The sequence below is a fragment of the Spea bombifrons genome, chromosome 1, assembly GCF_027358695.1.
Source record: "Spea bombifrons isolate aSpeBom1 chromosome 1, aSpeBom1.2.pri, whole genome shotgun sequence".
NCBI lineage: Eukaryota > Metazoa > Chordata > Amphibia > Anura > Pelobatidae > Spea > Spea bombifrons.
This window is the reverse complement of record NC_071087.1, coordinates 111846907-111987758: the sequence shown is the minus strand read 5'-3', so window position 1 is coordinate 111987758 and position 140852 is coordinate 111846907. Positions and strand designations below refer to the sequence as shown.

Here is a 140852-nt window from a genome sequence, read left to right as displayed (position 1 = left end):
TAGGAGCATCTTGGATATATCTTGGATAAATAGATGTAATATTTAATAAATAGATTCCATTAGTTAAACGGAGCACAAAGTAGTTGAAATTTTTTTGTACCTGTGTGATTAACCAATTAATGTCAGTGCTAAACAATTTCACATTGGATTTATTAAAAATGTCTCAAAATACCAATGCACAACTTGGGTCTAAATGACACATTAATATCGCACACGAGTACTAACTACACTTGATACACTAAATGTACTATATTCATAGAACTCTAATCGCAGCTTTGGTTTTCTGGTTAAACCTAAAAAGCACATCTGCGGTAAACTAGAACAGAGTCTTAGTCCTCCAAGTAACATAGTTGTTTTAAGAAGGGGGGAAAGCCACGTCACACTAAAACCTAGACAGAGGATGATAGCAAAGCTACGGCAATGTAATAATACACACAACCTATCCAAGGGTACGAAACTCTGCATGGTGCAGTTAATGATGATAAATCTATCACCACGTTATCCTCCTTCCACAGAGCAATTCTAAGCAGTCATTTATATTTGACAAAGGTTACAAAAGGTACATGTATCGAATACACAACAGAGTCCAACAAAGGAACAATGACTGAACTATTGTTACAGTATCACTTTCAAGTTTGATGGAGAAGGATAAAACACGGTACATCACTGTCTCAGTGACAAGGAAAGCCGAGACAACATTCAGCTAGAAGTACTGGACACAAAACTATGAGGAAACATTTTATCTTAGTAAGACAATACAGGGGTGCCTCAGCTACAGGAGAATATTAGTGTCCCATATAAGCTGGGGTCCCGGAATCACACGTACATCATCGTGAAATCATTCTGCACATAAAAAAGGTTTTTACAAAACTAAGATTTGGTGTCACAGGCCTAACTACTGATCCCGTGCTGGATGATAAGCCACATTAGAGTCCCAGTCTCCCTCCTCATCCACGTAGGAGCAGAAGTCCAGGCAGGATGCTCGGATATATCCCAGGACCTGAAGCAGAAGCTTTGGAACCCCCATGGCTGGACTGGCCTTGTTCTGGAGAGGGGAGGAAGCCAGAAGGCCAGCACCCAACACCCCCAACAAAATAAGGAACTGCACTGAGACTTAGACTCACCGTGGCTTTTGCAGCCAGAGAAAAATAAGTGAAAAACTAAAAATGTGACCTAATGGGAAATAAATGGCCATACATGACCCAAGCCCTCAGACTGGGATTGTAAAAAAGTATTCCCAGTAGAAACATTTGTGCATAAACACTATAAATAGTTAAAATGTACCCATCCAAAAAAAAAGGTGGAGGAAAGTGGAGAACCCCTCAGACCAGAGGATGCGTTTCTCTCCACTCCTCCAAGGATAGCAAAACTACTGCGTGGAGACATTGGTAATCAAAAATAATGTTCACATAAGAGCTAAGGAGTCACATAAAAAAAAAAACCGTATGGGAGAATACTGTTCAGATAAGCCATGCGCTATCTTCAAAAGCAATAAAGACAGCCAACAGCCATAAAGCGAGCCATTTGATGCATGCCATCTTGTGTAAATGTCCCGGTTTCCGTGTATGAAGGTGTAATAAGGGGCTGTAAAGTTACATCGCAGGTTTGCTCACCATACAATCTGTTATTGGACTACAGGGATGTTTTTATTTGGCACACAGATCAAACTGCGCGCAGCAGATTAAGTCAGTCTATTTTTGGTAAAGCTGTGTATGATAAAAGCTCAGACTTATCCCAGGAGACACAGCTGCTGGTGTATACCACTCTCCACACCGCATGTCTTATACACGCAGTCATTAGATTTACATGATTGCGTCTGACATTTGGTGTATTGCAGTTATGTGTATTTTTTGTAAACAAGGTAGGAAGGAGGGTACAATGTATAACACTGACACCTGTCATTTTGTTACATCCGTCAGTCGTAGGTTATTATTATTTATTGTATTATATAGCGCCATCAAATTCCGTAGCGCACATATCTTTACAGTAAATGGGAATTGATGTGCAGACAAGCAGAAAGGCAGATAAAGGTTACAAAAGCAAGAAAGATCTGCTCTTTTGTGCTTATGCAAGTGAAAGCTCGGATTCCCCCGGTGTACATACTTAGAAGAATAAATCAGACAGAGAAAAGCTTTGTAGATTAAGGACTAATATCTCTAAAAATTAAAGCTTGGAAAAAAATTGTAGGTAACAAATACTTACAGCCAAACTCACACTGGTGTCTCCTCCCAGCTGAAGAGATAAGAGAGAGAGAGAGATGGCAAGTGTCATAAAAATGAAATTTAAATGCTACAAGATTTAACGTCACGTGCACCTGGTAGTCTTTTGAGGAGTTCTCACTAGTGAGTTTGTGATGGAAATAACAAATGTTTCTGAGAGGAGGTGGACCTGTTAGATGAAGCCCCCAGATGATGTGTCTGGGAACTACAAGTAAAAAAAACCCATGGAACCATGCAATGCATAAAACAATCCCCTAGCATACCCCTTCTGTATCTTCCACAATCTTTGGAGCAAGCGGGAGGGGAAGCAGAGCGAAGGCAGCCAGAGAAGAAGCAAAGAGAGACACACAAAAGCCGCAGTAAGAGACAGCAACAGGACAACAATGAGAGAGGGAAAAAGTTGAAAAACAGACAGGGTTTTCCTCTCAAAATTATTCACCCTGAGTAAACACTCCTCTCCCACTAATATAATGGTTTTCCAGCAGTCTACCCTATTAATTTGGGTCCTACTCTACTACATACCAGGCTGTCCAGGCCTCCACCCAGGAGGTCCACACCACCAAGAGGTACAGAGTTGGTGGTTAGAGGGGGTCCACTGATGGGTGGGGCCAGATCCAGGTTGAGGAGATCACCCAGCAGATCGCCTTGTGATGGGATGACTGAAGGGTGAGTTTCGGACTGTGGAGCTCCTGCAGGTGCAGCTTCCGGGCTCTCCGCACTCTCACTCCTGTTGGAAGGAGGAAATTTAGTCAAATGAGAGCCAGCTTTGCAAATACTTAACAGTCAAGTTAAAGATTTGAATGCATAACGAGTGAAGATGTTATTACATGCCCATCAAGTTCTACCACTCCAGCAGGGTCAGCATTAGTGATTGTGGCCCCAAATATTCACTTGCTGAATATTGGGTTAACATTGATATCTACACAAAAAAACTGGCCTGTCTTCAAACACTCAAAGGTATCACGTCCCCCCTCCATCTCTGCCCTCCAAAGTATTTGAATCCAGGACACATATACTATAGAACAAATGTCTATTGCATTCTTGATTAAGTAATACAAAAAAACCCAAGTACACCAAAATGTTAAAAGAAGTTGGTGGCGTACAATGTCCCTAAGAACTACAAGCAACTTCATGTAATACTCACGAGCCTGCACGTGGCGGCAATCTCTTGGGTACAACTCCTCTACTGCCTTCCACAAAGGCAGTAGGAGGCTTGTGGTAGACGGAGGCTAGAGTCCCAATGTAACAGATTAGCTCCTCCAGAAGAGTGGGTTCAATGAGGTCAGTCTCCTCGGAGATCAGAGGTTTCTCTGCCAGTACTACTTCCTTGGCAGCAACTGGGTCTGTAGAGAGCAGTCGCCAATATATGTAGCCACGATCCCGAAGATCTGGATTATCTGAATCCTAAAGTAAAAAGACTTATAAGTTAACCACATATTCTCAAGGATCGCAATACTAAATGGTTTGGCTATTAAAATAAAAATAAACACCTGCAAATATACACGGAAACAAAGCACAACCATTCCCCCCCCCCCACTCGCCAGTACAAATATATTTATTCCTATAGTTTATATATATATATATATATATATCCAATGTAATTAACAAAATGTTTAAACTACAAAAATCAAGTATTTCCAGACACACCTGAGTTGCCAAGCTTAGCACTTGCTGAACCAGCTCCTGGGTCTCGGTTGGTTTCTTTAAGAAGAGCTTCACAATGGCTGTTAGAAGTTGTAGCTGCACCTGCACCGGAAAGTATAAATCCACTAAACTCATTGTAATATAAAATAGGGATCTTTTTAGACATACAAATCCATACTTCCTGAGCACAGGACAAAGATTAAATAGTTTGTATAATCCGATAATGCTTTAAGCTCTTGTGTACACATCATAATTATATTATTAAATCATATCAACTTCTCACCCTTCATCTGCACACACATTCTCTAGAACGGACACATCTATAATGATCATCAACATGAAAGATGAATACAGTCATCAGACTTAGAAGCACTATGGCAAGATGTCTCTTCAGATGCTTTAAGGTGGAGAAAAGGTGCAAATAGATCACATAATAATAAATAAGTTCCAAAGAAAACAGCAAGTGAAGAGAGTCCTCTTACTAAAGACTTGTTTTACCCTAGTGCACCTGGGCCACCATGATCTGTTGTCCCATATGAGTGCCTAATTCAGCAAGTCTCCCTTATTATGACTGCAATACAATCGTGTTAATTTCTCAGCAGGGTCATAATAGAGACAAGCAGAGTTGGAGTTCAGCTGTCTAAACTTTACTGCACATGGAACACTAGTGGCATTGTACACATCTTGCTGTATAACACAGCTAATGGCTAAAGAGAGCGACACACCGCATATATGAAATACAGTGCAGAGTGAGAACAATGAAAAAAGGAAAAGAAAAAAAAATGTGTACAGTCTCATCAATTACTGGAAGCTACTGCAACACAAACATAATAAATCTACTTACATTACAGGCAATATTTATCAAAATACAAGCAAGTATACAGTGTGCCAATGCTGCTCACACACACAACCCACCTGTGTGCTCTCGTCATGGAACCCCTCCAGGAAGCTCTCCAGCAGTTCATCAGCATTATCGATGCGCTCCGCATACTCCCCCACTATCCATATCATGGCAGCCCTTGCCTCTGGCTCGTCCAGTGAGTCAAGATTCTCGCACAATGTTGAGATAACACTCTCGTACCTTAATGAAAGGAAATAAAAACAATCCAATGAAAAGCAATGAGTGACACCGGAAAGTGCATGTCACTTCCCAGAGCAACAGTGTTTCGGAGCGGGTATCACACATAAAAATAGCCTACTTGTTAGGGTACTTTCTGAAAATGTCCTTTATCACAACAATGGCTTCTTGTACCACGTAATTCACTTTTGTCTGGATGAGATCCAGCAGGGTGCTGACACAACGCTCTGCAGATTGCTGGAGGGATATGGAGTACATGGGGGATGATCAGAAATAACATAAAAGGCGACAGGGAAACACACATACATACATATATTATATATATATATATTTATATATATATATATATTTATATGCCTTTTTTTACCTCTACTTTAATGGCACATCGTCCAATTGCTCTCACAGCTTTTCTAACAAAGTCCACATCCACCTCTGTGGCATATTCCTTCAGCTCTGCTAGAACCTGAGCGAAAGGGATGAATGAGTGATAACTGTGACTTCCTTATAACGAAAAACACTACGCATTGTTGATATAAATCACACCCAAACTTTATTTTATTAACCTGGAGCACTTGTATAAATGCTTTAAAATAGAGACATACTGACCTGTGCAATATTTGCAGGCGAGGCTAGGCGGATCATAATGTCTAGCTTCTCTAGTTTCACATAGATCGGGTCGTTATATTTCACAAAGAAAACCTTCATCTCGTGTTTCAGGATCTCTGGTCTGTGAGGAACACAAGCATTGGTTTAGGTACGGCAGGAGAAAGCACTTACTGCCCGAGTACTGCTAGATGGATTTCTTACCGTTTCTGCACAATCAAGTTGATGTTGCGCAGTGCAACGTATTGCAACTCGGGTTCTGCAGAGAGAAGGGTAACCAGAGGAGGGGCCAACTTTTTTAGGAGCGTCCCGTAATAGTCCAAGTCCTTGGAAAGGAGTTCCATGAACTTCATCAAAACCTTTACCGCAGACAGGACCACGGCTGAATTCGCATGAGAGAGCCGAGGTGTCACTCGTTCACAAATGCTGTTGAGAGAACAAGGTTGTCATTGGAATAAAGACTACAAGTTGCATCATCTAGATAACAACCATTACTTCTAAATACCATACAGCACTACTTTTCCTACTTTGCCTCTGTTACCCTTACCCTTATGGTACCAGAAACACGCTTGATCCAGGCATAGTTTTACTTGAAGAATACACAAACGATTCTTAAGTAAAATGAAGGTCACAATTTAGCCTATCATGCAATTACATTGCACGTCTGAAACAGTTTGCAACGGTATATTGGAATTCCTTTCATTGCAATAGACCATTTGTCTCCATCTCAAACTATGGACCCTCCAGGCTTCCATACTTAAAAGGAGAATTTACCTCTGAGCTTCACGATCATCCTTCGGTATGTAGTTCGCAAGGCAGTCCAAGATGAAGATCTGACCCCATTCAGTGCATTCGTTCAGGGCAGTGAGCAGTTTGTTAATGGATTGAGGATTCAAATCCAGCAGATTACTGCTTGGATGAGACTCTGCAATCTCTGACAGGGCAGCCACTGCATTAGCTACAACCTGGGCCGAAAGAGAGGGCAATAATATTAAAAGCCAATTGATAAGGCAGGCACATTAAAAAACATGCTAAAATTAATGTTAGATCATTTAAAGTGCAGCTATGTTTGGCAAAGCTTTCAGAGTTTCATGAGTTGGTTTTATAGATGACACTTTTTAACATGCAATCAGACTTTGTACAACGAAAGATTTCTTAAGTCAAAGATGGTACTGATTATTGGACCAACATAGAAAAACATGTTACAAAAGCTTTTAGGATCTCAAAGGTCCCAACCACATGCGTAACTTTAAATATTATTTTACATTAGTCCAGTAAAAGTTACCAAGTTTAACAGTCCATTTTGTAATACATATTTTAGAAACAATTTGTTTTAGAAGAAAGTAAAAGCGTGATTACCATTGGGTTAGAGTCAGAGATGAGATCCTTCAGGGTGTCAAGAAATCCCTGGTCTTCCACTAGCTGCGCATTGATGTCATGTAGTTTGGCCACACAAACGGCAGCGGTCTTACGCACGTATGGGTCTTCGTCTTTCAGGCACTTCCGCAGTGGCTCACATAAATACTCTGTGATTTTGTCCACTCGGATACAGCCCATGGTACGTACAGCTAGTGCACGGATGAGTGGGTTAGGGTCCTCACAGTCCTGAAGGAAAAATGACACAAAGAACAAATGACTCAACTGGGGGGCTTCTGAGATTATGGTGGAACAAGCCACTAGTTATTTCTGACTGCTGTGCATAATAATACTTACCTTAGGAAGAAGCTGCAGCTCCTGAGTCTGACATTTTTTGGCTCTCATGGACTACTTGAAGCTGCCAATCAATGGCAGGTAAGCACTCCCAATAAAATCAGTGGGGTCGCTTTATGTGCATGCGCATGAGGGGGGGGTCTCATTAGACCCTCCAGAATGTTTGACAAGCTGTCAACAGCTTCTATGTTACTCTTACCATGTTGTGAATATATAGATATATATGTGGGAACACAGTGGATAAAAAAAAGATTACAAAACAATGTGTGTAAAGTGTAGCGCAAATTTGTCTGCCTATCAAAACTTACCTTAACAAAGGTATTGACGGCCATAATGGCCATGTCAGGTTGGCTCTTGGCATAGTTCATCAGGTACAGATATACAAGCTTCTTCAACTCCAGATTATCTGTCTGCATGCAATTCACCACATCTGGGAACAAGGCACTGTTGCAGAAAGAGAGAATCAGATCCCACAATTACAAGTTCAGCCACAACTTGCCTGCATACTTGCACTCAACCAGGATACATGGAAAAATAAAGTTTTCCCCCCATCTTTCTTGCAATTATTCAGTGTCAACAGTCCTTAATTAACAGATAAACGATAAGATGCAATACCGATAACAGTGCCCATACAGTGAAACCCAATTGCCGCTGTGTACCTGACATCCTTCCCTACTGTCATGGAAGCAATGACCTTCTTAACAGCTTCTTTTTTCTTCTCCTTCTTCTCGCTGTTTAGCTCCGCTTTGAGCTCAAAGATCTCACCTAAAAAAAAAAATATACAAACAGGCACATCCGTCAAATTTTAGCATCACTAGAATAACTTATTCCCAATGATACTGGGAACACCCTTCCCCACCAGAACATCCCTTCTCTTCCTCACCTTTCTTGGTGGTGGTGAAATACTTAGAGTCCGTCATCTTTGCTGCGGGAATTCACACTGTGCTGCAATGAGGAGAGAGGGATACGCTGTGAAAGGATAATCTTCAGAATTGTCAGCTGAGGCTACAGGAAGGAAAGAAACGGCACAACTCCCCATTCAACAGGAAGAAAACAGGAGAGGGGGAAGGAGAGGGCACAAAGGGTAGATCATACCCAGTAACGGTACAAACCTACACATACCTTTGCAGATAAAAGGAATCCAAGAGATCCTCCAGGGATTTAGCAAATGAGGCTACTGCATAGCCTTGTGTATTCAAATAATACTTATTCTAATACTACGAATCAATGGATGTTTGTCACCTCTAGTTGTTGCAGGACTTAAACTCCTAGTATCCAGAGCCAGTCTGAAAAAGTCTACAAATGAGCCGGTTTGAATTAATTATAGTATGGCTGTTTAGCAATTGCACAACATCAGTACTGTGTAATTAGAGAGCCGGGTGAGAGGAGGTCTTCCCCGTCTGCAGTTATAAGGAACTGACAATTACCTTGCGAGAGGTTTTTATTTCCAAACCTTAGAGCATCTGCTTTTTACCTTGCCCAGCACACAGATTAGAAACCATTTTTTGTTAGCACCGACAATAGAAGTACAAAGCAAGAATAGAAAGAACCCCCCCATCATATTTATCTTGAATACCTCATATGAGGTTAGTTATGTGATCAAGCAGACTCTGATGCCGTTATATAAAACAATAAAGAATAATACCGGTAATAACTTAAAATGTATTTTATAAAGAAGCTGTGCAAAATTAATTATAAATTCGTTGAAATGGTCAAATTCCTTACAATTTGGCAACTGGACCATACATAGTGAGAGCACAAAGAGGGCAAAATACAAGCAGTGTCGCAATATTAGCTGACGGAACGAGTTTGGCTAGTTAGAGCTTCTAACAATAAACAGGGCACTGCCGTATAACGCTAGCACTACCCCCTAATGATATTATCTGTTTTAATTAACCCGATTCCAGGCATCTACACTATAATGAAGCCCTGCTTGCCACGTCCTAACAAGGCAGGTGGGCAATGGGGGTATATCTATATGGAAAATATATCATGTGAAAGGGACAGGAGCCATCGCTGTTACCTCTCTTAACAGTCCCTTGATCAGATCTATTACTGAAATGATGTCAGAAGGCGAGACCATCAATGATCCAAAAAGTAACAGAAGACAAGAAGTAACAGCTGAGTCACAGCTCCAGCAAAATAGTTTTATCTTAACACTGCATATTGGTTCTGTGCTGAAACGAGCAGGGAGGTGGGCGATACACTAATAAACTCTTTTGGGTATATAGCTCATGGCTATAATTGCTTTCTTTATAATTTATATATATGGGCGGATGGGGGGGGGCGACAGCTCTGTGTACAAAGTAACCATGTAAACCCAATTTTAGGGAACATGAGGAGAAATGATTTCTCATTAACTAGAACTCATGGGATTAAAACCAGGAAGGGATTTGACATTGAGCCTGCTTGTCTGACCTGGCCAAACGCCTTCAATTCCTTACAGCTTTATTAACAGTAAGGACAGGGGCTATACAACAAAATACGCCATACAAAAGTACCCACCCATGCCATACTTCAATGAAAAACCCCACTCTGACGGGGAAAAAAACCCAAATACAATCCCGGATTATTATTTTGGGATGAATGAACCTGTCCAACAGAAAGGTTAAGAGCCACAGGTGGGTTTTTGTAAACGCTTAAGGGGTCGCCACAGTGTTATGACTGGGATTAACCCTTACCTAGCAGCTATGCCAAGAAGAACTGCGATGGGAGGAGTTTGTCACTTTCCTACCATCAGCTGGTTATCTACTTCCGGCTCCTATGCTTCCTTCCCTCCGCTCGATCTTAAATCCCGAAACAAAAAATAACGACACGAGACCGCAGCTTTACCTGTACGGAACACGCGGTGTCCGGTCCTAGAGCTCGGTGTCCGCGGATGGCCTGGATCTTTATTGCACACAGCTTAGACACCCCCGTCCCGGTATATTGCACCGCAAAGATGGCTGTCACCTGCCACAGGAAATGACTGCGACGACAGGGAGCTTCCGGTTCTTACAGTACACGTCTCTAGCGTGAGGTTACCATGACAACAGTCTCTGCAATGTTAGATAACCTACACGAGATGTATGTACGACAATAATATTAAACCTTTCGCGTGTCGGGAAACGGCTAGCACCATTTAACTCAAGCTAGAGGCCCAGTAATATAGCGTACCGAAACATTTGACCAACAGTGGCAAGAACAATAATACTCAACCCACATAATCCATTTGCAGAAATGGGCTGCGTAAAAAGTCCGTAAAATCAACACAGAAAGGATACCTTAGATAGCCTAGTGGCTGTATGTGGAATTACAAGTAAAGCACTCAAACAAGGCTTAAGGCAGGGGAACGAAATCTTCAAATCAGAGAAGCCCATTGGGCAATAACCGATAATAACCCACCCTGCCTGCCCAACCCTGTCCCAATCTCTTTATTTTATTTTTTTACATTTTTATACATAGTTTTAGGTCTCTGATGTATGTGCAGTAAGTGATATACTTAATATATCATGATTGTATTTATCAACATCAATTCAACAATAAGAGCCCCAATACTTGAATGTAGCCCAGGGTTTAAACCTATCAATCTTTCTCAAAGGTTCTGTAGGAAAGTTATAAACTAGACTTGGGAGCTTTGTTGGGTTCCCTGGTCAGCCCACCACCTTTGCCAGGGTGCCATCAAATGGAGCTAAAACAAATGAATATGTAAAAACATCACAGTTCCTTATTTATTTCATTATTTTAGAAAGGTCTGCACTGGATAGCTTTTTCGGAAATTGGCCGAAAACCTGGTATAATCAAAAATGCACCAGGAATGGAGATACACGGGTGTTTCGCTTTCTGCTGTTCTTTAATCCATAAAAGATGTCGGCAAGGCCGGCTGACACCCTTGGCCTCACCATCATTTTTCCAAGTTCACTTAAGAAACTCACCTAAACCTATTTGCTAAAGTGTCTTATATTTGCTGTGTTAACAATCTAAATGGTTGGATAAACAGAATTTGAAAGAAAAGGAAATGTGAAAAAAAAATGACCTCCCAACATACCATTTCCACTGATAACGTACACAGCACAACGTTTCCTGCCCCGCTAGCTCTGGCATGGTTACAAAATAAGCCTTTCCTGCTTAAAATCCATTATTTGTTATTGCGGAGATTTTGGATTAATACCGGAAGTTACCTCCACCTGTGATAATATCTTAGTACCTGGACATGAGCTTCTTCGAGACAAAATATCCTGTAAATAAAATTTTGGAAAAGGGGTAAAAGTAGCGCTTCGTGTATAGGATGCAGTATTTTATATCTGACATTCACATGGGTTTATGCATTGAAGGGAGAGTTTGCAAGTTCCTCCAGCAGGAAAGGCTAAGCTGAACCTGTATAATGCATAACACAATGTTTAACAAGAAAGCTTGTTAATTTAACGATATAAAGCCAACCAAATTCTTCCTGTTGTGGAGGCTCGCTGAGGTTGTCTCTTTGTAATATATAGTGAAGGGAAGTGGATTTAGCTGAAATAATCAGATTAAAAGAAGAAGGAGCAAAAAAGTTGCGTAACCCCTTAAGGACCACTGCTTTACAGTACAGGACAGCAGTCATTTTTGTGTTCATCCGTAATGTTCTTCTTTCTCATTTTACCGTACCCACACAAATTATATATTGTTTTCTCAGAAGAAACAGGGATTTCTTTTTGAAACCATAATCATGTAAAGAGATTTCACACAGTCAATGGGGAAAAATACCCAAAATACGGTAAATTCATTGACTTGTCCTGATTTGCCCAAGGTTTTCAACTATTTTGTCCATTATAGGCCAAATATTACAAGATGCACATCACTTTTTTTTCCAATTTAGCATGGTGGGACAGATAGTGGTCACAGACATCAAACCTGCCCCTTAAAACCATATGTTAATGAAAAAGAAACACCCTGGGGTATTTTACTAGGGCCATTTTGACACTTTTTAGTTGGCCATATTATAATGAAACTCTTTCAATGTTGGCGGTAACTTATATTTTCTTTCCCGTTTTCACACATTCTTTTTAATTCTGCTTTTTATTTCTTGCCCAGAAAATGTCCAACTGCATAAAAAAGCTTGTTTTATGTTCACTAATATCCCCCAAGCTAGTTAATTGCACCCTAATTCACATTACCCTTTTTTCAAAAAAGGTCAACACACTGCACTTTTTTTTCAAATATTTACTTTTTTACACTGCTGTTTATCAGAGAGCAGTGCACAATGTATTGAGGTCCACTTTTGGGTCTTTTATGACCCCAGGAATCTCTTTTAGCATTCCTGTGTCTGGTGGCATCAGCTATGTACAGAAATCAGGGTGTTCCCCTGTAGGGATCCCCTTTACAGCAGAGGGTTCCCCAGTGAGATTCTCCTTGATCAGGGTCTCTACAGACCCTGTGAATCCCTGCCACATCGTGGGGATTCCCTGGTGAATTAATCTATTCCTTCAGGCATTTAAATCAGCTAGAGCACTGTTACATCCAATCTGACAGCTCCACTGTCAGAAGGGAGACCAAGCTGCAAAAAGTCCATGACATGGGGGAGACATCCTTGGTTCTATAGTTTTAGATCTAAATGGCTTGTGTGTGACAACCATTCACACTATGCAATATGCCAGTTTTGCCCCAAAATATGTTTGATAAGTAATAACAAACACCTTTCATCGTTCTGGTAATAAATAACAGTAGACATCAACTAGCTTCCAAGGGTCCGCTTGTGTACCAAGAATGGTTACACACCCATGGGTATAACCCTGCTTCAGTGGGACAATGCAAGGCTAACAATCCACTCAGGCATTCATAATGAGGGAACCATATTTGAGGACTGCAAGAAGTGTAACCTATGTTATGCCCCACTTTAGAGCTTGTTTCCAGTACTCAAAGCGTTTCCTTCTTTTGTTGAGCATTGAAAGCGCACTTTTTCCCTTGAGCATAAAATCCAGTGTTGTATACCGTAATGCAAGTTAGCATTGATGAAAATGTCACAAACTCTTTTTTGTTCCAAAAAACATCCTTTATTTACAGGATCCTTCCAACCTAAACTATTTTGAACTGGTACGATGAGACAGGAAAATGTGGTTGCTGCTGTTTTATATAGCGCCATAATATTCTGCAGTGCTGTAAGATGGGTAAAAATGGGACAACATGGGGGCAACATGATATGAGCTCAAGACCCTTCAAGCACTACTGATCAGTTCAAGGGTACCAATTGGTACACTTCATAATATAGTTAATATGTGCGCCCATGATTGTGTGAGCCCCCCCAAATATCTTGAGGTTATATAGGTGTCCTGTATTCTAAAGAGCTGAGACTAAGTGGGTCTATGCTGAGATAAAGAATGGAATGGAGTACTACTAAACTGTATGTGGGCACCCCCATCTGGGCAAAAGTTATAATAGCGAACATAACAAATGAAGACAAGCTCTAAGTGGGGTTGATATTTAAGTTTTTAAAAGTTACAATTAACAATGATGTAACAACAACAATTAACCATCTTATTTACTAAGAGTTATGGCCTAATGATAACTTTGTGTAAAACTTGCCAGTTAAAAAGGGAAGAATTATCTCCTTGGATTTGCACTATAGTTGACAATGCCAAGCATTAATCCTAGGTACCTGAGAAATTACAATAAAAGAGTGCAATAAAAGTTTTTTTCTGAGTAAAGTTGATTGCCACAAGATTTGAGCTGACTGGCCACTAAGTTCAACAGAAAATCTGTTTTTTTTTGCTGTTACTTACTAGCTTCAAAGTTTACTTGGGAATCAAGAGAATTCTTATTTTTCAATATTGTTGAAGTATATAATTTCTACCAAAATATCTCACATGTAGATGGTGAATCTTGTCTATCTATTGTATATAAATGACATTTAGCTTCTGGTTAAATTGCATTGCAAGATGTATTTTCCTCGCTATATATGGTGCAGCTCTTGAGTTTATAGCTGTCCAGTAGTCCATAAAATCTTTGTCAATATTCATGGCCGGCATTAGCAAAAATAAACCTCAGCAAGTCTTAGCCCCATTTCTTGGCGCATTTCAAACATATTTAAACTTTAACATTTGACTTCAATGAAGAGGTTACATAGTCTAGGCCTCTGCTGTGTACCTGTTGGCCCGTAATACTGGCATGTGTGATTTCTTGATATAATAAAATAAAGAAGGGTTGTGCTTTATAATGCCTTTTAGCCAACCCAGATCTATTTCTTCTTTGTAGCCAAGGAGTGAAGGCTATGATGGTTTCAGGTGAGTCGATCTGAAACACTTTAATAACTGGTCTCCCAATTAAAATGACATCGTAGTTTTACATTTTGTTTCTCATTTGAAGTAATCACATGAATGTTGTGAATTAAGTTCAGAAAGTCAACAGCAGGTTTCTTTTGATAGAGCAGCTTTTCCTCTCAACTGTCATCAATTAATTCAACAGCCCAGTGCATGCGCGGAAGATTTCATTGATTACCTTTTGCCAGAAGTCAGCTGACACTGTGCATCCAAATAAACAAGACATAACTATATATATAGTGCCATCCACTTATATTGGTAAAAAAAGATCTTTAAAAAATACACAAATATACTCTGCTCTCATGGATATCAAACAATTGCAAAAACAACACGGGTTTAGCCAAAAAAAAATAAAACAACTGTGAAATATGTGTGTGCCACAATTATTGGCATCCCTATAAATTCATATGAGAAAAATATATTTGAATCCCCATTGATATTTAAAATTTTTTAGTACTATTTATGAAAGAGACCTGTGAGTGCGAATCTCCATTTCTGGACTTTGTGTATATACAGTATTAGGGCTGCAACAACTAAATGCATTATCGATTAGTTGAATCGATTTTATCGATGCTCTGAAAAATACCCCTCATCTTATAGTGACTATAATACTAATATCCAGATCCCCCGAAGCGCTGCAGGAGACCTGGATCCTCCTCTCTGACAGCCTATGGGTGTCTGCACGATGCGCACAGACAACCTCCGCTGCTGCCGGCACTTCCGCCGGGGCTTCTACGACTCAGCACCAGCATGACATGACCTTCCCGTGCTCCTCCATAGAAGCCCCGGCAGAAGTACCGGCCAGCAGCGGAGGTTGTCTGTGCGCGTTATCAGGCATATCAGGCGGGCAGAGTGGCATATAGGGGGTTATAAAGCATATCAGGGGTACAGTGGCATATAGGGGGTTATAGGGCATATCAGGGAGGCACAGTGGCATATAGGGGGTATAAGGCATATCAGCGGGCAGAGTGGCATATGTGGGGGCAGAGTGGCATATCTTGGGTATAAGGCATATCAGAGGGCACAGTGGCTTATCAGGGTGTTATAAGGCATATCAGAGGGCACTATGGTATAGCAGGGGTATAAGGCATATTTGGGAGGCAGTGTGGCAAGCCTGGGCTCAGATGTGCATAACTGGGGGGCAGGTTGGGAAATAAAAACAAGAAATGCATTTTTCTCAGTTTTTTTATTCTGCTGTTTGTTTTTAACATCCTGTTTGTTCATTAAATTATTTAAAATAAACAAAAAATTTTTATAAAATAAACGACAAATTTCTAAAAAAAAAACGATAAAATAATCGGCCAGCTAATCGATTATGAAAATAATAGTTAGCTACAGCCCTATACAGTATATATACAGTATATATATATACACACAGACATCCTAGCACAAGGGAAATACAGCATTGTGGTTCAATGTCGTTCTGAGTGGCATTTTGCCACAGAAACATTTTTATAAGCCAATGTTAATGCTTTTAGTGCAAGACATGCGGCATTAAAAAGATTAGGCATCAAAACATTAGTGTATATAGACACATGGGTAACATAGTAACAATATTACAAATTTGAAACAAATGAATGTCAAATCTAACAATATAATATCAATATATAATGCCACAATCTGCGTGAATAGTGATTGACACAGTGACAGTGAGCGATCTGGGAAAACTATGGCAGAAAGGAAATGATTGATCAATGTGAGAAAGAGAGATCAATTGGTACAAAAATGTTCTTGCTGGCATTTTCTTGTGAATTGGAGGTTTAGGGGAGTGAACACTGCTATGTAAGAGAGTTGTCCAGTGCAGACTAAAGACATCAGGACGCAGGAAGGGGTGTGGATGTGATCAGAATGCGGCACTGATGATGCAGAGAGAACAGGACAGCTGCAGGATTAGGGGAGGAATTGCATTATGCATCAGAGCACCTTGGACGTGGGGGAGTTTTTAGCATCACCTTACTACTCTATCATTATGGAAGACTTAGCTCTCTGCAGATCATAATATAAAGGACAATACATAATTGTATATATATATATATATACTGTATATATATATATATATATATACACACAAAATGAGACTTTTCAACAATGTATAAAGCCTTGGACTCTTAGTACTCCAAAAAGCATGTATTATATTGCATAGGTTCTTGCTGTAAAGTACATTCTCAAAATGCACGTAAATTATTTTTGTACGTGTTTTTCTCTGGACTTCATACAACATGGCAATTTGACTGTCAGGTGATAATGGAAATGTTCACAGATATAATTACTAGCAGGAATACTAAGCCATTGCTTCAAGATTCATGCTTGTCATCATTATTGCAATCAATCCAGAGGATGACGTGTTTAGGGGAGCCATGCTGTGCTCTGCTTAGCCTCTGCTTTTCTAATCCTGTCCATATCACAACATTTCTGTCTTTTTTGGGCTTTGGCTAGGATTAGTGTCTGTGCCAAGTGGTACCTTTGCCTATCTTAAGCTTTCATTGTTATTTATTGTGCAATAATGATTTATAGTAGTCCAATATAATCAAAGGACAAACTGAACATTTACATACGCTTTCAAGCCATCCTCAGATCTGAATACGCTCTTAGGATTGACGTATTGTAGTGAATAATAGTATAAGGTACCAAAAATTTAAAAATATTACCGGTATTTATGTTTTTTGATTATTGCTTAGGTTTTGCAGTGGTGGACCAATGTAAAATGTTTTTCTTTTTTTGCTCTGTTTTCAAATAATCTTATTTACTACAATTTACGTTAATACAGGTATATCATGTTGAGTAATGGAAAGTTGTATAAAACGGTCTAATCTATTTTAACAGTTACAGGGCGCAGGTAGCTGGGCTGCAGAATAACCTGGCACTGAGGTGGAGAAGCTCTGGGGCTTTATAGCTCCAGGTGAGCAGGAATGCCCCTGTTTCTGGGGTAACGAAGGAGAAGACTGCCCACCAGCGTGTTCTGGATATGTGGGCGTGTCCTCTTGGTCCCCACTTGACATGCATGTCGAGGTGGGGTGCACACCATGCCCCCCTGCTAACCTGAGCGTGCCCACCGGCTGGCTTACACTCAGGCATGCAGACCATGGCGTTCATGTGTGCTGCCGCGCGACAAGGAGGTGTCTGTGACAATGAGGGTGAATCAGATTGCATGTATTTCGTATGTGGCACAGATGGACATCTATATCTATATGTTTACAAATTACATTTCCAATCTTTGTTTTCCTTATTGCTGCTTGTTTGATGTGCACAAAAATTGTATGGATCTGCTTTGTCCCCTCTTCATTAATGTAAAACTGGGATTTACTTGTCATCATTTGTCAGCCACTAGGTGCTGCAGTGGACATTGGCCCACTTTTCCGTTGTCAGGGACCTGCTGATATTAAATCCGTTTTCAGCAATAGGCTTAACCGGACGAGCGCGCACTCATGCATCCTCAGAGAGTGAATCAGCAGTTTCCATGCTGCACTTCCTCCAAATGGAAATAGATTTTACATTTCATCCTGTTCACGTGGATACATCATAAAACACTAATGTTACACTCCAATGTTATAAAATCGCCTTTGTAAAAGGATTTATGTAAGTACACCCTACCCCTATTGCTTGGTAAGTTCTATATTGGAAAGACATAGGGTGCTATCACTAAAACGTATAGGGCTATTGCTAATGAATATTTGTGGTGCATTGTGATAAAAGTAGCTCAATCAGCGGAAGCATCCCAAAGCATACCACTCTGCATCAATATTGCACTTTATACGTAAACCCTCCTTAGTTCAGGAGTTACAGACATTGGTAAAAGAGATCAAAAACTGTCAGTGTTGCTGAAAAAGAACATAGAAAGGGGAAACAGGAACATGCAAGGGGAGTTTGATCAGAACAGAAGGGTAACTATTACAGATTATGTGGATACAACTATGGGGTGATCTGACCCAGGCCCATAAATCTATATTTATTGCGTGTCTCTCTAGCGGTGACTCCGCTAGATATCTTGAATAAATGGCATAATCATTCACAAAGCACTTTGCTGTTTGACGTAAAACTTTATTTGACTTTAGGTTCTAATGGATATATTGTTCCTCAACTGTGTCCATCGTATCTTGAGATCACTGCTTGAACTGCTTGTTTTACCTTCATTCTACTTATAGCCAGCACATATTTCCCGCCATATAGGCATTATGTAGAAACATAAAATTTTACAGCAGATGAGAACTATTTGGGCTATATAGTCTTGATCAGTTAATCAGTCTTGTCTTAGATTCAGGACACCTGTCTCCTTATCCAATGTATCAATTTATATATTTAAATTCCCTTACTGTCCCACTGTGCCTCAATCATAGTTTTTATTAAATATGAAAAAATAGTTTATATGTGAATTCCTATTTACTAGCAAAACTATTTTCCTTTAGGGTAGTCTTATATTTAGGCTTTTTCTTTTTTTCCTAGAGTAAAATTCAAATTTTGGGGGGGGTCGTCTTATAATCAGGGTTGTCTTATAAATGTATGTATAATCAATATGTCATAAAAAAAGCAAAAAAAAGAGAAAAATAAAAAAATAAAAAAATGAGATTCCACAAAAATATACAACAATTATGTCAGCGTCCATATGTATGTGTCTGCTAGTTATCTTTATCTCAATCTTCTCCTTTAAAGATAGTTTTTAAAGAAAAAAATAAAAATAAATCTATCGATAATTAATTTGACTGATTTGTTATATATTCACAATCAATGATGATCCAGGTGATAAGTTCATTCCATTCTTTAATGTAAAAAAACTAAAACATTAGTTGAAATAGTTCAGTAAATCAAGGATGATTAATTTAATCTAGAATAATTCATTGAGAAGTCTTCAAAATTCATTAATATTAATCAAAAAATGAAAATATGCAGAATTCATAAGTAACATATTTTAATGTTCATGGTAAGACGTGATGAGTGTAATTATAGTATAATAAAACGACATATGGCTGTTTAGTATATTTTGTGCAGTGTCATGTTAGATGTAATGATGTGCATTGAATTTGTCGTAGTGTTTTGGGTTTGAACAGTATGTGGTGTACGGCAGCAGAATTGTGCTATAGGATGCTATGCAGTATGAGAACACAGTGTCAATTGGAATTGCAGTGCAGGGTACAGCTGGAGGTCATACATCCCTCTTCCTCTTCTAGAATATATGCATTATTACACCTTGATTAGTGCCGGGATCGTGCTGGGCGAGGCTGAGAATTGGAAGTATGCACAATGTAAAACTTTATAATGTATTTGTAACTGGATTATGCTACCTCTGGGTTGTGCTTTGAATGTTCTGGCAGTGAATTTGTTAAAACTAAAGCTCTAAACAGAGCAGAGATGCTTGCCCGTTATTTAAGCATTACGAAGGATTTTCATACACCACTTCGCCCTCTAGACAAGATTATCACAATGTAGACTCTCTTGGAGTTGTAGGGTAGGCAATTGTAAGACAAGACAGTGTTAATTGGTTTAATGCATAGCCCAGCTATATATATATATATTCTCCCTTCTGTCAATTGTTTATGCATTATTTAATTCTTCTTTGTGGCAGTAGATAGTCCTACATGCAGGGATGATGCTCTGCTATTGTATGAATCAGTACTGCTGGGCTGGGGGTCGGGGTGGAAGGTAATGAATGTGATGCAGGGGTGGTGTCTTTCCTGTGCTGAGTTAAGAAGTTTGCTGCAGTATAAATGCTGATGCTGTCCTGTGTCTGCCGCAGTGCTCTGCATTTCTCTCTCACTGAGTGCATCTGACTTACGGAGCTCCCAGCACTGCTACAATTCCCTTTCTCTCATTGAATATATCTCGGCAATACAGGTTTTCCTTCCTCATCACTTCGTACTTCTTATCCTGCTTCTTTCAACTTTCAATACTATTGCTATCATTATCCACAAGGACCTTTTCTATCCTCCTCTTTTCAGTAATTTGGTCCTTCATCTCAAGATGCTCAGCTACAGCCTGGAACGCTCCACGGGTCCTGTCACTTACCGCAGGCACCCAGGAGACACCTATCTTCGATCCAGTTCTGTCTCCCTCACTCACAGTGGAAGCAGTAGCTTCCACTCCCAATCTCGGAGCCGCCGTAGTGCACCGTCCTACAGCGAGAGCCCAGAACCCTCTAATGGTCCCCGCAATGAGAAGGAGGCCTTGCAGGGATTGAATGAGAGGTTTGCTGGGTACATAGACAAGGTGCGAAGGCTGGAAGAGCAGAACCATAGCTTGCAACAAGAAGCTGCCGCCCTAAGAAAACAACAGGTTGGCGTTTCTGCAATGGGACAAATATATGACAGGGAGATCCGAGAGATGCGTAACCAGCTTCTTAAAATCAACTCCGAAAATGGGCAAGAGCAGTTGGAAAGGGACCGACTAAATGAAGACATTGAGCTGTTAAGGATGAAGACACAGGAAGAGCAAAGGTTAAAGGAAGAGGCTTTGGCTGCAGAAAGGGCATTGAGGCAGTTTCTGCAGGAGTGTAACCTAGATGGCGAGCACATTGCCAAAAAGGTGCAAGCTCTGGAGGAAGAGGCAGCCCACCTGTGCAAAAGCCACCAGGAGGATGTCGAAGAGATTCTTACGCAGATACAGGGAAGCCAAGTGACCACACAACAATTTGGAGAGGTGCCCGGGTGGGATCTGGCATCAGCCCTAAAGGACATCAGGGCACAGCTGGAGGGACACATCGGCAGAAACACCTTGCAGACTCAGGAGTGGTTCCAAGGTGAGTAGAGGGACAAATGTGAGGGCATGAAAGAGACACAAAGAGTGTCAGATCACGTCATCATCCCAAAAAGGTCTTCCTAATCATATACTCGGGCTGTTTGCTGCCAAAAAAAGAGGCCAACCACACACTGCCTTGACCTGACTAAAGTTCTTGGGGGCCTATTACCAGAATTGATTCATTTTCTCATATTTAAATCACGGTTTATAGTGTTGTAGTAATGTCCTCTTAATTAGTCATATCCAGGTATTACCCAAAGATGGTCTAGAAATTGCAGTTTGAAGATATCTGCCCAGTACTCATCTGGGATTATTAGGGGAGTTGATTCACTTCTTTTAGTTAACTATTGGTCCTCAATTTGTGACAATGTAGTGCTTGACAGAAAATAACCAAGGCATTACACTTTATTTTAACTCAAACATATTCTCTATCAACGTATCAGACGGGGTGCTTTGTTTTTTTTTACATTTCTCTGGTAGCAAAGAGTTAAATGCCAAGCGTGTGATATCCCTGAGTCACAGTTTAGTTCTATATTAGGAGCTGCACCTCCCCACTCATGCATCTGCATTACTTATTGTTGGGTGATGTACTGCCTGTTACATATTAAATGAAAAAGATTTTTATTCCTTCCACTGTTGGCAGTAACTTAGCACTTATAACAAATCAGTGTATCAGTATATTCATGACAATCAGAAAATACCCCCTTTTTTCAGTCATAAAGACAACAAATCAATACCCCCCCGGTTTGTTTTGTAATATTTTTTTATATTATTATATATTCATACAATCTACACTATTATTGTGTTTCTATTTTTCTTTGTCCCCTGGGTACAAGTGCCCCATCGTGGATAAATATATTATTATTAATTATTATCTTTTATTTATATAGAGCCAACAATTTATGCAGCGCTTAATACAATACATATATTCAAGGGGTATGACAAAACGAGAATTGACAGACTAAGACAAACCGATACATTAGGTGGAGAGAGCCCTAACTTAGCACTGACAGATCTTCGATTGAATAATATTTACATTTTGATGGCACATTTCTTTTTTTTCTTTAGAGCTTTTCCTTTCACATATAATGTGTCTTGTGTTCCATAATTTATCAAAAGAAGAATATGCTAGACTGTAACTTAATCAGTATGTACATATAATTATAAATATTCTCTTTAGTTTTGAGACATTTATTTCTAGCTTTCTCTTGATACTTTACTCTCATTACCATAAATTCGGAAGCGATTTGTTTTGTAATCTGAAAGATTTGGCTCCGCCATCTCTGAAGGCACACATTTGGAAACATCGAAAAGACAATATACTACAACTATATCATGCTTAGCCCAGCTGGCTGTTGGCGGATATAAAGTGGGTGTAATCGATTGTATCTGGAATGCTGGAAATTGCCTGTCCTGGAAGACAGAAAGTTGTCTTCTTTATCTGCTTTATCTGCAAAATTGAGGTGACAAATTAGACACCTTCAGTTTTCATGCCAGGATAAAAATATCTCACTACTGCAATGCAGCAATTAAAGCGCCCCAAGGGCAGGGAACTCCCATTACCCCTCAGTCCTGCACTGCAGCATTACATATCATATCAATCCAACATGGATCTGGCTTGTTGCCCTGGCCTTAGTTGGACCATTGCCAAAATAGGTGCTGCAGTGAAAGGCAGGAGCAGCTAATAGACACTTTAGATTAACAGGGATTGTTGGCAATTTGCTCTTAGTTAGGATAACTGCATCACATTTTCTGGCATCCTCCACTTGATATACTTTGCACCAATCACAGAAGCTGATGCTTGTCTTGTTCTGCCACTAGTTATATATCTAGCTTTTGTATTTCATCCACACCACACCCTCACCTGTCCCACCAAATCAGACTCATCAGACACCCCCTGCCAAATCATGCATTAGCCAGCCAGACTTATCAGGCACCTCCCAAAACATTCCCCCAGACTCACTGAGTATCAGGAATTACCAATATAATATGTGACCCTAAATTCCTACTGGCACTGTGTTCTCAGATGCTGAGCAGATGCATGTCACGCTCAAGTTAGTCTCGTGGCTGCTCCCTCCAACATGCCACTCTATGACTGGATGGCCTTGGCCAGAATACTCTGCTGTCTGTTATGAAGACCACATAGGCCATGCTTTCCAGGACACATCATTCTCACATATTTCTGACACGCACATGTACACTATATGACCCAAAGTATGTGGACACATACTTGCTATATAAGCTTATTGGACATCCCATTCCAAACCATGGTGATGTATATCGGGCTGGCCCCCTTTTGCAGCTATGAAAGACTCCACTCTTCTGGGAAGGCTGGGATGCGGGGCATTCGAATTTCTCCACACCAAACTCATCAAACCATGTCTTTATGGACCTTGCTTTGTGCACAGGGGCACAGTCATGCTGAAACAGGAGAAGGCCTTCCCCAGACTGGAAGGATACAATTGCCTAAAATGTCTTTGTAAACTAAACCATTAATATTACCCTTTATTGAAACTAAGGAGCATAGAAAAAAACCTGCAAAACAGCCCCAGAAACATTATCCCTCCTCCACCAAATTTTACAGTAGACACTATGCATTCCATTAGGCAGCATTCTCCTGGCACCCCACCAAAACCATATTCTTTCATCAGACTTCCAGATAGTGATGCGTGATTCATCACTCTAGAAAACACATTTCCACTGCTCCAGAGTCCAGTGTGTTTTATACCATTCCAGCTGACAATCTGCCTGCCGAGCTCCTTAAAAAACTGTGTGCAAGTCTACCTAGAAATGATTTGAAGGCAAACCGTGTTCACACCAAATATCGACTGAATTAAATTTTCTTCTGTTCACTCACTTTGCAATTTGCTAAATTATTTTAAAAACCTATTAACATGTCTATTTTGAAAGTATTTCTTACTTTACAGCATCTGCCTAAAACTGGATAGATAGATAGATAGATAGATAGATAGATAGATAGATAGATAGATAGATAGATAGATAGATAGATAGATAGATATAAAGTAAAAATAAAAACCTATATAAAATATATAGTGATTTAAAATGAGGGACAAATTACTAAATTTTGTGGATTTCTGCAGCTACCCATTTTCTGGGCAACAAATACAAAGCAAAATTGCAAAGCATGCTTGAAAACCAGAAAAAGTGTAAAAATGGTCCATGTAAAACACCCTGGGTTCTTTTCACTAATATGTAGTTTTATAGAAAATCCTAGCCATATAGAGTGTTTTCCAAAACGGGGCAAGGTAATTAATGAGGGAGAGAGAGAAAAAAATAAAATAAATTCTAGTTATACATTATCAGGACAAGCCTGCGTCACAAGTTGAATATATGGTAGCTCCAACTATATGTGCTATTTATTGATATGTATATATCGATGGTGGTGTTAAGGTAAATAGATGTGCCCTTTAACTTATTAAAATGTGCGTTTTTAGGGCTTTGCAATTCCATCCTGCTGTGTATGTTTTACAGAGACGTACACGGATGTCAATACAACAGTCGACTAGGACTATACCACCTTTACATCTGCATGTAAAGGAAGTTTCTAGGAAGAAAATTATATGAAACCAGAGTTTTGTTCAATATTAACCTACATTACTATATGCAGCACTGCATTTTACGCTCAAGTAGAAATTAATATTTTTTAAAGTCTGTCCTTGAAATCCCTATGAGTGCTATAGGCAGTTAGCATTGTGAAACCACAGTTCTGATTCCCATATACAGTAAGAATGTGACCTGTTTTAAAGACCTTTTTGATCCACATCCCACCAGCAGTTTTTAACCTTATTTCTTGTTTTTTTCTGAAGAGTACTGAAGCCCAAATGAATAATAATGTGACCTAAGATGGTGTTCCTGCTAGTGAAGTACACATCCCATTTTACTCATTTGAATATCTCTAGATCAGGGACGCACCCGGGACGGATCCTGCATGTGGCACCCCCCCACACACACACAAAAAATAATGTTGGCAAGAATATTTATTTTACAAATTTGTAAACTGTATGCCTCAAACAGCCTACTTGTGCCAACTCTGCCCCTCAAACAGCCTACCTGTGCCAACTCTGCCCCTTAAGCAAACTGCCTGTTCCACCTCTGCCCCTTAAGCAGCATGCCTGTTCCACCTCTGCTCCTATTAAAAACAGCTGGCCTGTCCCCTTTCTGCCTCCTAAAACTCATTCATTCACCCATTCACTCACTTTCCAGCACCCCCTTACCTCTCTTGCAGATTTTACTGGTCCGGGGGCCAGCCGAGCATCACTGGGGCCGTGCAGACATCTATGCAGCCAGATGGCCGCCTAACACAGGCCCGCAGCTTACTGCTGTGGCGTCCGCGCACTGTATGAGGAAACTCTTTTCCCGCCCCCGGGTTCCTGAACCCCCTTGGCAGGAAAAGAGTTTCCTCTCACAGTGTGAGAGCTCCACAGCAGTAAGGTGCGGGCCAGCGTTAGGCAGCCGTCACGCCACCGAGCACCCCCCCTGATGAGTGGCTCCCAGGGCGAAAAGCCCCACCCCGCCCCCCTTTAGGTACGCTACTGCTCTAGTGTAAACAATTGTTACACTGTTTACCTAAGTCTTTGACCCTTCTCTATGATATACCTTACATGTTCCTTGTTTCTGTCCTTGTTCTAAATTTTTAGAAAAACTGGATAAGCTTCATGAGGCCTCCCATGTGAATACTCAAGCCATACATTCTGCCAGCGACGAGATCACCACTTATCGGCACCAACTTCAGAGCCAGGTTACTCAACTGGAGGTTCTGAAGAGTTCTCAACAATCTCTGGAGAGACAATGCATGGATATGGAAGATCGCCACCAAGCTGAAATGGCATCATACCAGGTAACAGGACCATGTAGTACGCCATAGGATTAAACACTTAGATGCTATTTGAGGGGCATATTCAATAGACTCATATGAAATAAGAAGTAAGCCTAACACCAACTTCGTTCTTCTCTCATTCTTTGGGTTTCTGTACCAGCTGGATAATGATTGCAATAAAACTGTGACAAAACACATACTATTCCCTCCAAGGCAGGATTCAAAAGGGCCATGGCAAGTGGAAGGAAACAAGATTTTGGTAGCCAGATGTCTTTATTTTTCAAGGCATAGGTTTTGCTACTGTATAAGCACCTTATATACCATATAAGCTCCCATTGTTCTAAAATACCCCTGAAAGGATGTGGGAGGAATAAGAGACAAGAATTCCTCTAAAAGTCACACATGTATAATAGAACTTCGACAAAAAAGAAAACAAACTTTTTCTAATTTAGAGCCTCTGTTGGATTGGAAATATGGCCACAATTTGAAATCTCTCTCTCATTCACAGGACACCCTGCAACAGCTGGAAAATGAACTAAGGAATACCAAGTGGGAAATGGCTACCCAGATAAGAGAGTATCAAGACCTGCTAAATGTCAAGATGGCTCTGGACATTGAGATTGCAGCATATAGGTGATAAGTTTACTTTCAATGTCTTTTAGGGTTCAGATCACCATAATTTTCAGCATTCCCAACATATAGAATAAAAGATCCAGCTCTGATTGATTTCCTTTTATTAGTGTACATATCTTCTAAATAAAAAGTCAAATGTATTATTATTAATTTAAGAATTATGTTGCTGTACAGATATATATACAAAATAACTGAATATGTCAAGAAATTACGTCTCAATTTTTACTCATGGTTGAAGCACCTTCATGTTAATTGAGTTGTACATTTAAACATTACAAAACTAATCTGTACAGTTCTAGCATAAGCAAATGTAGTTAATTTATTAACTTGTTACATCACAGGATAGCTTCACATGCAAATAAACAAATAGAATGGAAAATTAGTCATTTAGATATCATGCTAGTTGCTTAGGTGACAGAATCCATTTAACTTTTTAGTTATAGATGGTTAATGGGCATAATTATTTTCATATATTGAACTAGCGAAGGTTGTCATGTTTATAGCTTTAGCACTAAGAATATACATGTTATTTAATAAGCAACCTTTTCAATAATGCTCGTCATTCCACTTGCTTTTCTTCAGAAAGTTGCTGGAAGGAGAGGAAAGCCGAATTGGATCTGGATTTGATCTTTATCCATTTGATGATAGAACAGTGAGGATCCCTAGTACCCCAAAGCATGTCAAAGTAAAGAAGGAAGAGAAAATTAAAATTGTTGAGAAATCAGACAAAGAAACCGTTATTGTAGAAAAACAAACCGAGGAAACACATGTTACTGAAGAGGTGACAGAGGAAGAGAAAATAATTGGCTCTCCTAAGGGGGTACAAGATGAAGATGTTGGGACACAGAAGGTAGATAGAAAAGAGGAACCTGGAAAAAAGGAGGAAAAGTCAAAGGAAAAGGAGCCAGTCAAGAAAGAGGAGAAGGGACCATCTAAAGGGGAGACAAAAGGGGAATCAGAGATAAAAGAACCCACAGAACTTGAAGGCAAGGGGCCAATCAAGAAAAATGGGCAAGCTAAAACCGAAGATAAGACAGAACAAGTAAAAGATGAAAAACATAAACCATCAAATGTGCAAGAGAAGAAAGAGGAACAAGTGAAGCCAGGGAAACTAGATGATGAGTCAGCAGCGGATCTTAAACCTTCTAAGTTAAAGGAGAAAGATGAGACTGTTGGAAAAGATGAAGGAAAGGAGTTACACAAGAAAGAAGAGACAAAGCAGCCCATTAAAGATGAAAAGAAAGAGCCACCCAAAAAAGAAGACAATATAGAGTCTACTAAAGATGAAGAGATGTCAGATAAACAAAAAAAGTCTGGAGCTACAAAAAAAGAGGAAAAACCAGAGGTTGTAAAGAAAGAAGCGCCTTCCAAGGAAGAAGAAAAGAAAGAAAAGGTAGCAACGAAAGAAGAAAATAATGAATCTAAGAAAGAAATTAAAACAGCCAAGGATGAAGAAAGGACACCAAAGGTTGGTGAGAAACCTCTTAAAGCAGATGAGAAAAAGCCAGCTAAAGCAGAAGAAAAAACTCCTTCCATTGCAGAAGGAAATAAATCAGATAAGGAAGTGGAAAAAGCTAAGGAGACACCAGACAAACCAGATGAGAAGAAACCACCCAAGATAGAGGAAAAGCTTCCAAAACCAGATGAAAAAAAGGCAGCTGAGGAGACCAAGCCAGCGAAGGCCAAGGAGACCAAGCCAGCCAAGGCCGAGGAGACCAAGCCAGCCAAGGCCGAGGAGACCAAGCCAGCCAAGGCCGAGGAGACCAAGCCAGCCAAGGCCGAGGAGACCAAGCCAGCCAAGGCTGAGGAGACCAAGCCAGCCAAGGCCGAGGAGACCAAGCCAGCCAAGGCCGAGGAGACCAAGCCTGCCAAGGCCGAGGAGACCAAGCCTGCCAAGGCCGAGGAGACCAAGCCAGCCAAGGCCGAGGAGACCAAGCCAGCCAAGGCCGAGGAGACCAAGCCTGCCAAGGCCGAGGAGACCAAGCCTGCCAAGGCCGAGGAGACCAAGCCTGCCAAGGCAGATGATAAAACGGCCAAAGTAGTTGAAAAGCCAGGCAAAGCAAAAGAGAAGCCATCAGGTAAGACAGATGAGAAGTTGTCCCCAGATGCAGAAAATAAGGAGCCGATAAAAGCAAAAGATCTGCCCAAATCAAAAACAGAAGAATTGCCACAAAAAGATAAGTCACAAGTCACAGAGAAGCCTCAAAAAGAAGATGAACAGGAGAGTCAGAAGTTAGAACAAAAAGGCAAAGAAGCAAAGGTAATAAAAGAGGAACCTACACCAAAAGGAAAATCAAAGACAGAGAAATCTTCTGGAACAGATCCATCAGAGACCCACTCTAGTCTGGAAACAAAGGATGATAAGTAATAAAGCTATTGATGAAAGCATACAGAGGGTGAAAACGGCCAGAGGCCACCAGCTGCCTATGATTTTACTCTGGAACTGTCAACCACAGAGACTGTTTTGAAATGGTGAACCCACTGTACTGCAATGCAAAATGGACATTAAGCAAACCGCATACTAGATTGATTAGGAGCAGATGCAGCTCTCCAGGTTTCTCTAAAGTAGTGGTTCAACCCTAACCTTAAGAAACCTGAACAATTATGTGCAAAAGAACACACAAATATACTTGGGGGTGTATATTAAGAGTGCAAGTAAAAGCTGCGCTATAGGAGGTGCTAGGGGAAGAAGTCAAAAGACCTGTTCAGAACTAGTTTTAGTGGTAATAGGATGGAGGTAAGAGGAGAGAGGTTTAGCTAAATGACAAGCTAAAAATATATATATAACTGATATGACTAACTTGAAAAGTATCTCTTATTGCAATGAGAAGAGGCATTGGTTCAATGTGTTATAATATTAATGGTGATTAAGTGGGGGGGATCATAACATCAAATTAAATTACAGGGTTGGTTAGCGGATCTTTTAAGGATGTGGTTAAGGTAACATTTCAGGGAAGAGACATACTGAGTAGAAGCATAGTATGTGGGCTTCCATGTCTACACTCAAATGCTGCTATTGCAAATCTTGCAAGTTCTAATCCACTAGTATTCAGCTAGTATCAACCCCTGTGCCTAACATGCCAGAGTTCTGAGATTTGTTAACACATTGTGGACATATCTAAAAGAACCATCACAATATGTATTGCCTCGTTTCCCCACATGACCAAGAATTTGGAGTGTGCCAAGATTGAGGTGTCCCAAGTTTTGGGTTGAAATAAATAAAAAAACTCCAGCTGGACAAGTCAGTTATCTCTGTGGTACATTGTCAGCCCTTTAGGTGCCGACACAAGGGTGGTATTGTTTATTATAGCCTCAGCAGAATATAATGTTATATGGAGATCTGAATATTAATAGCACTGCACTGATAGGATAAGTATATTCATAAGTGGGACTGGGGTCACACATGCAATAACTGCTCTCTTAGCTTTTAACATAAGTAGTTTTCAGGGTATAAAGTAGACCTTACCAGTTACAGAGGCCTTCTAAATCTTCCACTGGTATGGGGCACTTGTGATGCATTACTCTACACTGCCTTGTAAGCACCTGTATCTGTAGAAGGTTTAATGTATGTAATGAATCAGGGAGGAAACACAGGTATTTAAATAGCCATATACTCACAGCAGACAGCTAGACATGGAAAAATGTAATACCTTCTGTGCCATCAGGTTACTGATGGTCCATATCAGTACAGAGCTGTTTAGCACAGAAGGGAGTTTATGACGCATTGTTCCATCACTAAAAACCTTGCTTATAAATCTGTGCTACACATATATACATAAATAAAATGATTACACTATGTGTGTCCTTGCTCTGTGTTCCAAAAAATGCTGTTACAGAACTGGTAAAGCTGATATACCATATTGTCCCCATTATAGGCCACATGTTTTTCTAATTTAAACCCTTAAATTAGGGGTGCAGCCTATAGTCAAGGTTTAGATATTTTCCATGTCCCTGTCTCCTTTCTAGTGGTTGCGCTACTTATTTTGTATCATCGTGTTCTGTCTTCTTCTTGCGCATTTCCGCAAAAGAGCAAAGTCAAAGGCGCAGCCTTGTCCTGTTCCTCCAATCAGGGGAACGGGTGAGCCTGGAAGCTCGGCCCTTTTGCAGAAGCGCTCCAGGAGACATAAGGGGAGAGTCGGAGGACAGTGGATGAGGTAGGGAGACATTAAGAGAGAGTGAGAGAGACTATGGGAAAGAGTGAATGAGCATGTGAGAAAATACTGTTTTAGCTTTCTAGTAATGTTTTTTTTTTTATTACATTTATACAGCAACATACAGAAAATCACAAGAAGATACAAAGTTTGTGAAACAAGATCACAAGAGCACTTGTGTGTCTTCTTGGTGTGTTGGAATGAAATGTAGCATTTGACACTGTTTGCATAGTGTGAAAATGGTTTATCGCAATTTAAGCATGAATTAAAGGTGTCAAATTTTATGAGTTAGGCCAGACCCTAAGATGGTGGACAAAATCAAAGACATAGTGTAAACAGAAAATACACATGTATGAGACCACTTCTGCCAAATTTGACACGGTAACAAAGACCTGAGGGTCACCATATTAATGGGGAATTCCTGGACACCCTTAAATCAGGACTAAATTGTTATTACCGTATGTCACACTATGCACACAATCATATAGAGACATATACAGTGAATATAAAAAGTCTACACACTCCTGATAAAATGTCAGGTTCTTGTGATGTTAAAGAATGAGACAAAGATAAATCATATCAGAACTTTTTCCACCTTTAACGTGACCTATAACGTAAACTATTCAATTGTAAAACAAACTGAAATCTTTGAGGGGGGGGATAAACTCCCAAAAAACCTGGTTGCATAAGTGTCCACACCCTCTTGCGGTGCTAGTGTGGAGAAGGAAAGTTGAGCTACAATATCTAAATGTGATGGATATTTGTAGACAATGTGGTACGGACCCTTTATACATTCAGGGCAGATTCTGTTGAAAGAAGATATTGACAAACTGTCTGGGCCAGGTTTGGCTTCCTTTTAAAATGTAGTAAGTATATTTAAGATTTGTGTGATTCAGCTGCTTAGTGTCAAAATCACATCAATCTTAAGGGGGCTTTGCCCCTCTTTGTTCCTATATACTCTTTTTTTTCCTCTCGGTCCTCCTTTATTTTCTCTCTAATCTACTTTGTCTTCTCCCTCGTTTTTCCCTCACCTCTTCCGACTCATTTTCTTTAGTCACTCTTCTCCCCTCCTTCTTTCTCATCTCTCCTCCCTCGTCACGTTTATTTTCTTCTGTCTCTTACATCTCTCCTTTCTTCCGTATTATTTTTCCTTTCCTTTCTCTCATGTGCCCCCCCCTCTACTTAATCTTTTAGCTGACACCTGTAACCCACCATGTGGTCACAACCCTGACCATGACTCAGCCACCAACCCAGTGTCGAGCGTCCAGAAAACTTGGCAATAGGTGGCAACCTTATGTTAATAGGACATTGCACCAGCATCAGCCCTTTGCCTAGAGCTCCCTATGTTGTACAATGGAATTAATTTAAGTTTTCCTAATATATCTGGTGACTTAACTTCTATCCTCTGTGAGTGGTGGATTCACATAAACTGTAGGCATTAGGAACTCATTAGTTCCATTAGTATGTGGTCTCAGTGATCCCTGGTGCACTGTCCATACTGTGAGAGAAGTTATAAAAACTTGGCCAAATGACAAGGGTCTTCAACTCCCTGAACTTTATTAGAGCCTCTAAAGCGAAAATGCATATTCTTCTCGTATAAAATAAATGTCATGATTTTTTTCCACTGTGTAAATTAGTGCACACTTTATGTGAAACACGCAAACTGAACTCCTGATACATACCACTCACACCATACACATTTACATAACAGGGCTGGATAGTATAGTACCCTACAAATGATGGAAACTTAACCATATCTTCATTGGAATCACACTTTACTGTTTAAGAACAAAAATTGTTCCTGACCCAAGGACTCACTTTACTATTCAATGCTATATAGTCTATATTTGCCATAATTCTCTCTAAATTACTCACACAATGACATGAATTGGCAATAGTGATGAGATTCACAGGTTGCAATCTAGATAATTGACATACCCTTTTGTCACTCTCCTTGCTGATTATGCAAGCACAGCTAAGCCCCTCTTGCTAGAGAATGAGTAGTGAACTTAGGGAATCACAGCTCTCCTGTCACTAAGTGTATAAAGAGTCATTTAGAGAGTCACTAACTGGTTCATACTCTGCATTACTCGAGAAAAAAAGACCGTTCTAAGACACTGCACATTTATAATGACAATCTCTTCTTAGTGCATTGTTAAGATTAACTGATACCATGCTCCAAACTTCCTGTTGATATATCACAAGACATACTAACTGAAGTACTCTGTGTTTATTTTAATTTAAGATCCAGTTGTCGTTGCAAAACATTTTTATTTAACATGAAAATAGGCAGATACTAATAATGCGTTGTATCGAGAGGCAAAAATTATACTAAAGTCCAGAGGACAAACATTTGGAGGTATCTGGAAGTCAGCGGTGACTGAAGAATCCCTGAGGGTGGTTATACTTGAATGGCTTTGTACGGCCTGGTCCCCTGTGTGAGATAAATAGAGGTAAGATATGAATGAAGACTCAAGACACAGGTTTGAGATGGGAGATGCAGAAATAGGTTGAAGTATACACTATGTCAGGGGTGTCCCTCTAGCTGCTGCAGGAATACATCTCCCATAATGCTCTTTCAGCTAAGGGGCTTGTTGTATGGGAGATGTAGTGAACACCCCTCAATTATTGTGTATAGAATGGGGAATGAATCAAAGGAACACATAACTAGTAATAAGTTACAAGGTAGGATGAAGCTATAAAACAGACACTCATAAAAGCTCCAGTTGCAGACAAACATATCCCTGTCCTTACCTTACTAGACGGAGGCAGATCTTTTCAGGGGGAAACTCATGTGGTCCCTCCACACTATTATCACGCCCCTCGGTCTCCAGGTAAACGTCCAGCAGCATGGAGAGTCTTTGCAGCTGGTTGGTCAGGAGCTGGTATCCTGGAGGAGGACCATGCAGCTCTTTGTAGAAGACATTAATCTCACTCTCCATAACCTGAGAAAAGAAGACAGGTTTTGCTATTTAATACACAGACGACACTCCTGTACAATAAGAGGCGTACCATAGCTTGTATAAATACTTACTCGAATATTCTCATCATTGCTGGAGCTGCGTTCTCCTTTCCAATTCAGAAAGAGACTGAACACTGGAGGAACTGTGCAGTAACCAGGGTTCAAAACCACTGCTGCATGCAGCTTGGCTGTGACAAACAAAGACATTCAGAAACTAGTTACAATACAAAATCCCCAATGAGAACTGATTCCACTACCAGAATGTTCTGCCACCTCATAACAACCTTATTTTAACAGGTGCACCCTGCCCTACCCATCCACACCCTGCCCTACCCATCCACACCCTACCCTACCCATCCACACCCTACCCTACCCATCCACATGTGTAGATAGCTTGCCCAACATTGGAAATACTAATTATGCAAGATAATCTAAACAGACCATTGCTAACATTAGAACATTCTACAGCACTGGAATATAACGGTACTAAATCAAGAAGAAATCAAGAAGAAATTGACTTAATAGACAAGGAACACTAGGAAGAAGCTTTATAGCAGCTGTGAAAATGGTAAACTTGGTTGACTATGCGTTTTCTGCGTAATAGCACTTTTAAGTTTACTAGCATTAACACTGCAAATAACTGCATGTTTCGTACCTGTTCCTCTCTCAATCATTAAGGAATAGTATTGATCAGTGGGTTTTGCTAATCCATATGTTACCACCTCTGCTGTGTAAGGCAATGCCTGTAGGAAAGGAATCATTAAACACTTGTCAGACAATTAAAAAGCTTAGCTCATAGGTTAACTATTATGCAACTCTAAGGCAGTGCTTGGAAACAATCAGCCTACTAGTGGATGTTACACTATATTCTGGCAGAAAGAGCTCATTGAAAAGACTATAGAGGCACACAGCTAATTATATTGTTGGATTATTCAACTTTATTTTATGAAATTTTGCAACTATATAAAGCATAACATACCAGTTTTAACCCCTTAACGACAATCCACGTACATGTACGGGGTTGCCGTGCAACGGGTTAACGACAATGCCCGTACATGTACGGGCTGCCGTTAAATAGCTGCATCGCCGCGATTGCGGCGTTTTCGCCGCGATCGGCGGCTTTGCAGCATCCACGGAAGCCTCCCAAGTGAGGCTGACCGTGGATCCGGGGAGGGCAGCCCTTGGCAGCCCTCCCCGGAAGAAAAATGGCCGCCGCCGCACCGATCATGAAAGATCGCGGCGGCGCCCGGCTAAAACAGCTTAGGAAGCGATCTGAATCGCTTCCTAAGCATAAATGGTGTTACTGACATGCCTCGATATCGAGGCATGTCAGTAACCCTACCCCCCTACCCCGATCACCTTGTGATTGCTCCGAAGAGCAACCACAAGTGCCATCCTGTAAATGACGTTGCCGTCATTTACAGGATGGCTTCAACAATAGAAATGAGTTCATAGAGGGTCTATCCAGACCCTCTTGTGAACTCTCGAGCTCCTCCTGCAGGTTGAATGCAGGTACTGCATCCAACCATGCAAGGTCAATGGAGCCCAGCTCACTAATGAGTGATTAGTAAAAAAAAAAAAAAAAAAAAAAAAAATTAAAAAATTTAAAAAAAAAAAAAATTAAAAAAAATGTTTAAAAAAAATAAAAATAATATGGTAACATATAAAAATCCCCACTGTCACCAAAAAAAAAAAAAAATTAATAAGCAAGTCCTAAAATTCTTTATCTTTACAAAAATTCCAGCATGGAAAGAGTTAAAATATTGGCATTACAAATGCCCATAGGGTGTCTTGTATTAAAAAAAATGCATGAGTGGATGGGATAAATTGAATTGGCCGGGTTCAAAGGTGTCCCAAATATGGGACATGGGGGCAGTAGGATCAGATGTCTAAATGGCCAAAAAATACACACCTCACAAAGGCGGCCTTTTACCTCCCAAATAACCCAACAAACCCATGCATGTGGGGTATCACTGCGCTCAGGAGATGTTACTGAACACATATTGGGGTGTTGTTTGACAGGGACATATACCAGGAGCGATAAATTTATACCTGAAGTACAACGTGTGTGAAAAAAATACAAAAAAATTTACTACCATAAAGTTTCACAAAGGCTGGTGGTAAAATTAGTGCATGGAAAGGGTTAAATTACCAGCATGTGAAATACCTTGGGGTGTCTAGTTTTTAAAAATATATGACTTGATGGGGCAAATTGCATTGGCCGGCTTCAAAGATACCCGAAATGGCACATGGGGGGAAGAATTACCAGATTTGGAAAAAAAGGTTTTGAAATAGTAAAACGCTACCTGTACTTATTGCCCCATAACGTGCAGAAAAAAGCAAAAAACATAAAAACATTGGGTATTTCTAAACTCAGGACAAATAGTAGAATCTATTTAGCAGGTTTTTTCATTCGTTTTTGCAGATGAGTAAAAGTTTTTTGTTTAAAAAGTGAGAAAAAGTAATTTTTTAACAAAAAATCCCCATATTTTATCATTTTTTTATAGTAAATTAGATGATATGATAAAATTAATGGTATCTAAAGAAAGCCCTGTTTGTCCTGAAAAAAAACAATATATAATATGTGTGGGAGCACGAAATGAGAAAGAAGAAAATCACAGCTAAACAGGAACACCGAAAAATGTTAAAATAGCCGTTGTCCCACAATATACTACGAGTAATAACCCCTATTGTCCTTAAGGGGTTAAAAAAAGCTTGTTCGCTACCAACTTAATGGCCTCTTAGCTAGTAGTATCTCAGAGAAATATTAACATTTTTTCTCCATCAAAGGAATTTTGATGGAGAAAAGGAAAACTATGTTCACCTACTATGTAATCTTCATATGTGATGACGCTCCACTTCGTCAGCCTTGACACTATTTTTGTCGGAAACAGGTGCTGGCACTCGGCAGATACCGGAATAATACCATGCTCTGAAATGGCAAAAGATGGGTAATGTAACATCATGCACAGCAACTGCAATTGGAGGGCAGGGAAAGAACTTGGACACATACCTAAAGATGCAAACTGCCGATGCAGAGAAAAACGTGACAGCAATCTGGAACGCAGTAGGTTAATAGTCTTCTCCATGTGACTAGCACTGAGAGCATTGTCTGCCATGACTGCAGGCTGTTTGGAGAGATGCAGAGAAGACAATCATCACTAGGTGTCACACACAAACAACATTTGTTAAAAATGCCATTTTGACTTGCATACAAAAAAGAACTGGCTTAAGTCAACACTATCTTTATTTAACTTTGTTGTTTCCTTCTCGCTCTGCCTAGGCCAGTTCAGGCATAGTACACATTTGTGAATGCACAAGAGGTGCGTTCACAAACTGCGAAACGCACATTTCAACTCGCTATACGAGAGGACTTCACTTGGCTTGACCATTTACAATGTGTAATGAAGGTACAATCTTCAAATGTTTAACTTGCATGCAAACCCCTATGTTAGTGAATACATCCCAAACTGCATTAAAATGAAAATTTAGATTTCACACTTGAGGATTATGCAAAATACAGACAACATAAGCTTACCTGTGGCTGATCTGTAGGGAAATGAAGCCCACCCATTGCCTGCACCCAAAGATAAGGGTGTCCCAGATCTGAAATGTAATCGCTCAGGGACAAGATGCTGCAAGTAAATAGGAAGTAATTAAAACTATTCTATATATTCCATCAGAGTTATTTAAAAGTCCAATTGGTGATCAATACATTACAACACATGCTTCAGCTCATTACAACAATGGCTCAAATATAACTCTAAATATAAAAGGTATATCACTGTAGGAATTATCTGTGTGATTTATGGTAAAGGCCCAATAACGATGCAGCTGCCAGACCGGGACTACTTTGGTGCATAAAGCGCCTCCCAGCATGACTGATAAATTGGCGGTTGCATGATTGGAGCAGCGAGATAGTGGGGAACCATGTTTGTGTAGGATATGTAGAAAAGCAGGTGTTCTATGTATATAATTCCGTTATTGTAGATGTCAAGAGGAAAAAAACTTTTAGCACTTAATTTTAATGGCGGGCTAATATGCTAGTATAAATGTAATGTAAGCTTTTACAGTACTCTAATTTGTCAAATAGTAAAGCTATGTAACTTACCCAACTTTATCAAACTGATATCTGTTGGCAGGATTTGGGGTTTTATTGCCATCGTCACCAGGATATAGACAGCTCAAGATCAACTCTGGGTTCAAGAGATCCCTTTTGATAGGAAAGTTTTTTTAAATATTGTTTGCGGGTTTATTTAATATAATTTTTAATATACACAGGACAATTCCGTCAATGACACGTTAAAAGGAAACATTTAATGAGTGTTCAAATGTAAAAAAAAAAACAAAAAAAAAAACAGTTGATGGAAAAACAATCTGGAACTCTGCAGGTATGTATCTACCCAGACAGCAACAAATATATTCACCCATAAACAAAATAAAATATCAAGATTTCCAACCAAACAGGATTACCACAGATTACATCACATTCTTATAACGTGTAAACTACCAATACAGACAGGTCTATGGCACTTGGGCAACTGTATACTTTGAACAGAGCCAAAGTCAAATTGACCAAGCTTATTAACAGACCCAGTTTCTTGTCAGTTAGCAAGTATATCAGCATTTGCTATCTGGGAAAACACCACAATACACAAGGTGAGAGCACACAATGTTTTAAAAACTGTTTTAAACACCAAGCTGTTGGAGTGTGATTTGACAATGTGAAAATTAATACAAATCTTAAAAAAAAAAAAAAACACCAAGATCATTATTTTGGGCCTTATTTTGCTATGATAATGGCTACATAGCATATATGTGCAGATAATATTAAACATTAAAAATAATTACAGTATTTGCTCAATTATAAGACGACCCTGATTAAAAGACAACCCCCAAAATTTGAATATTAAATTTAGGAAAAAAAGAAAAAGCCTGAATATAAGACTACCCTATAGGAAAAAGTTTTACTGGTAAATATTAATTCACATGTAAACTATGTTCTCATATTTAACAAAAACTAAGATTGAGAAAATGTTTTTTGTTTTTATTTCCTATTTGCCAACCTGTCCCCGGTCATGCACATCTGCCTCCCAGATATGCCCTTATACGCCACTCTATTTGAGGTCTGATTATAAGACAACCTCGAATATTCAGAGCATTTGCTCTGAAGAAACCTTTGTCTTATAATCGAGCAAATACAGTAATACACATTCTATTACAAAAACAGTCATTTCACTATAATAATAGTCATATCCTTTCTTCATGGCTTCTCTGGACTCTTACCCTGCACTGATGGCGGTGGACAACTCAAAGGCCGGGGTGATTATAGCCTTCACAGTGAGGATGTTGAGGTTCATGAGAAAGTAGAAAGTCAGGTTTAAAGAACTGCCATCTAAAGACAAGAAGACAGAATGATATTGACACCTTTGAATTCAATTCACACATTGTGTCAACAGCAAATACCTCATACCCCTTACCTTTGCACTTTACTGTGAGTGTCACACACAGTGGGTGCCTCTTTAGCATCTCCTTCCTCTTATCATCCAGTTGAACTCCCAGTGTTGGTCTTCGACGCTTCTGATTCAAATAAAGCATGATAAATGTAAATATGTTGAGAGAAATTGAAAAATACATTACTTTGTACCCCTTGTGACTTAAGCCGTTTTAAACACTTTTGCAGTGCTTGTGTTTAGCTGTAATTTTCTTTTCTCTCAGTTAGTGTACCTACACTAATATTAACTAAGTATATTATTTTTCCAGAAGGGCTTTCTTCAGATACTATTTTTTGGGATCATATCCACTAATTTCCTAATTTGCCTTTGACAAAGTTTACAGTAGTATTATACTTCCTCCATGTCCTATTTGGGACATCTTTGAAGCCGCCAAATTCAAATTTTCAACAACCCGATCAAACCATCGGCTTTCAGCTGGTCAGCCTGGGCACCTATGTCCTATTTGAAACATCTTTGAACCCGAGCAATTCAATTTACCCCACCAAACCATACATCAACTCATTACAACAACGCCGTTTAAACAAAGAAACCGATCCTATTTAATGCCACGAAGTGCCTGTCATGATCGGTGGTTAACTATTTTTCTGTAATGTGCCTGGCACATCATTGGTCATTAAAAGGGACACTCCAGCCTTCATATTCACTTTAATAAATGCCTTTGCTGTAGAAACCTCACCGTTGTCTGTTCTTCCTCCGCATCGGAATCGCTTTCATCATCTGCAGGAACAAAAGTACAAAAAAGAAAATATTTAACTACAGAGTTTTAGGGGCAGTAAGAAGTACAAGACAGCTTCTTTACAGGATAATTAGATTTCAGTTTGGATAAAAGTAAATAAACTGATTGGACATTTTAATTTACAGCCACCATAACAGCAATAGTGGATGTACTGCCATCACCTTGTGATTCTTCTGTAGGCTTGAATAAAGCTCTTGCCTCTTCCACATTCCCTTCAATGGTGACAACGAGCCTCTTGTCTACAACAGAATGAAACAGGGAATTTTAAAATATGGTTTGTAAGAAATAAAAAAAAATGCACTTTAGCAAATTAGAGGTACAGAAGCCATAGAAGAACAAGTCACCTGTCAATTTAAATGAGGACACCGAAAACACTGAAACCTTCTCCCATCAGATAAACCAGTTTATACGTTCAAATACAGTAAATCAAAGAGGGAAAGAGAAGCAAGGAATCCCAAATTTAGAGGATTTCTTAAAGGGAAATTTCCAACATGTATTTACTCTTATTTACGGCGTGATCTATTGTTTTCAGACAGCTGTATATCAGTTATTTCAAGTATTCAAGCTGTGTTAACTTTGGATAATCTACTGGAAAAACCCCTGACTCCTTACCATATTGCCTTGTGGTAAAAAAATAAAAAATAAATGTATTACCCACTTTGTGACAAGACTGTTATAGGGCAATAAGTACAAATAGTGTATTGCTTTTTACATTTTTTTTCTTCTTCAAAGTTCGCTATAGTGACGTTACAAACACTGATACCTGTCATTTACCCCTGAATCACCCTTCACACGTACATCATTTTCAAAAGTAGACAACTCATGGTATTCAACTTGGGATATTTTGACACTTTTCAAGCACCCATTTTACCTTCAATCTTTTCCATAGCGGAAAGTGATTTTTTTCACATAGATTGCAATTCAGGTATATATTTATGGGGAATTTAAAGGGTTACAAAAAAACACCACCACAATAAGTGTTCAGCAACATCTGTGTACAGTGATACTACCCATGCGCAGATTTGTTGGCTTAGGGGCTAGACTACATTTGTAGGGACATCATTGAAGCTGGCCAATTCAATTTATCCCCACCAAGCCAGAAAAGACACCTCAGGGTATTTCAAATGGTTTTAACACTTTCCATGGACTACCACCAGCCGTTGATCGCTTTACTAAGCTTGTTTAGTTCCTTGATTGACGTTCAGTGCACATTAATTGTCATCAAGGGGTTAATCACACAGCCTGGTGTACTGTCTAAAGAAAGTCTATGGGGGAACTATACATTCATTAGCATTGTCAGCAACAGAAGTTTGGGGTTTGAGAAGGAAGTCAGCCAATATATTACTGACTACAAAAGGAAATAAAACTAAGCTGCATTTGTGTATTCAGCAATGTATTTTTATTCTCAAGTAGAAAACATGTTTTTTTTCCAATGGGACTTCCCCTTTAAGACTGAAACGTGGGAAAAAAAGCAGCAACAAACATTAAGAAAGTTAGCAAGTTTATGACATGTATAAACTTGAACACCAAAAGCATTGATCTCCAGGTCCACTCTATTCATCCTCCAGACAGCCACATAAACGATTTCAAATGAAATGGAAACCATCTACAGAACCACACCACACAGAGCTAAAACTATAGACAAAAGTGGTCTACAGAGGAACTGTACTCACCCTGCCTATAGGGTTGGGCAGGACTCTTCATGTGAGCTAATAACAGGGCAAAGGGGAAACAGACACAGGAGAGAACAAAAAATAAATAAGGAGAAGAATGCAGAAGGGAAGACAAGAAATGCAGTGGTAGAAACTAGAAACAGAAGAGGAGAAAAGTATGTGACAACAGTAAAGACACTGCACATGAAATGCATACCCATGGGAAATGAGGACTGGGTAGATTTCCATCTAGGACTTTTCATGCGGTGGATCAGCCAGAATTACATTAATGACAAACTAGAACGATGCCCTTAAAACCATCACGCCTCCAGATGAAAAGCCCAAATTTTGGAGAAACATTTCGGCGCTGACAAGCTGCTGTAACTCATATGTATCACATGCTGAAGGTTAATATTTCTCATCTATGTTCTAACATGTAATAGTAAAGTGGCACATGTACCTGGCACCGTGCCAGGTATATTTAAAACCCTGATTATGGGGCAACTCACCTAGAATTAGAGCTTAATTAAAAAAATATATATGTATATAGAATTAAGGAAGAAAAATAAAGTAAAACTGCATAGAATCTCTCATTGTTTTGGAAATTTGACCACTTTTACTTGCATAATCTCTACCGTTATAGCATATCACACATCGACATATGGAACTGCTATTTGTCTACCTCTTTATGACACGCGTTTAGGACCTTTTAGAGTTTTACTGGAAGGCCTGGGACCTAAGCAGGCACATTAAGCCCTCTGCATATAATTGAGCTTATGGTAGAAGATAATTATTCTAGGAGGCAGAGAAGAACACAGATCCCAAGTAGGGTTCAATACGGCATGCCTTAAATATAAGGATAAGTAGGTTTTCCAGACTTTCTGAATAATAGCCAACAAAAAAAATGTATTTATCACAATGGATTCAGCATCTTTTACACAAATATTCTCAAAATAAAAACAAAAGCTCACCACATGCTTGGCTGTAGGCACTGGCCTGGACAAAGAGCACATAAAGAGGTGCCGGAAGGTGTCGTGCAATTTCATACTGTTTGTGCATGCAGTCAGAAGGCATAGACAGATATTCTTGGACTGGTAGCGAGGCCTGAAAACAGAAAATACAACTTTTGCTGATTCCAAGGGCTACGCAAGTTTTTATTTGTTAGCTGTAAAAAAAGAACACATATGCCACTGTACATGTCAACATACATGTCAATATATGTTAATTTGTTCAGAAACTTTTAGTATAACAAATGTCCACTTTAACTCCATTATTAGCAATATAAGAATACATTAAAATGTTTGCATTATAGGTATTTTAAGGGGCAGAAATATGTATTGGGATCCAAGCCAACATGAAGAACTAAGGCTATATACATCAACCTATACTCTTGTAATTTACTTTCTAAAACATGTGGTATTTATATTCATTTTCCTGAGGACACTATTAGAGGTTGCAGCTGCATTAATACCCATTTAATTAGCAGTCATTAGAAGACTGGGACTGATCTTCTTTGCCCCAACATATGTTGTTACCTGCATGATATTTTGTAGCTGAGGCTGCAAGCTGCTTAGGTACTCTTTCTTAACCTCTATTTCCTTCAGAATCTTCTCCTTACTGGCCAAGCATTCTTTGTATTTTTCTGCCAACCTAAAAAGGGACATAGACTGTGACAGCTTAAAAAGCCAAGGCTGCTCAGAACAGCTGTGTTTTACAAAAATACATGACCCAGTCCTACAAACAAAAGTGTCAAATATTAATTCTGTAACAAGTTTGTAGAAGCATGTGTGTGCTATGGGTTTGTCATAGACGCGACACATACCTTTTCCGCTGCTCCAGTTCCCAGTCTAGACGTGCCAGCGTTTGCTGATGAGGATCACCAACTGTAATTTCTGGTTTGCTGATATCGGCTGGAGCCTCTTTGTAAAACTCCTCCACACTTACCAGCTCAATCTCCTCATGCTTTGATCTGCATAGGGGGATATTGCAAGAAACTTTATCAGCAAGTTCAAAGTCCATCAGCAAAAGAGAAGAAATAGGATTGGAATTACCAGGAAAGGTACTCAAGTGTTGTTTTGGGGTTTTTTTCCCCCTCCAAACTTGGCTTCCTAGTCTGTCTATGCCATATGTAGGGAGTGTGGAGAATAGGAGCACATGGCATTTGGTTATAATAAAATAAATATTTTGATATTTGTCTACGTCTTTTTTTCCTGGTTTGCATTCTATTTAATTTATAAAGCCACTTAATTAAAAAAAAAATGAACACCTTTGCCTCATACAGATATCACCTAGCTTGCATTTGTCATGCCACTGGCTTTTAAGTATAGTCAGTGTCGCTACTGTAAGTGGTCCTTACAGAGGTCACGCAAAACTGAAGATTAAGATCAACAATTAATATTGTTCGTATTTTTATAGAAAGTTTACTATTAATTGTAGGTAAAACTGAACATCGATGTATAAATGGTTAAGCATCTGCTCTCTGGTACTCACTTAAATTCCAGACACTTTGTGATCTCCTTCTGAAGATGCATGACTTCATAAAGAAGGTTCTGCAGCTGTAGATGATATGCATCCACCTTCTGCTTGGCCTAGAAGAAAAAATGAGACTTAAAACACTAGCACAGCAATTATTGCTGCCTTTGCCCCCTGAGGAAGCTGACAAATTAATAGTAATGTGGTTATCCGAGAAAGTATGGGTACCTCATGAGTTTGATCTCGTGCTTTCTTAAGTCTGATGTGTGCGAGGCGGTTCAGTTTTTTCAGAGTCATAAAATGAACACAGCTTTGTATCTTTTTCTCTTCGATTTCTGCAGCCTTGGAGAGGGAGAGAATATTGTAAAGGTGGGAATAATACTGGTTAGGTATAACTTAGTGTGGTAGTTTACCTCCCACTGTCTACCTTAAGATCTAGAAAATTAATGGTTAAATAAGGTTTGTAGTTTTTACAGGATGAAAAAAACTGGTTGATAAGATGGGCCTACTGGTTCTTATCTGCCTTCAAATTCTATGTTTCTATAGTTGATTTGAATACAATGTGGTAAATATCACACTGCTATTAAAGTTACTGTATTACTAATCAGTACTGTGCGACACATGCACACCAGGTGTTAATGTCACAGTATAGCTAATACTTAAAATACTACAGTTGTGTTTGTTAGATAGTTTGTAGGGGTGGAAATAGTTTGGCCACGTATATTTTTTACAGCACACTGTTCTACAACACATACCCCATCTTTGCTGCCTCTAGTCTTGAGGTCATGGATTTCAGCCATAAGTCTCTGTAAATCCTGGCAGGTCTCTTTATAAAGCTCGTAATCGTTTCTTGGATCTCTGGTATCCAGCTCTCCTTCCTCATTGTAATATCGACCCTCCTGATCACAAGCACAAAGCCGAGATTTTTAACACGATATGGATAACACACGGCAAGCCTTCAATACATTTTGCTGCCCAGTTTGGTATAATCATTACATTATATATGACCTGCTCATCATGACGGCTTCTCTTTCCTTCCTCAGTCCGGATTACTTTGGGCTTTCTCTTCTTGGATGTGTCTGAAGACATGTCTGCGGAGTACTACTGAAACAAACATGGACGGAAAATAACATTCAACAACCTCGTTCATTCTAGAAAACAATTCCTAAACATCACAAGGCTCTCTCCCTTGGAATGCTGTTCATTGGGGCAAAATGTAGTTTGTAATTAAACTGAAACTAGTACTTTGTACTAATGGTTTTTGTTTTTTTAATTTTAAAAAAAAGATGTCCGTATACCTTCTTACTATACATATACATTACCAGAATACTGTAATTAAAAGTCACCAGATATAGTTTACAACGGCTAGTTATTGTCAAGCTACTATGACAGGGTTGGGGGTACTGAACTTAAGCATTAACCATTTGTTTTAACAGCCTTTAAAACCAAAAGCAGCCAAAATGTAGTTCTAGAGCTGCAGAGCTCCTGTAATATTCAGCCAGGCATAGTTACAGGCATTTGCTTTCAGACCCCGTTCAGCTACCATCTGATCCCCTTTACACTGCTGTGCTGTGATGGATACATTGTGCATCCTTACAGCAACTGTTTAACAACATAACATTGTTTAGCCAATGCGCCCTAGAAATTCCGCCCTGAACGTTGCCACCCACGACTTTGTATGAGAACGGATTTGAGGATAGAAGTACTACTTTAGCTGCTAGAACGTCACTGACGACGATAACCCGTGGATTGACGTTATTTCCAACCGAACCTGGTGATATACGGTAATCCTCGGCAATATGAGTAGATTGCAGTTTTCACGCGCGAGTTAAATGAATTCTTTAAGGCGCCAGAAACCTATAAACGAGATACCTAAACCGAGAGAATATGTAACTAGCCATTATCACACATTTATTTTCTTACGTTTCACAGTTCCCTCGGTGGTCCTCACAGTCTCTTATTCATTGGGTTTCACAAGACTCCTTCCGGGTCGCCGCTACCACACGACCGGAAGCACCCGAGGCTCACGTGCTCAACACCACAGAGCAGGGCGGTGGATAGAAGGGTTCGCTCTTGTAAATGAGATTTCAGTGTGGAATCTGTGGATGAGGAGGGAAGCGTTTAGGAATGATATCATTGTAATGTCCATATGTGTAACACTAATGTAACCATTTTCGCTTGTGTCACCATACACACCATTTATTTTATTTTACTGAGAGGGCAGAGTATAAGTGGAACACTCTCCCAGTAGAGGTGGTAACGCTTGTTAAGTAAAACACATGGGAAAAAACTTGGTTAAAACAGGCAGCGGTCTTTATTTTTTTTAGTTTACCAACAACACAATAACCAAAAACACTCTTGGCCTATACCCAGATAGGGTGACCACATTTAATTTCTGCCATTTGGGGACACACTATGATGCGCATGAGATAAATGTAAATAAATATTAGACCCTGCTGCCAATACATTTTATATTGAAAAAGTTGGACCCTAGGCAAGCATTTCCTTGGGCCCCGCTCCACACTCCCTTCGCTCCAGCAGCAAAAAAAATATTTTCCACACTGAATCGGAATCAGACATACAAATCCTGTATTTGCAGGTATACATAAATATTGTGTGGAAACATATCATTGCAGGTATAGATCAACAGAACACACAAACCCAGCATTGGAGGTATAGATCAACTGGAAATCACATGTTAACTCGGCACTGAAGGTATAGATTAAATAAACAACACATGTAAACAGCACTGCATGTATTGATCAACTGAATAAGACATACAAGCCCTGTATTTGCAGGTATACATAAATAATGTATGGAAACATAGCAGATAAAGATCAACAGAATAACACATACACCCAGCTTTGCAGGTATAGCTCACTTGGAATTCACATAAAAACTCAGCATTAAAGGTATAGATCGCAGATTGCACACCCCAAAGCGAGCCCTGGCGTCCACACAGCCCACATAGAACCTGACCAGCACCCAGATAACACACATAAGACTTGCCATCTTTGTCCCCAAACAGCCCAGAATGAGTCAACTTTGTCTCCAAACAGCCCGGTCTGTTCCATCTCTGCCCCATAAACACCCTGCCTGTGCCATCTTGGTCCCCAAGGCTCAAACACCCTGCTTGTGCCATCTCTCCCTTTCCACAAATCAATTATACATCTATGATACACACAAACACTTTTACAGTCACTCGCCAATTCACACTTTCATTCAAATAATTCATTCACACAATCATTTAATCTCTCACTCATTCACACAAATCATTCACACATTAATCCATTCTCTGACTCATTTACCCAATTCATACACACAATACTTTTTTCATTCACACAATGCATCCACACATAAATTTTTTATTTCCTCACTCATTCACACAATGCATCCACACATTAATTAATTTTCTCATTCATTCTGACTCTTTATTTCAATATTCTTACTACCCCCTTCTCACTATCTACCCCTTCTCCCCCTTCTCACTATCTACCCCTTCTCCCCCCTTCTCACTATCTACCCCCTCTCCTCCCTTTTTTAGAGAGACTAAAAAAGTTAAAATTATATACACTAGAAAAGCGGCGTCTCAGAGGGGATATGATAACATTATATAAATATATGCAGGGCCAATATAACAAGCTCTTCAGTGACCTGTTCATTAACAGAAATATACAAAGAACAAGAGATCACCCTCTGAGACTGGAGGAGCGCAGGTTTCATATACGACAAAGGAAGGGATTCTTTACAGTGAGGACAATAAAGGTATGGAATTCACTGCCAATGGAGGTGGTGTTATCCAATACATTAGATACCTTCAAAAGGGGTCTCGATATTTTCTTAGAAAGGCATGACATACAGGGATATAAATAGAATAACATTAATATTTTAGAGCTTCTTAAACCAAGGAGAAATCCGATTGCCTCTTGGAGTCAAGAAGGAATTTTTTTCCCCTGATGGCAGAATTTGAAGTAGCTTAACTAGGGTTTTTTTGCCTTCTTTTGGATCAAGAATAGGAAGGTTAGGTAGAAGGGTTGAACTTGATGGACTTAGGTCTTTTTTCAACCTTATGAACTATGTAGCTATCTACTCCCTCTCCCCCGTTCTAACTATGTACCCCCCCTTCTCTCTGGGTGAAGCACCGCTTCTCTGGTTCTCGAGTCAAGACCCGAATCCTCCGGCTCGTGGGAGCAGGGTCTTGACACGCCCGCTCCTGTCCCATTTTCCCTTTAAATGTGGGTGTTTCCCGCTAACATCAGCGGGAACACCCCCAACATCAGAGGGAATGCCCCCGACATCAGAGGTAACTCCCACTGATGTCATCGGGACCGCCCACCGATGTCAGCGGGAACTCCCATCAATGTCAGTGGGACCGCAAGGTAAGGCCCCAGGTAGCCGGAGCAAAGAAGTTCCCAGGTACTATACGGAGTTACAGATATGTAAAATGGCAGTTAATAAAATTAGAAGGCACAAAGCACACGCAGAGGAGAGACAGCATCAGTCTGCCTTTAGTGACATATTTTGCAGTATATCCAGTATGTCTATAGACTTGCACAGTGTATAGATAATGTGTATATTCATATTGCAATAGTAATATAATACACAATGTAATACATCTATAGATTTACATAGTGTATAGATTAAAATATTTGTAAATATCTTTTTATGAAACTATGTTCAAAAGTTAATAGGCATTTCCTTTTGTTACCTGTGTTTTTGCAGTAAATATAACTTTTAATACATTCTGGTTGTTCACTTTGTGCTGTTCTATTGTATGGATTGGCTTTATGTTTATTGTTACAGTAAGAGGTATTGTCACAAATATAGGATCCTTACCAGTATGCTTTATAGGCTGGTAAGTAAGGGGCAAGTTGACCTAGAACAGACCTGAGATGGGTTATTTTTCACATGTATGTTGATTTGGTAACCAGCAGCCCTACTTGTGCAGGATGGGAACCTACATTAGGTCCCAATCTACCACCATTTGGAGTTCTTGAGAACAAATCTGAAATAATGTAATGAAGTTCCTTTAAGTTCAAGATATTGGGGTTTCTCCCAAAGACCACCTACCTTGTTTTTGTGCCATGTTATCTAGGGTCCACAAGATGCCAGATCAGATGTGATAACAGCAGCTTTAACAGCCCACAATGATTTTAGTTGCAGGCCTCTTTGGAACTGCAGGTACATGTCCACCACTATTCATAGTAAGCCCTTGGTCTACTCTATTCTCCATCAATCTGTTGCACCATTATGACATCTGCGTTCTGTTTTCATCTTATGTTCTCCAAGTTTCCATTTGCATCATTTGTTTTTAAATCTATCACAGTTTCATTCTCAACGATACCTGGAACCTATCAGGTTCCCTATATTAACCATTTAATACTTTTTTCTGTTTCTATCATCTGACTTTCTACCTATAGATTACTCTCTTCTATTCTGTGCTGTATTAAAAGTCCACATCCCTCCCAGAGCTTAAGTGTGTATTATCAAAATAATACTGGATGGTGCCAGGGGAAGCTGTAGATCTCCCATCATACTCAGACAGCATTAAAAGATAATGGCCTGTACTTTTACCCTGAAGAAGGCCGTTTGTAGCACAATAAAATGTTTATGACTTATCTAGTAAGAGTGTCTGCGGTACTTCTTTCGATTTTGAAACTGAGCTGTAGTTCAATGACCACTAGAGATCTACTGTATACTTTAAAATACATATACACGATGAAGAACATACCAGGCTGTGCAAACAAGTTCAAGAACTGGCTTACAAATAAGCTTACAGGGAAAAGCTACACTGTTTCTTGCAGCATGCTTACACCTGTTTGGTAGGCCTCATATTACATATTTGTATTATTTGAGCCTGAGACTAGCTTAGCGCACCGACATTTTTTTCGTTTCCCTGTTTGCACATATTTGAGGTTGTTGGCTCCTCATCAGTCTGGTTGCAGCTTGCTGTCCAGGGGTTAATGGGGAGGAGGTTTAATTGCACCTCCCCCAACACATTAATAAGGTTTTGGTAGCAGTATAAACTGCTTTGTGTGCCCACTATGTAGGAGGTGAGAGTAGGTTCTCACCCTATTGAGAGTGTGCCTTGACGTGGCGGGTGAGCTTAATTATGCTTTGGCCAATTCATATAACCAAAACCTCTCATTTATATTATGTTTACATATTTGTTGCCAACTTTATTAGGGTAAGAAGCGCAGACAGTTTTTGTTTTTTGTTTACAAATAAGCTTACGCAGCCACTGCGCATCAACATGAAGAAGAAACCTGCCGACACAGTGCAGTAGTTTTATTATTTACATTGTCTGTTAAACATTACAAGAGCAGCAAATGGTAAAAGGCAGCAGGCGCAAAGACACACATTCAGAACCGATAAATCAATCAGTTATTCACTGTAGAACACACCATAACGTTTAAATAAAACAGAAACATTGTGTTCAAGTTATTTATTACTGCATGAAATGGAGAATGCCCCCAGACAGCTCATTCCTGAGTACAGTAGAAACAGCAACCTTTTCATTTATTACTAATATTTCTTTTGAGTTCATAGAACATATTTTTAAATTATGGATTTAGAGTTTATTGAATCTCCTACTGACAAGGGGTCAAGATCCATAACGACCAGGGGCGACTACAAGAATCGGTACGGAGATAACTAAAATATCTCCATACAAACGCCTCAAAATGTTAAAACACTAAGAGGGACTTGAGGCTGATGTCTGCATAAAAAAAAAACAAAAAAAAAAAAAAACAGTTTTACTAAAAAGGTATTGTATCTGCTCCCATTCTACGTAACACTTCCAACAGGGAATCATCAGAGTCATTTGGTCAGATATTTGAAACCTGCACTTGGGTCTCTGGAGGAAATTGGAGATGAGCACGAGTGCTTTACTGAAGAGGAGAGATCTTCAGGGGAATCATAATACGAGACTCCATGTTACGGATAAGAGGTACTGAAGAGAGAGGAAAAAAGCCGTATGTTACAAGCATGAGAAAATACTGTTTTTATGTGAGCGGAGGATTAGTGGTTATTTCTATGTGTTTTTATTTGAATGTCACACTTGTCCCACTTAGTCAATAGATTTAATGATTGGTTAGCTAAGGAAGTGATCCATTATAGACAGGCTAAGGGAACGTCCTCCTAAACAGAAAACAGGGGGTTTCAACCTTACCAGTGTAATACACATTCTCATCCCATCCCCGTTTGGTCCACGCGGCTTTCCGGGTTTCTTCTCTGGACTGTAGATCTTTGTATGCTACGAGCATAAAAAACAATATAGGACAGTTAACATTACATCTTATTTATACAGCACCTGTAGATTCTATAGCACCATTACAAAAGGGAGGTGAAAACAAACATCTACCCCTTCTTTACTGAGGGAATTTTGTACCAAAAATCTAGCCTTTTTATGACTCTGTTGCCCCTTTTAATTTGTTTTTGTACCTACACAAATTAGATTTGTTTCCTCCAAGGACAGTGCTTTGTTTTGATATCAGATGTATTAACATTTACTGTGAATAATATATATATATTAAAAAAAAAAAAGAGAAAGCCATATTTTTGTTTAATTTTGCTTTGATAATTGTCACTTAAGTAGTTGGCTAACGGAAACACTGAAAAGTGTATTAATAAGTGTCTCGAGTAGATACTTATTATTCTCCGGCAGTCCATCATTTGGACAGTGGTCACCCCTAAGATTGTCTGTATTGAGCCAGACCACAATATCACAACATAAACAAGTTCATTCAACTCTTTGAGGTTTGGCATATCACAGACTCTCTTAACTAATAAAACACTAATACAATTTTTAAAACAGTCACAGTTCCCACGCTCCTGCCAGTATATCATTTTTTTGCTATTAGGGATATAAGTATCGTATTTGCTCAAATATAAGACAAGGTTTTTTTTGAGGTTACCTGAAAAATACCCCTCATCTCATATTCATATACCGTATTGGCTCGGATATAGGCCGCCCCCGTATATAGGCCGCACCCTAAAAGTTTGGTGCTTTTTTAAAGAAAATTTTTTATGCTGCCACTCTGTCCTCACCCCCCTCGAGATACGCTGCCACTCTGTCCTCCCCCCCCCTCGAGATATGCTGCCACTCTGTCCTCCCCCCCCCCGACTTACCAGAGCAGACTCCCGGGTGTCTTACGGGGCCGGAGGGGGACATCTTTGCACATCGTGTATACAACTCCCGGTGCCGGCACTCAGCGGAAGTGCCGGTACCGGAAGTTGTATACACGTATTGCGTAGATGTCTTCCGCCGGCCCTGCAAGACCCGGGAGTCTGCCCTGGTAAGTCGGGGGGGTTAGAATGCATCGTGCGCACGTTCACCGGCAACGGCGCATCGCCGCTGCCGGTGAACGTCCGTGCGATGCGCTTGGACAACCTCCCGTGCCGGTACTCCCCCCCCCGTGGAAAGTGCCGGCAGGGGAGGCTGTCTGAGCGTATCAGACAGTAGGATACAGGTCCCCTGCACCGCTGCGGGGGATCTGTATCCTAACCCCGCTGCCTGCCCGGCGCCCGGGACTGCATGTCCCGGGCGTCGGGCGCTAGACCCCGAATATAGGCCGCACCCCCACTTTAAAGACTGGGGGAAAAAAGTGGGGGAAAAAAGTGCGGCCTATATTCGGGCCAATACGGTAATTCATAATTCATATAATCCAACCTCAAATAGAGGTCTGACTACAAGACTAAGATCCTGATCCCCCGCAGCACTGCAGGGGACCTGGATCCTCCTCTCCGACAGTCGGTCGGCATCTGTGCGATGCGCGCAGACAACCTCCTCCGCTGCTGCCGCACTTCCTCTGGGGCTTCTATGATGGAGCACCGGCGTGACATGGCCTTCCCGTGCTCAGTCATAGAAGCCCCGGCGGAAGCATTGGGCAGATGTCCACCGGCTGCCCCCACTAGACACCAGGGAGTCTGAAGCACGGGTGACATAAGGCATATCTGGGGGGCAGATGTGCATAATGGGGGGGGCAGGTTGGCAAATAAAAAGAAATAAAAAGCAAGAAATGCATATTTCTCAATCATAGTTTTTTTTTTTTTTTACATGTGAATTCATATTTACTAATAAAACTTTTTTCCTATAGCATCGTCTTATATTCAGGATTTTTCTTTTCCAAAATGAATATTAAAATTTCACGGAGTCGTCTTATAATCAAGCAAATACGGTATATTTAAGAAGATTCTATAAAGTTGCAACCAAATACAGTATCAGTAAAAATGTCAACTTAAGTTCTGGGTTTCCAATGAGTTAATACTCACCCCAAAGATGATGTACAACATACAATTCTCCAATCTGAGAGAAGAATCCACCCACTGCCTCCTCATTCTCCTGGCGGTATTTGATAGCACGTGCCCTGAGTGAACAGAGGCATAGAAAAAGTAAAAATGGGTATAAAAAAAGAAAGAGGTGCTAGATAATGAATACAAGGATAACCCTTTCAACCAGATACTATAACCAAACAGAAAAGGGTTCAAGACCCGAATATAAATGATATAATAAAATATAACTCAATTAATATAGCTAAAAATAGATACATTTGGCAATGTAGCCCTGATTATACACTCGGTGCACGTGTCAGTGTCTAGTGATTTATTTCATACACATTTGGGAGGGTTTATTCATTATTGTTTCATTCCATTAATTTAATGTTTAGCTTTATGAATTAAGTTATATTTTATCATTTATATCTGTGTTTTGCTCTTTGAACCCTTTCTTTCCTCTTTTGGTTTAGGTAAAAAGGGGTACAGAAGGAAGGCAAAGATGGTGAATGGAGAGAGTTAAACAGCAAAAGTAATACTAGAATAATCTGACTAACCAGTTATTTCCCCATTCAATCATTGTTCCAGGCTGAAAGAGAAGGAGGTTACATTAATTTATACATTTTATTTTTTTGCATCACAAAGGGTACCAAAATAAACCATATTGAGGTTAGGACAGTATCAAATATTCTACACTCTGTCCTTGGATTTTTATGCCCTAGGTGAATTAGTTTGTACATATTATGACTGCATTTAGAGTTAGCATGATCCCCTGTTAAAGCTTAATGCATGTGGAACCCAGCTATTTCTCTCACCCCCCCTTTATCACAGACCTTTAATCTGTAGGTGCGCAGCTCATATATATTGGGTCCTTTACGAGGAACAGGTTCATTCCAGAAACTGAACTCGAGGAGCAGTTGGTTTCTACGAGACAGAAGCATCCGGCTCCTCTCTTCTCTGAAAGCCAAGTATTCCTGTAGAGCAGATATATTACATTTTATTCACACACAACGGTAACGTCTGCATCATAGTTCTGCTGAAGAATGGCTGGTTTGACCTCGGAATAGACAGTAGATGTAATATTGGCCAAAGGGCTCTATTACCTTGTTATTGCGCAATTTATTCATGCAGTCCATGAGTGCGGGATAACCCCCAGAGAAGCGCCACAGGTGAACTGCAATGTAGGTTGCACAGTTACAGGTGATAAGTATGCACCAAATTTCCCCAGTGCCCCAACTCAGTTCATCATCAGCTCACCTGCCTGGTCCTGCTCCCCATACCACGTGTTCCAATTGCCCACAAGATCACAGGGATAATCCGGGTCCAGGTGGAGCTTTGGTAGCACCTCCTCTCTACATAAACACCCAGGAGGGAAACAATGCTGTTAAGTAAGCAACAAGCAGAATGCTTACATGCCCACTAACTCATACATCACTAACGTCTTCTGTACTACCTTAGAAAAGTGTGTCATTTAAAACTTACTCAGGTTACTTTTCGCACATAGTACACGTGTAAGTGTTCAGTGTAAAGTCACTAGTTATATTCACAAGGCTTTTGCAATGTAACAGTTTCCAAAGACAAAATGATTGCAGAAAATTACCTATATTATACTGCTAAAAATGTCTACTAAATATTGATAACATTTAAGATGGAATTCCCGATAATTTCTTTGAAGTTTGAGATTGATTTGAAAAATCAATTTGAGATTTTTTGGGTTAATTATTTTGTAGTTAAACTAATGAGAATTCGCTCAATTTTATTTTATATATATTTTTTTTCCTGTTTTTTTAATGGAATAAAAAAGTGTATAGATTTTAAAAGTGCCATCTGTTTCAATTATAACAAAATCTGCTAATGTATAACACATTACCAAAACATTTTTTTTGACAGCAATTTACATTTGCAATGTTGGGGGGGGGGGGGGTTTAATGAAAGACACTAAAGGATTTATGCATGAAAAGTGATCCTGGTGCAAAGTGATCAAAGCAATGTTCCTGCTGAATGGATCATGCCCTTGGGTGCTTTGGTGATAAGCCCGCTTTTCAAAGTTTGCATAAGTGTCACTTTTTACACCCAACCCCCAACTTTTATACCACTCTGTCGCATGATCTACTAAACAATCAGGAGAACGCATTCGGCTCATTAGAGAAGGCAGAGCGGGGAATGTTTTAAAGGATGCTCACGTTAGTTTGTTATAAGCGTCCAGGCATTCGGGTTTCACGTTATGAACTGAAAGAAATCAGATAGGGATTAGTGCAGGTGGGCAACTTGAAAGACGCGTCCAGCAATATACAGCATACAGCACTTTAGTCGTTTACACACGCATACATTGCAGAGACAAGGGGATGTAAGGAACATCATAGCAAAAGTGCTTTAGTAGAGAAAATATTAGGAAATTGTGTTGTAATGAACCTTCCGCGTAATCTAGAATGCATGCCAGTCCATGCAAAATGTATGCCTATCATTAGCTAGACACGCTCAAAGAGAAAAAGTACAGCTCAAGTACTTCATATCCCATATATTTATGCAACCGAACAGCGCCTGCGATTGCACAGAATGAGATCACGATTCACATTAAATCCTCCAGATAAAAAGTCTTATGGCTAAATAGCCCTTAAAACAGATCAGTCCATCCTACAATGCCGCAGATTGCATTCGCACTTCCCATAACCTACTAAGAAGTTTTCCAATACTGAGCTTAAACAAAGCCACGTGCATACATCTCGGCACGAAGTAAACCCCAGGACCAAATAGGTCAGGGGTGTCCAACCTGTGGCCCTCCAGCTGCTGCAGGACTACATCTCCCATAATGCTCTTTCAGCTAAGGGGCTGGCTGAGGAGTATGGGAGATGTAGTCCCGCAGCAGCTGGAGGGCCGCAGGTTGGACACCCCTGAAATAGGTCTTCGCACATAGGAATGAAACTTGCTGACATACTTACACTGCATCTTGTAGAGGCCGCTGGTCTCCTTCTTGGACAGCAGAGTTGAGTGTGCATCTCGGCGAGGATCCACCTTCCGCACGAATAGTGAACGGAGCCAGCCACTCTCTTTGGAGTCTGAGGAATAACTGAAAATACAGAAAGGAATGGGAGAATGTTAATGACAAATACGTAATAAAACTGTGTACTGCTTTTAAACTCTGGGGTGTTGGTTGACAAAAATTAAAAATAAAACATGCAGTAAAAATTCAACTTTTAGAATCAGATGTTTAGTAAGAAAGCAACTCACGATGTAATACAGGGTATTCCACAAACTTTTTACATAAACAATAAAAAAAAATTACACTAAAATACATATGGAGCAAATTCCTTTCCTTTCCTGCGCAGAAAGCATTAGCAATATTATCCAGAATCTGACAGTCACATGCAAAAAATGATATTTGAAAAGAGATATAGTAATGCGGACACAGCGTGCCCTAAAACAGAAAAAATAAAAAAATAAAGATATTTACAGCCATATCAGTAACTATCAACAGTACTGCATGCGCAATATACTTTATGTTTAAAGGTGGGTAATTCAGGTTTATACATATTGTTTCAGTGCAGGAGCTCATTTTCACTTATCTCGTCATCTTATCACCTAAACAGCATATTATTGGGGCTTTTATGTAAGAAAACACAGAATAATTCATATTTCAGCATTTAAGACATACGTATTGGAAAAAACAGGTTAAACACAAGACTGCTCACCTAATTCTATTTACTAAAGGGAGAGTTGTGGCTTTAACACCTTGGCTTCTGTATAAGTTATGAGGGGCCTTCTGCGGCAGGAAGACTTTACTAACCCCATCTAATGTATACTTAAATCAGTGAGATTTTAGCCGATCTAAATTACTCAGAGCCCTGTTGGCCTTTCATGATGCATAGTGAAGAGACCAAGTTAAAACCACAACACTCCCATTTAGTGAATAAACCCCTTTTAATTCCCAATTGATTTGAGTGACTGCGAAACAGGCACGACCTTTATCCTTCTCCACCTCCTGCTTCAGGAGACCTATGTACAGAGTTTAGCAATTATGGGGGCAGGTGATGGTTGACAGAAACCTAAATATCTTTAGAGGGAGGAGGAGGATCAGTGCCTGGTAATAGCAACCTGAAAAATAAAAAAGGATCCATCAGCTCCATGGTCAATGGCAAGAAACTAACACTAATGCACATTAATCACATAGCATGTGATGCAAAAACAGCAATATAAACAAGCCCATGTCAAAGTGCAATCACCTGCACTGCGGTAAGGGAAATCAAATAGAGTCCTGCACATCATGATGAGACAGGTGAGATAATCTGCAGCCCCATGACATCTGGTAGGAAAGGTTCAATAACCCGGCAGCTGAATCTGGAGGTGCCTTTATATATCATTTGTAACGCGGCACATCCTCGCCTAACAATAATAACACACAAAGCTCCATAAGCGCACAAATCATGACGGCCATCTGCAAACCCCCTGAAAGGTAAACATGCGATATGCTGCAGTTTCACACCAAGAGGACAAGGCGCAACCAGCTGCAGTCTGACGTGACAGCTACATACGAAAGATCACGTATAGCTTACCAACACAGGTGTTGGGGCCAAAGACCCAGGCTCGGCCCTGAGCTCTGAAGCAAGGCCGGTATTCGGGTCACTCGGATCAGCATGTTCCCGAACTGCGAACGCAGCAGGAAGCCTCGATCAGCCCACTACCGTGCTGTCCGGGTGGGAGGAGCGAGTGGGCGGGGCTTAGACTGGAGGTGGGAATAAGCCTGTGATTTGTGTGTATTTTGGTTTAGAAATATCAATTAGACTCCTGAGAAATGTAATAGCAACATGCAATATTTTTATAGTTTTCAATATATCCATTATAAAATCTAGAAGGGTTTCAGCTGCTAATATACCCTCATTTTAACTGTACCATTAATTGTTATTAATTGATCAATATCAAGGGAGGGCTGGCAAGTGCCTCTTAGGCTACTTTATTTAAAAAAAATGGGCCACTGCCTGTAAATTGTGTATGTAGTTCCACCTTTAGGCATCACAGGCTCTAGAGAGTAACAAGGCCTTGAGGCAGCCCATAAAGGGAAAGTCCACTCTAGAATAATGCATATTAAAGTACTCTGGTGTATTCACAGTGGAAACTGGATCCCCGCTCTTCTTCTTGCAGCCCTTTCCTTCCCTCTCAAAACTTAAAGAAATAAGGAAAGCGACACTGAAGTCTTGGAGCTGGGTGGCAGCAGAAGGCCGGTCCTATCAAGCCTTTAGAGACTTTTGTCATTTTAGACTTAATTATGACTTTTGGGCTGTAGAACATTGTGAGAAACCCAAACATCACCAGCTCCTAAACAGCATTGGGAGAAGAAAGAGGGATTTGCACCCCAAAGCAGGACTGTTTGGGTTGACTATTTTATTGCTGTGTTTGAAAGCTCATATGCACATGATAACCACCACACACTATAATCATATTTTAGAAAAGTAAACAATCCACAGTATTTCTCTGGGAGTATCTTGACACATACTTACGCTAACACAAACTTACACATACTAACCTCACCCAACCAGACCAGAGACCTTTTAATCCTCAGAAATTCCCAACTGATTTACTCCCTCTCCTCTCTCCCATCTCAAAGATATCATGCCCTAACCATGCTGCCTCTCTACAACGCCACCCTCATCTCTGCTCTTGACAATGTAGCCCCGACTACTATTGGTTCCTCATGACTCTCACGTTTCCAACCCAGGCACACAACAGTAATCCAACATTTTGGACAATGCTATGCTTCGAACTTTGTGGGAACAGGGGCACAGCGGGACATACTAAAACGAATGACAAAATGGAATGCCCATAGACTATAATGGGGAGGAATGCCCATAGACTATAATGGGGAGGAATGCCCATAGACTATAATGGGGAGGAATGCCCATAGACTATAATGGGGAGGAATGCCCATAGACTATAATGGGGAGGAATGCCCATAGACTATAATGGAAGGTAAAAGAATAATTGATTTTGAATTTAAAACATATCATTTAGATCTTTGGCACACATTCTCCCCTAGCACAGACACAGGATCTAAAACTCAGATTATGTGGGATTATAGCTACTTTCTATGGAATGACAGGTGAATGACAGTTTTGAGTGAATGCCCATAGGATATAATGGGAGAAAAATTAAACTTGTTTTTTTAGAGAAAACCATCTTAAATATCATATAGAACTTTGTCATGTATACTCCCCTAGTACAGTTATAGGTTCTAAACCTCATATTAAGTGGAATTATAGCTGTGTTCTATGGAATGACAGGTGAATGACAGTATTGATGGAATGCCCATAGGATAATGTTATCTCTATGTTTAATGCTGTGACGGAACCCTCCATCACTGGGACCACTGGAGAGGCCTGACTGCCAGCCTCCTCCCTATTGACTATGGGCCCTGGGTTTGTAAAGACTTCTGTGGCTACCCCCAGCAGTATCATCTCATCACTTGCTGAGGGGATTATCTCCAGCAGACAGCCAGGATCTGCAACCAGGGAGTGACTGCCATTGTTTCAGTTTAATGTTGTATAAACAACATTGTATTGTTAATCTCGTTACTGCCCCTGTTGTCTCTGGGAGGCAGATTAAGGGGGGCGGTTTGTGTCCCAATATCTTATTTTATGTAAATGTGTGTTTTGATGGATATATCCAGCCCTGTGTGTCCAAAATAAATCAGTCTTCGTTTGGTTTTACCCTACACTGAGTCTCGGCTAGTGACTGGGGAACTGGGGAAAGTGTTGTCCCAGGCTAAGGCAGCAGAGGCAGTCGGTCGGACTAGCCAGCCCCGTGACATTGGTGGCAAGCGGCGGGATTGCTTCTTAGTCTGAGGGACACTTACTTTCTACCGGGATTAACCGACAGGACAACAGACTTCGGTCGCCTTGACGAACACATGGATGTGGTATCAGAATTCCAGGGGCTGCTGCGGGTCATCCTCTCCTGCTACACCACTACTCTGCCTACAGAACAATACCAGAATCTGAGGCAACTGGTTCGACAGTCACTATGGCAGAGGGCTGTTATATGCCGGGGTCAGTGTCTTCCAAGCTCCGAACAAAAGATTAGAGACCAGCGGGAACTACGGATGCCATTCCCTTAGTGCAGAGAATTACATCACATGCCGTTTCCAGTATCTTAAATTCTATTAAGGTTTGGGGACCAGGGCATTTTTATTTTTTTAACGGTTATAAGTTGCACCTGCAACCTGTAGCTTTCCTATCAACTGCTCGCAATAATATATTTCTTTCCCCAGGTAACTAGAGTTAATAAATAATAGTTCCTTTTTTACACTTGAAGTATAACATTGCATAGCCTATATTGGTGTTAATACAGGTATTTTATTTTTGTATCTCTCATGTGGTACATAGTTGGAATTAAAATTAATACTACTAAAATAGACTGTCCCAAACATGACATGTCGGAATGGAAATGTAGGTGTATTTTGGCTTTTATGAAATGTTTTGTGCATCTTGCTATAAACTTGTGCACCGAAAAATGCACCTGCCCCTTAAGCCCGCCGCAACTGCGACCGGGTCCGCCACTCAAAGGGGCCGGGAAGCCCCCGCCAGGGCCGGCCTTACAGGTGTGCGTCCGCACAGGGTTTAAATTAAAACATCGGGGGGGGTTGTTTTTTTTTTTTTACTTTATTTAACATCCTTCATGTTAAATAAAGTTTTTTTTCTTTAGAGGATGTTAAATAAAGTTAAACCAAAAAAAAACGGTGTTTTAATTTAAGTCCCGGGTCGCTCGTGAAGTTTTCAGCGACCGCTTGGCGCCCTTCACTCTCCGAGACTCCGTCGGGGTGCCGGCGTTTCATGCTGAGCGCTGGAATTATGCCACACCGCGGCAGAGCGGGAAGACGGCTCCCATCGCAGGACTCCGGCAACAAGGTAAGTAAGGATAGGGAGAGTGGGGTAGATAGTGAAAAGGGGCAGAGGGGGGAAGGCAGTGAGAAGGGGCAGAGGTGGTAGATAGTGAAAAGGGGCAGAGGGGGGAGATTTTTTTCCTTTCTTTTTTTGGGAATGGGGGGCGCCAGAGGAGTAGTCCGCACAGGGCGCCAGAACACTTAAGGCCGGCTCTGTCTCTGTGTGTAGTGCTATGTCCGTGTGTAATGTTATCTCCTTGCGTAATGCTGTGTCCATGTGCAATGCTATGCCCATGTGTAATGCTATGCCCATGCTTAATGCTATTTCCATTTTTAACGCTATCTCCATGTGTAATGCTATCTCCATGTTTAATGCTATGTCCATGATTAATGCTATCAACATGTTTAATGCTATCTGCTATACACAAAACAAAGCAAGAATTCAGCGCATACCCAGTAAATATCATTCAAAAAACCTAAAGAATATATATTGGGGATTTCTTTATACTATATGGCTATATCTAAGGCTGGTTAGACAGACACGTCCAACTCAGGGTATTTTGATGTAGTGGCAACTGAGCGTTATATAGCCATATAGTGTGATGCAACCCCCAATACTTACTCCTTAGATCAGTGATTGATATATTCAGTGATATTCGCTGAATATGCGCGGAATTCTTCTATTGTTTTATGTTAGTGTGTGTGCAGGCATGTTATGACTGTGTGTGCACGCATATTATTACTGTGTGTGTCTGGGTATGATATTGTCTGTGTGTGTCTCTCTGGGTATGATAGCATGCATTTGTGCTAGTTTAAGTGTCTGTGCATGTGTGTTAATGTATGGGCCTTGTTGTGTTAGTCTGAGTGTCTGTGTGTGTATTAGTGCTGATTGTCTGGTTGTGTTAGTGTCAGGGTGTGTGTTAATGTATGGGTCTGGTTGTGTTAGTGTGAGTGTCTGTGTGTGTATTAGTGCTGATTGTCTGGTTGTGTTAGTGTCAGGGTGTGTGTTAATGTATGGGTCTGGTTGTGTTAGTGTGAATGTCTGGGTGTGTGTATTAGTGCTGATTGTCTGGTTGTGTTAGTGTCTGGGTGTGTGTTAATGTATGGGTCTGATTGTGTTAGTGTGAATGTCTGGGTGTGTGTATTAGTGCTGATTGTCTGGTTGTGTTTGTGTCTGGGTGTGTGTTAATGTATAAGTCTGGTTGTGTTAGTGTGAATGTCTGGGTGTGTGTATTAGTGCTGATTGTCTGGTTGTGTTTGTGTCTGGGTGTGTGTTAATGTATAAGTCTGGTTGTGTTAGTGTGAATGTCTGGGTGTGTGTATTAGTGCTGATTGTCTGGTTGTGTTAGTGTCAGGGTGTGTGTTAATGTATGGGTCTGGTTGTGTTAGTGTGAGTGTCTGTGTGTGTATTAGTGCTGATTGGTTGTGTTAGTGTCAGGGTGTGTGTTAATGTATGGGTCTGGTTGTGTTAGTGTGAATGTCTGGGTGTGTGTGTATTAGTGGTGATTGTCTGGTTGTGTTAGTGTGAGTCCCTGGGTGTGTGTGCTTTAGTAAAAAGATTGTGAGGAGAACCGGTGTGCCCCAAAAATAGTGTGTGCTAAATAAGTAAATCTCTTAAAAATACTTCCCTTTTGTTTTCTCACAGCTGCCTCCTTAAAAACAACTCTCTCCAGGTGTTGTAAAGTATAGGTTGAATTTCAATAGGGGGCGCTCATGTAAGAAAAACAAAGAAAACAACAATAGTGTAGACTGTTCAGACGATACGGTGTTAATTATATTGCGTTAGTTGCACTCACAATAGTGCTGAAGATTTGTGTCTGTTTCTCATTCCCCTCTCATAGCAGCTTGTGAAAAAGGTAGTAAATGGTTGCACTCACGGGATCCAATGCACATAAAATTATGTGCAAGGTGCGCTCAGGGAGGGGGGTAGGGGAAGCCCACGGTGTCCAGGATCCAGGAACGCTGTGATATAGTGTGGCAACTTCTTCCAGCCAGGGAGCGGGAAAACCACCCCCAGAGAATAAACAACTGCTGCTTATATTTAAAAATATAGGTTTATTATGGGAATATGCCTTTAAAATAATTTTATTTAAATTTTAAAAAAAGTACTTTAAGATATATAAAATATAAATATGTAAAAGTCAAACGATTAAGTGAAATAAAAAGTCTTTCCTCAACGCGTTTCGGCTTTAATGGCTTCCTCAGGAAAAAAGTATTTGATCGCTTCTTCCACTCTTTTTATGTGTTAATTCGTTGTATTTTCTTCTATATACGCTAGATGGCGGTGTAACGTTGTTTCCCAGAACATGAGGACGTGTTGTACGCACATGTACACTAGGTGGCGCTGTTACGTCATTCCACAATACGTGAGGACGTATTGGAGGCTGGATGTGCGTACTGCCGTCATTCTGTTTATACGCGTCCCCATAGAAACGGCTTCTCCTTCTCCGTAGGGCTGTCTCTTTTCTTGGTGTTGCATCAGGTCCTACTGTCCTGCTGTGCTGTGAAGTGCAGATGTTAAGAAATGACATTTGAAGACGGATTAACATGAACGCTAAGTATAAACGCTATAGGATGTAAACGTTTAAGGATGTGATTGCATTAAACGTGGATATATGAACTATAACTAAACATACTATGGGTTTTGTTTATACATAAATGTCTATATGAATCCACAGAAAAGAGAGCAATAAGGGTGGAAAAGTGCCAAACAATAATACAAAATATGAAATATTGGAATTGTGTATAGTAAAAAGTAATATTGAAGAACCCATGAATGAATAAGTTGTCTGTGTCTATTTATTTCAAATGGGGGTTAGGATCCCTTAGGTGAAAGCGTGAATATCCAAGTTTATGTCCAAGCCTCCTTTTTTTATATGTTCCTAATTTAAAGATCCACTTAGTTCCCTTTCTTGAAATGTTTTCTGCACTATTCCCTCCTCTCCAATTTGGGGGTACAATGTCTATTCCCATGATTCAAAATTGATTAATTGAGAAAACAGGACATGAATTACAGTATCGCGGGACACCGTGTTTAATGCTTGAATTCATAATGTTCCCAAGATGTTCCTAAATTCTTCCTTTAAGTGGTCTGGTTGTTCTTCCCCCATACTGTGCACCACATGGACATTGTAATAAATAAAATACAGATTTGGTGGTGCAGGTGATGAATTTCTTAATTTCGTATGTAGTCCCTGTCCTATTACTGATAAAACTGTTTGTTTTCCTTGGTAGGTAGGTGCACATCTTGCACCTACCGCATGGGCAAAAAACAATGGGTTTCTTGCCCAGAAAGGTATTAAAATTAATTTCTGTTTTCTTTGTTGGGAGGAAAATGTTTTTCAAATTATTTGTTTTTTTTTGTATATGATTTGAGGTTTTTCCGGTAAGAGGGGACCTAAAATGTCATCGCTTTTCAGGACATGCCAGTGTTTCCGCAATATCTTTTTAATGTGGTGAGCCTTAGTATTATATTCCTTAATGAATGAAAAACTGAAATCTTTCTTGTTCATATTATGTTCGGGCTTTCCTTTTAGTAGATGAGATCTGTCCATTTGTTCCACTTTCTGTTGACTTCTCGCTAATAACTCTATTGGATAGTGTTTCTCCCTAAATTTACTTATAATATCTGTGCTGTGTTTAATAAAGTCCTGGTCCTGTGTACAGTTCCTCCTTATTCTCATCATCTGTCCCGTGGGGATGTTATCTAACCATGCTGGGTGATGACAGCTTGTGTAATCAATGAAACCATTGGCATCGGTAGCATTTTTATAATTTCTGGAGCATTGCCTTCTGTGAATAGTTCCACATCCAAGAATTCAACACTTTGCTTTAGTATGTTGAAAGTAAATTTTAGGTTGTATTGGTTCTGGTTGATGTATTCTATAAATTGATGTAATTTATCCAGTGTTCCCCTCCATATAATTAACACATCATCGATATATCTCTTCCACAGCACCAGGTCTGCTTCAAATGGATTGTTGTGCCATATCTGTTCTGCTTCCCATTCGGCTACGAAAAGGTTGGCGTAACTCGGCACGAACCTGGCACCCATGGCTGTCCCACATAGATGACGGTAAAACTGGTGTTCAAACAAGAAATAGTTATATTTCAAAATAAAATCGATACATTCCAAAATGAAATCCTTCCGATGTGTTGCATGTTATCTCCATGTTTAATGCTATCTCAATGAGTAGTGTTATGTCCATGTTTAATGCTATGTCCATATTTAATGTTATCTCTATGTGTAATGTGTGACAGTGTAAACCCCAGGGAGATGCTTAGTGTGGTATTTGGGTACAGGTGCTATCCAGATCGTAAATATGGGTCCCTAGGGTGGAGCAATTGGAGAGCAGGGTGGGCCAATGCTCCGTTTCCCCATGCTGTGGAAATTCCATGCCGAGTTTTCCAGGAGGCAAGAAATCTGCAGGATCCGGTCTGGGATGCCAATGGGGCCGGCGTCAGGCACAGGTGCTGGACATTAAAAACCCCTGGAGCTTGATACTCAGAGAGACTGTTGGGGGAAGAGGAAGTTCCCTGTGCTCCCAGGGCAAGGAGAGGCCCTGAAGAAGACAATCCCTGAGCCAAGTGAGGCAATACCTGCCTGGACGTTTTGTGTGTTGTCTGGGGGAGGTTTTCCAGAGCCTGGCGTAGCTGGGTCTGGCTGGGAGGTTGAGGTAGTGGGTGATTAGGCTGGTCAGTCTGCACCAGCATAGTTCAGTTAGAGAGGGCTCCAATTGGGAGCTAGGTTTTCTTTTGCAGGTTTCACAGATATGCAATACTTTTATCCAGCAAAAAGAAACTTCACGTCCGGATCATCAATAAGTCGTCACAAACACATCAAGGCCATCCTCCATAAGCATATGTATTTCAGCCAGCAATACACAAGGGAACATACCATGCAACAGTCAAACAGTGGTTTTTGGGGTTTAAGCGGTTAAAATAAGGAGGGAAAAAAAACGAAAAAAAAGAAGAAAAAAAAACAAAAAAAAAATGAGCTGCTGTTCCTGGCTCTAATTGCCCTAGAGGACTTAGGTGCTTAGGACCCCTAAAAGTGACATGTATGGCCCTCATGCTATAGGGTTTGTCACATATGATGGAGAATGCGGGCAAAGCACTGCTATGGTCTGTGGGCAGAAAGCAGGAACCAAAAAAAGAAAAAAAAAATTAAAAAAAATGAGCTGCTGTTCCTGGCTCTAATTGCCCTAGAGGACTTAGGTGCTTAGGACCCCTAAAAGTGACATGTATGGCCCTCATGCTATAGGGTTTGTCACATATGGTGGAGGATGCGGGCAAAGCACTGCTATGGTCTGTGGGCAGAAAGCAGGAACCAAAAAAAAAAACGAAAAAAAAAAAAATTCGCTTTATTTTAACCGCTTAAACCCCAAAAACCACTGTTTGACTGTTGCATGGTATGTGCCCTTGTGTATTGCTGGCTGAAATACATATGCTTATGGAGGATGGCCTTGATGTGTTTGTGACGACTTATTGATGATCCGGACGTGAAGTTTCTTTTTGCTGGATAAAAGTATTGCATATCTGTGAAACCTGCAAAGGAAAACCTAGCTCCCAATTGGAGCCCTCTCTAACTGAACTATGCTGGTCCAGACTGACCAGCCTAATCACCCACTACCTCAACCTCCCAGCCAGACCCAGCTACGCCAGGCTCTGGAAAACCTCCCCCAGACAACACACAAAACGTCCAGGCAGGTATTGCCTCACTTGGCTCAGGGATTGTCTTCTTCAGGGCCTCTCCTTGCCCTAGGAGCACAGGGAACTTCCTCTTCCCCCAACAGTCTCTCTGAGTATCAAGCTCCAGGGGCTTGTAATGTCCAGCACCTGTGCCTGATGCCGGCCCCATAGGAATCCCGGACTGGATCCTGCAGATTTCTTGCCTCCTGGAAAACTCGGCATGGAATTTCCACAGCATGGGGAAACGGAGCATTGGCCCACCCTGCTCTCCAATTGCTCCACCCCAGGGACCCATATTTACGATCTGGATAGCACCTGTACCCAAATGCCACACTAAGCATCTCCCTGGGGTTTACACTGTCACAAATGCTATGTCCATGTTTAATGCTTTATCCATGTGTAAGGCAGTGTCAGTGTTTAATGCTATCTCCATGTTTAATGTTATCTCTATGTGCAATGCTATGTCCATGTTTAATGCTATTGTCAGGAACCACTTTTTCGCTACCTGAACCATGGCTTTTTTTTATACCTGTGGTGTTTAAATCTGCTACCACTAGTGGCCGCCCTCTGGAGCACTCAGAACTCAGGTGTGCCTTGTTACCTGGGTTGAGCCCTAGCCAATACATCCAGCTGGCCCTTGTTACCTGTGATTACCCTGCCTTTATGAACCTGCCCTGCCCTTCAGTCAGGGCCTTTGTATTGAAGTCTATGGATCTTCCTGCTGTGGTTCGGCACCTGTACTGTTCCTGGTTCCCTGCTTTGTGTCCTGATCAAGCGGACTCGCTGCTTTGGGTCCTGATCAAGCGGACTCACTGCTTTGGGTCCTGATCAAGCGGACTCGCTGCTTTGGGTCCTGATCAAGCGGACTCGCTGCTTTGGGTCCTGATCAAGCGGACTCGCTGCTTTGGGTCCTGATCAAGCGGACTCGCTGCTTTGGGTCCTGATCAAGCGGACTCGCTGCTTTGGGTCCTGATCAAGCGGACTCGCTGCTTTGGGTCCTGATCAAGCGGACTCGCTGCTTTGGGTCCTGATCAAGCGGACTCGCTGCTTTGCGTCCTGATCAAGCGGACTCGCTGCTTTGCGTCCTGATCAAGCGGACTCGCTGCTTTGCGTCCTGATCAAGCGGACTCGCTGCTTTGCGTCCTGATCAAGCGGACTCGCTGCTTTGCGTCCTGATCAAGCGGACTCGCTGCTTTGCGTCCTTCCAAGCGGACTCGCTGCTTTGCGTCCTGATCAAGCGGACTCGCTGCTTTGCGTCCTGATCAAGCGGACTCGCTGCTTTGCGTCCTTCCAAGCGGACTCGCTGCTTTGCGTCCTTCCAAGCGGACTCCCTGCTTTGCGTCCTTCCAAGCGGACTCCCTGCTTTGCGTCCTTCCAAGCGGACTCCCTGCTTTGCGTCCTTCCAAGCGGACTCGCTGCTTTGCGTCCTTCCAAGCGGACTCCCTGCTTTGCGTCCTTCCAAGCGGACTCCCTGCTTTGCGTCCTTCCAAGCGGACTCCCTGCTTTGCGTCCTTCCAAGCGGACTCCCTGCTTTGCGTCCTTCCAAGCGGACTCCCTGCTTTGCGTCCTTCCAAACGGACTCCCTGCTATGCGTCCTTCCAAGCGGACTCCCTGCTATGCGTCCTTCCAAACGGACTCCCTGCTATGCGTCCTTCCAAACGGACTCCCTGCTATGCGTCCTTCCAAACGGACTCCCTGCTATGCGTCCTTCCAAACGGACTCCCTGCTATGCGTCCTTCCAAACGGACTCCCTGCTTTGCGTCCTTCCAAGCGGACTCCCTGCTTTGTGTCCTTCCAAGCAGACTCCCTGCTTTGTGTCCTCATGAAGACCATTCACCTAGATCTGTTACATCACCTGAGAAATCCAACAAGCCTGTTACCAGTATGAAAAAGGAATCTTCTAGGAAACGTGAACCCCTTACCACAACCGAATTGCAACAAAGGCGTGATGATGAGGCTTGCTTTTACTGTGGCAAAAAGGGACACTGGATCACCCAATGTCCTCTGAAACCTCCCAAACCCTCTGTACTGATTGAACAGTCTACGTCACAAGCACAGAGCTCTCCTAAAAGGGGAAGTAGCTTTATTCCCCAGGACAGTGAACCCATGGAGTATATACCACCCCTGGTGATTCCTAATGCTTCTCAAACTCCAGTGGATGTCCAGCTGAAGCCTGAAGCCTGATGACTGTTCTGTGATGGAATGCAGCTTCTGTGATTCTACAGTCTGTGGCAGTGTGGGTTGCTCCCATATGGATGAACTTCCTATTGCTTTCTGTTCAGCCATGATTGCAACTCCTATCACTCTTACCTCAGCAAAGTGTGATACACCAGAGACTACCATAGCCCCTAATATCTCCTCTGGACTGATAGCAAAGATACATGACCCTATTCCATCTCTGAGGAGGAAGGGACCTTCCATCAGTGCTTCCCATACCAAGTCTGCTTCTGCTGTTTTGAACCAGTGCAGTTCTGGTACTACCCCCTGCCCCCAGTAGTGCCCTGTGACCCCTGGTACATGGAAAGAGAAAGCACTGAATCATACCTTCTCATCAACTTCTTCAGCATCCAGTCCTAATTTGACCTATGATTGCACCACAGATAACCTTTCCTTTGATTGTGTTATTACCTCTAATGGCAATATAATCAGAAATGAAGACCTGGAGATCTGTGAACAAGCTTTACCGAAAAAGAAAAAGAAGAAATCACGTTAAGTACACCCTTCTGCTCAGTTTATTAAAGGTGTACAGATTTTGTTCAGACTGTTCGCATTCAGTGACCGCTCCTTGGGGAGGGGGTACTGTCAGGAACCACTTTTTCGCTGCCTGAACCATTGCTTTTTTTTTATACCTGTGGTGTTTAAATCTGCTACCACTAGTGGCTGCCCTCCGCCCTCTGGAGCACTCAGAACTCAGGTGTGCCTTGTTACCTGGGTTGAGCCCTAGCCAATACATCCAGCTGGGCCTTGTTACCTGTGATTACCCTGCCTTTATGAACCTGCCCTGCCCTTCAGTCAAATGGGTGTTTTGATGGATATATCCAGCCCTGTGTGTCCAAAATAAATCAGTCTTCGTTTGGTTTTACACTACACCGAGTCTCGGCTAGTGCCTGGGGAACCGGGGGAAGTGTGTTGTCTCAGGCTAAGGGAGCACAAGACAGCGGAGGTAGTCGGTCGGACTAGCCAGCTCCGTGACATTGGTGGCAAGCAGTGGGATTGCTTCTTAGTCTGAGGGACACTCACTTTCTACCGGGATTAACCAACAGGACGGCAGAGTTCGGTCGCCTTGACGAGGACATGGATGTGGTATCATAATTCCAGGGGCTGCTGTGTGTCATCATGTCTTGCTACACCACTACTCTGCCTACCGAACAATACCAGAATCTGAGGCAACTGGTTCGACAGTCACTATGGCAGAGGGCTGTTATATGCCGGGGTCAGTGTCTTCCAAGCTCCGAACAAAAGATTAGAGACCAGCGGGAACTACGCATTTCATTCCTGGGACAGCAACCCCAGGAGCAATGGGTATCCAAATTGGACAAGGTGGTCCAACAGGAGGTAGAGCTGGAAAATTACTATAGGGCTCTGCAGTGGTATACAGAGCAAGCATATTGGGGAACTGTGAAAGAATCTTCTCCAGAGGGCTATGACTTTGGTGGCCCAGGATTATTATGGGATAGTCTTCAGGAGGATCCGGACTTCGGAAGTACAGCGGAGTGGCGGATTCAGAAGATGCCCTAACCCCAGCTGAAGCGCTGGCAACAGGGCAGAGCATCGCTGGCCTCTGCCCAGCACATACCAAAGCTGCAGGAATTCAGGGAGATACAGCGGCCGACCCGCCTCAGCAGCAGAAGCAGGGAGGTGGAACAGCCGGTCCATCTCCCCAGCGTCAACCCGTTTGGGGTTTCCTCCTGTGTCAGTCCAATTTGGAGGGGGGAGAATTGTGACGGAACCCTCAATCACTGGGACCACTGGAGAGGCCTAACTGCTAGCCTCCTCCCTATTGACTATGGGCCCTGGGTTTGTAAAGACTTTTGTGGCTACCCCCAGCAGTACCATCTCATCACTGGCTGAGGGGATTATCTCCAGCATACAGCCAGGATCTGCAACCAGGGAGTGACTGCCATTGTTTCAGTTTAATGTTGTATAAATCAGCCCCCCCCATTGTATTGTTAATCTAGTTACTGCCCCTGTTGTCTCTGGGAGGCAGATTAAGGGGGGCCGTTTGTGTCTCAATATCTTATTTTATGTAAATGTGTGTTTTGATGGATATATCCAGCCCTGTGTGTCCAAAATAAATCAGTCTTCGTTTGGTTTTACCCTACACTGAGTCTCGGCTAGTGAACCGGGGAAAGTGTGTTGTCCCAGGCTAAGGGAGCACAAGACAGCGGAGGTAGTCGGTCGGACTAGCCAGCTCCGTGACAAATGCTATGTCCATGTTTAATGCTATATCCATGTTTAATGCTATGTCATTGTGTAATGCAATGTCCATGTTTAATGTTAACTCTATGTGTAATGCTATGTCCATGTGTATCATTATCTCCATGTTTAATGCTCTGTCCATGTTTAATGCTATGTCCATGTTTAATGCTATGTCCATGTTTAATGCTATGTCTGTGAGTAGGTCTACATCCATGTTTAATGCTATCTCCATGTGTAATGCGATGTCTATTTTTAATGCGATGTCTATTTTTAATGCGATGTCCGTTTATATTGAACTGATGATGTTAAGGCAGTCTATTAAAGGGAAAGAGCTTGCGGTGGAGGCATAATCATCCACAGAAGCTTTGTGCTTCCGTGTTGTCAATTACGTTTTGCCTTTTCTTTTCTACAGGTATAAATACACAGTTAACCTCTTAGTGTCCAGAGGGAAGGACAATCTTTCAAGCCATGGTTCCCCAGAGGTTTCCACCCTTAGGGTGGTTTTTCCTCTCCTGCGTGCTGAAAGGTGACTCTTCGTGAGTCTTGAGGTAGCTGTCACCATGATCATTGCTTTCAGGCCTAATTAATTGGACTATTAATTTTGTAATAAATAATAAACAAATTAAATGACCATCAGTTTCTGTTGTGTTTTTTATACTATTGACTAAAAGTAGCTGTAACCATATGTAATAACAAAAATGAATGAGTTTATCCAGACCAATGGTTCGGGCCCAACCAGTGTGTATGCTAAAGAGCTGCAGGGCTGGCTTCCTCAGGGCCCTTTGCCAGGTATTTCATGCTTTATTAAAAAACACCAATGCACAGGTGTACAAAAAGGACAATGTATGAATTTAAAAGGTTACAAATTTGCATCCGTGCGTCTCATGTTTAGACGTCACTTACATCTTCACACACATCATAGTTAAACATTTAGAATGAGTAATGTTATACAAAATACTAAAACCCCATATTTTTCATATATATCTAAACCCTCACTAAATCAGTTAAATTGACAGAACATACCCCCAACAACAATTAAGGTGTCCAGATTGTATATGCATTTCGAGCATTTTAATTGGGCTTATAAGGTGTATATTGCTGTTTTGGAACTGTTTTTTTTTTACATTTAGTATGTTGGGTTTGTAACTGGAAATTTTAAACAAAGAAGCCATGAACACCACCCAATCTAGGATATGTCACTAGTGGTTTCAGGACACAGTCCAAGCAGACATTTGGCCACCAATCACTGCCGAAATTAGCTATAGAAATACTTTGTTGAATTTTTTTTCACCAACGCTTCTGTGTTTTTTAGATTTTTTTTGGCACAGGTTATGAGTTATGGCAGAGAAATCCAGTATGTGTTTTTTAGATTATGGAAATACCCTACATGCATAGGTTTTTTTACATTATTTTTTTTTTAACTTGCCTGGAACAAACTTTTTGATAGCTGCGTAGAGTTTTTATGTAGGTCACGTGCCATCAAAATACCCTACATTTTCATCTTGTTTTATTAAGTTGCAGCAATCCTACGGTTTTTTGTTTTTTTTATCTCAATTCAAATCTCCATTTATTCAAGGTATGCGTAAAGACAAGTTATAGTGTGTACATTAGAGGAATGAGAGACACCTCCCGCGTTTGCACAGTAAAACAACGGTCCGCTAAAACAAATCGGTAAGCATACCAGGGTCCGAAAGACTCTAGAATGAACAGTGAACAAGACCAGATACGGAGAGGAGATCAACATACTGTGATCGTGTCAGAAAATACAGTATTACAAAAATACAGCAGTATTAATAAAAAATAAACATAACTAAAACAGAATCAAAACACTCCAGGATGTCATTGCAATCCTACTGTTAAAGCAAAAGCAGAACGATATATATATATATATATTATTGAAAACATTTCCAATTCCCTATTTTTGTATGATACAGAGACCTGGTAGAGAGGGACAGGAAGGGCAGTGGTACCTAAGGAGTCTGTCCTAATACCTTTTTTATAGCAGACTTTTTGTGCGTTTGGTGGGGGGATTGTACAAAGAAAATGCCATTCTGTCTTTGGATCAGAGGATGTTTCTCAAAATCTTTAGCTGGAACTGTAGAAAAGTGTAATTCTTTCCAGTTCCAAATTTATCTTAAAGTACCTATGTATTAAACACGGAAACTTGGGTCAGGTAGATCACAACTTTTGTATACCATGTTGTGGTTTTGCCTAACACTAGGTAGGGCTGTTGACTTTGATCAGAAAGGTATACCCCACCACGTTTTATTGTTATTGATAATGCACTGTGGTTTTGGGAACTGTGCATCACCCTTACCTCTGACATGTACCAGCACCAAACTTTCATTGTGTATGGAGGAGAGAACATACTCTACATGTCTTCACAGAGCACTTTTGTTTTGGGTACACCAATTGGTGGATGGAAGCTTTTTAGGCTGGGGTGTCATATATATAAAAAAAAAATAAAAAATTAACTCCAGGCTGGTATCGGAATTATCTACCTGGATACCAAAGGTACATACATTTCTAGTTTCCTATTTTTCCTTCTTGCTACATAACCCTGCACCCACTGATCTTTATACTTTTTTAACCTGGTCCATGCTATAAGCACATAAGCTTTCTAGACCTCAGAGGTCTTTTCGTCACCATTTCTTCTGTAGGAGAGACCTCTGATGTCCAAACATACACCTTTCAATAGAAATCATACAACGTATGCAGTTAAGTGTCCATTTTGCTTGTGGAGCTCAGTAAGAACAATACCAAGACTTTGCTACACTTTTAATTTTATTTCAAATATTTTAAATACACGATGGATACTTAACATAGACACAACTGTACAATGGAACTGACAACATGTTGATATTGTTTTAAAGATACAACACCTGGCTTCTTCAAAATATACATAAATAAAAATTCATTAATTCAATCTGAATCCCGTTATGAGCGATGTATTCCTGGTTTTCATCACATTGGTTACAGATCTTCAATTTTATCTGGCAAGTGGGTCCAATACAAAAGCCCGACAAATGGAGATATTATTATATTGTGGAGCCTTGAACAAGTTTTCTAGTGTGAACTCTTACTTCAACTCTTTCTTATTCATTTATTGAATATCAATGCACTTATTTCACTTTTTTCAATTGTTTTTTCTCTCTCTAATTAATGATATAATTCATTATGTTTAAACAGTTTGATGGTTTCATGGGAACGTGAAAGTGGCCATACCAAGTCAGGACTCTAGGAATGATTCTTAGAATCATGTTGATGCATTGTCATCTTTAAAGAGTTTCTTCTGAATCAATGTCATCGGGAAGGTTCATACAGGTTATCAGAGAAATATAGAGAAGAGCATCTCTGGATAGCTTCACCTTACTGATGGGAATCTCTGAGCGTGGTTTCTCCTTCTCTGTAACATAAGTTACATGCACCGGGCCTTTGAAGTCAGTTGTGGAGATTTTGCCATGTGTGTTCCGATTCATGTTGACACTTGAGACTCCTGTTTCTTCTGCGTACTCTTTGTAAGAGGAGTCACAGCCACCCCAACGCCTGTGTGAAGGACAAAGAACCATTTAGACAAGTGATATTCACAGAAAATGTTCCATCTGAAGGAGAGACCCTTGACTTTCTGAAAACCTTTGTAACTTTACATCGTTTTGTATCTTGGTCCAATAAAGTATCAACTTTGACGTAATATCCTACTATCACCCTTTCAACTGTTGAGCTGGTTAAAAACACATTAAGAACAATCTCGATGCTCGCTTGACAGCCTTATCACACCAACATCAGCACTCACTAAATAAGACTGCAAAGTAAAATCTAGATCTAGGCTTTCCTGTGTATTTGGCATCACAGCAGGCACAGACCTCCCTAATACCCCTTTGGCCAACCTGTGTGACCTCTGGAGACGTTATTATGTGAAGTCATGTCCTGGTACTCCAAGATTACGCTCAGTACAAGGATGAGGAGGTAGGTTATGTGTCCCTCCCAACAGGGCTGGCCTAAGGGGTGTGCGACCTGTGCGGTCGCACAGGGCGCCATTGCAACAGGGGCGCCTGCCCGGGACTTAAATTAAAACATCAGGGTTTTTTTTGTTTTGTTTTAACTTTATTTAACATCCTCCATGTTAAATAAAGTTTTGTTTTTTTACTTTATTTTACATGGAGGATGTTAAATAAAGTTAAAACAACAAAAAAAACCAATGGTTTAATTTAAGTCCCAGGCAGGGGCGCAGAGCAGTCGCTCGTGAAGTTTTCAGCAACCGCTCGGCGCCCCTCACTCTCCGTGGCGGTGCCGGCGTTTCATGCTGAGCACCGAAATATGATGTCATATTCCGGCGCTCAGCTGTGAAGCGCGCACCGCGGCAGAGCGGGAAGACGGACGCCTCCCGCTCTCACCGCAGGACTCAACAAGGTAAGTAAGGATAATGAGAAGTAGGGAGAGGGGCGGGGGCGAAGGCAGTAAGATGGAGCAGAGGGGGGAAGGCAGTGAGAAGGGGCAGAGGGGGGAAGGCAGTGAGAAGGGGCAGATGTGATAGATAGTGATAAAGGGGGAGAGGGGATAGATTGTGAGAAAGGGGAGTTTTGTGACAAGATTTTTTATAAGACAAAATATTGCGCTACAATAGCATCAAAAAGCAAGGATAGTTTAGGGAGGATAGTTTAGCAAGGATGTAAGAAGGATAGTTTAGTCACCTTTACACTATTTTTTTGCCGTAACCAAACAAAATAAGTGACATTATTTTATTAAACAATATTTCCTTAAAATATATAAAAAATAGCATTTTTATTTGTATTGCTAATAGAGGAAAATGTGTGTTTGTTAAAAAAAATAAAAATAAGATAAGACGAGCGTTCTAGAATATCAACCTCAAAGCAATACCCATACCATGGGAATGGGTGGTGGATTAGAGAATATCCTAAGTAATAAAAACGTTACTCTAATAAGAAAGCTATGACCCCTATACTTTTTTTTCCCATGTATACGACTAAAATGGCAGGTCCTGAACAACATATGTGATTAGTAAATCTTGTATGTAATGAACGTAAATCACAGAGTGTATTTACCTGGGAAAGAGATGATTCTGCCTCTATAGCCCACAGGACTCTGATTTTGTTTCTGGCCTCTTTTATCTTGGGTGGTTTATGGCATAGAGTTAGCTCCTTGAATCATTCTTAACGCTCCTTTTTTTCCCCCCTCTTACATTTTTTCCAGTATAAATTCCATTGTAAAAATGCCAGCGGCTAATTAACAGAGATTAGATCTCCACCTAGAGGGGACTGAAGCTGGATTGGACTCAACGTTCTCCTGCCCTGGACCAGAAGGTTTATGTTGGCAGAGAGCTAAGAAAAAAATATACAATATATATATATATATATATATATATATATATATATATATATACACACACAGTATATATACTATACTGTTCAAAGGTTTTATTTATTAAGTTAACAATTTTGTAACTAAATGTAGTATTAGAAATATCATTACAACATTTGTGTCATTTATAATTTTTGCCACAAACTCTTAATTGCCATGGGACACAAACGCAGACATTGATAGGCTGTTGCCATAGATAGGTGGCCGCTTTTCTTTTTATTTCCCTGGTGTTTAAATCTGTTATTGTAGACATAAGTGATTACAATCATTTGGTATTGAAAACTTACAGCAATCAAAATGTATGTATACTGTGGGAATAAAATAAGCCTGTATCCGTGATCTGCACGCAAACTTTGCACATATACAATAATTCAATAATACAATCTCAATTCCTTGCAACCGCCCCCAGGACATGTTGTAATTTCGTTCTTTTATTATTGTTCAGGATTCCCAGACCGGAGTATTTGGGGTTTAAAGCAGTGCACAGTGCACAGTGCACTTGGATCACTTGTCTAAGGGTGAGAGGCCCATTTTATCGATACATGTGGTTGGGATGTATCCACTGTGTTACACTATGGGAAATGGCTTATGTATTTTATGTTATGCGAACCGTGGTCTAAGATATACAGGAATTAATTATGGGGATCTCGATTGAATAAGAATGTGTGAGAATGTATGAGAGGGCCAAAAATGTTTGGGTGACAAGCTTAGAAATTTCCAGGTGTGTCAATATCACATATATCGTATTTACCAGATTATAAAACAAGTTTTTTTCCAGAACAAATGCTTATACCTCCCTTTATGCCACTGTGCACCCTGATATGCCACTCCGCTCCCCATAAATGTCCTGCACCACCCTGAAATTCATTATACTCCCTGATTCACCACTCTGCCTCCCCCAGATATGCCACTCTGAAATTCATTATACCCCCCATACACCACTCTACCTCCCCCTATACACCACTCTAACTCCCCCAGATATGCCATTCTGCCTCCCTGAAATTCATTACACCCCCATTCACCACTCTGCTACCCTGAAATTCATTATACCCCCATACACCACTATAACTCACCCATACACCACTCTGCCTCCTCCCCTCTCCCATACACCACTCTGCCTCCTCCCCCTCCCATACTCCACTCTGCCTCCTCCCCCTCCCATACTCCACTCTGCCTCTTCCCCCTCCCATACTCCACTTTGCCTCCTCCCCCTTCCCGTACTCAACTCTGCCTCCTCCCCCTCCCATACACCACGCTGGCCCCTCCCCCTCCCATACACCACTCTGGCCCCTCCCCCATCCCATACACCACTCTGGCTCCTCCCCCTCCCATACAGCACTCTGGCTCCTCCCCTCCTATACACCACTCTGAGTCCTCCCCTCCCATACTCCACTCTGACGATTTTCATTATCGATTATTATCGATTTTATCGATTAGTTGTTTCAGCCCTACTGTTAACATAGCACAACACAAAGAGTGCAAATGGAAAACGAAGAACAGGAAAAAATGGAGCAGTGGTTCATATAGTAAGAAGCACAAAGCACGTCTGAAAATGAACATGAATGTCGCTGTCTTTGAAAGACCATTGGTTACATATCTGTCATCTCTTCTCCAAAACGAGAGTAGCAGATGGTCCACATGTGCAGAGGATGCATGCCCAGGAACATTTTCTCCCTCTGATTGCATGGTTTTATGCTGCCTCTGTTGCCAATGGTATCATGCAGCATGCCTTTTACAAAGCACCTTAAAACTGCCAACATAATACAAGTGTCACCAGTGTTCAAAATGACAAAGATCTATATGATATGTCAGATGGTTTTATTGCAGAAAAAACTGTTTGATTTTTCTCCCATTATATCCTATGGGCATTCAGTCAATTCTGTCATTCACCTGTCATTCCCTAGAAAACCGCTATAATCTCACATAACCTGAGTTTTAGAACCTATAACTGTACTAGGGGTGTATACATGACAAAAATCTATCTATTTCTCTGAAAAACAGGTTTGTTTTTTCTCCCATTATATCCTATGGGCATTCCCTCAACACTGTCATTCAACTGTCATAATTCACAGCCATAATTCCACCTAATCTGACACTTAGATCATGTGTCTGTAACAGGGGAGTATGTGTTCCAAAGATCTACATCATAGGTCTGATGGTTTTCTCTGCAAAACAAGTTACATTTTTCTCCCATTCTATCCTACGGGCATTCACTGAATACTGTCATTCACCTGTCATTCCATAGAACACAGCTATAATCCCTCAAAATCTGAGTTTGGGATCCTGTGTGTGTACTAGGGGAGCATGTGTGCCAAAGATCTATAGGATATGTCAGATGGTTTGCTCTAAAAAAACAAGTTTAATTTGTCTCCCATTATATCCTATGGGCATTCACTCAAAACTGTCATTCACCTGTCATTCCATAGACAACAGCTATAATCCCACATAGTATGAGTTCTAGATCCCGTGTGTGTACTAGGTAAGTATATGTGCCAACGTTCTATATGATATTTCAGAGAGTTTTCTCTAAAAAACAAGTTTAATTTTTCTCCCATTATATCCTATGGGCATTCACTCAAAACTGTCATTCACCTGTCATTCCATAGAAAACAGCTATAATCCCACATAATATGAGGTTTAGAACCGGTAACTCTACTAGGGCAGTATACATGACAAAGATCTATATGATATGTCAGAGGGTCTTCTCTAAAAACAAGTTTAATTTTTCTCCCATTATATCCTATGGGCATTCACTCAAAACTGTCATTCACCTGTCATTCCATAGAAAACAGCTATAATCCCACAAAGTATGAGTATTAGATCCTCTGTGTGTACTAGGTAAGTATATGTGCCAAAGTTCTATATGATATTTCAGAGGGTTTTGTCTGAAAAACAGGTTTGATTTTCTCCCATTCTATCCTATGGGCATTCGCTCAAAACTGTCATTCACCTGTCATTCCATAGAAAACAGCTATAATCCCACATAATCTGAGTTTTTACGTCTTAAACTTTTATTTAAAAATCAATTATTCTTTTCCCCTCTATTATAGTCTATGGGCATTCCTCCCCATTATAGTCTATGGGCATTCCTCCCCATTATAGTCTATGGGCATTCCTCCCCATTATAGTCTATGGGCATTCCATTTTGTCATTCGTTTTAGTATGTCCCGGGCACAGCGGTTGCAACTGCGCCAGGGCCCGCGCCTCTAGGGGGCCTGGGGCGACCCCTGCGACCACTAGTTCCTGTCTCCTCATACCGGCTCAGAATAGTTTGGAACAGATTACCTGGGGATTTGACGGGACACGTGCTGCCTTCTAAGACTATCAACAACTTGGGTATGGGGTACTGGTAATATACCTGAAGAAAAGTGCAAGCTTGAACCCTTCCAAGAAAGTATTCTTTAATAATGTGTAATTTTGTTTCTTAATCTATTTTGTTTTATGTGATCAAAAAGAAAGCTTTCTAGGGTTTATTTCCTCAACATAGTAAATATTTTTACCGTCCAAGTGGAACGGCACCTTTAATAAAAAAAATACCTTTACACTGTCAGAAAAAGCATGACTGCCCCTTTAAGTTTAAAGCTCCGCCTACGTTTGGTTTGTGTCCGGCATTGTTCCAGAAGGAGGGCATTCCTGAAACGTTGTCAATCACGTTCGCCTAAATAGCTAATCAGAACAAAGAATGCTTACGCGTTGGTCTTGTGGGCGGGGCCTATGTGATTGATCGCCGCTCAGCCAGTAGGAGACGGGGCTAGTTGTTTGTGTATGTGGGCCTAAAATTTAATCGCCTAGTCTAGAAGATTTGCTTGAAAGCGATTGCATGTACTTGAGGGAGTAGGGTAGGAAATGCGTATGGCCGCTGCGGAATGATACATACTACGAGCCGTAAGGTGAGTGAACGCTAAGGAGCGGGCTGTGCGACAGTTACCCCTACAGTCGTGATGGAGTCGAGCCCGTCCTTGTGCATATGCGAAAAGGGACATTTCCCTTCATAGTGGGTAAGTGGGAGAAAGAGGAAGGGACAGCTCCCCTCATTGTGGGAGGAAGGGACAGCTCCCCTCATTGTGGGAGGAAGGGACAGCTCCCCTCATTGTGGGAGAAAGAGACAGCTCCCCTCATTGTGGGAGAAGGAGACAGCTCCCCTCATTGTGGGTAAGTGGGAGGAAGGGACAGCTCCCCTCATTGTGGGAGGAAGGGACAGCTCCCCTCATTGTGGGAGAAAGAGACAGCTCCCCTCATTGTGGGAGGAAGAGACAGCTCCCCTCATTGTGGGTAAGTGGGAGGAAGGGACAGCTCCCCTCATTGTGGGTAAGTGGGAGGAAGAGACAGCTCCCCTCCAGATTAGAAGTAAGTATATGTTACAGGAGCCATGAAGACTAGTCATCGGTTAGCATATGAGGCAAGTTTATGGTGCTGATGATGTCGTACAAGCAGCTAAATTGGTGTTTTGGCCCATCGCATGCACCTTCCAAGTCATTGTGCTGCTTTGTGTTCCAGTGCATTGTATTCTCTCTGCTAACCTGAAATCTGTGAGCAAATCTGTTTATGATGCGTTTTCCGCTGGGATTTTTTTATTTAGGGTAGTCTGTTCGCTGTGACCTAGAGGCCCCCAGGGTAGTCAGTAGGGCTATTAATCTGCCAGTGTCTTGCATTCATTATGGAGCTTGTGTAGAAGAATGTGTACCCTATATCACAACCATAGGGCCTCATATTCCTATTAAATGGAAGGAGGGCACTTAGTATAGTGGACCTGAAGGCTTTGCCTTAAATGGTTAATTCTTGCATTGAGTCTGTATATTATGTGCTATCATGATCAGAAAAGAAGGCATAATAAACTACTTGGGAGCGACCAGGGGGTAAATGTTTCGTAATGGAGTTTTATTGTCTCTGCTGGTGTATCTCAAACTTTTTTTTACATCTGCAGGCCAGATGCAGAAAGATCTTGAACTCTTTCAGAACGACTTACCTTCGCTATACTGTTTGCGATTGTTACAGCGTAAATCAACTTTATTTGTGTATTAATATACTGGCGTTCGGCCAACGTTCTTACTTCAGATGGCTGCATTCTGTGCGCAAGTATAGTCGGAGGGGGAGAACCGTATTAAATGATGTAATGCAGCAGAACCCATGGTGTTTTCTTACAGATGGGAGGGGTGCCAGCTGGACATTAATGCAATATATAACTCTTTAAAAAGGGATATTATGTTACCAGTCACACACCTTGGGATGCAGTATACGCTGTTCCTGTTCAATCCTGTGGTATATAAGTCGTTTTGTTCTATATAGCACCATCATATTCCACAGTGCTGTACAAGCAGGGACCAGCCATGCTAGTATTGCAGGAGAGGGACTATGAAAGGTGAACTAAACAATATGGGAGGAATATGTCGTTCATTGATTTAGATGTCATCATTATATCCCATAGAGCTGTACAGTGGGCAAGCACTAAATAAAAAGTAGTAGACCACATAACAAAAGGTTAAGTGGGTCCTACTCAGGCAAGCTTTCACGCTAGGTATTGGTGAATTAACAATGTTATCAATGATTAAAAAAATTGCTGTTGAAGGCTTTATCCCCCATGATTCACATGCAGGGTTTATACACTGCCTATCCACACTTTCCTGTTTACTCACGTTAACTAAAGTCACGGTTTTGCTTTCCATTTGTAGATTCTTATAGAGATGAAGACCCTGGAATATATATGTAATAACGACATCCCAGCAAATGCTATGGAGCAAATGGTGGACCAACAGTGACGACATCTGTGCTGTGCATATAATCTCAACATGGATGAGGATAACTTTCTTGTATGAGAAGAAATCCAAAAAGACACATTGCACGCGGAGAATTCTTGAGCTCGTGGATTTTTGCTTTCAAGCTGTCTTTACTCTTGGTGTAATGAGCGATTGATGGACGTATTTTAAAAACAAAAAAAATGGCACGGGCAATTGCATCGAAAATGAGTTTCAGCTCACTGAAACGAAAGCAGCCTAAGACTTTCAATGTCAGAATAATTACCATGGATGCTGAGATGGAGTTTAACTGTGAGGTACACTAACATTTGGGTCCGCGATGTGAAAGAGCACATGATACGTTTACGGCTTTTGGATTCTTGCTAGCCAGAGCGTGTAGTCTCATCACATCAGGATGAGGAGGAATCATAAACAATGATATTACTATTACTAGTAATAACTTGTGGATTTCTTTCAAGTTGGTGGTGACTTAAAATAAGGGATCTAGTTAAACAGATAAATCAATTCAGCTGTTACCCCAGAGGCAAAAACATACAATTTGAGAGTAGACTAGAGTTATTTGGCCAATCTAACCTACTTTTTTCCTACCGACTGTGAGGCCTCTCCTTTTTTTTGGTTGTTGGTCTTGTTCGGGAAACCTTTGCCTATCCAACCAATGCGTTCATTCTCATGGCCTAATGCTAAACTCCATCGCTTCCGCTGGAAGGCCAGTCCTCCTATCTACCGCCAGGCTTCCTTCGAATCAAGTCCTTCAACTTCTCTGTGAACATGAGCAGACATTCATTCCTGATTTTTAAGCCTAACACGGTTTTCTGCAACTTAAGCAGTTTCAGTTGATCTCCGACTTCCAGAGAACTTAATTTTACATTGGGTCTACTATGGTTCTGTACAAAATAAAAATTTGTGCAAACAGATTACGATAGCCCACCTCATTTGTTTATCACAGGATCAGTTGTTTTAACGTCCTGTTCTCACGATCTGCACGGTTGTTTTTCCCTGTTAAGTTATCTCTACCCTATTGTTACGTTTCTGATAGCTGTTGATTGGTCCAGACAGCCTTTATAATGCTGCTTAAAGAGAATGGAAAGAATTTCAGGACAGGAAAATGATGAGATAACGTTAGCTGTTCGGTGTTTATACACTGATCTCAGCTTCCCTGTGGAAACTTTTTACCCTATGTATCTCTGAAAGTACCGTATTTGCTCGATTATAAGACAAGGTTTTTTTCAGAGCAAATGCTCTGAAAAATAACCATCGTCTTATATTTGAGGTTGTCTTCTAATCAGACCTCAAATAGAGGTCTGACTACAAGACTAAAATCGCGATCCCCCCGCAGCGCTGCAGGGGACCTGAATCCTCCTCTCTGACAGTCGGTGGAGGTCTGTGCGATGCGTGCAGACAACCTCTGCTGCTGCCGGCACTTCCTCTGGGGCTTCTATGACGGAGTGCCGGCATCACAAATAGGCAAATAGGGGGTTAAAAAGAATACCTGGGGGACAGAGTGGCAAATAAAAGGAAATAAAAACAAAAAAATCATTTTTCTCAATCATAGTTTTTATTAAATATGAAAACAGTTTACATGTGAATTAATATTTACTAATAAAGCTTTTTTCCTATAGTGTAGTCTTATATTTAGGCTTTTTCAAATTTTAGGGGGTCGTCTTATAATTGAGCCAATACGGTAGTATGTCTATTCACAATCTAAGAGGAAACATTGGCAGTTTTAATATTGATCAATGAACTTAGTTATGCTAAAAGCTGTAATGCTGATCGTTCCTCTTTAAAAACAAATCTCCAAATACTAATATAAACGTCTAAATGGTTCCAGACGTTAGCTGATGACTTCTAAGCAATAAGTGTTGGGTATCGGTTTGACCTTCATACTTTTCTTCTGTAGAGACGCTGGCCAGCACACTGTGGGATGTATTCAGTGTGTCATACTGTTACGTTGGTAGGTCACTACACATTTATCAAAAATATTGATCTTTTTAATTAATAAGGACATTTTCCATCACACAGGTCAACTGGAAAGGGAAGGACCTATTTGATCAAGTGTGCCGTACTCTTGGTCTAAGGGAAACCTGGTTTTTTGGACTCCAGTATACTGTAAAGGATACTATCGCATGGCTTAAGATGGATAAGAAGGTGAATAATCCAGTATATTATAATGGTTTTGCATATATATAATATAATTTTTTTTTATATTTTGTGTTTTTATTTATTTATTTTTTTTTTTCTTGCCTATATAATTATTATTTATTATATTTCAGGTCTTGGACCATGATGTTCCTAAAGAAGAACCTGTTACCTTCCACTTTCTTGCCAAGTTTTACCCTGAAAATGTGGAGGAGGAGCTTGTACAGGAGATAACCCAACATCTCTTCTTCTTGCAGGTACAAATGTTCATCCCTCCACCGCCCTGTATATATTTTACGTATCGGAACTCATCTCTCTTAATTTAATTTTAACAGGTTAAAAAGCAGATTCTTGAGGAGAAAATCTATTGTCCACCTGAAGCCTCTGTGCTGTTGGCCTCTTATGCTGTACAAGCAAAGGTACGTGTGTCAATATGTTAAAAAGTGCAGCAAAACACATGTATTTTTACGGTGTACAGATTAAGAGAAATATTTATTGTTTTATACCCCCCATCGTATTCTGCAGCACTGTATGAGTACACTTCATATTAAGAGTACTGCCCCTGACAATTTGGACTAGGACTTTAGATAAACAAAAAGTGAAGGGGGTCTTTCTTAAATAAGCTTACAGTCTAGATTAATAGTACTTCTGAGAACATATTGAGAACTTAAACACTAAGTTACTCGGGGTGAGGTTTGGATAGTTTTGTATGAACATTGTCCATTGTCATTGAAAAGCACCCCATTGTCCAACGTAGATTCAAACAATATGAAAGCATAGGGTATTCCTGTTATTGACCGCTTTTGACATGGCCTTATTAAAGCCTGTCTTAAGATAAAACACAAAATTAATTATACAATGAAAGTGCATCAAGGAACCGTAATAGTCTGTTGTGCTCAATCTGCGCACTAAACTTCTTGGTTAGGATACAATGGTATTAAACATACCTCTAATGTCCAATGTATTGCCCCTGGCTGACTAACCGTTATTGATGTTGTTGTGGTTTTAATAATAGGTTAGTTCATTTCCAGATGTAATACATTGCCCTCAAAGTGCGATAAATAACTGTTCATTGCGTTTTTTTTTAGTATGGAGACTATGATGCCTCGGTACACAAGCGAGGGTTTTTAGCAGAGGAGGAGCTGCTCCCAAAGAGGGTGAGTTTGGGTCATATGCATATACATACAATTGTACCTTTATTGGCGTAATCACCAATCTTTTTGTTCTTCTTTCTCCATTGTTTTTATTTTTGTATGTGCTGAAATTGCAAAAATTCTCATGCTGTTTTTATGCGAATGCCCGTTAGGTTATAAACCTTTATCAAATGACTCCTGAGATGTGGGAAGAGAGGATTACTGCGTGGTATGCCGAGCATAGAGGCCGTACCAGGTGAGTAACGGGTTGTAATGAGTGTGAAAATGGTGTGGGTTGTTTTTTTTAATTATTATTATTATTATTTATTTTTCTCTTCACAAATATGCCTTCTTGTTCCTTACAGAGATGAAGCTGAAATGGAATACCTAAAAATTGCACAAGACACTGAGATGTATGGAGTGAATTACTTCCTCATTCGGGTGAGAATGGATTTGCACACTGATTGGCTAGAATATCTGTCATGCAGATCTTTAAATTGGAGCATGGAACTAATGTCACTACAAACAGCCCTTGGTCGTCACCTTGGTCTGTAGGGCTCCCTTCTTGTGTCCCCTTTCTAATTTCATTAGTATTTCATTGGAGCCTCCATATTAGCATGGACCATACATAATCTCGCATCTTTATTTAAATGCAGTACACATTTTGTAACACCTGTTATTCCAAAGTGTAATTTTCTTACTCCTTTCACTTTTTTTCCTAATTTCAGAACAAAAAGGGTACTGAGCTTCTTCTGGGGGTGGATGCGCTTGGGCTCCATATCTATGACCCAGAAAATAGACTAACACCTAAAACCTCTTTCCCTTGGAATGAGATCCGGAACATCTCCTACAGTGACAAAGAGGTAAGCATGAGTTATTTGACCCTTTCAGTGCCAACCACATAACATTATGTGGTTAGTCAAGGTATGTGTTGTTGTGGAAAATCTTTGTGTGTAATGGGGCAACCAATTAGTTGCTTTGCCTATTGGTATCGCCTTCCCTTACCTCCAGGAAAAACTGTTACATTGTTTTAATGCACATGTTAAACTTAATGGCAACATAGCAGGGGAGGAACAAAAATTTAAAATGCAGATGCCAGTTACCATCATAACCTGCATGCTGGGTGCTGATCTATTGCTAAGTCAACGTGCCTGCATGCAAGAGCTGTTGTATTATCCCTTCTAGTATGCTGGATTCAGATATTGTGATCTCCCAGATGTCCCCTGGACCTGGCTTACCCCCAATGAAAACACATTTCTGTGAATTTAACGAGTAGCTTAACTTGTTTTGAAAAATATATTTACAATTCACTAGGCAAAGTGTAAACTGTTTGAGTTTGTCACCTAAACAACAATTGGCTCGTGCTTCCAAGGGAAACTTTGTATGAACCCCTTAACAACCCTTAGGATGTATATGTATGTTCTGACTTTGTTGCAGCAGCAGCAGGAACATCTCTCTGCCGCTACACAAGAGATCTGACTGTCTGACAGCCTGGATTGTCCCCAGTCGGCAAAGCTGCTGACTGTGTGTTACAACACAATCGCTGTATACTGTTTATGTAAGGAATGCCCGATCACGCGACCAGACATTCCCTTCCAGTAGGTGTCAATGCTGGCACCCAGCAGGTCACTGAAGGACAGGAGAGGTCTTTCTAGACCCTGCTGTGATCTGATTCCTCCCTTGCTGGCTGACCCACATATTTAGCTATGGCTATGGAGCCCTGCTTGATTAATACAGTGTGGTCCGCACAGACAGGTCAAAGAGAAGTAACAGTTTCCCCATTTGAAAGAAAAAAAAAATGTAAAAAACAATTAAGGGAAAAATATAAATAAATATAAATCACATTTATTGGGGGCCCAGTGACCTTGGTATCACTGGCACCCAGAATGTATGAGATCCCCCAAAGGAATCTTGATCCATACTGCACCGGGAAGAGTGGAAATAAATAATAAAAAAGGGACAATGATATATATTTTTTCTTTCTTCAAATTTACTACCTCTAAACTCCTTATTTTAGCATTATTAATAAATGTATAATAAAGAGTAATATGTAAAGTATGGATTTGACCCTCCTGAACATATATATATAAAAAAATCTGTATGTGGGGTACTATTGTAATCAAGGGATGCTGCCAAAATAAATTGTTGTTAGCTGTAGCTGTGGCACCTACCGAGTAGAAATAATAGTAATATGGCTTGGCATGAAGAAATGCCAATACAATCCTCAATAACCTGCTTATCAGATGGAAGGCTGCTTAATAAAAAGACCTCTCATTCCAGTAACTATTTGATAAAAATATCTGGATTCGGTAACAGGGAACATTGAGCAGGCTAATCTTTTATCTGTTAGAGGGTTTTAGGTAGTTGGGTATTTGCAGGCCGATTCATAGATAGATACAAAGGATCTAGCTCCGCAGTGCAGATACTTCGAGTGATTCAGGCGTTGCAGAAATACTTTACTTCCCACCCTCTCTGATCTTCTAGAGATGAAGCTGTCTCAGGTTTTACCAAATCTAGATACACTTACCAGATGGTTACTAGCATAGGCATGTTGAGGATTTCATTGATTTACTTTTAATAATAATAATTTAACCTTTTGAAGTTTTAACCGTTTCTTCCTGCCAAGTTACTAAATTCTAGGCAAAAATAGATGTTTTCCTATTTTAGTATTAGGGTTTTTTGTTTTGTAATCACTAATTATTATGTTTTTATGTATTTCTATGATTTTAAAAGGCCTTACAGGTCCTGAATAAAATGTTAGAACTTTAAAAAATCTAATCTACCAACAACTACCTCCCTTACTAACAACACGTAAATATAGCAGTTCCTGGCTAAACCATGCAACCATCCACACAATTTCCCATCCACCTAATTATCCACCGAACAAATGAACTTACTAAGTAAAATTAATAACGTATAACTTACATAATTTACTAACTTACTTTGTGCATTTTTGCAAGCAAATTAAAAACTATCGATAACTAATCACCTACTGGCCAAATTGTTTTAGTGAGTAAAATTTTCTTATAGTGTAATTTCCTCAGTAAAATGCTATTACCACCGTCATGTTAATGCTATGCATGTATCCAAAATTACTGCTCTCAGAATGGCCAGATAACGATATGTTTGTTTATAGTTGATAATTGTTTTCTTGGATTGCCCATCTATCTTTATCACAAATTGAAATTTGTTCTTTGTGTCGATTTTATTTCAGTTCACCATTAAGCCATTGGATAAGAAGATTGATGTGTTCAAGTTTAACTCCTCCAAGTTGCGTGTCAACAAGTTGGTAAGTGAGGGGTGAGAAAGGTGGACTCAGTAAGTGCCCAGTTCATGCCCTCTATGTGAGAGTGTGGCACCTTCTGGCCTGAGGTGCAGGTATGGTGTGCTTGCCCCCTAGCGTACACTCTCACTCACTATAACTATAGCACACACACTTCCTCAGGAATTGACACTAAAACATTCTCGCTCCATCATACCCCACTCAATCAATCACATCTTACTACCTCACACATCAATACGTCACACCTTTTACCTTGCCCTTTCTTCTAGGGCTATTTCCCGGGGGGGGGCATTTAATGCGGCCCTACTGCATTCTCAGTGGCTTCACGATTTGATGTCATTTGAATTGACTCTACTTGTAAGTTACTCTGTCCTGAGTCACTGTTTCAGAAAGCGATCTGTCTGAAGGCCTGAGGTGATGGCTCAGCTCTGATTTAAAAGGCAAAATATTCCATAATAACCGCGAGTATAAAACGTCTTTTGTAAACTTGCCCATCCTGATACTACTTGTATTAGAAAATAACGGATACATTTAAAATGCTCACTGAAACTCACCCCTGTTGATTTATGATTTACCATAGCAACAGCAGAGAACTTTAAATGCCCCGTCTAACCACTACTATAGACTAAATTTAGAAAGTTGTGGTAACCATCATCTGATGATGGACTGACAATCAAGTGATGTATGGAGCTACTACTATGAGATATGTATGTGTTAGGTGGGGTGCTTAAGTCTTGTCAACCTGCAAATTTACCAAAAAAAAAGTTTTGTAATTTTTTTTTAATTAACTTGTCACTAAAGGGTAAGGGAATGCTAATCTACAGTATTCAAAACTGCTGAGATATGCAGCATGATGTTCTCTGCTGGTCATGCTCTGCTTTAACAGTCACCTTTGGCCTTCAGGAGTCCAAAGATCTGGGCATAATATGCGGGGTCGTTGTTGATGCGCATTATTCTGCCGCTCATTGCACAAATTATAGCAACGCGTTTGCTATAGAAACCCTTCTTCCGGCCCTCGCACAGAAGAAATTCACGGGATACCCGGTCTCAGGACCTAAATATGAATACGCGACATACAAACACATCATCAGCATATCCCGCAAGTCCTTCTTTGGAGGAGATAACCCTTCTGCAGATCATGAAGAGGAAGATGATGTTTGATGGAATCAGGAAAGCCTCTGTCTTCCATGTTGCAAGGACGAAGGTGTCCACACTTCTAATCCAGGAGACAGGCTCCTCAGGTGTCAAAAACATTATGCGGAAGCACCTCTGGTAGATGAACCTGCCAATCCATTGAAGAAGCTTGTCAGTGGCATTCTGCTCCAACTCCCAGTTTGATGGTACGCTGCTGGGATCGGCACAGCTAGTTGGCAGCTGATGCCTTGTTCATCCTCCTGCAGCTGCTGCTTCAAGGTGGAACCAGCACTCTGCTTCATGGGCATGCCAGATAATAATAAAGAGCAGGTATTATCGCGCCGGGCAGCCATTAGGAACACATCTCCTTCGTCTAAAAAGTCCTCTTCAAACAGCCTGGTCTTACACCGGTTTATGGCCATTGATGCCGCAGTCCACACAATCACTGAACGTGTAAAACTTTCAGATTTTGGGATCTATAACTTTCAGATTTTGTGTGTATATATATATATATATATGTGTGTGTGTGTGTGTGTGTGTGTGTGTATATATATATATATATATATATATATATATATATATATATATATATATGTGTGTGTGTGTGTATGTATATATATTATATGTGTGTGTGTGTGTGTATACCGTATTGGCTCGGATATAGGCCGCCCCCGTATATAGGCCGCACCCTAAAAGTTTGGTGCTTTTTTAAAGAAAAAGTGTTTTTCTTTAAAAAAGCACCAAAAAAAACATGCTGCCGCTCTGTCCCCCCCCCCGAGATATGCTGCCACTGTCCTCCCTCCCCGAGATATGCTACCACTGTCCTCCTCCCCCCCCGAGATATGCTACCACTGTCCTCCCTCCCCGAGATATGCTACCACTGTCCTCCCTCCCCGAGATATGCTACCACTGTCCTCCCCCCCCCCCCCCCGAGATATGCTGCCACTGTCCTCCTCTGCCCCCCCCTCCTCGACTTACCGGAGCAGACTCCCGGGTGTCTTGCGGGGCCGGCGGGGGACATCTACGCAATACGCGTATGCAACTTCCAGTGCTGGTACCGGAAGTTGCATACGCGTATTGCGTAGATGTCTCCCGTCGGCCCCGCAAGACACCCGGGAGTCTGCTCCGGTAAGTCGGGGGTGAGCAGAGGTAAAACGCATCGTGCGGACGGTCCGCACGATGCGCTTAGACAACCTCCCGTGCCGGCACCGCCCCCCCCCCCCCCCCGTGGGAAGTGCTGGCAGGGGAGGCTGTCTGAGCGTATCGGAGAGTAGGATGCAGGTCCCAGATCGCTCGTCTCCCTATCTGTCCCGTTTACACAACAAAGGGCGGTGCTGAGCTGCCAGAGCCTCTATAGTATGCTGTTACCTGGGCGCCACATATCTTCATAGGTGGGGCATAGGATATAATGTCATATCTAGAAGGCGTTAGGATGGCGGCTGAGAAAATATATCATAGTATTAATGGCTAGAGATTTTAATTTTATTTAACCTTCGTCTAGATCAAGGCAATCAGAAATACAGCACAGCCGTTAATGTTTTAAATTACTATCGTAGCTGGAAACGGCTTATTCTTCATAGGTGTACAGAGGCCCTTTTATCACTTCCATCACCCCTGTGTTCCAATGGCACATTGTGTCTGCTAATCCAAGTTCAAGGTTTAAAAGGCTAAAAAATGACCCCAAACTTTTGAAAGTTAGTGTGTATACACACACACAAATATTTATAAATTAACAAAATTCTGATTCCTTCATTTCCGGCAACCTCTGTGAAGAAGCATTCCATTTTAACTCTATAATATATACGTAAGGACTTGCCCCGCACTCACATTGCACCCACGTTGGTCTCCTCTTCATTCTCCCCTTTCTCATTATCTCTTCCATTTATCTATTTATCATTCCTTTTCTGTATCTTCCCTCCCTTTTATTGTCCCACCTTTCTCTTTGTCTCATCCTCTCTCTTTTCTCCCTATTTCTTTTCTTCCATTTCTCTTTCTCTACCTTTTCTCCTGTTCTCGTTATCCCTCTTACTTCTTATCTCGTCCCATCTCTCATTCTCTCTTCTACTCCATCTCTATCTCTTCTTTCTCTTTATCCATCCCCCTTTGTCACCATATCTCCTCCCTTGCATTATCTTTCATTTCTCCCTATTGCTAATCTTGTTAATTATTACATTTGACAAGTATGCTTCTGCCCCAGAGTCTCCATTCGGGGCTATGAAGTTGAGACTCTGGCTTCAACCCCAGTAGCCTCCCTAGTAACATCCCTGAGCATAGTGATCCACCTCAGCAAAGTGTATTTTCATCTGTGTATTTGCTTGAGATATAATACATAATCTATTGCTGCATTCTATAATAGTGTATACAACAGAACAAACAGTTGGGGCACATCCATAGAATGTAACTGTAAATCCTACATATGTATCTTGCGTGAAATATTGAGGGTGGGGTGTGAATGGATTGTGGGGTGAAATAGGCATTTGTAAATGGCAGTCTTGGATGCAGTGATTGGAAAAGCATTATGTGATCAGACATAACACACGTATGTCAGTTGCAAGATGAGATGACCCTTATGAGGCTTAATGGGACACTCATTTATGTTTACATTTGTTTTTCTTTTTATTATTATTATTTGGACTAAGATTCTACAACTTTGCATTGGCAACCATGACTTATTCATGCGCAGAAGGAAATCTGACTCCCTGGAAGTGCAGCAGATGAAAGCTCAGGCTCGTGAAGAAAAGGCCAGGAAACAGGTGAGTTCCCGTAACAGATCACATTGATGGAACAGATCAGATTCATTGCTCGCTTTCATATCGCTTCATAAAGCAAAGGTGAAAAGAACTGCTAGATTTTGAATCAAGAGGGCACAAAGCTTGCATTACATTCAATGATGTAGGTTTTCTTTTTGGTACAGCTATGTAGTAAAAAGATCATGTCTCATTAAATCTGTGCCTTGCTCCTTTGAAGCTGAAGGCAAAGGGAACATTGAATAGTATTATCTGTATGGCTCGCATTGCCTGGTGACAAGGCTCTGAGACTATTGCTTTAGCTTCAGGTTACAGAAATTATGCCCCCCAGGATCATTATTTTTACTGAATTGCACCTGTCATTTGTCTCTCCTGCATTGAAGAGACATTGTACTGGCTCATGCCTCAGGAAATAGACTGATTTATGAACTCCTTTGCTCACTGCTACTACACTTAACCCTTGCTCCCCCTATCTCCCGGTGAAGGGCAGTAGTTTTGTACAAGGCATCTTCAGGAGGCTGGCCGAGTCCCTTCTCCGCAGTCTGCGCTTGAGTGTGCTCTACAATTACCCAATCTCTTTGACAGAGGCACTAAGTACTGTTACAACCAGACAGGAATGTTAATGCCATTAGAATGAACAGGCCCGTCGCAGTGTGACGCCTCCGCAGCACTTAGCATTCAAACTCACGGCCTTAGCCATTGACTCATCCCCTCGCGCTCACTCATCTGTATGACTAAGCCTGACGAGCATGCATCACGATGCAGTTCTGGGCACGGCCACGTGGCGTCACTATTAACTAAAGTGTCCTGTCCTCATTCTATATTACTGTACAGGTCTTTGTAAAAGTGGCTGATAAAAATGTCTCTCCATGTCTTTATGTGTAACGATAAGAGTAATAGAGCGGCGAATCCTGGGATGCAGAGAAAGAGATAGGAAGCACCAGTGATAAGAAAAAAGGATGGAAAGATGTTAACGTTTGAGCATGTGTCCTTGATATGCCCCTATCTGACATGTTGCCTGTGTATGTTTAAGTAGATACGATGAGTATGCGTAGGCAAGAAAGCAAAGGTCAAAGCAAACAGGATACCAGGTTGGAGAGAAAAAACCGACTGAAGGAAAGCCTGTTATTTAAAGAAATACCTCCTGGCTTTCCTGCAGAGGGGACTGAAGCGTGTCTGGGAGGAAATGAATATACGTGTTGAATATAAACTTGGAAGTTTATAGGAGGGTGTCTAGCTAATATGAGGGAGACCCGTTTTTTTAGCGCTTCTTAATACGAGTGTGATTTTCCATCTAATCCCTAAATTAGTTTAAGTACCCTTTCTGCAACTTCATGTTTTTAATTTCCCCATCTGCCCTGAGTGTCCTTTTAATCACCTTTTAGGCACACTGGTGTTTTTCCCTCTAACTTACTTGAAATGTTGTTGCTTGAACTTTTCTCTCTCTCTTGTTCGGTGTATATTATAAAAATATATATGTGTAACAGCCATTATGGTCTTTTTTGTAAATTCTCCCAGATGGAGCGCCAGCGGCTAGCGCGGGAGAAGCAATTGAGAGAGGAAGCTGAGAGAACGCGTGATGAGTTGGAGAGGAGGTTGCTACAGATTAAAGAGGAGGCACAGATGGCTAATGATGCTTTGGTGAGTGCTTGCTCACATCCCATGGAGGATGCTATGTGGCAAAAAAAACCCCAACAACTTTATCATTACACTGATAACTGATCTCTGTACTTTTGAGATGCAATAAATGGTGTTGCATGCCCATAAGTTGTTGGAAGTGTGGTGCCTGGAATATATGAACGTATGCTTGGAATATATGAAATTCATGTTTTCTAGGGGAGAACCTGGTGGTGCCCTCTACCGGTTCAGCAATCTAGGCAGTCACCTAAGACATTGGTATGGTAGGGCTAAATGTGCGTATCGGGCCAAAGCATGTTTGGTTTCAGCTTTCTCCTCCTTGACACAGATGAGGTCAGAGGAGACTGCCGATTTGTTAGCGGAGAAGGCTCAGATCACAGAAGAGGAGGCCAAGCTGCTAGCCCAAAAAGCAGCCGAGGCTGAGCAGGAGATGCAAAGGATTAAAGCCACTGCCATCCGCAGCGAGGAGGAGAAGAGGCTCATGGAGCAGAAGGTGCTTGAGACCGAGATGCTTGCCCTTAAGATGGCAGAGGAGTCAGAACGAAGGTGAGTATAGGCAAATTAAACGGCTGGAGCAAATAATACAAATATTAATTTATGCTTAAAATGGATTGTTCTTTTAAAGGGCTGCAGTACAGTGTTGTATTTTGGATTTACATGGAAATAAAGAATGCCCACAATGATTGTGAATATGTGGTATTGTAACAGGTTTTACTAAAAGGTGGCTTATTTGAAGATCAGCACCCTGTGTAAGCTCATTTTGAACATTGCCCTCCTCACCATTTGTTTCTGAGAGTCCATTGCCTATGTCTTGTTTAACCATTGTATGGCTCTGCAGAATATGATGGCGCTATATAAATCAATAATTAATGGAAATCACTAGCTAAAACAGTTCCCTGCATTTAGAGAAGTAGAAAGAAGAGATGTGTTCATGCTGTCAAAGTGTCAGGTTTATGCAAAAAAGGTATTACCCCCCCCAATCACGGCCTTAATGCATAATATATTAACAGCGAGCGGAATTAACATGATACAAATGTGAAGCATTGTTCTCCATCAAATGTTTTCAAAGGTGAGAATATATTTAAACTTTGCCACTGGCTTTATAATGAGGCACAAAGTTGGAGGACACTGGATTTCAATACATGTACTTCTGGAGTAGAATACTGTTGTCTGTGTAGTGGCGGTTCGAACATATTATGTACATTTTTAATTGTTGTTTTGCAGCTAGGGGTACTGTGTTTGGACTAATAGGAAGAATTTGAGCGCAAGTTTAAAAGTAGTGGCCAAAACATTACTGTGAGTGTCATAAAATGATTTCATATGCTCCCCCCATTCAGAGCCAAAGAAGCAGAGCAATTAAAACAGGAGTTACAAGAAGCTCGAGACTCTGAACGTCGTGCCAAGCAAAAACTTCTGGAGATTACAAGTAAAACATCATCTTACACGGTGAGATGTTAGAACACATACCGTGATTAATATTATCGGCAAAAGTGATCTCTTCGGGTTTTGAAGGTTCAGTACAGCTTGCCATCCGTTCTGGATGCATGCAGTGACACGGATCCAGCTGCCCCCAAGTTCTACAAGAACTTTCTACAAGGCAAAGGTTTTAGTCTAAGGGTTTAGTGGAAAATGTGTGTTTTTTTTTTTGTTTTTTTTTGTTTTTTTTTTTGTAATATGTGTTTACTAAAGACAAAAATCTCTACAGCAAGCGGCAGGATCAAGTAGTACTTCGGTGGCCACTGTCGATGTGCCAAGCTTCAACATGCTCAGCGATAGCATGCCCTATGATTTCAAGGACACAGACATGAAACGACTGTCAATGGAAATTGAAAAGGAAAAGTAAGGAATAACTTTGTGTTAAGTGTGAGGCAGATTAGCACCCTGTTATAAATGTATTTATCAGTAGACCCCTTAGAGGAGGGCCTCTTGGGTGTCAATGTGGCTTATAGGTTTTTGTGCTTCTCTCAGTGGGGTTTATTCACCAAAGGAAAAATCTCACTGATATAACTATATACTATAGAGGGCCAGCCAAGCTCTTCCTACAGCAGGAGCTCACTGGGGTTGGACCTTCATTATGTGTAGGGAAATGAGAATAAACCCATTTGTATTAGTACCATCCTCATCCCATAAGGAAACACTGCTACCATCATTTACTACCATAAGCGGCCACAAATCTTGACTTTTTCATGCTAACACATCTTCCTCCCACTTACTACTTACTACTTTGAGATAAGTTTTATAGTTTGACAGTAACTATTGGCTCATTTACCACTACACCCTGTTAAAAAGTACCGTATTTTTCTCTTAGTAGTGCTTCTAGAATCTTGAGTCTCAGAAACCCAGAATGTTTACTCCAGGGCATTGTGGATAGAGCTATGTGTGGTGGCAGTTTACGGTTTACATAGGAACACCTATCAGTTTCCATTTAGTAGCCCTGTAGACGTATGTTCCTTGGCAAATTTTTGATGGTTCTCCATCTCAGCACTTGGTATATGCTGAAGTGAAACCTTCTTTTCACCAAACCGTTTGCGGGCCTAGTTCTCTTTGTTAGTGCTGTGAGATTTACAATTCTCTTGGGAAGTTCTTACAGCGTCCTTGAAAGTACCTGCATACGGTAATCAGATCACCACTCTTGAAGCCAATTTTTCTGATTAAACAAACGAATTTGCCTTGCCGCTCTTCATAACTTAATTCCTCAATTCCCTTTATTAATGTTGTTGTGATCCTTTGTACCCTTTCCAATTTCATAATGTATTTTATGGGAACTGGTGTACAGGCTGTACCCAAAGCTCTTACCCTTGCATCCATCCCAAATTTCATCCTTGATAAGATTTTATGTTCATATGAACGGGCTTAATTTAGTGTTATGTACTTATTCAATCTGTGTCCCGTGTGACCTGGGTTGTATAGTAAATTGAAAATGTTGCAGCTCTGCGCGTGCTATATGAAGGGTGCAATGTCTCTGATGCATCACATTACCGTACCTTAGGGTGGAATATATGGAGAAGAGCCGCCACCTGCAGGAACAGCTTAACGAGCTCAAGACAGAAATAGAGTCTCTGAAACTCAAGGAGAGAGAGACGGCCATGGACATAATGCATGAAAATGCAGGCAGCAAGCAAAACACAATCAAAAAGGTAAGAAATGGGAGAATGTAACCAGCGTGGAGAATAGAAGGGCAGACGAGGGCAAGGGTTAGCATGTGCTGTGAGATAACTATGGAAGGGGCTAGGCGAGGGGGATGCTTAGTTTTTGACGGATAGTGGTGTAGTGTGGAAATGAGGTCAGACAAATACTGTATGAAGAGGAAGGATCAATTAACTGTTGGAAGTGGGATGTAGAGCTGGTCGAGTCAGTTGGGAATGCACTTTAAAAAGAAGATGTCAAATCATTTTTACTCTCTTGCTCACACATGGTATTTCAGATTTTGAGACTGGGTTCATTATACGCCAGCCTTCTTGCGTCACGGTTACTGTAATTGTGCTTCGTTGTGGGCTGCTGTGTGGCGGTAATGGTATAGGATCCGTGATATGTCCCTGTTAGGAGGTGCACATTTCGTGACCGCATGCTAACCTTAATTTAGTGAACATGTTCACACGCTCTGGCGTTTTTCTTTTTTCCTGTCAGGGGAGGAGAGCAGTCTGCATCTGAGCGTGAAGCATAGTGTGTGCCAGGTATTGTGTATGCGTGTGTGAGTGTAATACTGACATCCTCTGTGTGACACTAACCATACGTGAGTGTAGCAGCATCTTACTGAGCATTTAGATGGCATGTGTAAAATTAGATGAGGAATGTAGCGGCTAATGTCAATTTTCAACTGTATGTCCAGCTGTTACATTGATCTGTGATGCTAATGTTTACGCTGCTACACGTATTCCTAATGATGTATTACATTAACTCCGCTCTCTATTGTCTGCCTTTAACATTTATAGAAACCAATCTGACATCTTTATCTGTATAACCTTTTGTCACCATTCAGATGGCCTCTAGCACCATCATCTCTTTCCAAACTGTCCCTAAAGCATATGGCATCTTGGAATCCTCCACACCTCGCTAAAGCTTTCACCTCAAACATCCCATTCATTGATTTATTTGCTTTAAGTAGTAGCTTTTCTTATTTTTTATTATTAACCCTCATATGGACAAATCATTTATTTAGATTGGTGTCGAGGCAGTATTTATGGGATTCATTAGAGACCAGAAGAACACTGGCTTTCCTTGCAGGATTGAATTAGAGGGGCTGCCGCTGCACAACCCAGTCATTTATGTTCCTCAAACAGATTTTCAGGAGCATGCCCTCTAGGCTGACAGATCATAACTCATGCTCTGTGTATTCAGGACCTATAGACAAGCTGCGGATAAGCATGTATTGTAATATCAATAGACAAAACAGATCAGTCACCTTTTGCAAACAGAGCAGTAGTGCCTCTGACAGCAAAGCTGTCATCGCCTCCACTTCTTGAATGTCCCCCTGGGACTGCACTTGGATGTTACTCCTTATGAACCTCTACTTTCTCGTAAAGGTTCTCCCCATTAATCACATAACGATATCTATTTTTATTTTATCCTTACACCTATTGAGTAAATCTTAAGAACCCTCAAGGCTTACACTAAGGTGAGTCCAACAGCATACCTCTTGTTTTTAGATGTTGTATTTTAGCTGGTAGTTCATAATGGTCCTGTCATCCTTGGGGTCTACAACTTACATAGCAGATCTCTCGTCGGGAAATATATATTTGCATTCATAAAACTGCATTGATTACAGTAAAGTCATGCATGCCTAAGGCATTATTCCGCTAAATCCAATAAGTCCTTTCGGTCTTCTAAGATACAAAATAACAAGGACGGGCTAGGAACATATTGCATATTGCAAATCAGAAAGCCAGAGTCCCTTATTCGATTTTTATTTGCAGTAGAGAGAAAGTCGTCAGCATGTTTAAAGACAGACTGATTTAGAATACTTTAATGTAAAGGCCATAGTGTATGCATGTAGAAATAAAACTGTGCGAGGAGGGTTATGACGTGTCTTATGAGTTGCGTAGAACTACTTGTACATGGCAGTGACATCTGTGCTTCTTCGACTTTTGTGTTTTATGTTTGATATGCTGGCCATTCCTCTGGAATAAAAACTTTCTGAATCAGTCTGTAAAAACCCACTACACTATTTTTTTCGCTAGTTAGGAAGATTGCTAATTATCAGAAAAATGCTGTTTTTCAGCTTTAGTGCATCTTTGCAGCCATTTCTAGACCCAAAAGAGGTTTGCAAATTAGAGATTTTATTTCTCACCCTCAGGAACTGAAAAGCTTTTATTTATCTTTTTGGCAGTAAATTATATTCCATTGACATTTTTCCATTTAAGATTGATTTATGAGGGAACATACACATGTTCTTTGTTTTTGCTCGCTGTCTATCTTTGTCTTAAAAGCACAAAGAGTGATCCTTGGGTAGGTTTCTTTAAAACCTCTTCATATCTCCAGCCAGAAAGAAGATTAAGATACATCTTGTTATGCCGCCATTTGAATTTTTTGATTTATCCCTCACCACTATCCCCTTTTTTAAATGAGTTTCTTTTCACTTTTCTTTCAGCCTGCACCTCTCTTCAGTTTTATACCATCTCTGCGGTATGAATACCATGTCGGTTTTAAACCGTTCCTGCATCTGACTTTCTAAACCTTCCCCATGGCGCTGTAAATGTTCTTTATCTCTTCCTTCAGCTGACATACCTCTCTATATCTTCTTCTCTGTAAGCTCTCTTTATAGCACTGTCACTGCTTCCTAAATCCTAAGCCCTCCCTGCAGCATTACACTAATTTGTCCATTTGCTGCGTTGTAAAAGTGATTCTCACGGCCGATGTCAAAAACCACCATTCCCTATATGTAAAGTTTCTTTGGAACTTCAACATGGTATGAAATAATAAGCCTGACTTACATCGTTCTGCCCTGAAATTAACCTCTCCTTACCAAGGCTTTTTAGTGCCATAATTATGTGTTTGTACCCACACAAATAAAACATCCCTTTTAAAATAAAGAAATAAACAAGGCTTTAATTTGTAACCATAGAAACATGCAAAAAATATTTGTGAGTGCTAGTATGTATAAAAACATCCCCGGATTACAGACCCCTCATACATATTTGTTGCAGTGCCATATGGATAGAGATTCCTTTAGAGATCTCTCGTATATCTTATGTATGTCAGTGATGTCACAATTACATCACAGAGCTCACTTTGTTGTTTTTTTTATTTCTCATTTTTATTTATATTTCATTAAAAATATACTTTTTGTTTCTCTCGCTCTTCTGATCTCCCTTTCACTGATCACACTATGATCAGCAAGTGAGGCTCCGTAGACTTGCATTGCTTATCACAATGTGTGCCATCAGAGATCCTTGCCGGTTCTAGACAAACCAAAAATTGCATTGTGGAAAAAGAATTTGCACACACTTATATAAAATCATGCAAAGCTAGTCTTTGTTCAAACAAAACTGTATGAAAGTTATCCAGCTAACTGTGTGCATACCTAACCATGTACCTATTAGATAAGGCAGTATGGACATGCCTTAATGTTTCACATGAACACTGCTTGTAGTGTGACACTGATATACATGGACACACAAAAGCATAATGCACAAACATGCATGCATACACACATACATATGTAGAATAGGGACAACTACTTGCATTGATAGCGATATCTCCACACAAATACAAACTCATATTCAAGCTCTGAGCTATGGGATTTTGACAGTAAGCCAGATTCTTGCCTTTTCCTTCCAAGCAGAGAGCCACACAGCTTCTACTCTGACTGTATGTGACCACAAAATGGTGGTCTTGCTGGCTGATCCTGCCGCGTGACGGGAAGCATGAAGCTGACTCGCTGATACCCATAATGAAGTCTGCTTGTGTACTCACAATACCCCTGCTGTAGTGGAGGGTCCCCAAGCACCACGTACGGGGGTTCCTGTCTGGGACCCCACAACACTCAGCACAGCAAGTACCGTGCAGCGCTGAAATGCCCGTAAATTACACTGCAGCAAAGGGTTGTGGGCCAATTGCCCCATTGCTAATCCCTGGATTTGAGAAATTTTAGAAAGTGCTATTCTCCCTACTATGTTGAACGTAGCACCTTTTGTAGGTAAAAGCACCATTAAAAAGGTTTAATTGTTTTGTGGCACTCAAGCAGGCACTGATGGGCAGTTGCCATAGTAACTAATAAAAAATGTCTTACGTTTCTGTTTTTAGGTGAGTAAATCTTCAGAGGCTGATAATAAAATGCCACATCTGTTTAGGTTTTATTTGCTTAAGATACTAGATACTAGTCAATAATGGTTTCTTAAATTGGAGTTAACACTTAAGAAATGGTTTAGATGAACTACATACTGCATATGTATGTCCCCTCCTCCCATACTTTTGCCTTCTATCATTCTGTTACTGTTTTATAAGGTATTATCTCACTTAGTGACGCGGTTCTGTTTGGCTCTTTCTTCTGTCATCCTGACGCAGTCTGATTTGGGTCCTCCCCTTGTCATGCCGACATTGTTCACCCCCCGATGATTGATGCTGCTTCATACTCTTCCAGTATCATTACTGCAATGCGCTCCTCACCCATTTCTTCAGTTGCTCATATTGTTTCACATCACTCTCACCTTTGTAACCATCTCAATCATTGTCTCATTTCTCCTCATACTGTGCCCCCCGCATTAAAACCACATCTAGGTACAGCTTGTGTCTGTCTTCAGCCACTGATGCTGCCCCATACCAGTTACTGACATATTGCTTTCCTAGCCGCCGATACTTTGTGCTCCTGTATTCCCTGATACTGCCGTGTGCCGTCTCCCCGTTCCCTCTTCAATAAATGCTTTGCTTTCCAGTAACTGATACTGTTGTCCCCCCACCTATCCAATCGCTGCCATTACTCTGTGCCCCCCCGCCGCAGTAACTAACAGTGCAAATAAAATATAATGAGACTCCTAGTAAATTATTAAGTTTTGTAATTGTGATTTCGTGCTTCATGAGATATGGATATTTAATCCCCATGGATCCCCTACTCTTTCTCTCTTAACTCGGTATATACTTCTTCTAGAGCAATTAAATAGAGGGCCCAGTGGATCCCTTATTCACAGATATTGTGCATTTCCAAGGTTAACGCTGACATTGCCGACTTGTAATCGCAGGGTATCCCTCTTTATCGCAGCTCTGTCTCGCCTCGTACCCCACCCTTCACACACGAGGTGTTCCATTTTCCAGGGGAAGCCATCCATCCCACATCACTTTTAATTGGATGCGAGAGCCAAGCTGGTCGGCGGAGAGAATGGGGGCAGCCGGAGGCGCCCCTAGGGAATCCCCCCTCCCTCCTTTCCCTGCTGGTATTTCAGTGTGCAGCAGAGCGGAAACTTAACAGAGTTTTCAGCCTGCCTGTAATAACCATCAGGGTCCCCGGCGCTGTCTCAGTTACAACAGGTTTTTCCCCCGCAGAAAAAAAAAAAATTCACCTTGTTTAACTCAATGGTTATTTGCTCCTTTTAGAACACAAATATTAAAGTGTAAAATATATTATTGTGCTGTAGGGAGTCTATTTCGCCAATGGCAACATAATACCGTGTAAAGAGTTGAATGAGATGGAATTAATTAGGATAATTAAATCAAGGGGGTTTTCATGTCGGCTCATTGAATCTTTTGTCAGACCACAATCGTGTTGCGATGCACTGTAAGTTCCCTGTGTGTGTTCTGTGCAGTGCTGAATCACACTTTGCTATCTGGGGTTGGTGGATGCCAGGAATACTCTACAGTAGGCACAATGCATTCTGATTGGTAGAGCACTGAGGTCATGGTGGGACAGGAAAGGGCCTCCCCATAAACCGGTGCCACAAAGTTGGAAGGATATCATTGTTTCAAGTGTCTTTGTATGCTGTAGCATTAACTTTACCCTTCACTTGACAAACCGCCTCGAACCATTATCCCTCCTCCACCAAACTTTACCAGAATACATAGCGCCTACTGCAAAGTTTGGCCTGCACGGAACCCTGACCTTAACGCCATGGAACAATTGGGAGGTATTGGAATGCCGATTGCAAATACTACATTGGCTGGATGGGTACTAGTTCAGTAATGACATATAAAAAATGAGTATATTTCACTCACGGAGAATATGCTTAACTTTTTCAGCCAGGTAGGCAAAGCAGTAGGGGGTGTGAAAGAAAGCATAATTATGGGGTTGCGGTTGGTGAAGTACTCAGCCCTTAGTTTCCTATTGTCAGCCAAATAGACTTTCCTTCAGGGGCGTAACTAGACCCCTCAGGGCCCGGGTGCGAGAATCTGTTAAGGGCCCCCCCCACCCCCCAAAAAAAACATGATTTTTCAACAAATTCAACAAATTCAATTTACATATTGAATCATATCTGTAAAAAAAAAATCAAAGAAAAAGGGGCGCATGTACAAAGGGCATAATCAAAGAAAAAGGGACGCATGTACATAGGGCCCCTTTTGTACATGCGCCCCTTTTTCTTTGAATACATAATCTTTCCACCAAAACAGCCCGCCTGTGGCATCTTTGCCACCAAAACAGCCCGCCTGTGGCATCTTTGCCACCAAAACAGCCCGCCTGTGGCATCTTTGGCCCCATAACAGCCCGCCTGAGGCATCTTTGGCCCCATAACAGCCCGCCTGTGGCATCTTTGGCCCCATAACAGCCCACCTGTGGCATCTTTGCCACCATAACAGCCCTCCTGTGGCATCTTTGCCACCATAACAGCCCTCCTGTGGCATCTTTGGCCCCATAACAGCCTGCCTGTGGCATCTTTGGCCCCATAACAGCCCGCCTGTGGCATCTTTGCCACCATAACAGCCCTCCTGTGGCATCTTTGCCACCATAACAGCCCTCCTGTGGCATCTTTGGCCCCATAACAGCCCGCCTGTGGCATCTTTGGCCCCATAACAGCCCGCCTGTGGCATCTTTGGCCCCATAACAGCCCGCCTGTGGCATCTTTGGCCCCATAACAGCCCGCCTGTGGCATCTTTGCCACCATAACAACCCTCCTGTGGCATCTTTGCCACCATAACAGCCCTCCTGTGGCATCTTTGGCCCCATAACAGGCCGCCTGTGGCATCTTTGGCCCTATAACAGCCCGCCTGTGGCATCTTTGGCCCCATAACAGCCCGCCTGTGGCATCTTTGCCACCATAACAACCCTCCTGTGGCATCTTTGCCACCATAACAGCCCTCCTGTGGCATCTTTGGCCCCATAACAGGCCGCCTGTGGCATCTTTGGCCCTATAACAGCCCGCCTGTGGCATCTTTGGCCCCATAACAGCCCGCCTGTGGCATCTTTGGCCCCATAACAGCCCGCCTGTGGCATCTTTGCCACCATAACAGTCCTCCTGTGGCATCTTTGGCCCCATAACAGCCCACCTGTGGCATCTTTGCCACCATAACAGCCCTCCTGTGGCATCTTTGGCCCCAAAACAGCCCTCCTGCGGCATCTTTCCACCAAAACAGCCTGACTGTGGTATCTTTGCCCCCCCCTTACACATCCATGTTATCTCTCTCACACACACACACACACACACACACACACACATACATATTAATTCACAAATATTTACTCACTAATTTACAGATAATCCATTCAATCATTCAGATATTCATACATTGATACTCATTAATTCCCTCATTCAGATACTCATTTACATATACTCATTCACAAACATTCATTCACTCACTCCTTCACAGATATTCATTAATTCTCTCACTCAATCTCAAATACTCCTTCATGCAGCCTCCCCTTACCTGAACAACCGAAGACGTAAAAAGTATGTGCCGCTCGGCGCTCGCAGACCAACCTGTTCAGTGCACAGTGGGAAGCAGATGCGCAGCAGGGTCATGTGACGTACGTCACGTACGTCACGTGACTGTTGGATTCCTGCGTCCTCGGCTCGCGCGCGTCTGCCAGTAAGTAGCGGCCCCCCGCGGAATTAATCGTGGGGGTTGCCCGGGCCCCCTAGAGTGGCGGCCCAGTCGCAGCTGCTGCAGGGTTAAGGGGCAAGTGCCCCTTTTGCCCTAACTTGTAGAGGCCGCATAGGCCCGGTCAGTCCGGTCCTGACTGGGCCTATTTTAAGGTAGGGGGCTGGAGCTTCAGCTCCATCAGCCCCTGCGTGAATCCGGCCCTGGGCTGCCCGGCCCACCGGGCAAATGCCCGGTGTGCCCGATGGCCAGTCCGGGCCTGACTCTGAGCGTGAGGGGGCGGAGCTTTCGCCCCTCACGCTGCATCAATGACTAGGCGGCCGTCGCCAGCTCCGTGGCCCGGCTTGCCTTATTTAAAAAAAAACAAAAAAAAAACCCCGGAAAAAATATTTCGGGCGGCCCCTTGGCTTGGGCCCCCCTGCCGCCGTGGCCCGATTTAGGGCGGCCCCTTGGCTTGGGCCCCCTTGCCGCCGTGGCCCGATTTCGGGCGGCCCCTTGGCTTGGGCCCCCTTGCCGCCGGGGCCCGATTTCGGGCGGCCCCTTGGCTTGGGCCCCCCTGCCACCGGGGCCCGGTCGCAGTCGCGACCCCTGCGACCCCGGTAGTTCCTTGAAACTGGCCACGGTAGGCTCCCGGGAGGTGGCCCTATTCTGGGGAGTGGCTTCTTCAGGGGAAGTGCTAGCTATATGTGTAGATAGGGCTAGCCCAAGAGAGTAGGCAATGGAGTGGACAAGGCTAAGCATCACTTGCCTGTGTAGAGAAAGTGGAAACTGACCTGGGGAGGTAGCACTGCACCAGGGTTCCCAGGAATGCAAGCATGAACCCCCCCTCACCACCACTGCAGATCATACCTATTGTGATCAGGAAAACAAGTCTGCAGAAGCCATGCTTCCTAATCACTGTGTAATCAGCACATAAATAGATCAGAGTGAGAAGAGTTCCTACCTCTCTAGTACATAAAAAAAGATAAATGTAAAATGAGAAAATATAGAGTCTCTGGAAATGTCACTGTGACATTAGGAGTGCCTTCTAGTTGCAAGAGAGGTCGCTGAGCTCCACAAAGACCCTAAGGGAGGTTCACTAGTTATGAGTGGGAAAAAAACAAACGGTTGAAAACAAAAATGTAGAAGGTTCCCAAATACCTCATACCCTTCCCAGTAAAAATACAAAATAAAATCCCTTTGTGGCCCACCACTGGTCTCCCTGGAGTAATATGGCCCTTGTCGCTTTATGTTGAGCAGGCCTGCAAGCACTGCGTACACTTGTCATTGTAATCTGGCCTCAACTTTGCCACTGTCCACCCTCGCTACATTGATGAATTGCCCCTTCTGTCTGTTTACGTTTTCTCTATGATTAATGATCTGTGGCGTGACCGCAATCCCACAGCGTAAGTCAGTTGTCAGTTTGGGAGATCTCTGAGTGCGCTGTATTGTTTGCTGCATTGTAACATCACCTCAAATCATCAGGGAGCTGCTGCATATATTAATTTATAAATTTCAATCGAGAAGTTCTGTTATCCCCTTCATTAAGTCTTACCAAAGCTGCATTTCACTTGAAGTATTAGTGGTTTTTTTTGATCCCGAGCTTTTCATATACAGCTATGTTGTATTGTGATGTAGCGCTACATCACAACGATTATTTTCATAATCGATCAGTTGGCGAATCAGTTTTTTTTTCCTCAATTAATTAGATAAAAAAAATCTGCCATTTTTTTAAATCTATTTAAAATAATTTAATTAGGGGACCAGGGAAATAATGATGGGAACTGGGGACCAGATCAAACCGAAGGGTGTTTGCAGACCGGAGGATGGGAGGGGTTTGATGGGGGGGGTGAGATGGAATAAGAGACAGAGAGACTGGGGGGCATATCGGACCCAATAATGGTAGGGAGTTAATGAGCGGAATAGGAGAGTTAATGATGAGAGAGACTGGGGACCAGATCAGACCGAAGGCTGGGAGAGAGGGACATGCAGTTTAACTTTAAAACAATAGTGCGTGCTGTACCCAGACCAACTAATCGTTAATGAAAACTGTTGTTTTAGCCCTATTGTGATGCTCCGTTAAGGCAGTTCTTAACATATTTAATAAAGGTTTTTTGAATTTCTGTGGATGAGCAATTCATATGTCAAACTTGTTTTTTATTCTTACTTCATGAAGTATTCACAGTATGCATTTAGCAGTGGGATGTTTGGAGCATGCATTGGGCAGTCTTGTGTGGAAATGATCAAATGATCAAAAAGAGGTTAATTGCTGCTTATATCTGACTTGTGTGTCTTAAAGACTTAATGGTAACTGAATGCAAGGATGTGATATATCTGTTAAGGGGAGTGTGGTTAATTTCTATTCTTGAAGTCTTATCAGGTAATCTATATTCTTTACGTTTGTGGGCAAGATAGTTTTGTTTTTTTTATTTTTTTTTGTGGTTCTGTATTCTTAATGATTTGACAAAATGAAAGAGCTGTTGGTCATAAGTTGTAGTAAGGAGTAAATAAACTTTCTTTTTCACTTAGTGTTATAAGAAGTCTATGTATGTGTATATATAATATTATAAACACACATTTTACCTGTCACTTGAATCACACTGTGCTAACATATTTTTATATGCATTTAGAATTCATTGGGATTGGATGTCTGGCTAACTTGATTTGCTTAATTTTACCTAAACATTATAAAGTCTCCTATGCCCCTTGTTCAGCCGCAGTTGGTGGTGCATAGCTGCCTGATGTGACCCGCTTGGCAAGTTAATGTTTATGAATCATGGCAGGTGCATTTATTAGTAATTTGTCCACTATAAAAAAATGTAAGGCCCCATGAGCATACAACAGAGAGCTGACCCAATTCAGAGTCACTGTTCAACTGGCACCTCTTAACTTCTTTATGCACCCTGGGCTAGGGCATTCCTAGCATTGTTAACGCAAAGGGATGTTTAGATGAAAGTAACTACTTCAAATAGGAATTGTATTTTTGCTCCTTTTCTTCCGAAATCTTTGCCTCTGGTAGATGCACTTGGACCTATGCTCTTAGACAAAAAAAACAATTTTCAAAGAAACCTTTGTAGTTCTATCGGCTTTTTCAACATCGACTCCTACAAAGTGCGTCTGCGATGAGCTCAACTACCTCTAACTATTGTTGTCAGTTGTCAAAATTTCAGTCCCATTAGCGTAAAATAATCGTCAACCTTACAGCACTGTGAAAACGTTTTAGGCATGCGCGGAAAAAAAAATGCCGTAAAGTAAGAAGGCTATGAAAAGTAGACATGTTACTCAGAAGAGAAATCTCAATCAAACCAACATTTGTTGTGACCGCCCCTTGCCTTCAAAACCGAATTATCTCTGCTAGGTACACTCGCACACAGTTTTCTCAGGAACTCGGCAGGCAGGTTGCTCCAAACATCTTGGAGAGCTAACCTCGGTTCTTCTGTGGATTCAGGCAGCCTCAGTTGTTCCTCTCGTTTATGTAATCCCAGACAGACTTGACGTTGAGATCACTTCCTTGTCCGTAGTGGTGGTGGTTCCTTGCAAGTCCAGAGCAGCTTCTGCCATTTTCTGCACTTCCTGTGTTTTTATGAATAGTTGTTCCTACGTCCGATAAATTAGCACCTGTTTGGGGTACCTCGAAGAATTGATTATGTTTTGAAGGCAAAGGGTGTTCTAAATCACATCAATATTTGGCAATTGGTGAAAAGACCTCAAAGGGAACTAACAATATGCATTGTTAGCCTTGTTTATATGTTTGTTTTTTCTCTTTTTCCAGTTTCTAAAACATCTAAAATTAGACTGCTCACCTGTGTCTGCTCACCCCTACCCTGTTTTGTTGATATTGCAACATTACTTGTTGAAAAATAACTAGACTGTTTAATATGATCTCACCATATTTTAGGAATTATGTTAACAAACAGTATGAAAAAGTGCTAGAATTAGCCTAATAAATCTTTGTGAAATGAAAGGCCACTCAGCTTTTCAGCCCTTAAAAAGAACCGCTTCTACAACCTCCATAAGCCGGGCTTCCAGCAGATTTCTGACTGCTGGGGAGCTTACGCTTCATGGTTTTCGGGCAGCAGCCAGAGTGTCCTATGTGAGTCGCATACAGTGATGTAAGCACAACATGCATTAAGACATTTTAAGTGCCTCTGCTTTTATGGGGAAATGTGTGATTTTATAATTTATTTATAGGGCTGTAAATTGCAGGCAAAAATGTTGTTTCCGAAAGAGAATTCCTCTAGAGCTCAAACCACTTTTTTTTTTTTTCTTTCCCTCCCCACTTGGCCAGTCCGATGCTTATGATTGACCCACCTCCCTTACTGACCATTCTGTGATTAGAGCCTTCAGAAGCTCTTATTTTAAGTACAAAGCAGTGGAAAATGGGTTGGCATTATGCCAATGCCTATACAAGTTGCTAAGTGACAGCACAGAGGATGACAGTGAGATTCTGCTAGAATCCGTCTTTCATTTAACTATGGTGTGTGTCCCTTTTTAAGAGCAGATGTCATTTGCAGTGCTATTTTACATCTACAATCAATATATTTGCTTTATCCTTTCTTCATTTCTCTTTTACAGCTTACACTGCAGAGCACACAGTGCAGGGTGGCTTTCTTTGAAGAATTGTAAGACATCACCAGCGTGATCCAGACAACCGCAGTTTGCCCAAGGACATACTTACCCTGGACTAGCCTCATTGACTTAATGCAACACCGCGATACATCATCATAACTGTGACGAGGGACATCCTTCAATTTATCCCAACTGCATTTCCATATGATAATTTGCACCTGTGTTGTCTCCTTGCTGCATTTTAAACCATTCAATTTTAAAGCACTGCATTTGCAAGGTCATTCAAACATCTTAAAAGTGTCATTGTTTGTCACTTCTACTTTTTACTTTTTGAAGTGGGTTATACACAATAGAACCTTCCCCACTTTGCAACAAAGCATTCACTTTGACCCAAGGAAAGCCATTTGTGGTATTCTGGTTAACTGTTGAGGGCCGCAGGACACATAAGCCTGTTCTAGCTTGTGTGTGGTCTAGCTCATCTCCTCCTGGTCCTGCTGCTCATCTACCAACCTCAATCACTAACTTCTACATCTGTGATATCACACGACAGGAGGGCACTTCATGAGGAGGGAGGAGGCAGTTGTTTGAAGAGGCGATGCTGCCATGACCTAATTCAGTTTGTGCTGATGGATTTTAAAAATAAAATTGCAGTATTTTTATATGTATATTTTATATACACCCTCTGTCCTCATTAGGCTTAAGGTTGCAGAACGTGTGTTTTGTATGTGTGGAAGAGTGGTTTCAATATTATGACTTGCTTTAATAAAAAAAAAATCATCTTAATTGCGTTGTTTTGTTATTTAGATTCCAGGGTTATCCGAAATATTGTAAATAGAAATATCAAATTTTGTGAAATGCTCTGCATATTGGGGGGGGGGAGTGTCGACTGGTTTTAATGTGAATTTTTTGAAGATGAAGAAACTCCTGCTGTTTGTGGAGGAGAGAAAGAAAAATCCTGCAAGACACCGAAATGTAGGGAAAGCTCCGCAGATGAAGGAAATTGATGTGAAGTTTGTAAATACCTAGACATGCATAAGGATTTGCACCTTAGTAATTTGCCAGTATATCTGAATCCGAGATCTGGACGTACTGTATATTTCTAAGCAAAGACCTGGCTCAAAAGACAGGATTTGAATGCCAAAAATGCCCTCTTTGTGAAGTAGAGACCTGCAGGATCTGAATAATTGATTATTTTTGAACACAATACCAAAATCTCCCTTTTTAAATAACATTTCATGAACCAGAGAGCTACAATATCAATACCTTGCTATATTTTACTGGACTGAATTCTGCACGTTTTAAAGATTAATGTTTCAGGAACATGAAATTTGCGAGATGTGGAAACCTAGGAATTATTCAGTGCAACTTTGCAGGAAAGTTGTAGTTTCAACCTCACAAGCTTCTCAATGTGTTGTGAAGAGCCAACCCTAAAGGGATGGCTGAGTAGCATAATGCATACTTCAAGACCTCACAATCGGTAAAATATATATTGTGCAAGAGTGTCCAAATTCTTGCAAGGGAAACACAATAGGGTCAGCCATTCCTGAAGCTAATAACCTGGTATGGGGACTCGACTGCAAATGCTTTTTATTATTATGAATACATGTGTGTGTGTAAGATACTTTAGTGGACTGTAGAATTTAAAAAGCTCACAGTCCATGTTTTGGCACAAATTGCTGTTTTTTAGATTTATCTGGATATAAGCTATTTTGGTTAAAAAGCCTTTCTTTTGAGCTATGCATAAACCCAGACTAATAAGCTAAGCTGGAGCAGCCATCTTTTGTAGATGACCATGGGTGTGGTGTTGTCCCTCATTACAAATAACCCAGTTTTGCAGAGTTTTGACTAGAGCGTGATCTATAAATGGAATGTTCTAGCTTTTTAATGAGAATTGGGGTCATATATTTGGAAGTATTGGCCAGGCTACCATCCATACACTTTTATTTCCCAAACTTTTGTGTGGCTGTTTTTTTAAATAATGCATTGGGGGCAATCCGGTCCTAGTGACACTACAAAGAAAGTTGTTACCAATAACTGACCATTTAGAATCGTTTCATCATTTTTTCTCCTATATATTTACAAGCATGATTTCTAGCACAATACAAGATTTTGCTTCACCTATAAAAAATAGAACTGTCATTTGTTTTACTGCAATGAGCACTTTAAAGAAATATTTAACTTTTTAAGTAACTGATTCTCTATTTTTTTTACTTAAGAAATTGATGTACATCTATCACAATGTAATCAGCTATAGATAACACATTATCCATGTTTTCCAGGACACATCATTTTCACTTATTGCTGGCCAGCACAGGCAAAGGGCTGCCCTGCAATGTTGGGAATGTATAAGCTCATAGAGGGAACCAGTTATGCATCATACACTGCAGGGCAATATGTGAAAATGACATACACTCTTACTTAAAATCTGTAGAAGGCATCTGGTTAAGATCCTCCCTATTGATCTAGGTTACAGCTGTGTGAAAGCAGACACTGCTGAACCTAGAAAAAGTAACTTGTAACTTCTGGAACGATGTCCTTGGACAGACAAGACCAAAGTGGAGATGTTTGGCCATAATACACAGTGCCACATTTGGCGAAAACCAAACACATCATATCAGCACAAACACCCCATACCAACTGTCACAGTGGTGGAGGGGTGATGATTTGGGCTTATTTTGCAGCCACAGGACCTGAGAGCCTTGCAGTCATTGAATCAACCATAAACACCTCTGTATACCAAATTATTCCAGAGTCATATGTAAGGCCATCTCTCTGACAGCTAAAGCTTGGCCGAAATTGGGTCATGCAGCAGGACAATGATCCCAAACACACCAGCATATCTACAACAGAATGGCTGAAAAAGAAAATAATCAAGGTGTTGCAATGGCCCAGTCAAAGTCCAGACCTCAACACAATTGAATGCTCTGGCAGGCAGTGGTGTCTCCAGGTTTCATATTTATGGGGGGGACAGGGACCAAAGTAGGGGGGCAATTATAAAACGCTACATATACATACAGTATCTCACATTTTTGTAAATATTTTATTATATCTTTTCATGACACTCTGAAGAAATGACACTCTGCTACAATGTAAAGTAGTTAGTGTACAGCCTGTATAAGAGTGTACATTTGCTGTCCCCTCAAAATAACTCAACACACAGCCATTAATGTCTAAACCTTGGCAACAAAAGTGAGTACACCCTAAGTGAAAATGTCCACATTGGGCCCAAAGTGTCAATATTTTGTGTGGCCGCCATTAACCCTCTTGGGCATGGAGACCTTGCGCTACCCCACCTTCCTTTTGAGGATGCACCACCTCTCTTTTACTTACTCCCTGTAGTTCAGGTATAGATCAAATAAACAACATATGTAAACAGCACTGCATGTATAGATCAACTGAATAATACATAAAACCCCTGTATTTGCAGGTATACATGAATAGTGTATGGAAACATAACATAGCAGGTACAGATTAACACACAAACCCAGCTTTGCATGTATAGATCAATTGAAATTCACATGTGAACTCAGCACTGAAGGTATAGATCAAATAAACAGAATCAGACATACAAATCCTGTATTTGCAGGTATACAATAATAATGTATGGAAACCCAGCATTGCAGGTATAGATCAACTCGAAATCCCATGTACTGAGGGTATTGATCAAATAAACAGCACATGCATGTATAGATCAATTGAATAAGTCATACAAACCCTGTATTTGCAGGTATACATGAATAATGTATGGAAACATACCATCAACAGAATAACACAAAAACTCAGCTTTGTATGTATAGATCAATTGGAATTCACATAAAAGCTCAGCATTAAAGGTATAGATTAAAAAAAACTCACACCCCAGCCTTGGCGTCCACATTGCCAACATAGAACCTGACCAGCACCCAAATTACACACATATGACGTGCCATCTTTGTCCCCAAGCAGCCCAGCATGAGTCAACTTTGTCCCCAAACAGCATGTCCTGTGCCATCTTTGTCAAATAAACATCCTGCCCGTGCCATCTTGGTCCCCAAGGCTTAAACACCCTGCTTGTGCCATCTTTGCCTTTCCTCAAATCAATTATACATCTATGATACAGACAAATACTTTTATAGTCACTCACCAATTCACACTTTCATTCACACAATCATTTATTCTCTCACTCAAATCATTTACACACATTAATTAATGCATTCTTGCAAATTCATTAATTCTCTCTTTCATTCACACAATTCATCAACATATTAATTCATACTCCCAATCATTCAGACAATTCATCCACACAGTAATTCATACTCTCACTCATTCACACAAATCATACACACATTAATTCATTCTCTCACTCATTCACACAATTCATATACACATTAATTAATTCTCTCACTCATTCACACAATTCATACAAGGATTTATTTATTCATTCTCTCACTCATTCACACAATGCATCCACACCTTTATTCATTAATTCTCTGACTCATTCTCACTCTTTATCTATTTCAATATTCTTACTACCCTCCTTTCTACCCCCTCTCCCTCCCTTTTCTCACTATCTCTCCCTCCTTTTCTCACACTCTACCCCCTCTCCCCCTTTCGACCCTCTCCTCCCTTTGTAGTTCACTTACCTTGGAGAAGTCTTGCAGTGGAAGCGCGAGTCGTCTGTCTTGCTGTCTCTCTCTCTCTTCCGCGTCAATCTGAAAAAAAACCCCAGCGTTTCAATTGGGGGGGCATAGCATGATGTAGGGGCACAGATGATTGTTATAATGTCATGATACGTAAAACCATATAATTCAAAGAGGGTGTACTTTCTTTTTCACACAACTGTAGGTAGAAATCTGTAGATGTAATAAAATTAAATGAAAGATATCTTTCCTCAGAGGATACCAAAGCCAGGGGCCACTCAGACCTGAGCTGTATCATTTAATGTTTTATATAGGTGATAATACTCAAACCTCATCTTGAACATTTTTCTTACAGTACAGATCATAATTGAAATCTCTGCTTGAACAAATTGAGGTCCGATTAAGAACTGTTATTTCTGTCAGACCTTTGAGGTCTAGTTTTGAAATTCCGTATAAAATACATTTATTTACTAAATTTTGAAAGGACCTGGTATATGATAATCATGTTATTCACTAAAGTCACCATGGGAGTATAATTTGTCTCATGTGAAGAGAATTCCCCAAAGAGTTCTCGATGAATTACGTAGGGCCTCAATAATCCAGGAAGAGTTTGAAATGACGTGGAGTTTCTACATCATACGCCGTATTTACAGAAGAAAATAGCAGAATAACAAGATATTTAAGGTTTATTTCATTGATCCCAGGCTGTGTTTAATTATTACTCTTATATATTAATTTCTACAGCAACATCATAATTAGCAGAAATCAAAAAGGTGTTGCTGCTTGGCTCCTAACTAATAACATTTATTTAAATTTTTAGGGAGGAATCATAACACTTTAAATAAAATGTTCTTCTGTATTTGTTAAGTATTTAAGGAGTTAACATTAGCAATGCCCTCATGGGGACATTTGTCCCTTATTTAATCTGCAGGCTGAACATGTAGTTACAGCAGAACAGAGTGCATGAGGGAGCTTTGAAGGAGAGAAGCGGTATTGCCCATTCTCCCGTAATCCTTAATTTGTAGGTACTGGGTCTTCTCATCACCATATAAATAGCCCTTATTTAATCTAATTTACGTTCTGGAACAATTCTCTTGTGTGTCTTGGGTAGAATTTAAAATCTCCTCACCTCTTTGTTTTTCACAAATAGATTTTCCTGTGTTGTCGGAGTGTGCTTCCACGGCTGAATTCTTAATGATCTTCAAACATGTTCAGAAAATCAGTGATACTATGTTGCATTTCTGTATGCGGTAATATAACCCAATAAACCATAGACTTAAAATTGTAGCATCTAGATGCAGTGATCAAATGCATGATACTTCAAAGGGGAAATGAATAAAAAGTCTTTTATCTTAACCCATTTTTTTAATATTGGTAACCACTTGGGTTTTAAAAAAATAAATAATGTTTCTTGAACAGTTATATTGAATAGTAAAGCTTTTTGGGAAATCAGAGGTATCTTTTTCGGAAACAGAGGAAGAGACCCCTGGGGTCCTGACATATTATGAGACTCTAAATATTTTTCTAGGATGGTTCAATAAAAGGTGTCGACTTCAAATAAAGACTGCTTCTGCTCTTGGACCAATATGTCTATACCCATTTTTATACATGGGAAATTGCCAGTGTGGGCTACCCGGAGCTCTCCCTCTGTTGGCTTCACGAGAAGCAGGGCTAGCCATATGTGGAGCTGAGAGTAGAGGGGAGTAGTCATGTCCAAACACTGCTCCCTTGCCCAGAGAAAGAGAAAAGTCACCCAGAGACTCCAGGTCAAACCTGGAGAGTTCCCAGGTATGCCTATTTTCCTTGAATAGTCAAGGTACATTTCCGAAGAAGATGTGGTATGTTTAAAGCTGCACCCGCAATGCAATGATTTTTCAGGTGAGAATGGAAAGGTGGGCATTCATCAAAAGCTGCATTGTTGTTCTGTGGCTAATTCTCACATGCCTCTTGTTCTCCCTGAAGATCTATTTTAATTTCACTTTTCAGTCCAATATATCATACAATGGTTGTTCTGCCAGCATTCACATGCAGCTCTCTGTAACTGCCAATAAAGCATATATGTTAGATCTAACAGATGATCTGTTTGCAATGAGAGTACAGAGAAAATGTATTTATCCATATTCTTTTTATATAAGCTCCTGCTGTATAATCCTCGCTCCCGTACACCTGATGGCATTTCTGATTGATGTATTGACACCAAAAGCTGCAGATTGGAAATGCTTCTGTCAGCACGGCTTTCAAACCTCTAGTGTTATATATATACCAGAATCCTTATTGTTTTCTTTTTTTCTTTTTGACTAACCAGTTAATTGCCAAATTGGTAACCACTTGGGTTTTTAAATTTGATCAAATAGGCATACTGTATTTTCAAACTAGGGGTTTTGTTTGAGAAGGATTGGGGTGAGCGACTGAAGTTAGCACATTGTAAATCTGATTTTTCACCTGCACAAAGTAGCGAAAGCGTGGCTCAAAATCAATTTAGGCTGATAAATATTCAAACAGAAATGGAGTTCTGGGATCACATGGGCCCAGAGGAAGCCTGGTTGATCGAACATTCTGTAATTACCACACACAAAAAATCTGCCACTCCATCACTTTCCTGGTAAGAATGTTAAGTAGATAGCTGTTCTGGGGGATTGTGAGACACCATGAAGGAGACATGATATCCAGAAGCTTGGAATAGAGCGAGCACCACTAACACAATGGGGCCACCATTCGGCGATGCAATATACCATCTGCAACGTTCCTCTACGCATGTAGCCAAAAAGACCACAGCTACAAGCCACTTACCACAACCACTTATCTACTAGTCTTATGTTCATCAATTTTCATTTCACCGTTTCCATTTTTCTCAATGGAACCTCAACTGTTGGGCTGACATGAGCTACAGCACATGCAGCCATGTATTGTGACCTAGGCCGGCATATCCGGGGGTGGGGTAGCCATTCTGCCCCACAGCAGGGAGCCTCTTTACCTTATGTGTGGGTTTGTCTTAGTCAGTCACCCCTTGAATATATGTATGAATATGTGAATATATTGTAGGAAACATTGCGTAAATTGTTGCCACTATATAAATAAAAGATAATAATATATATTGTTAAACCTTATTACGAGCCCTTTTATTCTGAGCATGATCTGGGCCACTTTAGCCTAAACACTGGTTAATGAGCTTCAAACTACCCAGTATCTGTACTGGGTAGCCTAGAGCTCAATGCTGCAGGGTTGCGTAGATTGTGTGGCCCCACTCCCTTTGCCCCAAAATCCATGAAGGAAATGGTGGGTCTGATAATGTGTGATAGGGTTCCTCGTGTGGCCCTTTGGGATCTGGTACCAGAGGGAGGCCTACCTTTACTCCTTGTATAGGTTTACCATATTAGAAGTTGCCAGATATCTATGCAGTCGTCAAACGGATGTTTACAACAAAGGGACTCTGCGGCAAAAGTCCCTGAGATTGGGTATTTTAGGATGACAGAGGGATTTTCTTCAGCGCCATCGTTCCTCATTAGCCATGATCCGAGCAGAGCGATGGGAACGATGGATCAGGGCAAATGTGTCCATCCTTTTTTTCCTTCACAGGGATTCAATAAGGTGAATAGTGGCAGTTTTCTCAGCCGCGTCTGACACTTTGACAGATGTGCTGGGAATTCATTGCTAAGTCGTTAAGAAAACAAAGACAGTGGTGCGGCTGGGACATTTTTTATTTTATTTATTGGTGGCACTGAATTTGTCACCACACCTTTCTAACCTGATGAGCAGGGTTAATTGGGTGGAAGACACTCAACAAGAGCCGTCGAAAGACATGGCACATTAAAATGATTAGAGGTGAGGAAAGTAAGGGTGAAGGACAGATCTAGGCCGGGAAGTAGCCAGGGAGAAGTACACCGCCAAATAGTTTGTCTAGGAATGACTATGTTGGGGAATCACAAATATTTCAGGGGGGGTGGATGATAAACAGAATGATTAATGATGCAGGTAGCTTCGGGGAAAGTAAACTGTATATTAAAACCAAAGTATGTGGGTCACTAAAATCAGAATAAAATAATGAGCAAATTCATTTACTAAAAATGGGAACTGTCACATCACAACTTTTCAATGAGATTCATTTTTAACAAGCTATTTGGGTTTTTTAAAATCAGTGTAATTGTTTTGAAGCTATGTTTTAATTAAAGGACTATTTTACCTAATGGAAGCTGAGAACTGTGTAGCATTATCTATTGCATTTCATCCTGGTGTCCTATTAGCTTCTCCTTCTACCACTGGTACAAAATCTGCAAGAAGATCACTAGAAGTATTGATTTTGCCGTAATTAGCCTAAATGTCTTTAGCTAACTTGGAATTGCATCTGAAGAAGAGACCCCTGGGGTCTCAAAAAGCCCAATAAAATTCTTGGCCCAATAAAATGTATCGACTTTGACTAAAAACTTCTACCTTTGAGAGAGTAAGTCATTTTTCCATATTCTAAACTTTCAGTATCTCACTATATAGATTAAAATAAGCAATATATTGATATTAAAACCCCACCTTATGTTTATACAATGGGAAATATTCCAGTTGAAAGCCTTTATAGGGGGGGGGTGAGAACAGGATCAAATTAATTGCATTGTAGGTTTGCTGTTGGGTTAACTTTTAAATATGATAACCCCAAAGAAGTACACATATTGTGAAAAAAAATCACAAACTATGGGTGATTTTGATTAATGAAGGAGACAATTGCGCTTTAATGGGAGATCCTAAGAACAGGAGGTCATGATGGCTGCTCCTATATCATACACTCGAAGTGGACTTCATATATTTTACACACACACACATGCCGGTAGATTATTATGCTCATACAAAAGTTGCTAAATAACACAAGACTTTTTTGAGCTGTCATATTTTCTATGTCCTTATAAGGACATAATGTAGCATTGTGGCACGCCCCACTCCCTGCCCACTTCCCCTCCAACCATTGTGTTTTCCTGTGTGCGGGACTAGCGGCTGCCTACCCATGTCAATGAGACCACATCCCGAAAGTAGTCCCTTCATACTGTATGGGGACAGTCCAAAACGATATGGGATATGAGAACAGGGCCGCCTCAACCATTTACTGCCGTCACAGCTGTACCACCTTGACCCAACACTTAAGCCACTAAGAAGAACTTTATCCTCTTAGTAAGGCAACCACATCGGCCATGTTTCCCAGTCCACATAGGTTTTACCGGTTGCTGACAGGTGCATGTAAAGTGCTGCCCTACAATCTATGGGATGCATAACTAACTATTTTCTTTCCATGTGTTTATACATCCCACCTGCTGCATCGCAGTACATATGTCATCAGCCTACCTGAAGGTGGTATGTTTACCAAACGGCAAAGAGTTGTTGAGTGTAAACATTAAATCCATCTGCTCCAGTGAATAAATACCTTTTTTTTATTGCTGAATACAGCCACACCGGTGTGTTTACAGGTTGTGGCGCAGAAAGAGAATAATATCGCCCAATATTGGCATCCTGTCTTGTGCAATGTAGTGTTGTTGATTTTGCTTGCATGTGATCTGTCACAGCTGCCCTTGTTTCAGGAGATGCTAACATTTGTACATAGATAATGCATGGTTAATGCATTGCGGATAAGAACGCTTGCCTTACCTGCTAAATCCTGAATTCTTTAATACACCCCTTTAGGACTACGGGCGTACCGGCTTTCTAGAGAGCCCTTTCAGCACAGTTATGATGCAGCAGAATAAACATCTTACGGGTTTGCAACAGGTGAGAATGTGTTATTTGTCTGAGTGTTATTTCAATCTCATCAACCATCCCGTGTAAACATAACGAGATTAAGCACACAGTGCAATGCTCTGCAGATGGCAATTGCTTATATAATGAGTGCATCTATGTCCATATGGAGGGGGAGTATCTTGGTTCGGAGTATTAGATCCAGATGGATATTTCCAGCTTGGGGTAACCATCTTGATCGTATCTGGAGCTCCTCCCTCTCAATAATGCTTTTAAATTTATCTCCTTACATTTATCTCCGTTTCATTGCTTCCCAGTTTCATCTCCTCCATATGTTTCTATTTACTATGCTTTCCCCGACTGTGCTGCCAAGGGCCTCTGATTCTTTAACATATTACTCAATTTCTAATTTTTCTTCACCTCAAATCCCTGATTCTTCATGTTCTCCCTCCCTTCACCTCCTCTTCTGATATCTCATTAGATCCCCCCAGGGGTCTTAACCATTGTCTGGAACTCCAGTTAAGGACTCTATCTCCTTTTATGCTGTCTAGCCAGATTTCACCCCGAGAATAGGGCCGCTCTTAGATTATAGGGGTCCTAAGTGACACGGTTTTGGGGAGCCTATCTACAGTACAAGAGATGAATGTAAAAAATCCATCAGTAGGCATCCCCTGGAACTCCTTCGTTGGCAGAGGTGATCCTACTATATAAGTATATTAAGCAGCTGCCTATGCACCCATTTGCCTAAAGCGCCCCTTGCCTGCTTTAGCACAGATGTGTCCCAAATAAATATTCTTCTATCTATTAATCAGCCTCTCTGCGTTACTCTTGCTAAATATATATATACATATCAGTCAATACTTTTTAAAAAGAGTCATGGGGCTGAAGTCTTCAGTTTATTAGGAAAAGGAATTCAAAACTCAGATTTCTATCAGGCAGCAAAGCAAACAACATTTATGTTACGCACATGCGCAGGACAACTGTGTGTATGTTGTGTTTGATAACATTTATACTATTGATGGGGATTTGAGTTCAAGCCCCAGATCTCGGACCAGCCTAGTAATAAGTGCCAATATTGGTTTAATTTGGTCCACTGATGGCATAGAGGAATGACCTTTAGCTATGGCCTTAGAGTATGGCCTGATGCCTATTGAAGTCCTGCGTTGTCATTGTTGTCACTCTGTATTTTTCGGAATTCAGGATTGACAAGACATTGTGAGGGATTTAAATCGACACCCGTGATGTTTTATAATGCTGCTACTCCCCTCGTATCCTTCAGGGCTAGTATAGACATATGCCTTATTGTATACGTACGTGACCTATTGAGTGGGCTATTCTCTTTAATGTCCCATAGGTGACCCCTGACATTTTTGCTTGTCTCCACTCGTCTAATTATACGACATCCACGTGTCATAAAGCCCTCTCTACCTCTGTGAATATCGGTATGTCTCGTGCGTGTTTGTGCACTTGAATTGAAAATCCACACATATGTTTTATGTTTTCTGTAGACCTTCAATAGTCAGTGTCTGCCATTATTACTCTAGAACCATAATATAATTGCTTCTAGTTACAGACCAAAAAAAATGAATGGCCCATAGCTGTTTTTGATTGAGGATATCCATATGTTTGGATAGCTTAGTTTTAAACACACACACTTTTTCACTTATTGCTTCTTATGGATAAAGGCATATGATTGTGTGAGGTTAATATCCATACAGGCTAATGTCAGGGCTATTATGACCTGGGGTATTTAGAATAGATATATGCCCGAGTGGTGCTTTATGTCTGCTACTCGGTCAGAGAGAGGGGGCTGGTGATGCTTCAGTGGTGCAGCCTGTGTGAGGTTAGAGTAAATAATCGTGCCATTGTGGTTAAACATAAGCGGTAGCTTTGCCAATGTGCCCACTGCCCTTGGCACGCTGGTGGATTCCCCTTTTAAACGGATATATGAAGGAAGCGTTGGCGATCGCTGGATGAATAATAATAATCCCAATAGCACAGATACAGTGTCTGCAATCCAAGATCACCGAGCTGCAGCCTAAGGTGTGAATACGGATGCGCGGTATATCACGATCTCCTATTCATTATTCTCCGCGCACACGGGCTGTATTGGGGGGTGATGAAGGGTCACTTGTACAGCAGGTCGAACTCCCCCGGCAAACACACGCTGCACTTCATTGTGTATGTGATCGTCTCAAAGCCTCTGCACTTTTTTCTGCGCCTCTTTTTCTCCATCGTTTTGCTCCCTCTTTCCTTCTCTCATTCTGCCCTCCTTCCTCTCTCTCTCTCTCTCTCTCTCCTGTTGCCCCCCCCCATTCTTTCCTCTCTGCTGTTCTCTTAGCTTTCCTCCCCAAATCTCTGTCTCTCCTCCCCCGTGCCCCTGCCACGGTGCTCCCATTCCCCTCTCCCCTCTGTCTACATTCCTTTTTTCTATTTAGAGCCATTCGCCTTGCCATTAAATAATATCAATAATAACCATCAATCCCCGGCACTTTGCGCCTCTCTCATCCGGCTACCTGGCTTTCCTTGCACGGCGTCTCTGCAGGTAACGCTCCGTCTCTCAGTCTCGTTCTGTGCTGTCTCTGCAGGGGACAGTCCATCTGACTCCGTCCATGCTGTCTCTGGATGACTGTTTTCTATGACAGTCTAAGCGCATGCAGCTCACCTGTGACACTCTCCCGGTGATCGTCTTTGGGCTCTCGGAGGATGACTCTCTCCCATTAAGAGGATCTCAGTGACAGTCACTCCGCATGCTGCTCCCCCGGTCCGTCTCTCCCTCTGGGTGCCCTCTCACCCGCAGAGATGCCTTTCCACCCGGTAACGGCGGCGTTGATGTACCGGGGAGTCTATACCATCCCCGAACTACTGAGAGATCACTCACCTACACAGCTCCCCGAAGACGAGATAGAGGGTGAGTGGGCACGGGTGCGGGGTGCTGAGAATGAGTGAGGTTGACCGGAGGGGGGCTGGAGTGGGGGTGATGGGTGACCCACAGGTGTCTGGAAGGTGGTGGCTTCACGTGTGGATGATCCTAGTAGATCAGTGTCTATAGTAAGTACCCTTGATGGAAATGCATGGGGTGAGTGTTACTAATGATGTGGAAATGGGTTGATATATGGTGGGGATTTCCTCTGCATTTGATTTTCGTGATTCATCTGGAGATCTGGAAAGGCGGCTATTAACGAAGCTGTGAAGATGGATGTCTAGTATGTGTCCCCATAGCCTCCAGTGTTTGTCACATTAACCAAAGGCTTTAGTGAATTGCCAGGTTTAGGGAGCGTGGTGATGGCTTGATGTGGGCAATGCTAGTCTTCCCCACCTGTGTATTGTGAGGATGAGTCTGTGGACATTCTGTACAGTGTGATTGTTAACATTTTGATTATTGGGAATGTCACCGAGTGCAATATATTCATGCCATTTGGTGTCACTGTGTGAATAGAGCATGTCACTTGCGTCAGTGGCTGTAATACACATGCACAAAGTGACTGTTTGGCATAGCATTTGGCTATTTATCTCGTGCTCACAAATGGAACACCAATTTATATATTTATTTTATGACTTTAATATTATTTTATATATTTATTTTAGAATTTTAATATTATTTTATATATTTTATTTAAAAACAATTGTGTCTTAGTCCCAAAGCAAACCCTTTTTGCCTTAGCTTTACACACATCTAGTAGTATCATTTACACTTATTCACAATGTTTTCTGCTGAGTACATTCTTTATTATTATTTATGCTGATCCCCCCCTCCTTTTTACTTGGAGCCATTGAATGTTGCTCTTCCATCTCCACTGTGGTGTGGCCTGTATCTAAGAAAAGATGGAGGCGGCGGGGCTAACTAATGTATGGGTACAAGGAATTAATTAGTAACACATACCTGACAAAACCTGTGGCTGGCTGCCCATGGAAGAGACATAAAAGACAGATTTATTATAATGCTGCATCACTATACTTTTTAAAGAAATATTAGAAAGCAACTTATGTATTACATCCCTTAGTTTTATTATAGGCAAAATGTTTATTTGGCCCCTAAAAGGGCCACTAAACATATTAAGCGCCCCACAGGTGTGGTGAGCTGCTGTCAGATTGGGCGCTGGTCCAGCACCTCCTCTTCTACCATCACTGGATCGTCATCCATGTCTAAAAGGACACGCTAGTGGGCCGTTTGTGATATGGTATCTGGCTTGGCTCCCCACTTGCCTCTTGCCCCAATATGACAGGCAACATTTCCAAGTTTGTTTTTTGATTGATGCCCTTTGGGGAGATTTCTTGGAGTTATTATCACAATGTATGCAGAAGTCCATCAGGGTCCTGTATCATGCACAGTGCTGTCTAGGGTGGATATATTTTACCTGTCAGATCTTTGATATTGTAAGGTCTATGAAAATGAAAAGTTCTGAGGCAATCAAGGGTTTAGCTGCGACTCTAGCCATTCCACCTTTACAAATATAGTTTTGTATGACCACATGCTTATATTATTAACCAAAAATACAGTGACCCCAAAAAAAGCCTATGCCCATTGTGACCTGAGGACAGTCTGTTCCTGACGCAGTCTCTTCTGTCCATGTAGGGGACACCGGTTAAATTCTGTTTGATGTTGGTAAGCGTATTACGCGGCTTCACTGAGTTTGGTGTGGGTGTCATCATTTCTCTGGATAAAATACAAATTCAATTTTTGATAGCAGATAAAAGCAGTCTTTACATTTTTACCTTTCTTTCTCTATCAGATGTAACACATAACACTCTGTTTTGATCCTCTGCTTTTTATGTCTAGGATAATCTTATTCTGGATAATCCTTAAAAAACGTATTTTTCTAGGAAATGTGTATTGATGTGGTTAATACAATTATATTTAACACTGGTATCAATTTAATCCAGAGGAAAATACATTTGATGTCTGGCGGACTTTGAAATAGGGGCTGGACCCGTTCCCTTGATCTGTAAATTAAAAAAATCTTGCATATTTCTTTCAGCAATTTTCATTATATAATTACATAATTATAAAGTAACAGAATGTGATCCTGCAACCTACAACTCATGGTATTAGGGAGAAACAGAGGCCATATCATTTAACATGCCATTATTTTCGTACATCCCTGCTTGAACACAGGAGGGTTCTCTGTACTTGGTCAAGGATTTGTTGAAGCCCACATTAGGTGAGTTTTCATATTAAAAGTATCCCATGGACTAATATACAGTAACGTATTTATGGGCTACATGGTTGCATTGATTTAGAATCTGCCAGGTACGTCCATTACTATATATAGGTCATCATTCTTCATTTCTCCTTAGCCGGGGTGGTGGTTAATCTGCTTTTCCGTAGTGTAAACAGTATCATATATGTGATTCTTCTTTGGTAGCCACTTGACAGTGATGCTCAAAAATATACTGTTTTTCTCCAATACGTTTTTTATTCTTCCAGGGATGGAGAATGTATGTTCATAAGATAGATACAGGCACTGTTTGTTACTACATCTGCCAAAAGGCTCCTAAATGGTTTTGGTTTGTGGCTGATTAAAAATGCAGACGTGACTGCTGTGAACTAAATATTTAGAGTGTGGAGTCTTGTTCTGCAATATAGAGTTTATAGTTTATCATGTTCAGCCTGAAATTTCTGCAGTATATTTTGTTTACAGACGCAGTACATCCAGCGTGGGTCTTTTCATACGTATACCTCTCAAATGCCCCTCTTTAAGTCCCCAAACCCTTCCGTCCTTCTTTTGTCCCTCTTTTCTGGTAGCTCTGGATGTTTATTGGGTATCACAGTATATTACAACTATACGAGTCATAATAATCAGCAGGAAATATGTTAACAAATTAAGTTGCTTAAAATAAAATACACTATTCCCCTTTATAAATGTAAAACTTTTTTTTACATATAAATTACAATTATATTGTAATATTGTACAATGTGTTCAAAGCTTAACATCTTCAAGTGTAAATTGTATTAACTACTCAATACAAAAGTATAAATGACAATTTGTACAATAGATAATTTATTGCTAGGTCAGCATTCCATACCAATAAACCTCTCTATTTCATTACCTGCACAATGCCGTGAACGGGCAGGGGTAGTTTTTGCTCCTGCTTCATGGACTTCTGGGCTGTGCAGAATCAGAGTGTGTGTAAGGATCCCTTGGGTTTTAGGCTCTTTTGCTTAATAAGAGCTGAAACTGCATTGAACAATACAAACATGTATTCTCATTCTATTAAAGCAGTAACAGTATGGCAACAGCAGGTGTGAAAACAGGGCTAAAATGCACAAAACTGTAATTCAAAGCCAAACAAGCCTTATAAATTGACACATCTCATGTACAAATACATTGGCAAAAAAAAGTAGTTGAACCTTTTTAAATTAACCACAGTGTGTGTTGGAACAATTATGTGAACTCCAAGGCTAATCACTTCAACAAAAGCTAACTGGAGTCAGGGGTTAGCAAACCTGGAGTCCAATCAATAAAACGTGATTGGAGGTGGGTTTTAGAGCTATATTGACATAAAAAACACACATTTTGAGTTTGCTATTCTAAAAAAGCATCTGCTGCTGTGAACCTAGCCTCACAAAAAAAAGAAATCCCAGGAGACCTACAACCTAGATTTGCATAAAGCTGGAAAGAGTTTAATACTGTGGCTACTCTCCCTAGAACTGGAGGCCCAACTAAGGGCACAACGTAGAATGCCCAATGAGGTAAAAAAAAGAACTCTAGAGTAACAGTTAAAGGCTCGAAGGAATCATTGGAACTAGTTAACATCTCAGTTCATAGTTCTACCATATGCAAAGCATGGAGTACATGGCAGGACACCACGGAGGAAGCCATTGCTCTCCAGTTATAATCGCTTTTAATCTGAAGTTTGTCAAAGAGCACATCGACACTCCGCAAAGCCACTGGTAAAATGTTTTGAGGACTGATGAATCTAAGGTTAAATAGTTAGAACATGCAGCACTATTTATTGTGTAAAAAGGGCACCGCATATCAACATGACAACATCATACCAATGGTGAAGTATGGTGGAGGGAGCATCACAATTTGGGGATGCTTTGCTGCCTTGGGGGCCTGGAGAGCATGCCATCATCAAGGGGGCATTGAATTCCCAGATTTATCAATGTATCATACGGAGTAATGTCAGGGTGGCTGTCCGCCAGCTGAAGCTCAATAGAAATTGTGTAATGCATCAGGGCAATGACCCTAAACATCAAAGTAAATCTACTACAGAATGGTTTCAAAAAAAAGATCCGTCTTTTGGAGTTGCCCAGACAGCGTTCATACCTTAAGATGCTATGGAATGAACTCAAGAGAGCTGTTCAGACCAGACACTCTAAGATTATGGCTGAGCTTAAGCAGTTCTGTAAGGAAGAATGATCTAAATTTCCTCCTGAGCGTTGTGCAGGTCTGATCTGCAGCTATAGGATGCACTTGTTTGAAGTTATTGCTCTAAAAGGAGATTCGACCAGTTATTAAATCCAAGGGTTCACTTACTTTTCCCACCAGCACTGTGAGTGTTTAATGGGTGTATTCAATAAAGACATGAAATATCATTAGCTTAAGCACATTGTGTTTCTCTATACTTGTGACTTACATGTAGATCAGATCACATTTTATGAACAATTAATGTAAAAAACCCAGGTAATTCCAAAGGGTTCACTTATTTTTCTTGCCATTGTATTTGTCAGGTTTTTGCACCAGATACATATCACTATGCAGCATACATGATACTGTACATTGTACCTATCAGGCGCCTGTCAACAAGAGAAGGCTGACAACGTTCAGCCCAGCGGAGAAGTATAACTGGCCCAGTTATAAAGCAGCCCAAAGAACATTTGGAGAACGCACTCATCGGGCACCAGACTTGGTTGCCATATCGGACCTTTTCCCCTGGACACATCTAATTTTTCATTTTGCTGACCAACACCCATAAAGCTTGTGTAGGTTCACATCTTTTTCTGTGTTGGCCCGATAAAATGTATCAACTTCAACTAATAACTCTTTTCTATTGGGCTAATACATCAATATCCACTTTTCTTGCGAACAGCTTTAGATAAAGGCCCATCTAAATCAGAGCAGCCAAGAGAACAGTTGGGCCCCTGCCCACCTTGTCGGCCCCCCTCTGTTTGCAAAACGTTTATGCACTCCCCACAGGACTGGGGACAACGAAGCGTCCCTGGCACTTTAAGACTAGCGACCTTACATATGACATTTGAATACACGTCTGCACATTATGTTTCCATGCTTAGCCGCAGAGGCACAAATACAGCCAGTGGCTGCACACATCAGCATAGTGGCAGTATCTGATGTAGGATAAAGATTTAGCCTTTCTGGTCCTTCTCTGGCCCTCATACCATCTTTACATTAGTTGGCCTTTGGGCTTGATGGCCTCCATTTCCTGATTCGGCAGGTGTAGTAAGAGAAGTACATGGGGAGGGACTCTCAATGTAGCCCAATTTATACCTACCTCTGATACACCAACTGGAGCAGAACCCAAATATATAAATGGCAGGCCCATCTCTAGCTAAAATGACTGGGTCCCGCTCTGTCTAATATGCAAGTTGGGTACACCATAACATACCAAAAGTAATTCTGGCGTCCCCGGCTATAATGTACTGAATGTGATGTATACCGAGTGTAATGTAGGTGTCCCCGACTGTAGTATACTGAATGTAATGCGGGTTGTAGTATACTGAATATAATGTCGGTGCCCTTTGTTGTAATGTGCCGAATATAATGCAGGTGTTCCCGGCTGTAGTTTATAGATTATAATGCAGGTGTCCTTTGCTGTAGTGTACGGAATATAATGCAATTGCCCTTAACCTGTAGTAGACCAAATGTAATGCAATTATTCTTGTCTGTAGCATATTAAGTCCACTGCAAGTGCCCCTGGCTGTAGTATACCTGACGTAACGCAGGTGACATTGGCTGTAGTATGCTGTATGTAAAGCAGATGTGTGTTGCTGTAATATACCAAATGTAATGAAGGTGCCACCTGCTGCGGTTTGCTGAATGTAGTGCAGATGTCCCTGGCTGGGGTATACTGAATGTAATGCAGTTGTCCCCAGTATATAGTGTAAATGTACTACAATCTGCTTTGTGTCACATGGTATTTGTGGGTACATTGTTGTTGGTGGGAAAGTTTATTATTATCTATGTAATGTTTGCACAGAACACCATATTTATTATTATTTTAGTTATTATTATTTATTCAATGTTACTGTTTGAAATTATATATATATATATATATATATATATATATATATATATATATATATATATATATATATATATATTGCATGTACCATTTGTATATGATATTCAGATGCTGTTTGGGTAGTATTGTTGAGTGTGTATGTTTATATGTAGCTGTGCAGGTATATATGTCTCTTCACACATTAAGATTCTTCTCAGGTTTCAATGAAGGATTCAATTTGCTCAAACATGAAGCATAAAGGAGTGAGATGGGAACCTGGGGATCGTGGCGTGTGTACAGTGCATATGTATAGAAAGTGTTTGTAAGTCGGTCTAATTTATTTCGAGGGACCAAGCCATATCTGCAGTGATTGCAGCGATGTAGCGAGATAGCCACATGAATATTAGAAGCCAATAAGTGTTAATGGCTGATAAAGAGGAACTCTGCCTCACGGAGCTTGTTTACTACTGAATATGAATGGCTTGTGGGACTGCAGTTGTGCTGTGTGACTGCAGTGAATGCACGTGTGCTGTGTGTATTATACGGTTGCACACTGTAGTGTGTGTTTCGTACTGTCCGTTACTGTATCTGGATTCCGTGTGCGTGCAGATTCCCCGTGTCTGTCATGCATGTATCTGCAGTGTGCGTGCATCTGCCTGCAGTGTTCGTGCCTCGATCAGATTATGTCTGTATAAATTCTAGCATGGTTTTTTTTCATGTGCCATACATTCTTTGTTGCTTGTGAGTCTAACACTGCAGTACCTTTGTATATGTTTATAAATTCTAGAGCGCAGTGTGAAAAATGAAGGGTTATAATCATGACCCCTTTTGTTTGTCACATCCCCCACTCTCCTTCCCTCCCTCCTTCAGAATCCTTCATATTCCTTCATTTTAAACATTTTATTACATAAACACAGACAGCATCTCAAATGCTCTTCTCCCCAGAGGACAGTAAAAAAAAGTATGGATCATCATTTTTATGTCCACCTTGAGACACGTCCTCTAGATTGTTGCTTCATTGATGACCTCTGGAAAGTACTATTAACATCTTTTTGTTCTAATTGCAGTAATACTACTGCAGCTTAACAAGTAGATGCACTGTCCTTCTTCCAGACCACCATCCAATCTCACTGTGTGGCTCTTTAGTTTTCACCACTTGGAAAGCTCATTAGGCTCTGTCTCATCCGGTATGCTTTAACAGGTGTTTATGTTATTGTCTACATTGTCAGAATCACTAACCTATCTAGATTGTAAGCTTGTGAGCAGGGGCCTCTTTACCTCATACCCCTTGAATATATGTATTGTATGAAGTGCTGCGTAAATTGTTGGCGCTATATAAATAAAAGATGATAATAATAACTCCTTGAGTGTGACAAACGTCAGCTATGCGCACTTGGTGATGTATTCTTGACATGTGCCCAGTGATGTATCCTGGCCTAGGCTGGCCGGTCCTAGGACAGCACGTGAAAGGGAGGCAGCAGCCCCCCTGCTACAAAACTGAGGGGCAAACCGCCCTCTTGGTTAATCATGTTCCCCCATTGTCTTCTATCTCCCCAACCAGCCTAATTATGTTATAAAGGCTGTGCCCACTCAGCACAGCCTCCGTAGACTTCATGGAAAGGCAATGGGCACCTTTAAGGCACGGCCTGTCAGGATTTGACATCATATCCCGGTGCTCCATGTCCTAAAAGCATGCAGTGCCTTTTAATGTATTCAGGAAGCCGACTGCGGAGGGGTAAATACATCACTGCATGTGGCTGCCTGTAGGGCATCAGCTTATCTGTGTTGTGATTTGTCTGTAGTTCTCTATCATTTACTTTCCTTTATATTGATATAGTTCTGTGTGTGTATTGTGGCATCAGTACGTTACTTGTTGTGCTTGTTTCTACGCAATCCAAGGATTGGGATGTATGGGATATATGATGTTATACGTTTGTGTGATGTATGGCTTTTGGCATGGGTATGAAACATTTAGCCTTTGCATGCTGGTGGGTAGCATTGAGTTGGATATTATGGTGGGGAATTGGTTAACGTCCCTTATGTCTCCGCACAGAGATTCGAGAAGCCTTCAAGGTGTTTGACCGTGATGGAAATGGATTCATTTCCAAGCAGGAGCTGGGCACAGCAATGAGATCCCTGGGGTACATGCCCAATGAAGTGGAACTAGAGGTCATTATACAGAGGCTGGATATGGATGGTAAGGCCCAAGTGTACCCCCACCTACCCAATGGATGATGTGTGCAGCATATGCACCCCATCCAGATGCTCCTCTTGTTTGGATTACAGAATTGTTCATATTTTCTGCATCTGCTGTGGATACTGCTAATATCTGTATGTACAATTATTGTGCCTTATCTAGTTACAGTCTCAATTGTATATGTGGATCTTGTGAATTAAGGACTGTGAGCAACATTTGAATCTTTGTGGAACATTATTAATTTATTTGCATCTTCCGTAAATGGTGTACTCCTTACCTACCCCAGATAGAATGTTGCGGTTACCAAGTTCACAGAAGGTCTCCACACTATCCGTATAGGCAGTGCATAATCTGTGTACTGTACACATCATATTGTGTTAGTGATGCTAGTTGTAAAAAGGTTAATTGTTCTGCCTCGTCTATTTATGACCTGAATTTATTCAGGACTGGGAAACCTATACATACATTGGTAGGCACACAAGTGTTGGGTTTAAAGTTTAAGTCCAGGACTCTTGGTCACCCATTCGCTTTACATTTACTCTAATGTTGATGTGAAGGGACTATGTCATCTAGATCCATCGGTCTGTGCTCTGGAAACTGTATCTATTCATGGTAGAAAGAGCTGTACTAGAGCTTGCTTTGGATCATTGGTACAGAAGCTGTATGTTATGTAGAACCTGTGTATATGGCTCCATGCTCTCTGGATCATGCATGTATTTAACCCTAGGAGTTATAGGGAGGATTGCTCTGGAGTTGTGTCTACAAAATACACACTTTCTGAATGCAGCATCTATGGATTCTACCTGTACTGTATATTATGTCCAGAGCCTGTACCTCTTAATATACTATGTCAGGGTTTTCAATGACCAATACATTTACTCACAGTTAAAAAACAGTTAAAACTAGACATCAGTAAATAATGATGGTTGTTAGTAAATGTAAGACGCATAACAAAAATGTATAAACAATAAGACATTTTGTACAATAATTTTCTGTAGGACTCTGCATTCTTTAAAAATACATTAGGAGTAATGTTTTGTTTAAAGGGGATCAGTCACATTCCAGGATCCCTGATCCAGTTTTTTTCTGCCTATATACAACACATCAACAGCGGTGGGAACTTACTAGGTTGTACATCCGGGTATGTCCCAAGTTAGTGTCTTCAATCCCTGTGAAGGGAAGCAGCAGTTAGTGTAAGTGGTGGTAGTGTTGCCCCTATGTACACCTAGTCCGACCTCCTTCCTGCCTCCTTTAGGCAGCAGAAGAGGGTGTTCTGGGCTGCAATGACTTGGAAGTCCCAGTAGGGAGGAAAGACTCTAGTATTCTTCATAAAACAGACCGCTGTTTGCACCACTGTTTAATTCACTTGCACGTTTGACTTTGGCCCATCTATAATTTGTGACATTTTCACCTTGCCTGATTATTTTCAACGAGTGCTACCCTTCCACCCCTCTTGGCTTTTGCCTTAGTTTGTCACCTTTTGTATCCTGTGATGTATATGGTGCTTCCTAGCATCATCCCCAATGAGAAAGGCACACGCTCCATGAGGACATACACCTAAAAAGATATTCAGCTACACTTTCTGTGCTCTTTACTCATTTACTCTTGCAGTGGAGGACTGATTTGTGGGGCTCTAGTCAACGAAGCAAAGTACAGATCTCTATCGCTTCACCCTTAAATAGATGTAACAGTGCACAGCCACTGAATATGCCATCAAAACACCAAATCATAAAGGTCTGTGCTGGACAGATTAGCCATGACCAGGCAGTTGGCTAGCCACATCATCACTGGTATAACATTGACCCTGAGTTTGTCCTACTATTTTACTGTTTTAGTTTACTAAATGAATTATCTAATTTCCAAAAGGCTGCACAACTCTAAGGGCTTACATATGTTTTAGCATATAAACAAAAGTATTGTGCAAATACCGCTCGCACTGGTGTGTGAGCCATAAAACAAGGTACCAGCCGTGCAGATCAGTCCATTTAAATTACTTTGCATATAAGATACATACAGAGTCACATAAGTGTATTCACTAAACCAGGGTTTTGCAGGAGAGTTCATTATTGTGGAGTCTCCACTCTTTACTATGCATCATGCAAGGTCAGCTCGGCCCTTCTTGAAGAAGGAGCTCACTGACGTAATATTTACAGACATAATCCACTCATGTTTCTTCATGCTCTAGATTCAGAACCACCTCTATTATTTAAAGGAAGAAACGAGGAAAACTACAATTCAACCATTTAAAAAAAATATTCCAGAATACCAAAAGTATGTTATGCACCATAAAGTCACACCATAAAAAGTGGTGATAAAAAAAACTTCAACCTATTTATGCTAAGTGTGGTAATTATAGTTTATACATATTATTATGGTGTAATGTCCTACATATCTTGTCATGCACTTGTGAACCGTATCATTGAATCTAGAGAAGGAGTCCTGTGTTGGTGCAGTATTCTTCTTGTCCCTTTAAAGTAATAAATGGAAAAGAAGACTGTAGTTGTGAGGACTATGTATTTTTCCACACCTCATCATCCTTATAACCATAACTGGTTGTAATAACCTGCCAGGCACTGTGCTGTTTGATTTTATATAAAATCCATTACTAACCATTGGTCTACGTCCTTCCAGCCAGTATTTGTTATAAGTGGCTTCTAGTCTCCATTTATAAGCATATTGGATACTTTTAACATACTCTGTAACGCAATGTATAGCTTTTGCTATGGTGCAATATCTACAGATATTCTGATGTTCTGTATAGTGTTTTCAAACTCTCTGTGTTTGCCCCCCATCATGTACTTTGTTTTTCCTTAGTTTGTTACTTTCTGGACTATTTATGCAGGCTTTGTTAAATTTTCTATGAACATTACACTTACCGTGTTTCCCCGAAAGTAAGACAGTGTCTTACTTTCTTTTTATCCCTAAAAGCCCCACTATGTCTTACTTTCGGGGTATGTCTTATATTGGGAAAAAATTGAGAGTGATGGGAGTTATGATGTACTTTTAGAGCATAATTAGATCATGAAAAAGACATTGGAAATGGTACAGCATAACACCCATCACTCTCACACACTTACCAATCAACACACCTACCAATCCACACGTATACCAATCCACACACATATACACAAATCCACACACGTATACACAAATCCACACACATATACACAAATCCACACACATATACACTAATCCACACACATATACCAATCCACACACATATACACCAATCCACACACATATACACCAATCCACACACATATACACCAATCCACACACATATACACCAATCCACACACATATACACCAATCCACACACACATACACCAATCCACACACATATACACCAATCCACTCTCACTTAATTCTTTCCTACCTTTCCTTTCTTCTTTCAGCTTCTTTTCCTCCTCTTCGCTCCTCTTCTTCAGTTCTGTCTTCTTCCTGGTTCAGAGGGCACGGACAGCGGTGGGCGCGGCTTCAGTGTTGTGCGCCGGGATCTGACAAGAAACCCCGGCGCACAACAGCTGTTGCCGCGCAGATCACAAGGGAGCGGTATCGGAGGTCATTAACAGACCTCCGGCTCCCTTGAGTGATTTTAAGCCGGGTTGAACCCGGCTTAAAATCACTCAAGGGAGCCGGAGGTCTGTTAAAGACCTCCGATACCGCTCCCTTGCGAGCCTGCTCCTCCAGCGGCGGACATTACTGTCCGTCTCTGGAGGGGTGCCGGGTGCCGCAGGTTGGCACCCCCTGGAGTGTGGCGCCCTGTGCGGTCGCACACCCCAAAGGTCGGCCCTGCTCTAAGGGGCCGGCCTTAGGGGTCTGCGGCCGCACAGGGTTTAAATAAAAACATCGGGGGTTTTTTTCAACTTTATTTAACATCCTCCATGTTAAATAAAGTTAAAAAAACTTTATTTAACATGGAGGATGTTAAATAAAGTTAAAAAAAAACCCCGATGTTTTAATTTAAATCCTGTGCGGCCGCAGACACGTAAGGCCGGCCTTGGTGGGGACTTCCCGGCCCCTTAGAGTGGCGGACCCGGCAAATCCCCCGTGTTTCCCCGAAAGTAAGACATATGTCTTACTTTCGGGGTACGGCTTATATTAGCCGACCCCTCTGAAACCCCCGATACGTCTTACTATCGGGGGTGTCTTACTATCGGGGAAACACGGTAGATTGTTTACATGGCTGGGATGACCTTAGCTTTACCATTACCTGTTCTGCATATTCTAAATGTCCGGTGCTTTGGAATGATACCAGCACACGCCACCCAAGGGCAGTAGCAGAACGTGTATTTAGAGGGCCAGGGAACTACAAACGTTCTGCACACAGTTCCCTGGTGCCTAGTTAGAATTGTACAGTATTTATTTAGGCCATGCTGTTAAGTAGGCTCTGCTAACATCCTGTTAATATTTTTGATACATTTCATGACTCCCTTTATACCATCCATTCCTTCTCTGCAGCTTTCTCTGGAGGCTCATCATCCATTATCATTATCGCCACGTTTGGAGTCCCAGAAGACTAATTTATTTGACCTTTACGATTCTGGCGTTCTGCCTTTCTTTCTTATATTACAATCATATTTGGATGCTGGTATCACCCATATACTGAAAAAAAAAATCACCATTTATTCTGTTTACGTATTATTGCATTTATTCCAAAAAAGAGTCCTATATATACTTTTGCAGACACGCTGTACCTATGCCCATGCATAAAGCTGGTGATGTGCCATCTGTCCAGCAACCACACAAATCTAGGGTTTGACCAGTGAGGGAGACAGAAAATCTTATTCTCAGTGACATCAGACCAACCCGAGTCTCATCCTTAATATTATTATTTTATTAGCTTGTATTTATTTAGTGCACACACACAGGGTATAGCAGAACATAAGAACTGACAGACTAAGAAAAACAGATCCAAGCGGTAAAGAGGGCACAACTTGCAGGTTTACAATCTAATACAAAAGGGGCTTAATCCCTACTCCCTGACATTTAATGCAGCACAATCTCCTGACACCTTATACTAATAAATATTGCTATAATCTGCAACATCTCTTACACAATATTGCCAAATATTCCACCCCTCATTCCTCATCAACTGCCCCATCCTACAAAGCCATTGATTGTGCTTTCTCAAGAAAACATAGAAACTCTTGACATATAGTTCATTCTTTAACAAGAACGCCCCAGAAAGGTCATTCTGCTTCTTGTATGTTCCTGCCTTGTTTCATATTACATTCTCCATCATTATCGCAGTGTACTGTATTGGTTTATGAACTCCTGGATTACAGTATATGTTTTGTATATGTTCTGCTAAAATGTAGAAGAAATAATATTGCTGTGAACTGTGTGTGATGTCAAGAAGAAGAACATAGGAGAAGCAGAAGGACCTTTCTGGGGAGTTCTTGTTAAAGAATGAGCTATACGTCAAGAGTTTATATGTATCATGTGTAGGCTCGGTACCTTCTCTGGACCCTGCACGTAGCAGCCGTAGGTGTCCCAAGCTTTGTGTAGTTTTAGCAGATGCTCTGGATTATATACTTAGGATCTATTCGTATAATGGACGCTATGAGGAAATTGGTTTTATTGTGCAGTTCCCTGTTTTGAAAAATAGCTTTCTATCGGTCAGTGTTCTGGATCTATTGTGGTTTTTAAAATATCTACTTCTCTGCATGAGAGCTCTAGTAGTTCTGTCATTCATATTCAGTCTCTCTATTTCTTGTACATCTTTCTCTCTTTCACCTTCCATGCTCATCTATGGTAATATAATTTTCCATTTTTTCATTTGATTTCTCTGTCACTTCTCCAACTCGGATTTCATCGTGTTTGTTTCTAATCTTTCCTGTTCATCTTTTTCCCATTTTCTCTTTCTCTCCCCCATCTTACTGTTCTCTGCATTGCAGGAGATGGCCAAGTCGATTTTGAAGAGTTTGTGACGTTATTAGGACCAAAGATCACAACTTCTGGGATGCCAGACAAATTCCGTGGTGCTGACTTTGACACTGTATTTTGGAAGGTATTTGTGTCCATGTTCTTCTAGACATAGTATACCCACAGAAATCTCAGGTTGTGCTGTACCTGTAATTATGATTCACTGCATCTCGTTTACCTATATTTTTGGTCTTTATGCAACACTTTATGGATCTTTAGGAAGACTGAATAAAAATAAAAATTGTAGTTTTATATTTAATTGAATATTTTCTACACAGTGGTCAATTTTTATATTGTTCCACTCTTCTGGGAAGGCTTTCCACAAGATTTTGGAGTGTTTCTGTGGGAATATTTTGCTCATTAATCCAGTAGAGCGTTTGTGAGGTCAGGCACTGATGTTGGATGAGAAGGCCTGGCTCGTAATCTCTGCTCCAGTTCATCCCCAAGGTGTTTGATGAGGTTGAGGTCAAGGCTCTGCGCGGGCCAGTCAATTTCTTCTACACCAAACACATCCAACCATGTTGGAAGCATAGCATTGTACAAAATGTCTTGGTATGCTGAAGCATTAAGATTTCCCTTCAGCGTGATTCGTCACTCCACAAAACACATTTGACTCCAGAGTCCAGGACGGTCACACCAAATATTGACTTGATTTATACTTTTCTTCCGTTCACTCAGTTTGAATTTTGTTTAAAGATAAAAATAAACTGTTAACATGTCTACTCTCTATAAAAAAAAGTATTTTTTCACACCTGCCTAAAACTTGTGCACAGTACAGTATATTTCCCTTTTATATATATTATGTATTTTGATGAAAAATAGAGATGGCAGACCTCCATTCAAAAAAACAATACTACTGTCTTCAGAAGTTCTAACTCTCACCCTGCTTATGACTTGCTGTTGTCAGGTATTGATCTTTGTGTTGTTCTTTGGGGAGTGACCACGTATTCCTCGTCTGTCCCTTTAGTGTGACATGCAGTCGCTGTCAGTGGAAGAATTAAAACGGTTGTTATATGACACATTCTGCGAGCACCTGTCCATGCGTGACATTGAAAACATTATCCTGACCGAAGAGACAGGAAACCTGGGGACAAAAGGAGATTGTCCCGTGGATATGGAGAGTGAGTGTTGTATACCTGATATGGCAGTTTCACTACAGATCACCCACATTCTTTTAGACAAAGTGACACATTTAATGGTTCTGCACAAAAAGTGGTTATGCAGAGAAATGCACTGGAGTCCATTGCAGTTTACTAATAACCATTGCAGGAGTGTTTTTTTTAAATTGAAGGTTTTTTTTATATGACCGTGGTGATATTTGCAGGGTGGGTTATCTGTTTGTGCATCATCAGTTCCATTGGTTATGAACTGCTAGACAACTTCAAAACAGTAATCATCCAGTAAACCATTCAAGGACATGTATTCTTGCTAGTACAGTATATTTTCTAATAGAAAACAAAAGCTGACACAATCTCATGCTTTACCTGTTGGTGTGGAGCACTGGGGTATGCTGGCGCTACCTCTCAGCAGGAGGCAAATGAGGAAGCGTTGGCAGCTGGCTCTAAGGTATGAGGGGATCCATTTGATTTAAAGGTCCTATATAGCATACTTGCTGGGAAATATTTAATATAGATGCGGCCTCTAATTCCATCTCTTCTACTATTTTCATTTTTCAGGTTCCTCAAATCAACAAATTCGTCAGACCTGTGTGCGGAAGAGTCTGATATGCGCCTTTGCCATTGCTTTCATTATTAGTGTGATGCTAATAGCAGCTAATCAGGTCCTACGTAGTGGCATGAAGTGATCAAGACAAGGATCCCTAAACCATGGACTTTAGAGCATCTCCTGCCCCTTCCCTATCTTCTGGCCTACAAAAGGACTATGGGACACAGAGGGGGGCCAGCTCCCCAAACCATAGACTTTAAGGATCTCCTTCACCAGTCTGAATGTGCATGGGAAGAATTGCATGGAACGTGCATGGGCATTTAAATTGTCAGGTGACCATCTGTGCTTTTATAACCTATACCAAGAGGGACTCTATAGCTATATATATAAATTAGATGTATATATGTACACGGATATATAACTCTATATTTATGAGCAATAACATTTTTGGTTGAAGAATGGTTAAAACTTTGACCACCAGATACAGGGTCAAAATGGATAATGGACTCCTGATTTTATATGCTTTCAAATGAAAGGCAGCTTAAATCGTCCTGGTCGTCCCCCCACCCCACACCCTCCCTGGTTTTACCTGCCTTAACCCCTGAATTGCTGGAGGGGTCCATGCTAAATGTAGCTTTGTTTCCTCTACTCTTTCCGTATGTCTATATAAATATATATTGAGGCTTCCATTTAATGTGTTATCCGCCACCCCAGTGTTATCCGGGATTTTAGTGATTCCTTATACCCCTTTGTGGGCTAGAATAATTTTGCACAAAATTATGATGCAGACTGCAGAAATGTGTATTAGCTATCACCATTCCTCTCCACTCTTCATCCAACAGCTCCTCCGCTCTTACGCCATTGAGGCTCCTTTTTGACCCGACATTGTTATTCTGTGTTTCCATGCATTGATTCTTTACACTTTGTCATTGTTCACGATATTCCCTGCCTTCCCTCATCAAAGCTCTTCCTGCTTTAGTCACCCTCCCTCCTTTGCCTCCAATCACATTTTATGTCTTTTCCATGTCACCTTACCGCATCTCATCCTCTTCTCTCTATCTATTTTCTGTCAGTGATCCTTTCCCACCCTCCTTTTCTCAGTTATGTTCATTTCTTTGTCTATAGATCCTCCCCTTTTTCTTTGTCTCATTCTTTTGCCCACATTTTAACCCCAAATATTCACTTTTTACTCGTTGATCTTTTCTGCTTTATCTTTTTTCTCCGTGACTCCACACCTGTCTTGTCAACCTTTATACTACTCGTCCAAGAACATTCTCATTTATAGATTCCCATTTCTTCCCAGGACTTCTGAAGGGCATCTGTTGCCTCTAATTCAATCATGATTTAGATGCTATAAAAAGCAAAATTGGTCCTT

At 41.0% G+C, this 140852-nt stretch overlaps 6 protein-coding genes and 1 long non-coding RNA gene across 11 annotated transcripts in view; 4 read left to right on the top strand and 3 right to left on the bottom strand.

Annotated features, from left to right (window-relative positions):
• Nucleotides 1–10251, bottom strand: part of AP1B1 (adaptor related protein complex 1 subunit beta 1) — a 15566-nt gene extending 5315 nt beyond the window's left edge. Inside the window, exons 1-15 of the mRNA XM_053468641.1 lie at nucleotides 10087–10251; nucleotides 8138–8199; nucleotides 7914–8019; nucleotides 7563–7698; nucleotides 6904–7149; nucleotides 6319–6509; nucleotides 5749–5970; nucleotides 5548–5668; nucleotides 5309–5404; nucleotides 5063–5178; nucleotides 4779–4944; nucleotides 3867–3965; nucleotides 3364–3623; nucleotides 2742–2946; nucleotides 2203–2232 (exon numbers count right to left, since the gene is read on the bottom strand). Of these exons, the coding sequence (XP_053324616.1) occupies nucleotides 2203–2232; nucleotides 2742–2946; nucleotides 3364–3623; nucleotides 3867–3965; nucleotides 4779–4944; nucleotides 5063–5178; nucleotides 5309–5404; nucleotides 5548–5668; nucleotides 5749–5970; nucleotides 6319–6509; nucleotides 6904–7149; nucleotides 7563–7698; nucleotides 7914–8019; nucleotides 8138–8174 (2031 nt within the window). The 5' untranslated portion in view covers nucleotides 8175–8199; nucleotides 10087–10251. The remainder of the gene's footprint in view (nucleotides 1–2202; nucleotides 2233–2741; nucleotides 2947–3363; nucleotides 3624–3866; nucleotides 3966–4778; nucleotides 4945–5062; nucleotides 5179–5308; nucleotides 5405–5547; nucleotides 5669–5748; nucleotides 5971–6318; nucleotides 6510–6903; nucleotides 7150–7562; nucleotides 7699–7913; nucleotides 8020–8137; nucleotides 8200–10086) is intronic.
• A 10026-nt stretch (nucleotides 10252–20277) lies between these two features.
• NEFH (neurofilament heavy chain) lies at nucleotides 20278–29452 on the top strand. The gene is made up of 5 exons (XM_053468628.1): nucleotides 20278–21252; nucleotides 25910–26109; nucleotides 26597–26721; nucleotides 27304–28114; nucleotides 28190–29452. The coding sequence occupies exons 1-5, from the start codon at nucleotides 20478–20480 to the stop codon at nucleotides 29087–29089; spliced, it is 2811 nt and encodes a 936-aa protein (XP_053324603.1). The 5' UTR covers nucleotides 20278–20477; the 3' UTR covers nucleotides 29090–29452.
• Nucleotides 29453–33087: 3635 nt separating this feature from the next.
• Nucleotides 33088–46242, bottom strand: THOC5 (THO complex subunit 5). Of its 3 annotated transcripts, none has more exons than XM_053468601.1 (21): nucleotides 46134–46242; nucleotides 45219–45311; nucleotides 44966–45109; nucleotides 44439–44552; nucleotides 44229–44326; nucleotides 43561–43707; nucleotides 43274–43388; nucleotides 42710–42842; nucleotides 41760–41795; nucleotides 40248–40325; nucleotides 40027–40067; nucleotides 39315–39414; nucleotides 39121–39229; nucleotides 37946–38047; nucleotides 37373–37469; nucleotides 36848–36962; nucleotides 36663–36766; nucleotides 34490–34577; nucleotides 33907–34022; nucleotides 33627–33817; nucleotides 33088–33306 (listed from the first exon to the last, which is right to left on the bottom strand). In XM_053468601.1, the coding sequence occupies exons 2-21, from the start codon at nucleotides 45297–45299 to the stop codon at nucleotides 33243–33245; spliced, it is 2073 nt and encodes a 690-aa protein (XP_053324576.1). In that variant the 5' UTR covers nucleotides 45300–45311; nucleotides 46134–46242; the 3' UTR covers nucleotides 33088–33242. The 3 variants fall into 3 exon arrangements, with proteins under 3 accessions (XP_053324576.1, XP_053324584.1, XP_053324592.1); XM_053468609.1 differs by lacking the exon at nucleotides 46134–46242 and adding an exon at nucleotides 45982–46099; XM_053468617.1 differs by lacking the exon at nucleotides 41760–41795.
• A 4694-nt stretch (nucleotides 46243–50936) lies between these two features.
• NIPSNAP1 (nipsnap homolog 1) lies at nucleotides 50937–58169 on the bottom strand. The gene is made up of 10 exons (XM_053468569.1): nucleotides 58034–58169; nucleotides 56423–56550; nucleotides 55667–55712; nucleotides 54741–54835; nucleotides 54587–54657; nucleotides 54317–54457; nucleotides 54041–54072; nucleotides 53484–53578; nucleotides 51382–51465; nucleotides 50937–51162 (listed from the first exon to the last, which is right to left on the bottom strand). Exons 1-10 carry the CDS (start codon nucleotides 58114–58116, stop codon nucleotides 51098–51100), a joined length of 840 nt encoding a protein of 279 aa, XP_053324544.1. The 5' UTR covers nucleotides 58117–58169; the 3' UTR covers nucleotides 50937–51097.
• A 5639-nt stretch (nucleotides 58170–63808) lies between these two features.
• On the top strand, nucleotides 63809–65453 carry LOC128499706 (uncharacterized). Its single transcript, XR_008354801.1, has 3 exons — nucleotides 63809–63911; nucleotides 64730–64808; nucleotides 65309–65453. It is a non-coding gene; the product is annotated as an uncharacterized LOC128499706 (long non-coding RNA).
• A 15100-nt stretch (nucleotides 65454–80553) lies between these two features.
• Nucleotides 80554–110818, top strand: NF2 (NF2, moesin-ezrin-radixin like (MERLIN) tumor suppressor). 3 transcript variants are annotated; one of them, XM_053468562.1, is made up of 18 exons: nucleotides 80554–80732; nucleotides 82512–82891; nucleotides 84615–84740; nucleotides 84866–84988; nucleotides 85067–85150; nucleotides 85820–85888; nucleotides 86038–86120; nucleotides 86230–86305; nucleotides 86593–86727; nucleotides 89079–89153; nucleotides 92921–93034; nucleotides 94547–94669; nucleotides 94995–95212; nucleotides 96004–96112; nucleotides 96372–96505; nucleotides 97656–97803; nucleotides 98294–98340; nucleotides 110180–110818. In XM_053468562.1, exons 2-17 carry the CDS (start codon nucleotides 82778–82780, stop codon nucleotides 98315–98317), a joined length of 1755 nt encoding a protein of 584 aa, XP_053324537.1. In that variant the 5' UTR covers nucleotides 80554–80732; nucleotides 82512–82777; the 3' UTR covers nucleotides 98318–98340; nucleotides 110180–110818. The 3 variants fall into 3 exon arrangements, with proteins under 3 accessions (XP_053324537.1, XP_053324535.1, XP_053324536.1); XM_053468560.1 differs by lacking the exon at nucleotides 98294–98340 and having other exon boundaries at nucleotides 80555–80732; XM_053468561.1 differs by lacking the exons at nucleotides 80554–80732; nucleotides 98294–98340 and adding an exon at nucleotides 81125–81150.
• Nucleotides 110819–123114: 12296 nt separating this feature from the next.
• Nucleotides 123115–140407, top strand: CABP7 (calcium binding protein 7). Its single transcript, XM_053468570.1, has 5 exons — nucleotides 123115–123412; nucleotides 131741–131884; nucleotides 137785–137897; nucleotides 138780–138933; nucleotides 139489–140407. Exons 1-5 carry the CDS (start codon nucleotides 123304–123306, stop codon nucleotides 139614–139616), a joined length of 648 nt encoding a protein of 215 aa, XP_053324545.1. The 5' UTR covers nucleotides 123115–123303; the 3' UTR covers nucleotides 139617–140407.
• The last annotated feature ends 445 nt before the right edge of the window (nucleotides 140408–140852 follow it).

What these genes read in the sequence shown, in the direction of transcription:
- NEFH (XM_053468628.1), top strand. Translation starts at nt 20,478, where the DNA reads ATGCTCAGCTACAGCCTGGAACGCTCCACGGGTCCTGTCACTTACCGC. An exon ending in GACTCAGGAGTGGTTCCAAG is followed by an intron (nt 21,253 to 25,909) that starts GTGAGTAGAGGG and finishes CTAAATTTTTAG; the next exon opens with AAAAACTGGATAAGCTTCAT. An exon ending in CTGAAATGGCATCATACCAG is followed by an intron (nt 26,110 to 26,596) that starts GTAACAGGACCA and finishes TCTCATTCACAG; the next exon opens with GACACCCTGCAACAGCTGGA.
- THOC5 (XM_053468601.1), bottom strand. Translation starts at nt 45,299, where the DNA reads ATGTCTTCAGACACATCCAAGAAGAGAAAGCCCAAAGTAATCCGGACT. An exon ending in CTAGAGGCAGCAAAGATGGG is followed by an intron (nt 44,553 to 44,965) that starts GTATGTGTTGTA and finishes TCCCTCTCCAAG; the next exon opens with GCTGCAGAAATCGAAGAGAA. An exon ending in TGCCTACAGCCAAGCATGTG is followed by an intron (nt 41,796 to 42,709) that starts GTGAGCTTTTGT and finishes CCCTGTTATTAG; the next exon opens with CTCACATGAAGAGTCCTGCC.
- NIPSNAP1 (XM_053468569.1), bottom strand. Translation starts at nt 58,116, where the DNA reads ATGCTGATCCGAGTGACCCGAATACCGGCCTTGCTTCAGAGCTCAGGG. An exon ending in GACGCTTATAACAAACTAAC is followed by an intron (nt 54,836 to 55,666) that starts GTGAGCATCCTT and finishes GTGTTTATGTAG; the next exon opens with AGAGGAGGTGCTACCAAAGC. An exon ending in TGAGAATGTGTATTACACTG is followed by an intron (nt 51,163 to 51,381) that starts GTAAGGTTGAAA and finishes CTCTCTCTTCAG; the next exon opens with TACCTCTTATCCGTAACATG.
- NF2 (XM_053468560.1), top strand. Translation starts at nt 82,778, where the DNA reads ATGGCACGGGCAATTGCATCGAAAATGAGTTTCAGCTCACTGAAACGA. An exon ending in AACATCTCTTCTTCTTGCAG is followed by an intron (nt 84,989 to 85,066) that starts GTACAAATGTTC and finishes TAATTTTAACAG; the next exon opens with GTTAAAAAGCAGATTCTTGA. An exon ending in ATGGAAATTGAAAAGGAAAA is followed by an intron (nt 96,506 to 97,655) that starts GTAAGGAATAAC and finishes ACCGTACCTTAG; the next exon opens with GGTGGAATATATGGAGAAGA.
- CABP7 (XM_053468570.1), top strand. Translation starts at nt 123,304, where the DNA reads ATGCCTTTCCACCCGGTAACGGCGGCGTTGATGTACCGGGGAGTCTAT. An exon ending in CCCCGAAGACGAGATAGAGG is followed by an intron (nt 123,413 to 131,740) that starts GTGAGTGGGCAC and finishes GTCTCCGCACAG; the next exon opens with AGATTCGAGAAGCCTTCAAG. An exon ending in ACAGAGGCTGGATATGGATG is followed by an intron (nt 131,885 to 137,784) that starts GTAAGGCCCAAG and finishes TCTGCATTGCAG; the next exon opens with GAGATGGCCAAGTCGATTTT.